We start from the raw sequence: 144,179 nt of genomic DNA on the forward strand, positions 1-144,179 counted from the left end.
TCAATCCAATTGATAAAGCAAACTGTGCGTGAGTGAGGACCGATAGGGCGCCTGTGGTGAGGCGCTCCCCAGAATGTGATGAGAGAAAACAATGCGGCGCCGACGCGGCCCTGCGGCCAGGTAAACCCACCCCGACCCAAATCACTTTCCACAAAGGGCTCCACGGAGCCAAGCTTTTGTAGGTTTTTATTAAAATCTTCCTTCCGCCATCGGCGCGGGGGGCTTTGTGTCTGCTGGAGAGGACAAAAAAAAAACAGACAAACGAGCAAAAGTCAATATTACAAAAACGCTTCGAGTTTCGAACCCCCGGCTCTCGCGCTGCACGGACAAGTCCCCCGCTCCGGAATTAATTATATGTGCTAACGTGCGTTAACGAAGCATAATGTTGCCGTAGTGGTCGGCGAAAGTGCGGCAGTTACCGATACCCGCTCTGCTGTGCAAGCCATCGCCTCACCATCTTAATGGCTTCCATATTGATCATATGAGGGGCTGCCATATTTCACGGCAAAGTCAATAGCGCCCCGATGCCAGTTGTTATTGTTTCCTTGTACCAAGCAGTTTCATTAATTCATGAAGTAAAAGGCAGACTCATCACTTATGGATATGTATGGAAATCTCGCCGTTCGTCACAGGCCTTTATCAAACCTGGCCAGACGAGACGAGACCTCCCGAGGGCATGGAGCTCGGGCTCCGAACGGGGTTCGAGCCATTTCCTCCACTCAGCTCACATATTGATGGCATTATGACCAAGACATGCACAGTCATGCCCTTGTGGTGGCAATGATCCAGACGAGGCAACTGCTCATCAATCAAAAAGCCAAGAGTAGCTTTGAAACCTAGACGAAGGCATTTCTCTCTCTGTCTGCCGCGGTGCAGATGTTGGAGGCACTCAGGAATATTATTTTTCATTATTATTATTTGGAAAAAGGAAAGCGCTAAAATGGATAATAAAAAAGGAAACATTTTAAGGCCTCTAATTTTCATACAAACAGCGTACATTTATGGTTTGCTTCACAATCGCCCACACACACGCCCCACAAATTTGTTCAATCAAGACTGATAAAAGAGTCTTAAAAGCAAATTAAAATATAATTATATCAACATGTAGCCAACACTTTGAGAAATTAGCTCTCCTCCCTTTGAGCACAATTTCAGTCCTGCTCTGATACGAAGCATATGGTCGGATTTTCATGGATACAGTCAATTTAGTCTCTTATTTTCCTTTCATTCTTATCCTGTAATTAAAAAGCATGACGGCTGGATCAATTTTCAATAACAGTTTTAATGCAGGTAGCTGGGGATCTTCGCTCGGTCAGAAACGACCGCTGCCGTGTCGGTACGTGGAAATGCGGCCTGCCAGAGCTGATGACCATCCATCTGCTGTGTGACCTGAATCCAGGGCAACATCTGTGAAAAACAGGGCTGTTTATTGCTCCCATACAAACGCTCTCGCTATCACACACACACAACACACACACACACACACACACTGGACTGTGGATGTTGCTGCCATCCACTGACTGAAGCCAATGTTTCTGTACATTACCAGGGTGATATAAGTGTTAACTGTCTCGTACATTTTGTCTTTGACATTTGCAGAGAAGGCACTGTTGAACATGACATTTGGATTTTGCTTGTGCGTTAGGGATACAAAAAAACAAAAAAAAAAATTTCCCATCTCACCAAGAACAAATGTAATGTAGCAGACAGGAAATAAGAGTTGGAAACAGAAAACAGGAAGAAAGCATCATCTATGTTTTCTTCCTCTTGCATGAAAGGAACTTTAAAGCCCGCTCATCTTGGACACCAGAAGGCAGCATAGGCCGCTTATTTTGGTGATCTTTAAAAAAATGGTGCGTGCATTAATTAATACATGTTCACTGGCAGCATCCTTCATTGTTTTGATTCATCAACTCATTTAGGGGTCTTAGTTCAATTTTATGTAAAGCTTCTTCTTCTTATGATGATAATGATAGTGTGCAGAGTAGTCATGAAGAGAGTCTGATTCATCGAACGTGCTTTATTCTTATTCTCCATCTTCATAGCCTGCAGAGCGTTGGTGGGTCAGAACCTTTTACAGGTAGTATGGAGTAGGCCAGGTTTTTCTTTTTCCATCACCACAGACTTTACCCACTACTCAACACTACTCACTAACTCACTCTTTCACTCTCTTTCATAATTACTTAGTCCTGTTACTCAGGGTCGCGGCTGCCACAGCCCATCCTGGGACACTGGGACACAGCCCATCCCACCACAGGGCTGACACACACGCACACACACACCATTCACTCAAACACTCACACTTTCAGACAATTTATAGTTGCTAATTCACCTAGTTTACATGGCTTTGGATGAGAAAAGAGAGAACCCGGAGGAATCCCGAATGCCATGTGAACTCCGCACACACACATCAATAATAACATTAATCAACAAAGTCCTTAAAAAGTTCTATACTTAGTTCAGTATTCTTTCACTTTTTAATTTTTTTTTTCAATCAATAAATTATCACACACGCAGGCTCTTTTCACATTTCTGCTTCCTAACAGAATCTCCTGCGTTGACCTCACTCAGGTCCTCTCTCACCACGGCCTGTCTAAATATTCATGCTGCAGCAGGGGAAACGGGTTCCGGCTGAAAGAGTACGTGCTTATTCTACATGTCACAGGGTTAATACACACTTCTCCTGGTGTATGAGTGGAAGTATACACAGTTTAATGACTCGGCCTGAATTATGTATAGATCTGAAAGTTTGTGTGAGTATCAGCAAAGCAAAAAAAGAAATAAATAATAGGCATTTGATTGTTGGAACATTTATTCTAGAAATGATTTAAACAATAGTTTGCGTTGTGCCATTCCCATGCGGCGGGTCAGATGACATACAGAAACAAGCAGCGTTACAAATGCATTTTGGGGGTCAGAATTACATAAACCACATGTTGAAAGGGTAGCAGCTGGGCTTGGCCGCTTTGGGAGTCGAAGGGAGTATGAATTTACATTTTTTTCCCATTTACATTTTCCAGTTGCCTTTTGGTCAGAGCATGGCCGACGGAGATTGCAAAAGTTCAGCGTATTCATAATTAGCACCTTATTTGCTATGATGAGGGATGAAGACAGCCGTGAGAGCCGCTGGTACATGCGTTAAATATTCATTTTCCACCTCGGTGGACAGGATAAGTAGCGACCTTCACGAAATGTTTTCACAGGTCATGTGTTCCTGGTTAAAACTAGTGCCACTGTAGCGGCCGATAAGATCTCCTCAAAACAAATATATAGGAGGCATAAAGACGGCAGGTACAGTCATGCTTATAGATGTGAATAACCGATGTGGCCAGATGGTATGATTTCAATTAGCTCAGAACTTTGACTGAAATTAGACACAGAAAGTGACTTTTTTTATCTCTACCTTTTTAAAATATCATTTCCTAAAGCCACTGGGTGTTTATAAAGCGCCTGAAAAAGGGCAGAGGGAGACACTGGGTCAACGGCCCAACACGTCTGGCCTGGTAACAACCCATCCAAACGGCCCAGATCTCAAACTAAAAAAAAGGCCCGTCTCGGGATCTAGTGATGGAGGAAGTTCTCTGTTTCTCCCTGATTACTTGTTGGGTGGACCTCTCCGCTTGTTAAAAGGAACCCTTTCAGCATATGGATAATTGGAGGCTTTTAATTGGTGTCAAAAGCCGGCAGTCTGCTTCAGCTTATGGGGCGGCGGAGCTGCCCGGGGTTGTGTGTGAGGTAACAGTGTTAGCCTGGGGAGAGGCACCTGTCCCATTACCACTGAGCAGAAACGAGTGGCCATATGCAGCCGCGGAGAGGCTCCACCGACCTTTAGCGCAGTAGGTAGGACCCAAGGCATTTACAAATGTTTCTCCGTCAGCCACAAACATTAAAACGAGGCAGATGAGCAACCCTGGTTACCTTATTTGGATGGACATGGAAGCAATAGTACTAGTTCAGGGGAAATATGGGACTACGCCAGCACAGCAGGAAGGGTTGATTTCATATGACGTGGTTTGTATCTCACTCCAGGTCTTGTGTTGTGTTCCGAGTATTAGAATATGGCAAAAGCGTTCCACAAAGAACATCCTATCTAGAAGATCACCTGTAGCACAGATTGCTGGAAAGATTAATCTTAATCATAATCATAATATAACCATCACAGAATGCTCTGTACAGGGTTTAGACTAGTCAGATGTAGAATAATCAAAGTGTCCATATTGACCCCTTTCAAACCCTCATCAAATCAAATCACTTTTTTTGTCACATCACATGGCCAATACACAGCTACAATGCCCTTGCATGGCAAGTTTCTCATGCAGCAGTGGTCTGACAAAGAAAAAAAGTATCTATAAATACATGAATGAATAATAAATTGTATGTATGTGAATATGTAGAAACAATTAACAGTAGTGTGGTCTGATGATCTGGTGGTACTAGTACCTACAATGGACACATGAGCATCAACATTGGACTATGGAACATCGGAGGAAGATGATTTCTTTGTGGGGTCCATGTCGCAATGGTTCTAATTCGTCCATTCTAATTCTGGTGGTTTTAATGTTCTGGCTGATGTGGTGGAACACACAAACCATTAGCTCACAAAAGCAGCCAGCAAATTTCTCCTCCAATTATTTTTTAAGGTTGTCAAATAAAAAATAATGAAGCCCATGCATGGCGCAACGTCTGGTTATTCATCGTTCAGGTTCCGTTACCTTGAACAGGAGTTTAACCAAACATGACCGCCCCCCCCTAAAAAAAAAAAAAGAGCAAAAACCGATTACTGGCTTTGAAGTTGAGTGTTGCCCTCTAGCATAAAGACAATCGCCGTGTCACTCAAGGTTGAAAGGTTAATGACAAAATGATTCCGGTGTCATTTCTGGTACCTTCCAAAAGCCTAATTGTCCTCCACGCTTATTGGTTTAAAATGTAGCCCCGTCTGCCTCAGTGGAACCGAGGGACCTCTGATGAGAGGACAATGCGTCAGTGTCCCCGCACTGCTGACGTTCCTTCGCGGCTCGCGAGGACGTTTTGGCGCACTGAGGTACGACGGTGTTGGTATTTGCTGTCCTCGCCATTTCGGCGCCATGCGAGGTGCAAGTCCTGCTCTGCTCTGTCAGCAGCATCACTAGACCATGAACACTGACAGAGGCCTATGGAATGCCGGCCGCGCCGGCCACCGGCTCGTTGGAAACCCAATACAATGACACAGTAGGGCTTTTTTTTTTTTTTTTTTTTTAGCCCCCCCGCCCCATTGCACGCCTAACTGCCTTATCTTCTCCCCTTTTCTCCTGTCCACATTCTTTTGGGTATTTAGCTCAGACCTTTGCCTTTGTCTCTGGCCCTTTCAAAGGGACCCCCAAACCCCCCACCCCCCCGCCTCGTTCCCTTTCTATCCATCTATCCGATTCACTTTTTTTTTTTTTTCTGTGGTTCTCTCACTCTCTCTGTTCTTCCTTTCATGACCCCCACACAACTCCCATTGTCATTCACCTTTCCCCTTTATCTCGCCCTGTTTAGGCTTGGCCTGTTTCAGGGTGCCACCTGTGGCAGTTGTTATGCTGGTAGAGTTGGTAAAACACGACTTGGGAGCTCAGGGCCTACGTGTCTCATGGGGTGACAACAGTGAACCCTCATGGTACTGCTTCCGACTGAAAAAGTCAGTAAAAAGTCTTTTTTTCATTCATTCATTAATATGAAACATGCTTCAAAATAAAATCATTCCATAATTTTAATATGAAGCATGTTTTTGCAGAGCTGCACTTTCGTACCATTTGAAATTTTCTTCCCCTTGGTGGCTTTGGCAAATTGCAGGGGTGTTGAACGGTGCTAAGATTAAAACGGAAGCTAATTTCTCAGCTACTATTTGGCCTCACGTACAAAAAGCTGTTTGCTTGTACCGCGTCCAAAACAGCAATTTCTTCAGCATGCTTATCAACAGGCTTTTGGCACAATAGGAAACGCTAAAGCATCCGGCACAAACGGTGCAATTCACCGACACACTTGATACAGTCGGTAATGACACAATTATCACACAGATCAACCACAATATTGTGGTGTGCTGGGATTGGTTGTGTGAAAAGGTTATATCTGGATGATGAGTGAAGCAAGAATAATTAAATCTGGGTTTTTCTTCAGCAAAATGAAGGCCTCCCTGTATTGATATTCATGGTAAGAGTGTAATTTTAGACTGGGTCATAGGGCCTATATTCCTATGAAATTGATTGATCTGGGTTTTAAAGAGCGGTGACATTTTTGAACGTCTAACAGAGAGCTGAAAGACGAGCAATGCCTTACAGGCATTTCAAAAACGCGGTAAATGAGTGTTGGGTCATTCCGATCTCCATAAACTGTGATCAGAAGTCATTATCTGGCTGATTTGTAAGAAAGTGGTTAGTCTCACAAAATGTCAGTACACTGACAGAAGCCTGAGCTGTGTATTTTTTTTACATAATTTGTGGGAATTAAAAAAATATATTATTATAATCCATTAAAAAGTGAGAAAATGTAATAGTGAAGACAATAGTGAAGACCATTATATCATTATATTTAAGTTAAAAAATACATTACATTCACGTCTAACCGTACACTTTGTTAATTGTATTTCAGTCGTTTTTCCTCCAGAAATTACTCCAAAAACTCTGCCTTATTCTAATTATATTCTGCCAGTTATTTTACATACAATTCACCTATTTTTTTTTACTATTTTACTTGACAAGTGCGCAACCAACAATCCATTTCATATTACCCTGCATGGTTTCGCATGCAGTCTGTTTTTCTGGCTCTGTGGATTTTGATTTTGGGGTTTCCACAACAGGATTTCACTGCCTGGTTGAGATGATTTTTCTCTCCATGAATAAAACTGTTCACCCCTAAAGACCCAGGGAAGGCCTGCAGTCGCAGACTGAGCTGTGGGTGCGACTGGGTGGCCATGGTTGGCTGACTTCCCTCTCGGCTCTGAGGAGAATAGACTTTCCCCCCCTGAAAAGTCTCAGGTGTCTTGGTTGGACGTTAAGTCACCTTGTAATATCACACGCATTTGAGCAGCTGTAGGTCAGCAGTCAGAAAAAGGAAAAGCAGACTGGGAAAAGCAGACTTTAATTATGCAAGAATGTCTTTCAATTGCTTCATTTCCACCACAAATGTAACTCTGCCTTCGTTTAAACACGTAAAATCCCAAGAAAATGGCATTGATTGAATTCTTCCATCTCTATTTCACTGTGCACAAAAAAAAAGATCATAAATAACCTGCACATGTTGGGAGGTAGACATGCTTAAAGGTCAGTAAGGCACAATTTGCTCATCGCCAAGCCTTCAGCTTGATTCAAATCTCCCCAGATTTCCTGCCCTCTCTTCATACATCTTTTATTACAAACATGTTTGAAACGTTCCATGCATTAATAATAATAAAAGTCCCCCCCAAACTGCACAGTGGCATGCATCAGTCATAAATAGTCATAAATGGCTCTGCTGCGTGAATGTAAACGGGTTTTGAAAGAGTTCACAGCGACGTCTTCCCTGTTTTGGTGACGATCCTTTCCGTCAACGTTTCTAAAAGCACTGATTGAATTATGTGGCGTGACTGTATCAGGGGGATGAAACAATGCACAGGGCCTGTTGTCCTCAATTTAAATCAGCCCATAGAGCCAGCTGGTTGCACTTATGCGTAATTTTGGATAAATTAGCTCAGCCCGGTCTTGTTAAATAAACACTTGGGCCATCCAAGCAGTTATGATCAATGATTTTATTACTAGTAGGCGATGAATATTAGCTATAATCTGAAAGCACAGCCATTATTCCTGCTGGCGTTGCTTACGCTAATTAAGAGAACTTGTCAGAAAGATGGAGTGTTTCACATTTCGCAGGTCAGTCTGGCTCAACCTGTTATGACAAGGTATGTTGGACAAATGTGCAAAAGCAAGGGGTCATCATGTATTTATAAACCCTTTCGTTTAAAAGTCGCACTTTTTTGACTGATCAAAGTTAGAAGGCCACTGATAGGGCCATCTAGAGCCCAAAATAAGGATGGACTCATCACGATCAGTTTAAAGTCAACTGACTACCTGCAACCCCGCGGAATGGAAAAAGCCTCATGTCATTCTAATGAAAGGCTTTCTTTAAATGCTCATATGTGCCACATCACCACGTCCCATATGTAAAACCATTTGCAGATTCTTGAACTTTGGAAATTGCACATAATGTCTGTGAGCTGCACAGTTAAAGCTGCAAAACACAAAACCGAAGAAGGACCTGAAGGTTAAAACCTGAAACAAGTAAAGGTGCTTAAAAATAGTCAAAGCCCAATGTTAGGGCTACCAGATGCAAACAGACCAAATGTCGGACAGGTTGCCAGTAAAACGTAGTTTATAGTTTTTTTTAACCCTCTATTTAATTCCACATAACACCAGTTAGACCATAAAGGATAATCGATGGCTCAATGTGATCATACCAATAGAGCCACTAATTCCAGGCCACTGGTCCATACTGTAAGAATTTGTGGCGATGATATCACCAGCCAGTTATTGTCTATCTTGACTGTGCCTATAATAGAGTAAAACTCTAGAATACATCACACATCTTTCACTCACATGTAAATGATCTTTTTATACCAAGAGAACGGTTCTCCACATATCAATTAACGAAAATGATCCAGGGTCTCAGTTATAACTGTTCCGTATGCATACGTTGCGATCTATAGAAAAAGAAATTGACGTCAAAATGTACGCAAATTTTCACACACACTGATCCAGGCGTGGGAAGTTTTTTTTGAAAAAAAAATACAACCGCGAATGGCATTAGCGAGTATATAATAATTCCTCTTAATACACCGTATTTTGGCAAAGTTCGGATCTTGCCTACTTATCATGACTGGAAGAACAGGGAGAAGTTTTACTTATAGTGGTAAATCAAGACAACAAATTACCCAAATGCTTGCTTTGGCAAATGTGTCTTGAGTTGCTTCTTACAGGCTCAGTTGTTGGGGCAGATCCCAGCAATGGGGGAAGAGCGCCTTGGGCCAACAGACTGAAACATACGCTCCCCACGTGTCTTTAGTTTAGTATGAGGAAACGAGAGGGGCTGGCGTTGTAGTGTTACAGTTGGTCCCTGATATATTGGGGGACTTGACTATGTAAAGCTCTGTAAGTGTGAACTAGAGTTTTAAATTGAATCCCGAATTCCACAAGGAGTTTGTGAGAGTGTGTTAATAGCCAGATCGCAGCATTTTGGATCATATGAAGTCAGGACGGATTGGCCTTACTAAGACAGGTAAAGAATAAGATCCAGTAGTCAACTTGTCATGAGTTAAAGACCGTAGATCACCAAACAAATGACCTCAGCTGCCAGAAGCATGAGCATCTGGGGGACTTTGTAAGAGCAGCAGGGCTCAGGGGTGTAGAGGTGTTTAAGACAAGCAGTGGCGGCCTAGCAGTTAAGGAAGCGGCCCCGTAATCAGAAAGTTGCCGGTTCAAATCCCGATCCACACACGCTGCTGCCCGGGCATCTGTCATGGCTGCCCAATGCTCACCAAGGGTGATGGTTGAAAGCAGAGGACACATTTCACTGTGTGCACCGCATGCTGTGCTGCTGTGTATCACATTCACTTCACAAACGAGAGTCAAATTACAAGGAAGGAACCAATCATTTACAAAAAGGGAGCAGGTATAGGGGGGAAAGGGCCTAGAACAGATCCTCAAGAATAAAAGTAATATTCTTCAAACACCCTAAGGGAATATCTTCAAACTTGCTACAAACGTTAACTTAAATTTGGTGGTGAGAGGTCAAGGTCACCGTGAACTTGCATTCTTGTGAACATGATACATCATGAACGCCTTGAGGACTTGAGGCCTAGCTTGCACTTGAGGTTAAGGTCACTGAGGGTGGCTTTTAGTGACACTGAAACCCTCCAGAACAAAAGGTGACTTACGTATCCCAAATTCTTCTGAATGAACCAGGAGGCAGCGGGTTTCTCAGCGGAGGCTTTTCTGTGGAATCTTGTCAGGATAGGATGGTGTATGAAATTCCTTTAAACATGTAAATTTACAACTGATATGAGTATAGACAATGCATCTAGACTGAAATGCAATTATTATTAACGTGAGTGTTTTCCATTTATACACTCATAAGCCAAATAATAACCGAGGTCCGTCTCTGCTCTGTGTGCACAGTTAATCAGCGCTGGGTTCAATACTTTCTGAAATTAAAACGCTCTCTGTCTCTGTGTCCATCTTTTTGATTAGCATTAATAAGCATATCAAAAAGAGGCTCATTTTCCCCCTGCAAACACAGAGCCCACAGCCCAGAAAAATTGTCATGCGAGCCATTTACATAAAATTACTTAAAATGACACCCTCATTAGAGATTATTGAGTTAACCTCTGTGACAGCCATTTTGTTTGATTGGGATGTACAAATGCTCTCTGGAGCGGAGACTGGGCCCTGCTTTTCAAATCTGAAAGTTCAGAGGTGCCGCGGTGGCTGAATACTTATTTTCTTTCAGGAAGCAATTAATACCAGTCCACTGTCAGGGTCATTCTGAAAGCTTTTTTTGGTGTGTGTCAGCCGAAACCGAAAGGGTGGAGATTTTGCATGGTGGAAACTGAAGCCAATGCCCAAGCTTGGTTTCTGGAGAACACTCATGTTGCACGGTCACAGCCCCGTGAGTCGGGGGGGTGCTCCTGCCATCCACGCTCCCCACCAGATGGATGTTCCTCTCTCAGTCGGCTTTTCTAAGGGATTTCTTGATGATGATACCCACACCCAATCCCATCGTTTAATTACGAGGATTAGCAAACTTCAGGCGCATTCAGAGCAGGAAGCAGCTGCCGCCATGGTAATTACAACAAAACCTGACTGTATGAACAGCTGCCTGACATGCTTCTAGAAGTGCGAGCCACAAATAACACTCACAAAAGCGCTGCTTTTTACCTTGCCGTTCATTAATACGCCATGTGTTGTGAAAAGGAATCCATGATCAAGATTTACACTGAAGCTTGTGTCAACAAATGCGCTCGGAGTGTGATGGCCGAACCAAATGAGGGGAACAGAGAAAACATTGTTCTTCTTCCCCCCCACACGCTGTGGTCGCGGCATTGAAACGTTCTGATTACGTATACACTGCCGTTCAAAAGGTCATTTAGAAATGTCTTCATTTTCCATGAAATTAGAACCGAGGTTATAAGAAAATCAACAAGGAGTTGTGACCGACAAAATTAGGAATAATGATATAATCAAACTCACATTTGCTGATGCACCAGACTTTCAACTTTGGCCAGTTTTATCGCTTCTGCATTCAGTGCGACTGTGTTCACATCAGACGAAGATCATTGCAAAATTATCAATTCCAATGGAACTCAAGACTAATTGCTGCTGAAAAATTTCCTCCCAACGTGTATGTAGATATTCCATCCATCAACGGACATTTCCAGCTTCCAGTCATTTACAACATAAACAACGTCTGCACAGGAATTATGATCAATCTAATGATATTTTAGTGGACAAATCCGTTGTTCTCAGAAACAAGGACATTTCTGACTGACTCTAAACTTTAAAAGGGCATTAAAGATTTTTTACACCAAATTATTGTTTGTAATAAGAATTGTATTTTGTCACAAGAAATTAGGTTTCATTAGAAAAACATGCAGAAAGACATTTTTTTTGTCTTTGTTACAACAACATTCTTATGTGACTACCAGGCTGTGCAAGTGTGTATTTATGTGTGTGAGAGTGCGTCGGCGTGTGGGGGGGTTGGGTAAAGGAATACAGTGAGTAATTATGTTTTTGAGGAAGTAATATAAGGATACTTTACAGACACTTTTAAGTTAAGGGAACCTTAAACATGTTGGCCTTCTACCTTACCATCTGAAAAAACAAAAACACAGGCCTGTCATCTCTCTCTCTCTGTCTCTTGAGTCCTCAGTTATCCAGTTTCCCCCCCAGGGCCCAAACCACCTACTGCGAGAATGTGAAACATCACCGCCGGCTGATGGACCGAGTCCCTAAATTAAACCAAAGCCACAACTTCTATAATTCCCCTTTAATTGTCTGGAAGCCCGGCACTCAGGTGTGGAACCATTTTTGCTCCGCCGCCACATTCCACCGGCGCTCCTCGACGGGGGTTCACGTTCTCGGCATCAGAACGGAGTCCGGCCAATGCGGCACCACAAATGGGAGCCATTGTGCATCGGTGGGTCCTCTCCGCTTGGTCTACCATTCGGGCCTGATCTCCAAGATTTATGTATCATTTAACATCTAATGCCCCGAAGTTGACAGAATGCGTCCTCGGCACACTCCATTGAATGACTGCGGCTGCAAGCGTGAAGAATTCGAACCAAAAGACAGGGCCCGTGCCCAAATGTACCTTCTGATCCCTTCTTACTGGCATTATGAGGCTCTTACTGTAGATGTCTATAAATTTGAACTGCACCGCGGGGCTTCGTGTTGACAGTGTGGGCGGAGCAGGAGTGGTGCCGATGTCACACACCGTCTGATTGTCCCCTAAACTCCCACACAGCTGCTCTCATTAGGCTTTTATTACAGCGGCGCAGCCGCAGCTGTGTTGGCATGCCGCTATGCAGGATGCTGCGTGCGAGAAACAAGAGGGACAAGCATCCAAATTGCATTACCGCAGTTGGCAAATTCCACAGCAGAATATTACATTTGCGCCAATCAAATAATATGGTAACCTGAGAGTACCTTGGAGCCGACTGCAAAAAAAAAAAAAAGACTGATTGGTGTGAAGCCGTGGCTGAGAGCTGTGAGGAGTTGGCAACGTCTCAGCCGGGTTTTTTGGGGAGACGGTTCCTCTGGAGTCCATTCATGTTTAATTTGGCCAACAGAACGATCGCAAAAAGCAGCTTAATTAGGCAAATCTTTGATCATTCTTTCTGTCCTCCCATTGGCTGATAACTAGCGAGACGTCTGGGCTCGGTCACAAAAAGGTGGGATTTCTCCCCTCTAATTGTATCATTTAGTTCTTTTATATTAATTGGCCTGTTGAAAGCATGCTGAGATGGTCAGAGGGCTGTGTTTTAATGAGGCTAGGACCGCAGTCAGGCCAACATTATCATCAATGAAATTCAGCAACACAAAAAATGTAAGTGGGGTTGATGAATGATGTCTGAGGAATTGAAATATTGTCATTTTCTATTCATACAACAATAGAATTACAATCCATAATTAATTAAAAGCTTTTAGATATTCTGGGCCAGATTTCTGTAGCATGTCTTCTGGTTTTATCATCTCAGCCCAGACCATCTACCCAAGACAAATGTGCCGACCAGCAGTTTAATGTGAACATTTTGATCACTAGTGATCACTCCCCACATGCTACACCTTATATAGCCCTGCATAAATATACCCTGCTGTGTCACATAAGGACCAGATGGAGGCAACTGACTGTGAACCTGCAAATTACTTGTCATTGAGCAAGGAAACTTAACTATACATGACCTTTGGATTGCATATCATCCCCTTGTGGCCTCCGAAAGCGACACAGAAGGCCAAACAAATGACTTTGAATGAAGGCCAAACAAATGACTGTCACTATGATTAACAGGCTGATTAGATCATTATATAATTCTTGACACAATCCAAGCATTCATATTTTATAACATGGCTAGTAGTTTGTTCTTCTTCTCCCAGCAAAAACATAACTGGTCAGAGTCCATTTCTTGGAGATGGTGACATATTTTCTATTTCATAACTTATATAATGGGGCAGTGGTGGCCTAGTGGTTAAGGAAGCAGTCCCATAATCAGAAGGTTGCCGGTTCAAATCCAGATACACCAAGGTTCCACTGAGGTGCCACTGAGAAAGTCCCCACACACTGCTCCCTGGGCACCTGTCATGGCTCACCAAGGGTGAGCAGCGGGCAGCTCCCTGGCGGTCTAGTGGTTAGGATTCGGCCCTATCACCGCAGTGGCCCGGGTTCAATTCCTGGTCAGGGAAGGTTTGTAAGACTTAAGGGTCCCTGGTGGTCTAGTGGTTAGGATTCTGCGTTTTCACCGCCGCGGCCCGGGTTCGATTCCCGGTCAGGGAAAGTTTGTACATTTGGGGCAGTGGTGGCCTAGCGGCTAAGGAAGCGGCCCTGTAATCGGTCGGTTCGAATCCCGATCCGCCTAGGTGCCACTGAGGTGCCACTGAGCAAAGCACCGTCCCCACACACTGCTCCCCGGGTGCCTGTCATGGCTGCCCACTGCTCACTCAGGGTGAAATGGTTAAATGCAGAGGACACATTTCGTTGTGTCACCGTGCTGTGCGGCAGTGTTTCACAATGACAATCACTTCACTTTCATACATAAGAGTTATGTAATACAGCATATAATCCTTATCACATGATTATCATAAAGTCATATAAAGGTCTGTCGGTGGTGTTATTATCACCTTCCTTCCCTCTCATTATTAAGTTTCTTAAAATACCAGATCAGATTAAAACACTTCTGGTTGACATTATCTAATTTTTCTAATTAGCTCTAGTCTAACATTTCTCCTCCTCCTCATTACCATAGTTTTAATGACCATAATTGCAAATTCATATTTCATCAAGGTATTTGTCTTTTCTCTGTAACAGAGAAAAGATTTGTCTCGTGCTTACCAGATTCTGGGAGATTCCGATTTTTTACTAATAATATTTTACTGAATTTAAAATACCGATTATTGCACATAATACAGCACCAACAGACCATAAAATACATCTGGCGCTCAGTTATCTCCTTTGAAGGCTCTTGCTTCTGTATATTTGAAGGCAAAACAATGGAATCAGATGAACTGTCAGTCACGTTGACAAACTGGGCCTGTGCCTTATCTCAGAGTGGGACGTTTGGACAGCTGAGCAGTCAAGGTTAATGAGTGCGCCGAGCGGCTTTCCCCCGAGAAGGCGGTGGGGCCGGAAGACAGGCTCGCAGGACGGGTGGCGTTTGATAAGTCAGGTGCACTTCCAGAACACTCGCTGACTCTCCTTTATGAGTCAGAGTGACAGATTTAGAACGTACACATGCTCAGTCGCGCTGAAGGCCTGGCATTCGGCCCGTTTTTTTTAGCCCTGCTAACTGATTATCAGTCTGGGACAGACTGTCACTTCCAAGATGGTAACGTGCCTTCTCGTGTCTAATCTGGTAATAGATGCGAGATGCCAGAAATCATTAAATATGTAATTTCCCATTAAAAATGTACACATATTATTTAGCACTTTTTTTGGCCATTGATTTGTTTCATTTTGAGCACATCTATGGTGATGAAAAAGCACGAAGGCCCATTCATTTCAGCTAGTTGACTAATAACGATCTCCCGTGGTCTACCGTCTACTGTCTGTATCTATTGTTTCGTTGTATATGTAGCATCCTGATTCAGAGGCATGACGTGGATACCACCAAATGCCCGACGCTGATGCCCCATTAACGGCCAAGGCTCTCAGTTCCGCGAAGCCGGGATCTGCTGACCTTCCCGCTCCTCTCCCCCGAAGCTGCCGCAGCGTGATCGAGTGAATAACGGGAGCCAGATGTTCAATCGAGCGCTATCTGTAGCTACGGAGGCGCAGCCAGCGATGTTGCGCGCTTATCCCATCTATCTTTTTCCCGAGGAACATTGAAACTCGAGGGTACGGCTTGTTCCGCCGGGGCAGGGGGGGCGCCGGGGTTGCGGAATGACGAAATGCTTGATGGGATGCCTATGGATCTTCCGCTCCGTAATTGATTCCATACTGCCCTCAGTTATTGTTTATTAAGCAGAAATGCTCCTCGGCATGGATCTGTGCCGCGCAACGATTGCGGACCGGATGAACGCTGGTTGATTCCGTTTGTTTGTTAGAGCAGTAATGGTTTGGTGCCTTGTCGTGGATTGTGGCCCTATCTTCTCGCCGGAGGACACGCGGCGGGGACGCGAGCCACAGCTGGCCAGGATCAATGAGCCACGCCTGGGGCTAATTAAACCAGGCTCCCTCCCAACAGACACGCCGCCTCCCATCTCGCCCAGAGTGTCCGTGAAGGAGGAAGCCGTCTCCAGACACTCCCGGGCTCTATTTATAGCCCAACACCTACAGCAACGAGGACCGGGCCAAAAAACTCCCCAGAACTCCCTCGATGTTCGTATTCAGGGCAAAGTAGCCCTGACGTATTCTGCCTAGCACGCAGTATTTATCAGACAAATCTTTTGAAAAATGGTCCCAAATGATTGATTATTTTTGCAAAGGACTGTAATTAATTTGAGCTTTGCTGGTCACTTATCGCTGGAAACCCAGTGGGTTTATTTTGGACGTTCTTGCAGCAAGGAAAACCATTCTGCAGGGCTGCGAAACGACATTGAAAACCTCAAGTGTCATGCCAACTTAAATATGCTAAATTGGCCGCGGTGCAATGGTATCATGATAAAATAGCATTTTCCGAAAGATTTGTTCATATATCTCTGGCTGGGAAAAGCAAGCAACCTTTCTGACAATGTCATCAATATTTTGTGTTTTGCTTTCATGAGAAAGAAAATCCCATTGAGCAACAGCGCCATTCAGGACCGGCATATTTATTTTTATTGGCATTTTTTCACCTACGTTTTTCCACTTGTTAGAGTAGAACACAATTAGGTCTGGTCAGGAACATTTTGATTGAATGAAAAGTAACAATTGGGACTTTTAAAGAAATGATTATATATTTTACACACACACACACACACACACACACACACAGTAAATGTAATGGCAAGAATACATTTCAGATTGGGCGATGCTGTGAGCTCAGCCTTCAGAGTTGTATCTGGAACTGCAGCTCATGATTGGCCATTGCTTCATTTTACATTGTTGACCTTGTCAGTTTCGCATTGTGAGCAGTAGTGTAAAGTGGAGCATTCACCTTCACATTGACATGCTGAGGCAGTTTTGCAAAATGCTACATGCGCACCAAGATATATACATATATATTCAGGGTCAATATTATTGCAGCATCATTAAATGGGTCAGGAATCCATATATGTCATTCTATTGCAATTACTCTGCCGGATCGATTGCTGCAGAGTAGGACCAGTCAGGCATTTTGTCTGTTATCATTCCCGCTATTACTCTCTGATTATTGCCTGACCACCAAACGGCAGTGGAGTGGAACGTACCCCGAATGCATTCTGCCCATAGTTGATCAGCTAATGTTTCCATGCATTACGGTAACCAACATCAGTCTTAGGTCCCAGCTTCAATGCACATCTCTGTGTGGTTACAATAGGGTTCCCTTTTAGGAACCACAAATTACATTACAGTCATTTTTACACACAATAGTTACACACACCTGTTGGCCTTTGAAAGCTTTTTAAAGGTTAGCCACATGTAAATCTAGATAGTGTAAAAATGAAAGCTGTACCCAATCATCAATCAATGATCTGTACCCAACACAAGAAGTGTGGCAATGCTAACAGATTAAAAAATATATATATGCCTAAGCCCAGAGTAAAGCCTGGACACAAAGGTACCCAAACATATAAAGACAGCATCAGGGCATATAAATGCAACTTAAATTGGCCAAACCTGCTGGTCTTAGAATCTTTTTTAGAGTGAATAAACGCTTGTGAGAAAGTCCAGCGGAGTGGAGATGAAAAGGTATTTAAACCAAAAAAGAAGATAAAATGAGGGTCACGTTGCTATGAACTAGGGATAATGCTTAACGTTGTTGCCTCACATTATCTTAAAAGGACTTGTGTCAATAATTCTCATTGCAATGATCAGTAAAGCCTAACAAACACACTGACGCAGCTCTTCAGCTGAGTCTACAAACTTTATCTCGGTTTGATAAGGGGGGGGGAAACACAGATAAGCTTTTTTTTTCTCCTCGCACAGGATAAGTGATCCTGACTGCAGATGATAATGATACGCACTTCCAAAAGTGTCCTGGTCTCAGGTTGAGCGCGGGAGAATTCTTGCTCTAAATCCAAGGCCATTCATTGCAAGGAATACGAATGACGCTGCTGAAAGATGTTCCTGTGTGTGTGTGTGTGTGTGTGTGTGTGTGTGTGTGTGTGCGCGTGCGCATCACACGTTTGTGAACTTGCGAATGTAGCACATTTCACCGATCCACCTTAGGGTTCAGCCGTACCTGTCACCTGCAGCATCCTTTTTTTTTTTTTTTTTTACCGTGTGGCCCTAATCATGCTCTTGTAGTCGACTCGGTGACAATGTACTTTAACAAGCCGGAGAGTGGGCTGCGATTCCGACAGTGGGCATAAATCTCACCAGTCCAAAATCCACAGGGGAGATGGGCTGCAGAAAGGCTGACATCCGAGCCTATTATAGCCCCGGTGATGTAAGACCCGGGGCAGTGCAAGTTTGCATTATGCTCACGGCATGTTCCACTTGGCTTGAAGGGGAGAGGATTTCATTTCTCCGGGTTCCGCCGAAGCCTCAGCGCGAGTCACAACCAATCTCTGCAGATAATAATGCTACAAGGAAAACGGCAAAAACGCACGCCATGAATGCGCAGTTAATGATCTGAGGGTTCGCAGCCTTTCCGTGCCGGGAAATCCACCTGTGCTGGAAGCGTAAGTTTACAAGACAGAAGACACATGCGGGAATGTTTACAGCAATCCGGGCGGGAGCCTTCAGGAGTGCACCTCGTCTCTTGAAGGCCGGAGCGGAAATGCGTGGTTCAGACGGGGGCATTAATCTATTGATTTTGCGGCTCGTCCCTCTCCCTCTCTCTAGCTCTCTTTTATCCTCCCCCAGAGACTAGCTCGATAATATTTTATTAACCTTTTATAATGGGTAATATTGCATGGGGCCACGATGAGACACATCCCACGAGAGGGCTGCGTGTCGGGCGGGGGGAGTTGTTTTTGGATCGGCAGCACTTATGAGAACTGGAGACCCCTGAAACACGCAGTTCAAAGGTATTCCTTCCTGTCAATCTGAGTGCGGCGTTCTCTCCCGCCCGGGCGGCGTTTTAATGGGTTTTAAGCGCCACGCACCCTCAGCTTTCTTTGAACAAGCTGCTGGGGGAGCAATGAAATAACACTTAAAAGATGGATTTCTTTCATTCATGCACATCAAAGACAATGTAGTGAAAGGCCTGTTTTATTTTATTTTATTTCCCCCTTTCTTTCGCAGTGATATGCATGTGAGGAGAGGTGAATTGACACAGATGAAGGTGACGCGAGCTTCAGAGATCTGATGAAAGTTCTCCCACGCGTTAATTCCCCTCATGAGGGAAGCAGCCTCTGGTGGTGACAACGTTCTGCTTTCCTAATGACCCTGTTCCACTGCGTGATACAGACTGAAATCCATTCCACTCACATAATCCATCCCATGTTTTTTTTTTGGGTGGAAAGCAGCAAGTACTTTTTGCTAACATCACCTCCACCATTCATTGGCCATAGGAAACCACTGTAACACACTGCTTTCAAGTTACCATCGATGAAGTGATCAGTTCCGGTTCACTAGGACCCCCAACTATGAATACAATCTTTTTATTCACTATGTTGTAGTTTCCATACATAAGCCAGATAATAAGAAGTTTACAGGTTAATATTCTCTAGAGAGGAAGGTCTTGAGCTGCCATTTGAAAGTGCTCAGTGACTGAGCTGTTCTGATCTCGAGGGGAAGTTCATTCCACCACCGAGGGGCCAAGACGGAGAAGAGTCTAGATGAATGTCTTCCTTTTACCTTCAGAGATGGAGGGACCAGGCGAGCAGTCCTGGAGGCTCGGAGTATACGAGGTGCAGTGCGAGGTATAATAAGGGCATGTAGACGGATAATCTTTTATTTTGCATAATTGCATGTTTTAAACAGAGAAAACTGTATGCTGTATTAGTTTAAGGGCATGCACACTAATACAACCAAAAAATTATACTTTTTTTGTTGTTGCATGATTTCATCTTTAGAGGTTAAATGTCATATTAAAAGTAGGATACATACATCGAGATTGAATGCTTGATAATAGAAGAATAAAAGAAGAATCATGATATAATATTATATTGATTTTTTTTATACCACCCCTAAGGCTAAGATCAACTATGTGAATATTACACATATAACATATGTAATATTAAATATCTACATGTTATCTCTCTTTCTCACCTACTCACTCACTCTTTTATAACTGCTTAATCGACATCCTGCAACATGACCATGACCTTGAAAATGTGACACCACATCGCTGCCTGGCACGCCCTATATGTGTGTTATATGTATATGTAATATATTCTCAGATTGCATTGTGGTCTCTGTTGTGGGCTGGTGCCCCGCCCATGGCGAGCCTTGGTTTTTAGCTGACATGTTGTTGACTCCATTGTGTGAGGGTTCTGGTTACAGATACATCTTCTCCCAACGTTGGAACTGCTTCTTAGTACACACATAGTGTCTCATGATGTTTTCCAGCGGCGCATTGTTAAAATCCAGAAGCTGTTTTCCATATAAACATCTCTGTTTACAAGAAAAAAAATTCATCATCTCTCGGCATCACCGTCATCACGGCCGCCGCAAAACCCATTTTCATCGTTTCCCTGCGATTTCCTGTATAGATTTGAACCTCTAAGCGGTGGCTCGGATGCTTTTGAAAAGTCTGCTGTGGAATATCAGATGATTACTGTTTTTTTTTTTTAACAGTTAGAAATCAGCAGAATGTTGACGGCTTCGCGACGTCAAATGCGTTTCCAGGCGATGAATTATGAGAATTGTCTCATGCGACTGTGCTTTATCAATACCGAAGACACAATTACCATGACTGCCGCAGAAAGTGGAGAACATCTCCCCTGGTTCATTTTCTTGTGCCGTTCTACACACTAATGGGTCTATAATGGAAAAACATTAAATCCGTTTTCAAGGAAAAACAAGGTTATCTTGTGTAGCGAGGGGGGGGTTGACGTAAGCACATCTGACTACATCGGGCATTTTAGTATGTCATCACAGGAATTAAAGTTGCAAACCGTTGCTGCGTTGCTCTGTATTTATTTTAGTCTGACTGACAGAACATTTGAGTTTCTTTCCAGACTCCTGCAGTTCAGCAGGGCCACATTAATCGTGATGTCTGCTGCATTTTCTTTTCCCCTCCTGCTGCCCTTTTTTGGTGGGGGCTCTTCAACAAGGCAAGCGAAAGAATTATGAGGCATGTACAGATGATAGAATAACACCGAAATAAGACGGAACGTCTCTGGTGGATGGGGATTTTCAACAGCTATGTTTAATTTCCAGAATCCACCGAGAAACCATTAGCCATGCATCTCAATCGGCATGATTTTGCAAAAAAAAAAAAAAAAACGCACACATCCGCCCTGTTCTGAAGCAGACCGAGACTTCACCAGAGCGGAGATCAAGAATACATCAATGCGGGGCTGCGAAAACATCCATTTACATACCGCGGCGCATGGGAAATGGATCCGAGGTGAACCGGGCTCTGATTGGGAGGCCCGTCTCCCATTTGCTGAATTTCAATCCCAGGAATATGACCCCTGTCACACGCGAGTTCCAAATATGTTTTTTTTTTTTTTTATGCTATACAATGAGGCTTATAAGTTATCTAACAATAACACAAAGGCTGAATTCAAGTACAATAGCCGACACGAATTATTACCAGAGCCAAAAAAAACGTACGTAGACAACTGCATAACCATAACACACATTAAGAAGATAAATGCTGGGGTTCTAAATCACAATAAAAGACTTTCATTTCCTTCCTTAGAATTGGGACAATCAGCTAATGTTTGTCTCCCATGGTTTTGAATGTATAGAGGACGATGTGCAGATAACGCCTTCCACACAGTGCAGAAAAAGTTGAAGTCAGCATGTTTTTCGTTGCACGTATCCGCGCTGAACGGAGCTCGGAGGTGCCGGTGTCGTTTTGAGGAAGGCCAACTGTCCGGGCGTTTGACCCGAGACACGCTTCGCCCACAAAACAACCTCTTCCTCTGAGACCCAACAAAGAGCCACTTTATCGAGCGCCGCATCCCGTGACCCGACTTGGCCTCACGGAGGGACGCTGCTCTGGTTAAAAAGAGCGGATCTTCAGCCGCGGTTCAAAATTCTTCCCCGAACCGTAATTAGCCTGAGAGGGACCATCTAAATCGGGCACGCCACTCCGCTCCACTCTGCTGTGCCCGAGAGGCGCGTTCTTCACAGTTTGTCTTTGGGAACTGTCAAGGCCTCCCCCCCCTATCCCGACACAAAGCCTTCGCTCCAGCTGGGACTGGTCTGGTCTCTTCAGCGGAGAGACGAAAGTTAAAAAATCTCCCTTCCTCTCGTGGGATCAGCCCGCTGACCAAGGACAATATCCCTCTTTCTTACACAGGCAGGCCTGGATGAGGTTTGTGGCGGTCTGGAGAATTCCATGGAAAAAGAAAGAGGAGGAGAGCTAAAACATTTTTAAAAATTACCCCGTGCCTCTTGGGAGTAATAGATAATGCAGGTGGTAGGGCTGTCCCCTCAGACTCGTTTGACCTCAGCGCCCACACACACACACACACACACACACATACTATCACCACTAACAGGGAAACTAGATGCAGCTCAGCACCTTGTGAATGTCAGTGATGAAATGAACCTGGCTACAACCTTAATTCCCAATGTGCGTATGTACAAATGGGGCTACGCCTGCGACATTTCCCATGTTCTGATAAGGCGCAACATGCCGGCAAAATCCATTGGCAAGTCTCTTTATGGCGTCTCCAAGGTGAGCAAAATCACAGCAATAATTACATGATGGCTGAACATTAGTGCTGCTTCTGGCTGTTGTAACAATACAAGGCAGTATTTAGGGTGAAGTAAAAAATATACACATTTTTATAGACATACAGTCTATAAAACCAAAAGTTTACATAGACTGTATAAAAAGACATACGTTTTTTTCATACAATCATACAAAACCCTTGCAGGTTTAGGCCCGTTCGAATTACCAAAATAATTTCTATTTCTTCTAAATGTCAAAACAATGTGTGAGATTTTTTTTATTACTTTCTTCAAAGACAAAGGTTTACATACATTTGCTTAGTATTTGGTAGAATTGCCTTTAAACTGAATGACCTGACGGAAACGCTTTGGGTATCCTTCCACAAGCTTCTCACAACAGTTTCATGGAATTTTGGCCCATTCCTCCTGACAGAACTGGTGTAATTGAGTCAGGTTTGTAGGCCGCCTTGCTCTCACACGTCTTTTCAGCTCTGACCACATTTTCTATGGGATTGAGATCATGGTTTTGTGATGGCCACTCCAAAATGTTGACTTTGTTGTCCTTAAGCCACTTTGTAACCAATTTTGCAGTATGCTTAGGGTCATTGTCCATTTGGAAGACCCATTTGCTCCCAAGCTTTAACTTCCTGGCTGATGTCTTGAGATGCTGCTTCAACATTTCAACATACTGTTCTTTCTTCATGATGCCATCTATTTTGTGAAGTGCACCAGTCCTGCAGCAAAAAAATGGTTGGGATGATGTTCTCAGGCTTGAAAGCTTCCCCTTTTCTTCCTCCAAATATGACAATAGTCATTATGGCTAAACAGTTACATTTTTGTTTCATCAGATCACAGGACATGACTCCAGAATTGGGATTGATACACACATTCCTCACCAGAACATGTTCATCTCTTGGACTCTTGGAGCCGTCTCCTTCCTGAGCGGTATGATGGCTGGACATTCCCATGTTGTTTAAACTTCAGGCATCTGGAAATTGCTCCCAAGGATGAACCAGACTTGTGGAGGTCCTGATCTGGGTTGATTTCATTAGACTTGACATCATCATCTTGGCTTTCCCAAATAGTTTAAAGGCATAGTAACCTTAGTGTATGAAAAATTTGGACTTTGAAGAAAGTAAAAAAAAAATCTCCCACAAATTACTTTGACCTTTAGGAAATAGAAATTATTTTGGGAATTCAAACAGACCTAAAACTGAAAGGGTTTTGTATGATTTAATATCAGATGGTAAGAAATTTTTTTTATTTTTATACAGTGTCTGTAAACTCTTGTATACTGTATACCTGCCAAAAAATTTAAATGAGCAAACAGGCAACAGACAGCCTTTGATTGGTTAATTACTACATAGATGAATCTGTTTTTATGTGGAAGCAGGGCATGGGGTGCAATTGCAGGGGCTGAAGCTTCTGGTGTTTGGAAAGCGGGTCACGTGTTGTTTGGGACATCAGAGGCGCGAGCAGGAGCAGCGTCGTGAGGGGAGTAAAGGTCAAAGGTCATCGTGGCAAACAAGAACAGGTAAGGAGCATCCAGGAATCAAGGTCAGTGTTGAGCGGTCATCTAAGGGAGTGTTCAGTTTAGAATAAGCTTACAGCAACGTGAAAAGATTTGATCATGTGTTCGTGATGTCCTCAAGTGTGAGTGTGCTGGGTTCGTGCTGGGTTCGATGCCCTTCCTTCAGAATTTATTGTCTTGCATGCATCAAGCAAATATAACAATTAAAGCAGATCAATGAAAACACTAAAATTGGGTTAAAAACTGTTCAATGCAGTTTTATTAAAACCTAGAAGGATAGTGGAAAACCATCGGCGCCGCAGAAAAGAAAGTGGCCGGAAAACAATTTTGAATCTCTTAAACATATGACACAGTCAAATCATAGAAAATGGACAGATGACCTCACAGCTCTGTTGAATGGATTTGGGACTAAACAGCTGTGTGGCTATAAGAAAGTCATTGTTTAAGCTTCAATTTGCGATGGAAAAATAGGTGTGGTCTGATTAATCCAGGTTTATCCCGTTCTGAACTGACGGCAACCCAAGATCATAACAGGTCATAACCTCCACAGGGTTGTCCACAGAGTCCCTACTACACAGCCCTGTGGAGGCAGTGTTATGATCAGGGGTTTCTTCAGATTCTTTCCTGGTGGCATGGGCATATTTCAGGGTTCATGAGGCTCTAATTATGAACGTGTGGTTGTGGGAGCATGAGACACCATTTTCACACATGGATTGGCCAACACAGACTCTCACCCTTAACCCCACCGAGAATCACTTTGGATGCGCTGGAGCAGTGGCTCCGACTTTCCCATCCTCAACACAAAGACCAGGTTAATAATTAATGTTAATTAATTAAACGTTGCAACATTGTATATCTATATTGAAACAACGAATGTCAATAAAGCCCACAGAACTTCATGCAAACTCACTATCAGTATAACGATACACTCCAATAGCGACCCTTGGTGCATTTGCATCTGTGGCTTCAGCTGTGCGGCGCCCTTCGATGGGAACAGATTAAAACTGTGCATGGCTTGTCACCATGAATTTGGGAGGAACTGAAGGCCTGGCCGACTTTGAGGATAATTAACTTCCAAGGAAGGTCCCGGCAGCTTAATCCTGTCTGCCTGCCTGCCTTCTGGGCTGCGGTCCACGCCGGGATCAACAGCCGAGCGAGCGACTTCCTCCGCTCCTGCCGGCACTGATAGTGGTCTGTTAAAGCATTGTTATGGTGAAATTGCACATAAGTAATGGCACTTTAATTAGGGTGTGCGGCGTCAGGCTTATGGATATAATAACGCTGCCTGCGCGCCATTTAGTCAGACAAGATGAAGGCGTTTAGGCCCCTGACTGGTAAACCCCTCATTCAGGAGGAGCGCTCAGGCCACACGCAGGCAGCCAGACACATTCCCAGCACATCGGGCCGCGTTCTAATTTGGGAACGAAAAGCTTCTGTGCGGCATTTCTCTAAGTCAGACAAACAAAAAGCCAGTGTTCCTGTTTCGCGTGTGTGTGCTGGAGGAGCTTCCGAAAAAAGAAAAGGAGCAAGTGGGTTGAGGTGTTGCTTGTTTTTTAGAGAAAAGGAGACGACTGCACGTCTGTTTCTGCAGGGATGGGGGGAGCTACGCCCAACAAGACGCAGCCCGTCTGCTATCAGTGCCGAACAAGGAGCCCAACCTGCTTCCTCTGCTTCGATCGGAAGGAACAGAAGTCAGCAGATAAAAAATACCGGAATGTCAGATGCTCCTGATGCGGAAGGGAATTGGCTCTTTCCTCACCTTGAAAAAACAACATTTTAAACATGGGGGAAGACATAATTCTGAAAATAGATCTTTTTTTGCATAGTGAACAGCTAAGAAAACATGCATGAAATGTGCATGAGTAAATCGACCATATATCATCATACTTCATGTGGTGATACATTATCAACACGCTAGTATTGGTCCATTGACGTTTGACTGGAATAATTAAATCAATGTTTCTTTTATAGAAACAAAGGCAGGACCTGCAAGCAATTTTTGCCTTTGTTTCAAATGGCAAGGCTTATGATCAAATTTACATTTTTAAAATTTCATTTTCAAAGATACCATGATCATGGTCAACTGTACTGCAGAATTAAAATACCGTAATATCATGGTCATCAATACAGTTGTTATGCCAAGGACGAGGCAGGAAGCACAATATGGCGAGGTTAATTATCAAAAACACAAAGTAAATTGAACAAGGGCCAAAAAAAATCATAAATAAATAATACAATATATTTCCATGCAAGGTCGAACGCTGACGAACACATAGGCACGAGCATACGTTCAGAAGTGACAGGAGGTAAAGGCTTAAATAAGGTTCCTGATTATGTGTAAAGGAAAGTACATGAGGGTAATTAGGACAGATGAGACAAGCATATGTTGATGATGCCACCTGGTGGTCCAGGGGCCAGGATTCTGTGTGACTGTCACCTCTGTCCTTGAGAATGCCATTTAGCTTTTACTATATCTGCTTTATGTGTCTCTACACGCGTGTCAAACAGTTGACGCAAATGCAGTGAGTTTCAACTGCTCTGCCATATCGGAGCAAACTCCAGAATAAATCATGCCTTGTCACATTTTTCACACATATGCAGACTATTTTAGCTATTGGTTTTGACATAGGTGTCCACATTTAGAGGTGAATTTTTATTACTGGCTATTTAAAATGAAATTTGGATTCATTGTTTTCCATTTACACAGCCATTACAGTTTTGGAAACCACAGGAGGGCGATATATAAAATCTGTAGGTTTCATGTTTCTCTTCATGTTCACACAGGGACAATCAGACATAACACTACACGCTTAAGGGTTTATCTGTTTATTAGTGACTATCAGGAAATGCTGACTTATTGATCATCTCTGGGAAAATGTTTTGCGTATTGATGCATAAAAAAGGAATTGATCGCATGACTTATGATTACCACAATTTGATTGATTTTTGTGATATTGATTTATTTGCTGGAAAATGTATTTGAGTTGAATGGCTTAGTTTTACTTTGTACGAAGCAAGCGGGGTGGTCAATAAAATCTGTGCGCGCCTATTGGTTGTGGTTGCAGCATCTTGTTACGGAGCAGCTTTTCTCCATCTGGAGCAGGAGCCCTGCTCAAAATAAAGGAGTTCATGAATGGCTCCAATCGTTCATGAATGGCTCCAACCACAACATTTTAGCGCAAAAACCCACTAACCTCAGCCAGAATGCTTGAGTTAAAGGACAATTTCACCTTTCAACACAACAATGTTCTAATGCACACAGCCAGCTTAACGGAGGAGTGGGTTCTAGAGGACGGCCATTGTCCTCTGCAGCCCCTAACTTCAGCCCTATAGAAAACCGGTGGAGTGACCTGGAGAGGACTCTGCACAGGAGGCCCATTCACAGTTCAAATGATCTTGAATGCAATTTCTAAAAAAAAATAAGAGGGTAAAATTACTCTGGTGATTTCTAAACCTGGACCAACAAGAAAGCTAGGTACATATGCAACTTTTTTTTTTTTTATGCAATATACAACTTTACTTTACTTTACTTTACTTTATTTAGCAGACGCTTTTATCCAAAGCGACTTACAAGAGGAAGACACCAGCAATTCTCGTTTGATTTCTATAGAATATTGAGTTTACAAACTAAGAGCCCTGATAAGGCTCAGACTTGTCAATGAAGAGCATGCTCAGAGATTGTTAGGTGCTAGATGAAGAAAAATTATAATGTATTTATACATTTTTGTATTGTTTGTGCATTGTACATTTTGTTCTTTAAAAGAACAAAATGTGGTGAGCCTTGTTTGTTGTCTTTCTCTGTGTTCAGAAGTGATAGAAAATCACCAGGTTAATGTTTATTTTATGTAATAAAACATTCATCGGATGCCTCGCGCATCATGACCGTTGGAGACAGCGTGAGAGAAATCATGAATTGTATAAATAACACGTTTTCTAATACATACCTAATGTGGTATGAAGAGCTCCGGTGTACGTGTTGGGTGTGAGTTGGATGAATGAGTCTTAGGATTCTTTTGGGAAATTAAAAAAATAATAATAATAATAAATTCCACGGGCAGACAAGCACGGGCCTGTAAATCTCGGGAAATAGTGTCTCCCAGTGGCCGGTTAGCGCAACTACAGGAACTTTCTCTGACCTGAACGCTGTTTTTTTTGCCATCAATTAATCAAATAACCCCAAAAATGACATATATAAAAACTAAAGAAATGAATAAGTTTTACAGTTTGACAGAGAACAGCGAAAACACGGCAAGGAGATGGTGATAAATGAAAGCGTGGACAGGCGCGCATAATGCGTCCCTGTCTCGGGGCTCCGCTGCTATCTGCCCGGCCAGCCGGCCCCAGCTGCGGGGAGGCGATGCGGCTATCGGGTTGCAGCGGCCATTTCCCGGCCCATTACAGGAGGCTCTTTATGCTCCTTTAAAAGCGGATCGGGTTGAAAGCGCCATAAAACACCGGCAGATGAGGCCTTGTCTGGTAAAATATTAATAAGAAGTTAATTGGTTGTTAATGGACTGTTTCTGTGTCCTTTCCATTACATCCAAAGCCACAGACCACAGCTGGTGCCCTCCAGCAAACTTTCAACTCTTAGATACACTGATCAAAGAAATAAAGGAAACACAAAAATAATACATCCTAGATCTGAATTAATTAAATATTGTTATTAAAAATTTTGTTCTTTACATAATTGAATGTAGTGACAACAAAATAAAAAAATATATAGATGGAAAAACACACTACAGGCTGATCCAACTTTGATCTGATGTCCTTAAAACAAGTTAAAATGAAGCTCAGTAGTGGGTGTGGCCTCCACGTACCTGTATGACGTCCCTATAACGCCTGGGCATGCTCTTGATGAGGTGGCGGATGGTCTCCTGAGGGATCTCCTCCCAGACCTGGACTAAAGCGTCAGCCAACACCAGGACAGTCTGTGGTGCAACGTGGCGTTGGTGGATGGAGCGAGACATGATGTCCCAGATGTGCTCAATTGGATTCAGGTCTGGGGAACGGGCGGGTCAGTCCATAGCATCAACACCTTCATCTTGCAGGAACTCCAGCCACATGAGGTCTAGCATTGTCTTGCATTAGGAGGAACCCAGGGCCAACCACACCATCATATGGTCTTACAAGGGGTCTAAGGATCTCATCTCGGTACCCAATGACAGTCATGCCACCTCTGGTGAGCAAATAGAGGGCTGTGCGGTCCCCCAAAGAAATGCCATCCCACACATTACTGAGAGTGGTGAATTTGCCAATCTTGGTGTTCTCTGGCAAATGACAAATGTGCTGCACGGTGTTGGGCCGTAAGCACAACCCCCACCTGTGGACGTCGGGCCCTCATACCACCCTCATGGAGTCTACTCGATTTGCACAACAGCATGTGAAATTGATTGTGAATCAGTGTTGCTTCCTAAGTGGACAGTTTGACAGAAGTGTGATTGACTTGGAGTTACATTGTGCTTACATTTACATTTACGGCATTTATCAGACGTATGTGCATGTATGGTATGTATGTGCCATGTATGTGCCATGTATGGTATATGATGGTGTATGTGCATGTATGGTATATGATATAATTGTCTTATGTTTGTCTTTTTCTTAACATTAAAGTTTTGATATAGCCGTTCTTGATGAACATGCAAGAAACACAAAGAAGACATGAACTTTCCAGAATGCTTTTTTAAATTGACAATTGCTGCAAAAAGAACATTTGTATGTTTTTTTCCAATGTCCACTCAGACCACCACTCATACAGCATACCAAGGTGACATGTAATATTGATGTTAAGTGGCTTTACAAATATAGATCAAATTGAAACAAAATAAAAAAACATTAATATCTACTTTTATCAATTCACCCCCCTTTTTTCCCTTTTAAAGTGACCCTCAGTAGGAAAAACATTTCCAGGCATTTCACTCAAGCTTTTGCCCTCAGCATCAGCCCTGTTTAATTTATGAAGACAACATTGTCGTTTCGAGTCGCTGTACTTCAAAATGTCACTCTGTGAACTTTTAGCACTTAGTGCCTTATGAATGCCCAGCGGTCCAAACCCAGGGGGTTGGAGGGATTTCAAACAAACGTCTCTCATCAAAAGAGAGTAAACTAAATTTAATCGGTCAAAAAAAAAAAAAAATCATAATAATAATTTCTGGTGCAAAACTCTCCTCTTTGTAAACATGGAAATACGATCAGAAGGAGCATAAATCATTTTGCCACTACTGGATGCGCTAACATTGCAACGTCTAACCCGTATTTGTTTTACAGCGGTGATTAACATTCAACAATTTACTGGACGGTGGCACTTTTTCCTCTTCTTTTCGTTCTCCAGCAGGTCTCCTGCACAGACTGCAAATGATTGCCTTGGAAAGAAGTGCCGTGGGGGCAAAAAAACAAAAAAAAAAAAACAAAAAAAAATAAGAATGCTGTCCAACTCTGCACGAAAAGCCTCGATTTACAAAAAGCCTCTGGCGCGTGCCAAAACTTTCACTGTAGACCAAACCCGTAACATGACCCCCCCGGCTGGTTAGGCATTAAACAGCCTGTTTAATACCCAGTTCCTGCCCAATAAGCTAACGGCGACCTTGTATATATTAACTGCAGCATGTGTATAATATGTTACAGTGTCTTCTACCATATTTACTTTAGGTTAATTGACACTCAAATATGCACACAAGTGATATAAAGCAGGAGAAGTAATTCAGTGAGCAGTGGCCATCATTTAAAGCGATCCGGCACATAATTAAGCTCGACTATTCCCAGGCTAATATTTGGATAGCTTTGTAGGGGAATGTGCCACCATGTGCATGTGAGCACTAAAATTGGAGACCCAAGCACTGCGATTGTGCGGGTCTGGGGGAAAACCTCAGGCCCAACGCCATCAAAACATGGCTCTAATTCTGACTTACAAAATATATTTTCAGTACTGCCAAGTGTTGGAAAATGTTACAATGACCACAGGTAAGGGAAACCGTTCTGCCTGGCAAAGACCGTTCAGCTCTTCTACAATATAATATGTACGTACATAAACCAGTGGACTGACATGAAGGGTTTACAAAGGGGGGGGGGTGTATGAACATAAGCGATGCATATTTTTGTTTTGTATGTGACAAACAAGTCATCCCATGATTTGTCAGCTATTTCAGTCTATTTGTTGTCAATTAGAAACATGCAGCGCTGCTGTGGTTTACCTAAAAAGTCTGATACAAATCAAATGAAAACAAGTACAAAATTAGCCTTAAATGGTATTGCAAATTATATTTCATATTAAAAAATATGTCCTTATTATATTGTGATTGAATTTGTTGGCATGCTTGAGGAAAGGGAGGTTTCAATATTTAAAAACACAAACAGGCTGGTATGCTGCTTACACCACTTGCTTGAAAGAACATGGGGGAACACAGAACAGTGATGTAGAGAACGAAGTGCCATTAAAACACATAATTTCCCTGAAAATAAGAGCAGTAGTTCCTCTTGAACATGGTGAGATTTGGAGAAGATCAGAGGTTTACTTGTTGAACATGATGGGCCTCACCGTGCCAGTAAGAATCTTAGGAACATGAACGGATATGATCTCCGAAATCATCTCAGGGTAGTTCACCTTCGTCTGAAAAGACTGGGCCTGGATGTAAAGATCGTACGCAAACTGGTGGAGTTTCTGCACAATCTGCGGAGAGAACAAGATTTAAGCATGAATTACGTTCTATTGTGTCATCTGAAACATGCTGACTGTTTCATAATATTAATTATGTGCAATACTGAAAAATAGTACAATATTACACTATAAACAAACAACTATAAACCTGTTGCAGGACCCAGCCACTAGAGGTCACTCACGTGCTTGGTTCTTTTTTTTTCCCCTCATTCTGTAGCATTTTCCCCATGTCCTCGGTTTCAGTTTTTATTGTCAGGTATGACCTTCAAAAATCCATTAAACCTTAATGTACCTATATAGTGTGTACCGTATAAAAATGTTCTCAAGACAACGTAAATATAAAGGTACGTAATACGTCTGTTTCTGGTCCTGGTGACAATGTCTGGAAACTAGCTCAAGTTCTAGAACCTGTGCCATTTTCTCAACCAAGCCCATGTATCTGAATTATGCATCTACAGATGGGGCCGTTTTCCAGGTCCCACCACAATTTATTCTTGGCCAGAACCAAAATGGAACCAGTTCACAGGGGATTCCGATTTATGTTCTGTTCCACTCACTGGAACCATAACTGGAACTGTACACACAGGCAATTTTAGAGCGAATAGGTCTGCAGTTATAGAAGTAAGCCATCTGGGAAGATTCCCCCGAGAACATATTTACCTCTGGGGTCAATTTTTTTTTGGTTGCATTCGCACCACCATCATGTAAGCTGGCCAAACTAACTTCTGAACACCACTGCACAGATCTCATCCATAGGACAACAATTAGGATAAAGCTGCAGCACAAGGTTGACAAGGTTGATTGAGGTGAATGCTCACCGGCTGTATGTAGTCCAGGAGCTGCGTGAGCTGGTAGAACCGCTCCGAGTGGTTGCCACGGTCACAGCCCGTCACCAGACGATCCAGCTCATTGATGTAAGTGGAGCGCAGCTCGTCAAAACAGCCCTGATTCTTCAGCCCTTCCACCGGAACTGAGGGGGCAAGAACCAGGGGATCAATTACAAACGTTGCACAGACACACACGGCCAACACGCACACAAACGTTCGCACTCACTGATGCTAAAGAGCAGCAGGGCTTTCATGCACAGATACTCCTCTTGTGTGACCTGCAACAGGCCGAGCTTCTGCGACAGGTGCTTCATCCGAACGCAGTGTTCATACATGCTGCTCACCCGCATCCTCTGACTGCAAGAGCAAAGACAGCGCAGACCGGGTGACTTTACCACATCCATAACTTTAATATGTATAAGATCATTTATTTTATCATCTATTTTTGCCAACAATGTCAATAATAAGAGCCACATCCCATTAATAGGCGAAATTCATCAGATAATTGAGGTTTTACTTCAAATATTTGTAATTATTTCCTATTATACATCATAAGAAATGCAGCAATTGTAAAAGAAACCAGCCCAATCCCATACCGAAATCATGAGTGAATTTAAATAAATAAAATATTTTTTTTACAAAAGAATAGCTTTTAATATTTAATATTAATTATGACATACATATTTTCACTTAAATTAAAAACGAATATAGTTGATATAATACTCTGTTATAGGCGCTAATAAATAACCTACAACAGCTTGATTTTATAAAATCTAATAATTCTATCCAGGGAAATGTCTATTGTTGTGAAATATAATATGATATTTATTACAACAGCACAGTTCTCAGTCCTGAAAATGTTTTTGGCAGAATCCATTAACCACACCGAGTGTGGGTCCCCCGGCAGGGCCGGCAGTTAATGCCATATGAAATTTCACCCAGCCAGGGAGATAACAGAGCATTTGTACCCTGCCAGCCTCGGCTCCCTTTTCTCTCAGCGGCCAAATCCTCCAGAACGCGGACACAAATTTACCGCCGCGCATATTTACGGCTCACTGCAGCGTGGCCGCCACCTGGGGCCTTCGGCAGGGGCAGCAGAGGCTTCAGCGTACGCTCTAGCAGCACGAAGGTTTGGAAGATGGCTCAGCTCCACTTTGGGACAGTAAGTTATAGAGTAGAAGACTGGTGCTTACTCGTTAAAGATAAGGTCGGGGGCGAAGTAAAGCATCGTGCCGTTGGCCTGCTTATGGGACCTCCAGCCCAAAGCAAACACCATAATCACCAGCCAGGAGTTCTGGATGACGGCCATCTGGTCGTCCACGGGCAGATTTTTAAACCCTGCGGAAACACAGAGGGAGAAAGTGCTTTTCAAGTGCTTTCCGTAAAAATAGACTTTCAGATACTGAGAACTTAAAAAAGACGGAATGAATGTCTTTCCCCAAACTATTTAAATTGAGCTTATGTAAAATGGGTAAAGAATCATCTGTGATTTTTTAAAGTTTTATTTCATGTAATTCTGTAAATTACGTATATAACTTGAGATTTACACAAATGGCAAAAAGTTTTACACAGAAAATGTATTTATTTGAAGATCAGTGTTTTTCAACATTAAATTAAATTGATGACTCTTTTAGATTAATTTGTCACATAAATCAATATTGTATTGGTTGTACAATTTTGCCTTCACCCTGAAAACAGCATGACAAGTCATTATCAGATGTATTATAAGGGCAATATGGTATATTGAATCATCACATTCTGTACAAAGAACAGGGATTGGATACCACTGACCAGAATAATCTAACATGTCGCTTAATTTAAAGAAAAACAAAATGGTTATGGCGTCACTAAAGTCACCTTACAGGGCAACAGGCTCCATTGATTATCCTTCCCCTGAAGACAGCACTATTAATTTTGACCTTGTCCAGCCTGTCAGTTCCTGCTATGTTTCTAAAGCTTTCCCTGAAGATCTGCACTATCAGTCAAAAGTTGGGACACACCTGTGGCAGTTATGTAGACGAAGATGGAGGCCATTTTGAAGAATCCAATGCAATTTAACCCATCACAAGGCTTTTCACTGTGTGCACCATGTGCTGTGCTATGGTGATATGTGTGTATAATGGGTACAGAAAGTATTCAGACCCCCTTAGTTTTTTCACTCTTTGTTATGTTGCAGTCATTTGCTAAAATCATTTAAGAAAAACACAGAATTATTGACATTTTTGCAGGCTGGGCCATTTAAGAACAGTAGGCGTGAAGCCACTCCTTCATTATTTTAGCTGTGTGCTTAGGGTCATTGTCTTGTTGGAAGGTAAACCTTTAGCCCAGTCTGAGGGAAGTAAGCGCAAAGGCGGGACATACTGGGAACAGAGATTTATTAATAATACAAAACAAACACAGCACGATGGCCGAAAACAGGGAAATAATCCAATCCTGACAAGTCCGGGATATTTCTATACTTGGCCATATTGGACAGGTGTTGAGCAGTGCCTGGTTCTCTCCACACATATCGCTTAGAATTAAGAACAAAAAGTTTTATCTTGGTCTCATCAGAGCAGAGAATCTTGTTTCTCACCATCTTGAAGTCCTTCAGGTGTTTTTTTTTTAGCAAACTGCAAGGAGAGGCTTACGTCAGGCCACTACATTAAGCCTCAACTGGTGGAGGGCTGCAGTGATGTTTGACTTTCTACAACTTTCTCCCATCTCCCTGCATCTCTCGAGCTCAGCCACAGTAGTCTTTGGGTTCTTCTTTACCTCTCTCACCCAGGCTCTTCTGCCCGATAGCTCAGTTTGGCCAGATGGCCGGATCTAGGAAGGATTCTGGTCATCCCAAACATCTTCCATTTAAGGATTATGGAGGCCACTGGGCTCTTAGGAACCTTAAGTGTTTTGTAACCTTGGCCAGATCTCTGCCTTGCCACAATTCTGTCTCTGAGCTCTTCAGGCAGTTCCTTTGACCTCATGATTCATATTTGCTCTGATATGTATTGCGAGCCGTAAGGTCTTAGAAGATATAGAAGATATGTAGCTTTCCTGATCAAGTATTTTTCTGTCAATATGAGTTGTTGTCTGAACATTAATCAGGGAAAATGAACTTAAATGATTTTAACAAATGGCTGCAATATAGCAAAGAGTGCGAAAAAATGAATACTTTCTGTACCCAGTGCATATGCAATGGCTTCACTTTCATTAACATGAGTGAATGATAAGAAAGTGTTCAGCATAAATCTTCATTGGAAACTGCTGGAAACCGCCCCCGTTGTCTAACTTAAGGTGGTGGAGAGAAGCCAAGAGTGTGAAATGCTGCCATCACAGCAAAAGCTCCCAGCTTTGGAGGGACTCAAATCTGCTGGCCTTGTCTGCATTTTTTTGTTTATTACATAACCTCACGTGTGTTAGAACATAGTCCTGTGTCTGCAGTCTTGTTCCATTAGTAACCCCCCCCCAAAAAAAAAAAAAATTAGTATGTGCATCCAAATATTTGATAGGTAGTGGTAGTGTACGTGTTTTCAAAAAAGAAACTATTATATTGATCATGAAAAATCTTGATTATTGATTGGCACATTATTTTACTGATATATTAAAATTAGCTGACCTTTTTAATTGCCCTACGATAGATAAAAACTACAGGGAGTGCAGAATTATTAGGCAAATGAGTATTTTGTCCACATCATCCTCTTCATGCATGTTGTCTTACTCCAAGCTGTATAGGCTCGAAAGCCTACTACCAATTAAGCATATTAGGTGATGTGCATCTCTGTAATGAGAAGGGGTGTGGTCTAATGACATCAACACCCTATATCAGGTGTGCATAATTATTAGGCAACTTCCTTTCCTTTGGCAAAATGGGTCAAAAGAAGGACTTGACAGGCTCAGAAAAGTCAAAAATAGTGAGATATCTTGCAGAGGGATGCAGCACTCTTAAAATTGCAAAGCTTCTGAAGCGTGATCATCGAACAATCAAGCGTTTGATTCAAAATAGTCAACAGGGTCGCAAGAAGCGTGTGGAAAAACCAAGGCGCAAAATAACTGCCCATGAACTGAGAAAAGTCAAGCGTGCAGCTGCCAAGATGCCACTTGCCACCAGTTTGGCCATATTTCAGAGCTGCAACATCACTGGAGTGCCCAAAAGCACAAGGTGTGCAATACTCAGAGACATGGCCAAGGTAAGAAAGGCTGAAAGACGACCACCACTGAACAAGACACACAAGCTGAAACGTCAAGACTGGGCCAAGAAATATCTCAAGACTGATTTTTCTAAGGTTTTATGGACTGATGAAATGAGAGTGAGTCTTGATGGGCCAGATGGATGGGCCCGTGGCTGGATTGGTAAAGGGCAGAGAGCTCCAGTCCGACTCAGACGCCAGCAAGGTGGAGGTGGAGTACTGGTTTGGGCTGGTATCATCAAAGATGAGCTTGTGGGGCCTTTTCGGGTTGAGGATGGAGTCAAGCTCAACTCCCAGTCCTACTGCCAGTTTCTGGAAGACACCTTCTTCAAGCAGTGGTACAGGAAGTGTGATGGACAATGCTCCATCACACGTGTCCAAGTACTCCACAGCGTGGCTGGCAAGAAAAGGTATAAAAGAAGAAAAACTAATGACCTGGCCTCCTTGTTCACCTGATCTGAACCCCATTGAGAACCTGTGGTCCATCATCAAATGTGAGATTTACAAGGAGGGAAAACAGTACACCTCTCTGAACAGTGTCTGGGAGGCTGTGGTTGCTGCTGCACGCAATGTTGATGGTGAACAGATCAAAACACTGACAGAATCCATGGATGGCAGGCTTTTGAGTGTCCTTGCAAAGAAAGGTGGCTATATTGGTCGCTGATTTGTTTTTGTTTTGTTTTTGTGTCAGAAATGTATATTTGTGAATGTGGAGATGTTATATTGGTTTCACTGGTAAAAATAAATAATTGAAATGGGTATATATTTGTTTTTTGTTAAGTTGCCTAATAATTTTGCACAGTAATAGTCACCTGCACACACAGATATCCCCCTAAAATAGCTAAAAATAAAAACAAACTAAAAACTACTTCCAAAAACATTCAGCTTTGATATTAATTAGTTTTTTGGGTTCATTGAGAACATGGTTGTTGTTCAATAATAAAATTATTCCTCAAAAATACAACTTGCCTAATAATTCTGCACTCCATGTAATCTTTCACAGTGCAGCCGCATAATCCAGAAGTTTAATTTTGAAGAAAAAATGAATTCATGTGAAATTGTCATACAAATTGTGAATTTAAGCAGCTAACAGTCCCCGCAGCTCCTGTTAACCGTGGATTCTGGCCTCTTTGTAAATTACCTGGGATCCCTTTGGCCCACTGAACCACAGTGACCAGCTGTCGCTCGCCCAGTTTATTGAGGCTGGTGAGCAGAGTAGCTGGAGAGTCGGGCTGATCCTGGTCGTGTCCGGCGTTGACCACGGCCGGCTCGATGCTCTCCAGAATGGTAAGGAAGGCCCGGGGGGACTGCGTGCTCATGGTGGCTTTGGGAACGACAGACTCTCCGGTGGCCTTCTGTACTTCCGTTCCGCTTTTCAAAGCCGCAGTCGGCTCCAGCTTCTTCGCATTCCGGGCTGCAGCGGTGCCGTTTGGGGCAGAACAATAAAAAGCACATGAAAGGCGCCTTTGAGATGGAATGTCTTCCTCATACATATAAATAAAAAAAAGTGATATTGATATGTGTCAGCTTCAGGGATCTTACGTTTGAGCTTCATCCCGAATCCAAAGCATCTTCTCAGACGACATGAAGGACAGTTCTTCCTCCTGAGTTTGTCTATAGTGCAGTCATTTCTGCCGGCACATAAGTACTGCTGTTTTCCTGAGATAAGGAAGAAAATAACCAGTTTGCAAGAGTCCGTTTTATTACACATCAAATAAAAAATAACTGGATTATCTTTAAAGTTCGGACATCGCTTTGATTGGAAATGAGCACCGAGCTTCCTCACCCTCAGCTGCCCTCTTGAAAAACACTTTGCAGCTGCCACAAGTGAGCGCCCCGTAGTGGCATCCAGATGCCATGTCTCCACAGACCTGACAAATCCTCTGGGCAGACAGAAAAAACTTCATGGGCAGGACATCTTCAGCTCTGTGTGAGCACATAAAAACAACAACAAAAAATCTGGTTAATATTGAAAAAAATGAATGGGCGGGGGTGTTGGGGCTTGAGCCGATCTCTGTCTGAATGGTGTCAGTGATGAATAGGGGAAAATGTATTCATTTCTAAGCAATTATTCATGAAATGTTATGCATTTCCATTAAATCCATTATAAGCGCATACTACTTTCCCCATAATTGCAGTCCACTCAACATTTAGTGATATGAAAAGTAAAGATGAACTAATCTAGATCACATACAAGCACAGAACTACAGATGTCAACAGCAATGATATGATTTAGGAGGGTTGTAATAAACCATTTCGGAGCACTGGCAACTTTCAAATGCCTTACATTGTTCACATCTTTGCCCAGCAGAGGGGGCCCTTTACTTTCCTAAAAGCCCACAACCTCCGCCCCACCCATAACTTCTGTCTGTGGAGCAGTGTGGATAGAGGAAGCTTAAACAAGGATCACAGGGAACAGACACTGATCTGGCAGTACGTGCCAGAGGGGCCGACAGTGCCAGTGTCATAATTTAAAACCTTTCACGTGTGCTTATGAACGCATTCCTAAAGCATGACACACACACACTAATCAAGCCATCAGGCAAAGGTATGAACGTGTTTTTAAGCAAACAGTGAAACAGGCGGTATGCATCATCATTTGCACATCATGACTGTCCAGCTGATTTAACGCATCTAGGAATTATTTATGGGTTGGTGAGGCTGCCAGTTGCAACGCTTTTGCATTTAAGCATCACAAAATGTGCTCCACTTTCGGTTATATAATTCGGGCTCAGTTCAGTTCTATAATTTCAGTCATGCTCAGTTCAGTTCTATCATTTTAGTCGGGCTTGTAGTTAAAAAGGCAACACATCAAATTTGTATCTGCACTTAAAACCTAAAACTTCCCATTTATATCCAGCAGTTCCTATATAGTACTATATGTAGCACATCTTTTTTTAAAATGTTTAATTAAAATTCTTATTGATTTATTTATTGTTTAATTGTATTAAGTGATGTTAAGATTTATTAATTTTATCAGAGATTTTATGTGTCATGTATCAAATCACAATCGCAATACTGATCTCATTAATCACAAATGACCCCCCCCAAATCATGCACCCTAGTGCACTTTTCTACAGCCCCGCATTTAATTGTCATTTCTCCCTCCCAAATGTGCTTTGAGGCAAGTTTTCCTGTGTTGGGTGAAGTCAGGACTAGGATGAAAAACTACCATCTCAGTAAAAAGAAAAAGCCAGCTTTAGTATCACAAAATGTGCTCCACTTTAATAGGTTTAATAGAGTGTGCTGGCCTGCTGCAATAAATAGTTTGGTTGAAGAACACAAATCGATCGATACTGTGAAAAAAATGATCACAATAAACAATAACGCAAATATTCTGCCAAACTTTTATAGGATGGCAGCTATACTACAACAACAACAACGTTTGTTGCTTATATAGCCCAAAATCACATACAGTACGTCTCAATGGGCTAAATACATACTACACACCTGTTCTTTTAGGTAATAGCTGTCACAGATCAGTAAGAGTTCGGTATAGGGTTGCAGGGATTATTGGGTTTGACGATTAACCGTGGAGTGAAACCTTGCAAATTAATCCACGGTAAAGACTTCCCCAACATCCACCGAAAAATCCACCGGAACCAAAGACATAGTATAGCGCAACCTGCATGGACAAAATTAAGCACACACAAAGAACCTCAATCGGAGAGACAACCAACAATGGGACACGGTGTGGGAATATTTTGAATATCCAAAAAAATTCCAGGACCACAGGTCACCCATTTACAGTTCTTGTAGAAAAAACGAGTGCCCAGAGATCTACAACATGACATTGCGCTGTGACGAGTGCCCAGAGATCTGCAACATGACATTGTGCTGTGACGAGTGCCCAGAGATCTACAACATGACATTGCGCTGTGACGAGTGCCCAGAGATCTAAAACATGACATTGTGCAGTGACGAGTGCCCAGAGATCTACAACATGACATTGTGCTGTGACGAGTGCCCAGAGATCTACAACATGACATTGTGCTGTGACGAGTGCCCAGAGATCTACAACATGACATTGTGCTGTGACGAGTGCCCAGAGATCTAAAACACTAGCACTAACACTAGCATGATCCAATAAAGAATTTGGAGCAAACCACTTCTGCAAAGAGGAACAAACCATGCAGAGAGTTTTCAGCAGTAGTGGCAATATTCTCTCAACTGTCAAAGGTTTAACATCATTTTCTTGTTTTTATTTTTTGTTTGTCTGTTTGTCACTGCTTTTAAGTTAAGGATTTTGGCAGCAACAAACAAGCTGTGCTGCCTACAGATGTGTACAGCAATTAACTTTATTTTATATACACATTCATATTTTCTAACTGTCTGATAATCTGCAATAAATAGCTTCTTATGTTTAAAACATTTATATAATGCGTTTGTATGATTGTTAATATGTTAATACGGTTGTGAAATCAATTCATGTAAAATCATCAAGATAATATCAGAATTATTTGTCGGACTATAATCATGCTACCAAAATTCCTAATCGTACCCTAGTTTGGTAAGATGACCATGAATTAAAGTATTTATTCCACTCTTTCAGTCCTGATAACAAATCTGTCCAAGAAAGGGCCACAGCGGTGTAAATAGTACTGGTGCCTACAAGTTTCATAGCAGTTCGGGAATGTTTCGTACAAAAACATCGCACAAACTAGCTGCACGATAAACCTAATAGTAATTGCGATGTCAGATTGTGCGTTTACATGAACGCAAAAAGATGCGCTTTATTTTAGGAGTACCTGGACTGAAGCAACACAATACATTATTTATCATTCTTTCGAACTTTACCAATTGACTAAACTGAGACTGGCTGCTCACTTCACATTCCCGCCATGTTCCAGACTGGAGTCGGGGAACACAGGGTAGAGCTGAAAATCTTGGCCAGAATATCTTGGGTTCAGGCTTAAATTCTATCATTTTAGTCAGGCTCAGTTCATTTCTATCATTTTAGTCAGGCTCAGTTCAGTACTATCATTTTAGTCGGATTCAGTTCAGTTCTACCATTTTAGTCGGGCTCAGTTCAGTTTTATAATTTTAGTTGGGTTCAGTTCAGTTCTATCATTTTAGTCGGGCTCAGTTCAGTTCTACCATTTTAGTCGGGCTCAGTTCAGTTTTATAATTTTAGTTGGGTTCAGTTCAGTTCTATCATTTTAGTCGGGCTCAGTTCAGTTCTACCATTTTAGTCGGGCTCAGTTCAGTTTTATAATTTTAGTTGGGTTCAGTTCAGTTCTACCATTTTAGTCGGGTTCAGTTCAGTTCTATCATTTTAGTCGGTCTCAGTTCAGTACTATCATTTTAGTCGGGTTCAGTTCAGTTCTACCATTTTAGTCAGGCTCAGTTCAGTTCTATCATTTTAGTCGGTCTCAGTTCAGTACTATCATTTTAGTCGGGTTCAGTTCAGTTCTACCATTTTAGTCGGGCTCAGTTCAGTTTTATAATTTTAGTTGGGTTCAGTTCAGTTCTACCATTTTAGTCGGGTTCAGTTCAGTTCTATCATATTAGTCGGGTTCAGTTCAGTTCTACCATTTTAGTCGGGCTCAGTTTAGTTTTATAATTTTAGTTGGGTTCAGTTCAGTTCTACCATTTTAGTCGGGTTCAGTTCAGTTCTACCATTTTAGTCGGGCTCAGTTTAGTTTTATAATTTTAGTTGGGTTCAGTTCAGTTCTACCATTTTAGTCGGGTTCAGTTCAGTTCTACCATTTTAGTCAGACTCAGTTCTGTATGATTCGCTGCTTGCAAATTTGGTTTAAAGTGGGGCAACGGCGAACTTGTCGTTAAAAAGGCAACACATCAAATTTGTATCTGCACTTAAAACCTAAAACACCCCATTTATATCCAGCAGTTCCTATATAGTACTATATGTAGCACACCTTTTTAAAAATGTTTAATTAAAATTCTTATTGATTTATTTATTATTTAATTGTATTAAGCTGCAGTATTGGGAAACATTAATTGCTAATTTTATCTGAGATTTATCTGAGAAACGTATTTAACAGAAACTTATTTTATGTGTCATTTATCAAATCACAATCGCAATAATGATCTCAGTAATCGCAAATGATCCCCCCCCAAATCATGCGCCCTAGTACAAACACTTTTCTACAGCCCTGCATTTAATTGTCATTTCACCCTTTAAATGGTTTGTGCAAATGTGCTTTGAGGCAAGTTTTTCCTGTGTTGGGTGGAGTCAGGACTAGGATGAAAAGCTACCTTCTGAGTTAAAAGAAACAGCTAGTTCTACATATTTCAAAGAAAGAAAAAATCTGTGAATGCACAAGGAGAATTAAATTATTTGTCCACCCCTCACCCTACGTGCTACCCAAATAGTACTAAGATATAAAGACCCAGTAGTGTGTAAAACGTATCATATTAAAATCCTTTTGCTATTGTACTGTTGTGCAATTTGACATTCAACTATTGTCCCCCAATTTTTCTAAGTATATAACAGTACCCCACAACCAGTGGGGTACCTTCAGAAAGGGTGATAATAGTCTATTGGGTAACACATTCGCCTGTAAACCAGAAGACCACAAAGACCCAGGTTCAAACACCATTTGCTATCATTGTGTCCCTGAACAAGACCCTTAACCCTGAGTGTCTCCTGGGGGACTGTCCTTGTCCTTAATTGTAAGGCACTCTGGATAAGGGCAGCTGGTAAATGCTGTGAATGTAAAATGTAGGAAGGCCGCAGGGTCGGACTGCATGGAGACACAGTGTGGGGAATTTTGAGGCTGTGCTAGAAACAAATGTTTGTCGTGATGATGATGATGTAACAGTATTATACAGTGGCATCCAATGCTGAACACCAAGCCACTGACCCAGCAGTCTCATCCCTGTCTGTTCACCCAACGGCGATGTGGAGAGCCGTTCTCACAAGCCTCGGGGTCCAATATTTTTTAACAAATATTGAGGCGCCCAGTCGGAATCCCAGCAGCCAGGTGCATGATGGAACACGGTTCTACTTAGTCTCTTAATGAGCGTGTTAGGGACAACACGCAGTAAACCAATCTTAGCGTAGTCTCCCATTACCTTTTATAGGCCATGGGGAGAGTAGGCTACTACAGATCCTTATTTGGCAGGAAGTATATCAGAACTCTTTGTCTGCAGAGGAGAGATGTGCTCTATGTTATAAATATTACTTGACAACACATGCTAACAATTAAAGTGAAACGGGATTTTCGTTGAGGATTTAGGTCTGTCAATCGCGTCTTGCAGCCTCCAGCCACGACTCCGCCTCCATTTCAAGACAGATGTTGTGATAAACAACATCAGGCTCCAACAAGTAAGGACACTTGCGTGACACATTGTGCTGTTTTGCCCTAGGTTGTTTTTCCCGCCAAGATATTCCCACCTCCTCTGTAAAAGATCCACGCTTCCACACACACATTGACACTCGCTTCCCTTTTCAGGCCGCAAAATGGCACGTAATGACATGGACACCGTGACGACCTTGACCCCCCATCTGAGATGTGATTATGGCCGAATGCATACGTTGGCCCAGTCGGTTTCAGATCAGGTGCTGCCACAAACCGAGTCTCAGCCACGTTGTGTTTCAAAGCCACCCAGCCACCAACGTAAATGAAAGATTTTTACATTAAAAAGGCATATCTGACTATTCAAATGTGCAACCATTATATTGTCCAGCCTGTATCTTCCACACAAAAAAACGCTGTGAATTATTTGCCTCTGTACAGGCTTACAAATTCTTCTTTAATCTTGTGCATTTGAATAATAACAGAGGCTCGAGGCTTAACAGGGGCCAGGTTTTGTATTATAGCGCATAATATGGCAGGAACCGAATTCAGTAGGTATGCGAACACAAGCAATGAAATAAACCCATTCGTCTAAATTTCTCCCGTCTCTAAACACGGCGGCGCGTGACTTTGTTTTTTTCCCCCCTTTGTTTATGGGACAATAAATCCTTTGTGAAAGTCTTTCTCGGGGCACTTGTGTCACAATTTCACATTTCTCAACCCTGTCCGTGTCTCCGCTCTGCCGCGAGGATTAGGTAATAGGCGTCCCATGACCTCAACTCGCCAGCTTCAGGACAGACTGAATGGAATATGCTACTCAAGAATTTCTTTGGTAAAAAAATGCATATACTACTACTTTAATGACTACATATACATGGCTGCAGTCTGGATTTTGCATAAACTTGGCATGTTCCCAGCTAATTGGTACAATAGTGGCCACATCGGAGTGTATTAATGAGACGTCCTTATGCAGAGTGACTTTCATTCAGTAGTTACAAGGACTACGTGTTAAGCGTCTACTCAATGGTAGTATTTGGACTTTTGAGGTCTTCTGGTTCATTTTACCTACAAGGCTAGTACCATGCACTTGGTTCAAACCACCATCGCATTGTTAAAACGGCAAATTATAAGATGCCTGGACCGCTTGCGCGACCTGCATTTTGTATTTGATCTCCAACCATCTTGGAAGAGAATCCCTCATCCACTCCTTATACTGACATATTTTCGCTTGGCCCAGAAACATCCAGCCCACACCCATATAAGGCAACCCAAATATGTACTGGATCCCATATCAGCGGGACTCCGGTGAGCTGGAAGAGTGCGGCACGATACGCTGGGCCAATAAATAAATGAACAAAAAGCCACATCTGTGGGAGGGGCGTGCCCCCTCTCTTCTTACATAATCATCACTTTCCCCGGGTCCGTGTCTCACGGCTGGAGTCTCACTGGCATGGCTTCACTTTCCGAGACAAACATGATAGTGATGAGCGCCGGATAAGCCTCGATTACACACCAGTTGCACCCACGCAGGTGAAGTGGAACTGTGCAGCTCAATAAGCTGCTAATACCACTTAAGACAGATTTAGCATTTGGAACCTGCGCACCGCAGCCAAGGCCGCAAGCAAGCACAATAAAACCAACGTGGGTGACTGAGGTTGCGATTTGCGTGGCACCACAAGTACCATGTCATTCATAAAAAAAACAAAAAAAAACAGGTTTCTCTGTTCTTTTTCCTTTACATACCTGAAAAACGTTCTGCTGCTGATTGCTATATGGCTGTATTTATATTTAACTTGTTGCACCATGAATGTCTTATATGTTGCATGTGCAGTAAACATCATAAATAACCTTATAACATATAATAACATTTTAATGCTGTAGCTCATTGGGGGTAGAAGGTCCTGGGGATGAACCTGGGGAAGGTCGATCTCGCCCTGAATTTTTTAACTTGCTCCGGGGTGAGGTTACCTGAGGTTCAGCCTGCCAGGGCACGGAACGGCGCTCGGGATCCTCCGGCAGACCGCGCCGGGGTAGTAGATGTCGGGCGGGCGTGCGTTCAGCGCGATCGGCCCGCGGCGGGTCTCGGTGTGCTCGCCGTAACTGTAGACGACGGGGCCGTACGGGCCGAAGTCGGACGGGAACCTGCGGGCGCACGCCGCGAACGGCTCCTCCTGCGCGACGTCGTGAAAGTTGTCCCGGGCGCGGCTGTCGCCTGGGTCGTCCTCCGGGTCCCGTCCGTACGCGCGCGGCCACGGATGCTGCGAGGCGAGGCAAAAGTAGTCGGATGCGCCGTCATTCATGGTGCGTCGGTCCCTGCGCTGTCCCGGAGACGTAGTGCCGCCTCGTCGCGTGGCATGTTGCAGGATCAGAGAGGGACTCTGCGTTGCCAGATTATGTTTGAGGAAAAAAAAAAAAAAGAAACAAGCACGCCCGTGGACCCGAGTCCAAAACGATTTTATTAATATGTTTCAGTCACCTCCTACCCGGCAACATTTTCTAAACCCTGCATTATGATTAATAGGAGCTTAGCGCTCAATCCCCAGCAAGCGTCAATATACTTAATTTTGCCAACCTGGCAACCATGCAAATATTGTTCTTCCACTAAACCATGATAAATTGTTTTGAGCTTATTTAATGCAGAGCAACCCGATCAGATCACACATGAAGATGGAATCCAACAACATGCCATTGAAAAAAAATCGAAAAAACTTAATATTCAGTTTGTTGCTCCTGGGTATTAAACAATTGGAAATAATAATGGGAATAATTGAATTAGTACACAAAAAATATGCTGTCTCTATCTATAAAAAAAATAATGAAAGCGTGATCCTTAATTCGCTTCTAATTGAATGTCATTTTCTTGATCTATGCATGAAGTGAGATGTGGTTTGTGGTCTTCAAAATGCACGTTGTGACTCCCAGCAATTCTGCACACCAGCAGATCTCCCCCCTCGCTGCCAACTTGTATGCATCAGGCTGCTCTTCAAAATGTCCATTGGGATTTCTTTAAGAGGACAAGGAAAGTGCTGGTTGGCTTGTCCACTTAAATTTTTGAGTGCTGACTGAAAATCCAAATAATAGGTCATAGTGTCACCTAGGTCCTGTATGTGTCCCTATAAGAAAGCCAAAACTTTTGACAGTGAAGTGATTGTCATTGTGAAACACTGCAGCACAGCACACGGTGACACAACAAAATGTGTCCTCTGCGTTTAACCATGGCGGGATTCAAACTGGCAACCTTCTGATTACTGGTCCATTTCCATAACCGCTAGCCCACCACTGCCCTTTTTGTAGATTGAAACAACGTTCAGTGAAAAATGCAGCACTTTTGATCATTTTGATTATATCACTGTGCCATCATCATTAAATCTAGTAGTGGGGCAGTGGTGGCCTAGCGGTTAAGGAAGCGGCCCCATAATCAGAAGGTTGCTGGTTCGAATCCTGATCCGCCAAGGTGCCACTGAGCAAAGCACCGTCCCCACACATTGCTCACTCTGGGTGATGGGTTAAATGCAGAGGACAAATTTCACTGTGTGCATCGTGTGCTGTGTATCACATGTGACAATCACTTCATTTCAATACTCTCTGTGCCTTCTTTTGTTACTTACCACTACTTATTACCACTTTCTCTAGTTGCGCAGTGATTGGTGGATTAATAACATTAATTTAAATTCATGACATTTAGCAGATGCCCTTATCAAGCAATTTACAATCAGTAGTCAAAGGGACAGTCTTTAGTGTCTTGCTCAGGGACACAGTAGTAGTAAGTGGGGTTTGAACCTGTGACATTGCGGTCTCCTGGTTCATAGGTCGAGCGTGTTACACCCTAGGCTACTACTAAGAAGCAGGAAAGCTTACAGTTGCTATAGCCACAGCCTGTCTTCCATCACTGTGCTGCACTAAAAATACTTCAGTTCAAGAACCTGACTGTGCTGTAGGCAGTGCAGCCACCCGTGTATTTCGAGCAAGGCCAGTTGTTCACAGTCATAATGAAAATAGTAGGTCAGGTTTTTTTTGGTTTTTTTTGTGCATTAGCAATATCCGGTTAGGCTCCGAACACCCACTCGTGTTGAGGTTCTCAGCAGTCAAGCTGAATTGGGGTCAACCTCTAACAAACTGAGACGCCATCTTCATTCTGCGGATTTAGCATGACGCCTGTCGAGGGGTGGCCAGAGAACGATGGCCTTCTCCTTCGTTTGCCGCCGCGGCCTCTGAGGCCTGGAGGGTTTTCGACCGGCAATAAAACCTTCCTGTCAAGGGAGAGACAACCAAGGCATGCCTAGGCCAACTGGAGCGCCTCCGCTTTCACGTTTCTAGCTTTCGTCGAGCCAGTGTCAAGTGTGTACTGCAGTTTTGAGAGCAAATACTGACGGAATGACACGATATATGTTTATTGAGGTACATTTCACGCATCACATGGCCATTGTTGCTTGTGCATGCTGGAAAAGTTTTGGCTAAGCATATTGTCAAAATCCAGTCCACTAAACTTTTTTTTCCACAGCACTTGTAAATTTCACATCAAATCAATTACACACACATTGATCTTGTGAAATCTAAAACTACAGCACAGTGGCGCATTGGATATAATCAGTTTAGTTCAAAGAAAAATCCTTCAACCAGAACAGTCCAGAGGGACTCGTTTCTGATATGCCATATACATACAATAGTAATACAATACTAATACCATACAGAAACAATTCAATCAGCGGTTAGGATTATATTCCAGTTATTATACATTCAAACAACGCATCAGGTTAACAATTATATGAGTTAATTAATGCAGTCAATTAGGAGATGATCTACACAAGTCATATTGATGCGTTTTGGTTTCAACTGAACTCGTCTCTCTGGACTATTGGCTACAGTGACTACATGGACTCAAATTCATCAATCCGCTGTTTGGTGTTGCCTTGCCGGATTTGGCGCAGGGTCTTGTACTTGTCTCTGCCCGCCTTCACGTTCTCGGCGTGGATTAAATCATTCTGGGTTTTCTTGGTTTCATCGCGAGCACTGGCCAGCTCGGAGCCCAGAGCCTGGGGCGAAACATTACAAAACACACAAGGATTAGCAAGAATCGAGAACGCGCTGTGACCGAGGACCAACTCGAGCAGCTGTTTTCCACCAGTCCGCGATGACAGGTGGCACCGGCTGATCTGCTTAACATTAAATGCATCAGCAGTTACAGTAATATCAGCACTGTGCTTTCAGTTTTAACTATATTTTTTGTCTAAATGGCCGTGATTAAAGCAAAAAACAAATTGTATCCAGTATAATGTACACAATACCAGTCTGTAGTTTGGATGGACCTACGCTGTGGCAGTTATGGAGGCTGAGATGAAGCCATTTCGAAGATACCGAAGCAAGAAATATATTTAGTATTTTTGTAGCAGTAGAACATGAAATATATTAGATGGATCTGTCACATCATTTTACCTGCTTTGTTCGCTATTGTCACCATCAAAGCCATGAAATGCTTTGTGAGTGAATGATGAGAAAGTGTTCATCATAAACTGCTGGTGTTGGAAATGATGAAATGCTGCCATCACAGCAAAAGCTCCCTGCCTTGGACATTTTTTTTGGCAATTTTTTGGTTTATTAAATAGCATCATATGTTATTTCATGTGTCTGCAGTTTTTTTTTCCCCAATTAGTAAAAAAATGCAAAACCCATAAACGAGTAGGTGCGTCCAAACCTTTGGTGGTGTTTATAGAGATGTGGTTACGATAGTTTGGGAAAACAGGCGTATGCAGAAATTGTGGGAATAAATAAGTTTTGGTTGTGGAGACCCACCAGTAGACGTTTCTGCAGTCGCTCGTTCTTCTCCGTCTCGGTGGTGCGCTCCTCCTCGCTGCGGTCCCGGCATGTTGCTGCGGAGGTGAGTTCGGCGCTGGCCTCCGCGCTGCTCTCGTCGTTCTCGTCGTGGTCGTTCTCGGTCTGGTGTGGCTCTGGGATCTGGACCCCTAATATCTTGCCTTTTGGCACCTCTTTCATCCTTTCCAGGTCAACCTCCACCATGACAGCCTGCCAGATGTGTTAAAAAGACATGCAGAGTCTTTTCAACTCTACTACACACATTTGTATTCATTCATCCCTCTGTGTGTATTTTGGTGCCTGATTGCACCCTTTGAGCCATTTGGATATGAAAGAGCACAATAATTATGATGGAACCATCTAAAATATTACGTAACCGAGCCACTGGGGACGGACATTGATAGTCTCAAGCCTGGGCAAATGGGGAGAGTTGTGTTATGAAGGACAGCTGGCATAACACTTTTGCCATGCCAATTGTGTGGACAACCCGACCGGTTGAACCGCTGTGGCGATCCCTAAAAGGAGCAGCCAGAGGAAGAAATACGATTTATCCTCATCCTTCCAGTAGTATATACCCTCACCCTTTTCAGCCATTTCCTCGCTTCATCCTCTTTTTTGTTTTTTAGCACTTTCTAAAAGTGAGACCTTTGAAGAATGCCAAGATTACCGAGGGCCCCAATTATCTTGTCAATTTTTTCATCAAAGAAAAACACCTATATAGTCAGACACACACAGTCCCAGTCTCACAGCCCCACTTACTAGATCTAAAGTGTGGGAATGTGAAGATAAGCGCATGCATTCTTGCTCAGTTATATAAGCCTGTAGCTCCTGCATATTCCTCTCCAAAGGGCAAAATAGGTTGAATGGTAGTGAGTGCGACTTCTCGTGTGTTTCCCATCTGTTGTGGCCTAACAGCTAACGTGATTATGATACCAAGTTCTCCTGGTTCTTCATCTGGCTCTCCGAATGGTGCAGAAGAGCGGCCTCCGCCATCCTGCGGTCCTTCTCCAGCCTCTCGGCTGCCTCCTGGGCAATCTTCCGCTCTCGTTCCAGCTCCAGGGCTCGCTTTGTCTGCTCCTCCAGCTCTGGTTTGCAGGGAGAACACAGCGGCTCATTCAGGAGCGACAAAAGCGCCACCGTGGACAATTATGCCACACAGGGATATTACATAACAGCACTAAACACAAACTGTTGTCTAACCCTCCTGGGCTTTTTTCGTCTGCTCCTCAATTTGTCTCAGCCTCTCCATGAGCTCCATAGTTTCACGGGCGATCTTTTCCGTCTCCCTCTCCGCGTTCTGCCGCTTTTTCTTTTCATTTTCCAGCAGTGCCCTTAAAATGAAATACTCCACTATTAAATGCAGCTGCAGTATTTTGTTGCGTACGTAGACCTTTAGCTGTAGCATCCAGTCACCTCTCTTTTTGCCTCTTGTTCTTCTCCTCCTTGGCCTGAGCTTTCATTTGCTGAACCTCAATGGTGTCCGGCTTGCGTCGGCGCATGTAAAGGTCATGGTTGCCCATGCACAGGGCTAGTATGCGCTTGTTGATACGCAGTCGAGGCGCATAGAACACAAAGTCCTGCCATAGCAGATATAATCATTGTTATCCAATCTGACACCCACTTGACATTTTTAAACACCAGGCATTTGCACTTATCACCACAATCTGTACACCCTGCTTGCCGTCTCACAGCTAATGTACTTCAGCCCATCAATTGGTATAAATCTGACTTTTACATACCGGAGATTTCTTGTCAATTGGCTTTATGGTGAACTTCTTGTCATTGAAAGAGATGTTCCTTATTTCACTCCATGGGAATCCAATTTTGGGCGTTAGTCTTAAAAGACATCACACCATGACAAACAGTTCTATATTAGAATCGATGTACTTAATATGTCATTAAAGTTTTTTTCATAAATAATGCATGCTTACCTGTCTGCACGTCCATATATATTGAGTCCCAAAGCATCAATGCCCAGCCATAATTCAGACCCTTTCTTGTTCTTGATGCTGAAATAATTAACACCATACATTTCCAGGTCCTGGGAAATCTTTAGGTATTCGATCATGGCGTTTTCCCTGTGGAACAAAACAAAACTAAATGCTCAGATACGAGATGTTTCAATATGTGAGTTAGCTATTTCAGAAAAACGTTTCTGGTTGAGCCACTTCTCAGTGGCCATACGGATTGTAGTGTCCAGGTAGGTTATGGAATATTGTGGAAGCTAGGACAGCACTTACACAAAGATTTTATTTCTATTTTTTGTGTGGGGTGTTCCGTGCACTCTGTGTCTCGGCCATTGTTTGAATTATTAAGGAGCAAGGTGCAAAGTATACATAATTCAAGACGTGCAAGGCTGTGCGTCCCCTGATGACCCTGAAGCGCTTAGGTTTGTTAGCAGCGGACAGCACAATTAAACACCTGCTCACGGAAAAGTGAAACATTGCAGCACAGCACACGGTGACACTGTGAAATGTGTCCTCTGTATTTAACCGTCACCCTTGGTGAGCAGTGGGCAGCCATGACAGGCACCCGGGGAGCAGTGTGTGGGGACGGTGCTTTGCTCAGTGGCACCTCAGTGGCACCTTCACAGCTCGGTATTCATAATGGCAACCTTCCGATTATGGGTCCGTTTCCGTACCCACTAGGCCACGACTGCCTTTAGATGGCCACTTTTTATGTAAATCCTGATTGGATTGTTGATTCTCAAGAGAACCTGTGGTGGTGTCATACCTCAACATGCCTCTATGCTGCTCATGCAGCACTCGAATACGCTCCTCCCACTGATCCTTGGATAACTTGTGTTGTTCCTGGACTCTGATAACAGAGACATGAAAGACAATGAGCAACTGTAGGTCCAGGCCATGGAGGCTACCACACTTTAACTCTGACTGTGAGCACTACGTACCGCTGGGGGAGCAACTTGTCCCTGTTCAGGTAACCTGGCACATGGTACTCTTTGTTGAAGTCTCCATATTTGGTTTGCACTGTGTAGGAGGCCAGCAGTACAGCTGTCTCAGATGGACAGTAGATGTCATCGTTGAGGATCCCTTCCTTCACCTGCAAGAAGAACAGCCTCTGCGTCGCCTCTTGGATCAGCTCTTCTGCTACGTCTTCTGGATAGAACTTTGCCCGGAATTTGATCAGAAGGGGGTTGTTCTTTTTCACGTCTTGTGCAGTCACCTTAACCAGAACAAACATGTACACAACCAGTTATATGTTTGGACGTATCTACTCATTGCATTTTTTTACATTGCATAACAAAACGAATAACATGGGACTATGAAATAATAAGTGTAAGGTCATGTAATAAATAAACCCAAATAAATTAAACAAGGCAAAAAGTTGAAAGCCTCTCTCTATAGACAATGGGGACGGATTTCACACTCCTGTAGGTTTATACTGAACACTTTCTTATCACTCACTCATGACTCATAACTATCTCATGAAGCAGCTTTTTATGATGACAACAGTGAACAAAGCAGCCATTACGGTAGAAAGATGTGACTCTGAAAAACAGATTCATCCAACATACTTCACTTTCTACAGCTACAAAAATACTAAATATGTTTCTTTGGACCGTTGGATTCTTCAAAATGGCTTCATCTTAGTCTCCATAAGCACCACAGAGTTGACTGGAAGTGTAAAAGTCACAAGCTGATGTCTGCAACTCTTACAACAACCTTTCTGGACCATCTTGAACAAAAGGTGAATTGGGTTTATGCTTTATCTTAAGATCTATGTTTAAAATGGCCTCAGATAAGCATGAGAGACTTTTCTCTTTCTCCCTACTATTTACACCCTCTGCCTATGCCCTCAGTGGTGAACACAAACATCAAAGACAGGTTCCGCAAGCCAAGAAAACTTGATGCCCTCTTCACTGGGCCTGTTAAATCACTTACACGACGTATAACATGTCACCCTGGATTACTCAAATCACACACAAAGACTGAGGAGTCAGTGAACCTCAAGACAACAACAAATGGGAGACCAAGAACAAAACTAAAGCCTTGTTCCAAGGAGCAGAGAAGCTCACAGCTGTAGTTTTCCAAATGCCACAAGCAGATCTAAAAAAAATGGCTGAGCTGGATAACCTAGCATCATTTGAATACTCTTCTTCTGTTACTTTTGAGTAGGGCTGTCAGGCCATTTTACTTCATATGGATCTGTAAAGAGTTCACCATTTAACCGTGTCAGTTTGACAGCCCTTCCTACACCTGCTGGTTAATCTCTTCAGACAGTCACTAAAAAACATGATACCAAAGTTGGACCACCAGGAACGGAACCTACTGCAGCTTGATTGGAAATCTTCTTCTATGATTTCTGGAGAAACAACATCATGCAAATATTCAGAAATAATATGGAGGGTTCACAGCAATGCCAGCAGCTATATTTATTCTTAATTTTACTCCCAAATTATGCAGGCTTGTGTCTAGCAAATGGGACTATAAACTGTGGAAGCAAAGGTTGGTCAGAATCCAATCAACTCAAAATGGCATCATTGGAAATGGACACTGAAAGTAATCTCTCTCGCTCTCTTCACAGTGGCAGTGATGGCGCAACATCCACAAACAGATGGCACCACGTTACTTATGGCAGCTGATGCCATACCAGTGTCAAGGTCTGCAACAGATGATGGGCCAGTTATGAAGTCTGTTAGAGACAGAAATGTCCTGGATCATGACAACATTGTGAAGCTGAGGCCTGACACTTTCCCTGAGGGATGATGTCCAGCCATTGATGAGAAAGTGTGACAGCTTGGGGTGATGGACAGGTCCTGTCGTCCCTGTTACGGCCCCCTCTCCCTCAATCACCCAAGTCGACAGCAGCCTTTACTTCTGTAAAGAATGCTAACATTGTACTGCATTACCACATCAGATCTCTCTGTAATCTCCCGAACAGGACCAATAGGTAATAGCAGGTCCATGTGAAAAGCTAGAATTCTAGCAATTGTCATATTGGCCCTAATAAAAGAAATACTATTCTGTAAACACATATACGTGTTAATGTTTCTACATATGTATATATGCATTTCCTTTAATTATGGTCATATTGCTGCTAATATACTGTATTGAAAGTGAAGTGATGGTCACACGTGATACACAGCACACAGTGCACACAGTGAAATTTGTCCTCTGCATTTAACTCATCACCCTGAGTGAGCAGTGGGCAGCCATGACAGGGGAGCAGTGTGTGGGGACGGTGCTTTGCTCAGTGGCACCTCAGTGGTACCTTGGCAGATTGGGATTCGAACCAGCAACCTTCTGATTACGGGGCCTCTTCCTTATCCACTAGGCCACCACTGCCCCAATCACAAATGCTGTGACAATAAAAGTGATTTGATTTGACTTTTGTCTGCACCTATGTTACTAATCGTGAAAGGTTTAAGAGCAACTGGACTAGACCACAAAAATACTAGCCACGTTTTTGTATACATGTAAGTATAATATGTAAGTGTAATACAGTGCACGATAGTGACAGTGTCACCTGAGCCCCTGGGCCGTAGGGACCAACCCACACAACACTCATTTGAGAGCCGCTTCCCCTCTATAAATCTGTTGATGCCACCCACATGATGTGTGGTATGCGAAGAATGTGCGAAAACATGTTTTTTCTTTGCATGACTTTAAAACTGATAATGTAGCACACATACAGATTGTTTCTGATAATTTCTTTCTGGATGGGAATGTTTAGAGCATCTGACCTCAAACTCACAAGATGGATCAGCGTGTGATGCCGTGGTGGCCCTGGCCCACCAGGTGGGAGCAGCTCACTCTTTGTGCTTTCCTGATTAGCCGCAAGTGTCCTTAAACGTGTAATTAGGAAGAGGATAAGTGTTGGGGGTTTTCATCATTTGTTGACCCTGCTGTATGCCACATTATCTCTATTTTGCTGTATGTGTTTTTGGCCCACGGGTTTCTTTTGATCACCACTTTCACTATGTCGTGCCTCCTTTTTCACCCAACATGGCATAACACCACGTCTTGGAAATCATTATCTAATTCATCAGACAATTATAACATATTATAACGAATACATTTTAACTTAAAGTATTGAATAAATAGCTTTATGAATAATTTTATATAAATAGTCAGAATTAATCTGATTGCTATTTATATTCACCTTTCCAACAAACAAACACTGAAACAGAAAAAAAAGACAAACGCTGAGTACTCCACTCCTTGGATGCCAACATGCTGACATAGTGGAGGTTGCTCTTTACCATAGTTTCCAACCCATAAGCCGCTCCTTTGGGAGCCATTTGGGGATGTTCGGCAGAGATAAAATAGACAGAGTACAAGCGCTTATTGCACTTTCATTATAGTACTTCTACTAATTGACACCAGCCTTCGTTTTCACACACATAGGACACACACCCTACTGTCAAATTTGCAATGCCTCACATCAATAAAAAGCCCCTCTGTGGCTATTTGCATTCATTATTTGTGTCCTTGTCCTCTATACCACAGGTGGATATGCCAAAGAATGGTGTTTATGACTCAATTAAAAAGGGAACCTAAAATATATTGCATTATGGCCTCACGAGGTGTAAGAAATAGGGGTCAGGCCGGGGTCAGGGTTTGAGGTTGCCTTGCTATACATATACATTACTTATGCATTTAATAAAATATTAAATGATAAAATCAGTGTGCGTGTTTTAACAGTAACTTAGTAATTATAAACCAAGCTTTCAAACACTAACCCGCTTGGTGAGTTTGAGCCATGTGGAGAATCCTTTGCTGTCCTGATACTGCAGCCCAAAGTACCATATTTCTCTCAGTCCAATGGTCTTCACAATCTTCAAGGAAAGTGACAAGTGCACACGTGAGGCCCACGTGTTCAACTCGGTTTATTTAGGTGCACATGCAGGCACATACGTACTTGGTCGAAAAGTTGTTTGCCAGTAGTGCTGGGCAGGATGGCGAAGTCCAGCTCGGCATCCATCGTGGTGACCCGCACGTTTATCTGCAAAGGAAATGAACCTGATCGTGTGGGGCATGCGAGGAATGCGAGGCTTCGCCTGGCTCTTCCTGTCCGATTTTTAATGTTGATAATGTGGCACAGTTACGTAAGGTTGCATCTGTTCTGCGAAATCTTGTCAGGATGGGGGGGCGTAAGCCAAAAACAAAATTTAGATGTAACAAATGAATCATGGCAAGGTCAAAAGATCTCTAACACCGACTCCCTAAAACCCCCCTAATCTCCGAAACATGTTTGCTTAAATACACAAAGCAAACGGGTACAAGGCTTCGCTTAGATGCTGATATACATTTTTATGTTTGTGTCGCTATATAATTTTGAGTGTGTACCTTTTGGAAATTAACCAGACATCGTATTTACATCGTTGATAACAGCGAATGCACAGTTATTACGCACAGAAACAACAGTTTGGGATTTTTTTTCGTCCCCCCGGTGCGGTGTTCAGAAACTCGTTAATACGAATGAATTCTTATACACAACACACAGAATTAAACATCAGTGTTCTTGAAAATGCTTTTCTTTTACTCACAGACATTTTTGGTGGTATTCTGTCGTCCGTCCGTTGTAAAACATATATGTATATATATGTATATATAAATCCAATGGATTCTGAAAGCAGACCTCTTTCCCCCGAGTCATATGAAAGTGCTTGCGAAATTCAGAAGGATTAGCCTTAATTAAACCGGGCCTTTGCTAACTGGACTTTTGGTTCGCCAAATCCAGCTCAGGAATCTGAGATTAGTACCGCTGCATGAGCACTCTGCCATGTTACAGGTATGGATCATTCTCAAGTTCGTCATTCTGTGTTTACACCATGTAACGAATGAATTAGCACTCGTGGGGTGTTTGTGTATGACGTCATTTTGCCATGTTCCATGTTAGCAACGTCGTATATTCCTCGCAGGGAAGTCGGGGAATGTCGTGTGTGAATGATGATAATTAGCCTGCGCCGTGACGTCACGGATCTGGATGCGTTTACAGAGGAGCGCAGTAAACGAACACACGCGGCCGGCTGTAAACGAGCCGGCGGCCGCTGCGCATGCGCAGTGGCGCACGGCCAGTCGCGGCGCATCTCGCTCATCGTGTTATTATCGTCTCGTACCGACTCGTGGAAATTAACGGGACCCCGACGCTGGCGAAATCCTACGGCGCGCCATGGCGGACGAGCAAGAAATCATGTGCAAATTAGAGAACATCCTGGAAATAAGGTAAATACGTATTTATATTAATAGGAATAAACTGTCGCCGCCGATGTCCCCGAGGAGCCTGCATTCCTACATGCAGGTAGCGCAATTAAAAATGCCGCATTCGTCCGTCGTCCTGGCTGTGAAAGACGCGGTGTCGGCGTCCCCGGCTGCGGCCGCAGGCATTTTGCGCGAACAATGGGGAAGCGACACCGAGCCGCGGTGTCAAAAATAGGTGGGAGCCGTTAGATGCGTGACCGAGGCGAGGTGGCCCGAGACCGTATCGCACCCGGCCGCCTGTTCTTTTACGGAGAAATGGTTGGCAGAATCATCTCGACCCCTTTTTCACCCCTTCCCGCTGCGTGAATTATGCACAGTGCATTATGCACCGAGCAAATGCATGACATTTCAGTTCATCCTATAAAAAATCTGTTCATAGTTATTTAAAACCACACACCTGCCAGCTATTGGGCTGCAGCTGCATGTTCCTGTTAGGTGTCATCATGCTTCACGTCTCCGGCACATAACAAAAGGATCAGAGCCTGAGAACAAGAGCTTGTTCCATGCCCTCGGCGAGGGAGTCTTGCGTGGTTCACCGTCTGAATGAAACGTGCACCTTTGCCTTCCGCTTCAGGAATAAAACTCTCCAGATGCAGAAGATCAAGTCTCGCCTGAAGAGCGAGTTTGAAGCACTGGAGTCGGAGGAGAAGCACCTCAGGGAGTACAAGCAGGAGATGGACCTGCTCCTTCAGGAGAAGATGGCCCACGTGGAGGAACTGCGACTGATTCATGCAGACATTAATGTGGTGGGTAGCTTTTCTAGACAGGGATGTGTGGTCTTTAGATCTTCTGAGATGATTCATATACATGGTAGGCATTCAGAATATAATAGTCTATTAAATATCTGTGTGTAGATGGAAACAACCATCAAGCAGTCTGAAAATGATTTGAACAAACTTCTGGAGAACACCCGTCGCCTCCACGACGAGTACAAGCCACTGAAGGAGCACGTAGATGCCTTGAGAATGACGCTGGGCCTCCACCGGCTGCCCAACCTCAGCGACGAGGAGGAGAAGCTCTCACTGGAGTAAGCCTTCTGCTTCTAACCTACTCCGAATGTCCGGGTCTTGCTCAAGAAGCACCAGTCACTTGTAATTCAAAAACCTGAGTCACCTGTGATACCGAAATCACCTCATATTACAATCGCAAGAGGCAATTTCCCCAAAAATATCAACTTTCAATGGTTTACATTGCATGCTGCAAAAAATAAGGTTGTGTTAATAAAATAAATAAAATCAAATAAAATTAGAATTTAAAAATTAATGAAACAATAGATAGCTGGATGGATGGAAGGATGTACATACTTATTATTAATTCCAGCCAGGGAACAAGTATTGTCACAGCTGCAACCATGTAAAAACAAGCAGACATAAAGATAATTTGAAAAGTTAATTTTATATATAGATAGAGAAATAAAAAATACACAGATAATAGGAATACATACTTGGTGTCTGTTGATTTAATCATGCTGAAATCGTAGCCTTTTAGTAAAGACAATAAATCCCCTGAGACCAGGAGTGGCTGTGATGTCATCAGAGTTAAGTGGGTTTTAGGCAAGGCCCTTTACCCTGATAAAACCAGGCTGAGGTAAACTATGGCTTTTTGTAATTGTAAGTGCAGACAAATCCTCCATTATGATTATGTATTTCTTTTTTAGACTAATCATTAATTAAACAGAATGGAGACAGTAATATGATTTTCTTGGAATCCTACTGAACCAAATGTATTCTTCATACCATAATTTTGTGTAAAATGTTACTCAGATTAAAAAAAAATGTATACACATATTTATAAATAATCTTTTTTTTTCTCTTTTTGCTGTATTATAGCTCCTGACACATCTGTGGCAGGTGAACAATGAAACTGGTTCAGGCACCTTTTTAACTGTGCTCTTCCCCCTCATGCAGTTACTTTGAGAAGCAGAAAGCCGAATGGCAAAAGGAACCACACGAGCCCATCATCCCAGAATCTCTGGCGGCGGCCGCCGCCGCTGCCCAGCAACTGCAGGTGTCCCGGAAACAAGATGCCCGGCAACCGGCAACCTTCAGACAGCAGCCCCCACCGATGAAGGTTAGGAGCCCTTCGCCACGGCCCCGATGATGTATCCGTTTACTGTCAGCATCACACATGACCGCTTCCGGAGAGTCAGTCCGCAGCATCAAAGCTATTTAAAGAGAGTAGCAGAACGTTAATATAGCACTAATATAACGTCTAATAACATTACAGTTTCTCAAACCCATTCACTTCTTTTCTGTCCCGCTGCAGGCCTGCCTGTCTTGTCACCAGCAGATCCACCGCAACGCACCCATCTGTCCCCTGTGCAAAGCTAAGAGTCGCTCCCGAAACCCCAAGAAGCCCAAAAGAAAGCCGGACGAGTAAATGCGGAGGCGCTGTCCGCCAGGCCGTGCTGTGAACGACAGCTTTTTTTTTTCCTCTTGTGTAGATGTCGGTAGAAAGCACAGTGGTAGGGGGTTATTTTTGGTCTAGTGCCGAATGTTTTTTGTTTTAGTACTTGAGGTTCAGGTTTCACTCATCATGTGTCAAATATTTTCAGCGCAATAACAGACTCTAGAATATCACCAGGTGGTCCATGCTGTAATGGTGAAGTTACAACTTTTTTCAGATGAGTACATGTACCAGTGTACCCTTAAACGGTCATTATTACTGTACCATTTGTTGCCATGTTCTCAGAATTGACATTTTCTACCGATGTAATGAGCAGCCTGCCTCATCACTCTGCTTAATTTAAGCTTTAAAACTAGGTTTTGTATTTTGTACTTTTAATATATGCCTGTGTCTGTTAATATTGTGATGTGTGGTTTTGTAACATTCCTTGTGTAGTATTGGAAAGGTGTAGTATGAGTTGATCTTATGTATTTCCTGTGAGCAAATGAATTTGGTAACACTTGAAAACAGTGCAGGTCTGTTGTGGCCAGTGTTCAATATTAAAATTTTATTGTTTACCGTTTCACATTTACATTAATCAGACGCCCTTATCCAAAGTGACTTACAATCAGTAGTTGCAGGGACAGTTCCCCCCCGGAGACACTCAGGGTTAAGTGTCTTGCTCAGGGACACAATGTTGGTAACCTGGGTCTTCTGCTTCATTGATGGGTGTGTTATACACTAGGCTACTACCACCCTTTAACATATCTTTGATATAAACACCGGCTTGGATAAAGGACCGTGATTGGATGGTGCCAGGCAGCGTTGTCTCAGAAGTCAGCTGCTGTCAGCAAGTTGTTTTAGTTGTCCCGCCTTCACTGCTGCCCGGAAGGTCCTGGGGTTATCCGAGGGCCTGGGCAGGTCTTTCAGTATTTCCCCGACCAGACAGATTGTGTTCTGTGGTGAAAACGGTGTAAATCAGATCATCACTGCTAACATCCACCTCCCTTCTCAAAATCTCGTCAGTGTAAGGAACCAGTGTGCAGTTTTATATGTAGGACGTGACATACTCGGCTTAGCAGAAGAGACTGGAACTTCCGCTCCAGAATTTGAGACTGGAGCTGCGTTGTCTTCATCCTGATGAACGTATCCATAGCCAGTTCAGCCTGTTTGCTCCTACATTCTTCACAGTGCAGGGGATCATGGATATCCATCTCTACTGTCTGGTGTAAAATAAAAATAAAAAATCAGTATGGCCAAATAAAATATAAAAACGAACACAGAAATAAACAAAGTGGCGATTAAATTGCAAGCTGAAGTCTCACACCCTTTTTAATTCTTCTGTAAACCTCTTCATTTTCAGGGCATTAATAAACTGGAGTGGCACAGGACTGTCAGCAACCGGCGCTTCTGCTTTCGGGATGCTCTGGGCTTCCGGACTCCTTTGACCTTTAACCTTTTTGACCATCCTCTCACAGTACACGCTCGTAGCTTCATATGCCTCCTCCACTGCCTACAAATCATTTCAACAATATTACACGACATGCAACTCTCTGAAAGTTGAAGCTGGTTTTAAATGTACGCTGATTATTGTGGCTTTAAGATGAGAAAAAGTCGGTAAAATGTCTTCACCCCCCCGACTTCTTCAGAACACGACTGCATCGTCCAAGACTGTTCCAGAAATGCCCCACCAGTAATTCACCCCAAAGCACGGAATGCCTCGCCTCAATATACCACGACGCGTACGCGTATTATGCTATAAACCCCGCAAGAAGAATCCCCGTCTCTACAGACTCCGACGTCCGACGACGTCCGTGTTTACATCGTATCTTGTTACCACGCAGAGCCTCGCAGCGCGGAAACGCCCCCCGCATCTCGCACTGGCGCCACCTGCTGTACGGGAGTCGGCGGTGAAAAACCTCGAAGGGAAGTTATACTTAAAAAAATCTCTGCACAGTTTAGACTATACTTTTTGGTAATCGTAGGTATCAGTTTTGCATCTAAACGGAATTGAAGAATGAAAAAGCAAAGTAGGGTATGGTGACAACATATAAATTGTACAATATGTGAAGGACAAGAGGTGGTATGGACAATATAATGTTAAAATATACAGGATATTTACTTATACTTATATTGTTATGTTAGCAAGAAATGTGTTTTATATCTGAAACAAATTACATTCAAGCACACAAACAGAACTCACATAATTCACTTATACTGTATGATAATAAAAGACAGCTCAATTGGTCCTTGGAGGCCCCAGTGGGTGCATCCCTCTTGAAGAGCACATTTCTACCCCACCTTTGGCTGTGACGTGCCTTTTATTTGGAAGTATAAGGCCCCTGAAATACAACACAGCTTTAGTTTGAAGCCTTGGCCGGGAGTCCCACCCACACTGCAGTCCCAGCAGCTGATTGTTATCTAAGGCTTCTCAACGTGGAACAGCTGCAAGCCATAAGAAGACCGCAGCTTTGGTGTCACAAACAGTAACAGCGAAAGGACATGACAAAAGTTGTCACCACCGGAAAAGGTCGCACAATATGCCTTACACCCTGTTCATTGTTGATGTAGCATCAATAAAATGATCAAGGAGCTCAATGGTCATATTACTCCATGTAGAATCAACATAAAACCACATTGAATTGTAGTTCTGCATTTTTCCAATCTAAATAAAAGCACTTCCATGACGTGGATGATGGTCATACTCCTCACCACTATGGCCATAATTAGCTGCAAGTATGCACATTGAATGATTGTCACTGATGAATATCAGATATTACTCTTCTGTTGGCAAGCATCCGTTGCCCCCCTCCCCCTGTCCCTGGGTCTGTGGGCAGACTATCACCTTTCTAATTATAACATGCTTGCCCCGGCTCTCCAAGAATGGAAGTTTAGGCAGGTCCATTTGTAGCCTAAAATTAGCCCCTTCCCAGTGACCAGGCCATTCTGACTAGGCTGTGTCAGACTGGTCCTTATATTTGTTTGTTCCGCTTGGTGAAGGTGCATACCTTCACAAAATACCAAGTTTTTTGGATCGCTCACAATGGATTTGGACAACTATGGAAAAATCTTTGCATCACTGGCCACATTTTACAGCTGATATTTAAGCAGGAGAGGGTTATGAATCTCATTTGGTAGGTTTAATTTTAATTGTCTGTGGTCTGTTGGCTGATTTGAGTATATTTAGTTGTAAAATTAACAATATAACATGCATATGGAATGCTGACATTTCCTTTCTTTTTTTATTGTAACATAATCCAGAAATATCATCTAGATTCTTAAGGACATTTATTTCTTTTTTTTTTTAACTGGCTTTGAATAATGGTTCTTGGGAAAGCTGCCAACATGAGTCTGATGGACATTTCCAAGATTTTTTCCCTGCTTCAGCCAAAAGAGGATGAGGAGAATGAGAGCCAGCAGCTCAACCAGGCCGTGTCCAACAATGATGACAAGCTCTTGTCCGAGCTCCTTGTCCAGGACCAGTACCGGAGGTGCATCAACAGCAGGAGCGGCTGGGGGATCCCCGGCACCCCGTTGCGCATGGCTGCTGCTCTGGGTCACCTCAGGTGCCTCGAGGTCCTGCTGGCTCATGGCGCAGAGGTGGACAGCCTGGACGTGAAAGCCCAGACCCCGCTGTTCACTGCCGTCAGCGCCAAGCACCTGGACTGCGTGGTGGTGTTGCTGAAAGCCGGGGCCGACCCCAACGGCAGCCAGTACAACAACTGTTCCCCCGTCCTGACCGCAGCGCGCGAGGGAGACGTGGACATCCTGCAGGAGCTGCTGGACCACGGAGCCGAGGTGGACGTCCGGCCCAAGGTCCCCGAATGGGCTTCCAACGCCACGGCCTGTAGAGGCCCGCTCTACATAACGGCCGTCTACGGCCACTTGAAATGCTTCAAGCTGTTCCTCCTGCACGGGGCCAACCCCAACTTCAACTGCACGGACGAGAAGATGCTGGGACGCATCAAGCAGCCAAAGACTGTGCTGGACATATGTCTGCACTACGGCTGTGGGGTGGAATATATTCAGCTGCTCATAGACTTCGGGGCTGACGTCTATCTTCCAACTCTCGTCACGGACAAAACCACCCAGCACAATGAAGCCGTGCAGCTGCTCCTTAAGAAAAGAGGTAGGACATGTGACTTCATGCTAAATGACTAATTTTTCAAATATCTGCAAAACAGATTTTTGAGGGCAATTGCAAATTTTTGGAATGTGACATTTGGGGTCGACTCACTTACTCAATTAGTTATTTTTATAGCCTCATTATAACACTGCTGTGTGTGACATTTGCACCATTTCTCTGCTTTGGGTCTCTGTTTATCACTGCGTGTACTGAGACGCTTCTTTCTCTTTTTTGCAGTTTGCCCCAAAACCCTGATGTCCCAGACTCGCCTTGCAATCCGAAAATACCTCCCTGTGGCCAACAAAATGTCCTGCATTGATCAGCTGGACATTCCCCACGTACTGAAGAACTACCTGAAACACATCACTTGACCTCATTATTTCGATCCGGTACCACTGTGAGACTGTGAAAAGGTTTTTTGTTGTTGTTGTAAGTGTGTGGTTAATGTAATGTAACGTTAACTCTACTGCTTCATTGTGGGTGGCTGTTTACATTTTTCATTATTTATTTACCAATGTTTTAGCTATTTAGATTTTGATAGAAATACATGCAATACAATTCAGCAGCTAAAAAATGGCTGAAATCAAGAGAACTCATTATATATGCATTCTGTTGGTATTGAGTTTGGTACAGTCTGGTCCCAACAAGCTGAATAAAGCTGGAAGCAAGTCGCGTCGGTTATTAATGGAACTGAGAGCTCCTTTCATTCCAGCATTAGTTAGGTCTTTTGCTTTGGTGAAATAGGAGCTTTCACCCAAATCTCAGAGCCTGATGTTTTCTATCTATCTAGAGGAGGTCTATTCATTGCACATAACATGATTTGAACTCTTTCAGTCTTTTTTACCACTATTTCAGACCTTCCGTTTTAGATACATGCTTAGATTTCCCCCAAATTATTCTGTGTAATATATTTGATAACAATAAAACAATCCACCCATTTCTGTTTCTGTGTGGGTGTTTTATAATCTTTAATCTGTAATCCTCGTACACAATTAACATGATTAAATAGGAATTACCAGATTTGTGTGCTGCTTCAAATTTGTCGAACGGCAAGACCTAATCCTCACACCGTCACCCTCTTTTGGACAAGCTTGCAGCAACAACAACAATAACAACACTCTCAACAGAAATCCCCGCTTTGACCACTTGGTGACACTGTCTGCCAAAGGGACCCACCCGGGAAAACGTTCACACAGCGTACAGCTGGTGGTACAGAGCAGCAGTCTGCCATCATGCTGTGTCTGTTAAGCCGCTAATGATTATTTATGTCACCAGCACGCAAACATCCACGCATTCATTTTCAGGGGACCTGGCAAAGTGGTCGTCTGCCTCTCCAAGCGTTTAGATCGTTGCATTTCAAATGAAGGGTCCTTTTCCGAATTAAAGAGACAGAGAGTCGTTTTGCATGAAGAGGCCTTAGCATCCACCATCAGGGGGCTATCTATCTATCTATCTATCTATCTATCTATCTATCTATCTATCTATCTATCTATCTATCTATCTATCTATCTATCTATCTATCTATCTATCTATCTATCTATCTATCTATCTATCTATCTATCTATCTATCTATCATGATCATTGCACAAAGATGGGTTCAGTTTTAAATGATCCAGAATGATGAAGTTGCATGTGTGAGACCTAAGAACTTCTTCGAGATACCCATACCCAACCAACCAAGCCCCTCGGTGCATAGCGCTGCGCGTAGCGCCTGTTCGAAAATAGTGCTGAGATCTGGGCAAACCTCGCCAGTGCGCGACATTTATTCGCACCACGCGACTCGTAGCACCTGCGATCAACACGCAGGGCCTTGTTACGCAACGGAAGTCGCCCGCCGGACGCGGGTTGCTTCATTATCCCGGCGCGCAGGCGAACGCAGCACGGCACCGAGGGGCCCGCGAGAGAGGAACAATTTGACGGCACACCAGAACATCTCGGATAATTGACGGTTATGTAAAAGCCCTTTGATTTGTCGGGGGCTCTCAGCCTGCACGTTGCGTCGTGATTTATTTAAGCCCCCTTTTCGAGCAGCGCCTACTGCAGCGGCGCCTCCGTTTTCGTGGGGGGACTCCGACTTTCAGGGCCCCTCGGATCTTCCTAATTATCTAATTCGATTTCGAGACCGTGGCTGGTTTTTGAACGGCAAAAAAATGGCGTGGTAACCGGATTTGTTGTTCACATGTTAACCTTCTAATGGAGCCCGAGCCCTCACAGATACTTTGATGTCATGAGAAGAGGAGAGAAGAGGAAGGGAGGGGAGGGGAAGGGAGGGGAGGCTTCTCCACATCTCACTGCTCTCATCCAACTGGGTCAGTCAAGATTTTGGCAGTGGGGGTTCTCACTCAGCCTCCGAGGGTGGTGCACTTGAGGGAGCGAAGGGAGGCGCCGCCACGCTTTTGATAATGGGCTCGGCCGTCAGTTCTCCCAGCATCCCTCTGGGTGAGCGTGCCAACCCACCTACTGCTGATTCCTGAGCGTTTGTGCTGGCAACGCTGGGAAGACACGCCACATATAAAAGCGCTCTGTGATTTGTTCACAGTGAGCACATCTTTAAATGAGAGAACTGCGCTCTCAGGGCAGATGTACGCGTGCCGTTGTGGGAGGGGCCTGTGGATTAAAATGGTAACCAGTTGGCCGCCACCCATTACAGCAAGCACAACAGTTCACTGGTTGGAATGCTGATCACTGGCCTTCTTCAAGCGGAAAAGCAGCATGAGCTACTTGGGGCAGTTGGTGGCCTAGAGGTTAAGGAAGTGGCCCAGTAATCAGAAGGTTGCCGATTCGAATCCTGATATGCCAAGATGCCACTGAGGTGCCACTGCTCACTCAGGGTGATGGATTAAATGCAGAGGACACTGTGTGCACAGTGTGCTGTGCTGCTGTGTATCACATGTGACAATCACTTCACTTCATGTTAACTTCCCCTAAATGGAAATCAATTTTGTGCAAATTTGCGCAAAAATGCAATCACAATCAATCAATCATAGAGAGAAAAAAGCCAAATGAAAATGGCCACAGCAAATAGTGATATGATCAGTGATACAGCTTCCCTCAAATAAGCTGCAGAATGGAAGGAAACCACAAGGATCTAAAAAAAGATTTAAAAAATCTGAACGTGATATTTTGATGAATGTGGTGGGAAGAATAAGACATATTCACTTGTCTTGTGTCTTGTTTCCTTGGAAACACGTGCACAGTATCAAAGAACAATTGTGCTGCATGGATTGATTTAAAAACAAGCTGTTTATCTATCCATTGTGTGACCAGCAGGGGGCATCACTCTTTGATCTTGAAGGACCCCAACATCACAGCACTGCGAAGGGGACACTCATTTGGGCAAGACGTTAATCCAAGGTTCTACACAGACCCATAGTTGTCTTTTGAGACGAGTAATGGCTTCCCTGATGCCTAGACTCATCCCAGCACTGACCTTTCAACTCTGACCTACTAATAAATCCCCTTCATCAAGCACAAAGCTGCTTCGACTGGTGAGTGAATTTCAGCAAAGTGACTGAAGTAAATCCGGGGTGACGCTTGATCATGGTGATGAGGTTCCCCTCAGTGTCTGTCAGAAGTGGGTTTGGAACTGTGAACGTTCCGATGTGACGGTACCTTTGTTTGAAATTGTTATTGCCAATGAGCAAAATCATAAGGACACTTGTACTCTCTTGTACTCTCTATCTCCAAGAAGCTCTTCAGAGAACACCGCCTCTCCTTCTAAACACACCTTCTGGCGGCTCTTATCTGAAACTCTACACATTTATAAAGTTAGTCTCCATCTGTTGCTCCTTCGGAATAAGAGCAGATGAATGTAGAATACTGTGACTCTCTTGGTCCCCTTCGGACGCGAGGTGGCTGTCCGGCTGGCCGAAATTCCTTCTGAAAGTCCTGGTTTCCTACACCCTGAAAACGGAAGTATAACTGCTCGTTTCCCGTTGATGGTGTTTACTGTAGCCTGTCTTCCTGTTTTCAGATTTGCCCTGATACTGCTGAAGTTCCCCTAGCCTGGAGATGGGAGATATCCCGTCATCATTCCCACTGACACACTTCCACACGCACAAAAAAAAAAAGAAGAAGATCCTCAGACACCAAAGAGCTGGGCCGCTGGGCACGTTTTAAACACAGAAGGCACAAGATGGCGGCTGTGACAGCGCCGGGAAGAGGCCAGTTGGGCTATGGGAAGAATGCGCCTCGCCTTGGGGGAATGTGAAGAATGCCGGTGTAATTTTACCCGAAGCTTTGCTCTGCCGCCAGACGTTACCTGCGGTCTCTGTGTCCGCGGTGGGCCAGGGGGGCCGATTTCCCACCGCAGACCGTCCTGTATCATCATTTCGATGTGTTGTGTGGTAGCGAACGTGGCCCTGGCACTAAATCGGCCAGCATTTCACAGAGAATTCTCCAAATGGAGAAAGCAACATTTCCAACAATTACTGGTGAAACAATTACAGCGGGAGCTGAAGCGCGCGGGAGTTGTTTTGTTCCAGCACTCCCTATCAAAACTGCACAGTCGGGACCGTGTCGCAGGAAGCCGCAGAAGAAGCCAATTGTTCTGAGAAATGAAAAGCCGATGACATCACCGCAAGCGTGCCGGCTGGCCAACTCTTACGGGCGCAGGGTAAGAATGCGGCCCACTTCAGAGGCTGCGTTAATGAGCGAGAAGACTCGCCTTGTCCAGTGGCGCGCTGCCCTAAATTCTGACGTTGCTTTTTATTTGCTTCCCGCGTCCTCTCTGTTCTCGCCCTTTCTCATCCGTTCTGCCCTTCTTTTTCGTTTTAAGATTGAGTCGAGTTGGGCTGGTGTTCTACAGGATGTGCATTGTGACAGGAGGGGACAGCAGGAAAGCAGCAGCTCCCCTCAGAGGAAGTGCCCCGAGTTGGGACGGGGCGGGCGGGGGGCTGCCTGGGAAGCGGGCCTTAACTCTCGGCCCCTATTGTCAAGATGAGAGCCCAAGGGGAATCTAAAAATTGTGATGCACGGAAAAAAAAGAAAAGGGGGGGGCATCGGAATCGTAGCTCGGTCAAAAGACAACGATAAATCACGGCCTAAACTGGCCCTGCAGGCCCTGGTACGCCTGGCGCTCTGTGTCACCGATCGCTGGCTACAATGGCGCTTTTAGGCCGTAATTCCGTCAGATGAGGGAGTGAGTCACCCAGACGGGGGAGAAGAGGCCGGCCGCGGACGAGGGGAAAGCGCGTACACCCGGAGATATTTACATACAGTCAGCCAGGCTTCCTGTCTTTGTCAGGCCGAGAGCATTTTTTTTTTTTTAAAAGCCCCATTGATGTAAGATCCACTCCTTCCTGTGCAGCGGAGAGAGCAGAAATGCCATATGATTACAATAGCGCCAAAACAGGACAGAAAGGAAACGTTTAAATTTAGGCTGGCCTGCGTGCTGTCTTTCAGCGAGTTGGACTTCACTCACGTCTTCTGAATTGTGTTTCTTCGTCCCAAGCGGCCGCTGAATGCTTATTACAGATTACAGATCATAAATGGACTTCGAAGCTATATATAATAAACAATACCATATAACATACACACATATGAAATGATAATTATTGCTGCTCAAGATAAATACACGTATATGGTTTAGGCCCATCCACAGGTCTTGTATCTTTAATCAAGTCAGTGTCACATTAAACGCTGGTTGCAAATCAGTAGCGGAAAAAAAAAAACTAAGAAGCAGCCAGAGGAACTGGGCGTTGTGCGTGTGCGTGTGTGTCCGTGTGGACGCGCCCGTGCTTTCGTGGGTGCGTGTGCTCAGTGCGCATGCGCGCGCCTTTTCTTGGCGTCCGCCCGGGCTTCTCCGGGCCGAGAGTTCAGTCGACTCCCACCCGGACAGCGCCGGGTCGCCGCGGACGGAGTCGCGGAGGGGGCGTCTGGACATGATAGGGAGGTGGGAAGAATGCGCTGGAAGGACTCGCCTCGGAATACCTCCGGCACGGTTTTATGGGGCTGAGAGAGAAAGAGAGAGAGAGAGAGAAAAGTTTTGTTGGTGCTGTCTTTCTCACCCCCGTCCGCACTCTCTAAACTCAATAGCTTTGCGCTTCTGGGCGTCTAGAACATGCAGTCCGGCCGGAAAATAACTTAGGTAAGTTTTTCTTTTCTTTTCTTTTCTTTTCTTTTCTTTTCTTTTCTTTTCTTTTCTTTTCTTTTCTTTTCTTTTCTTTTCTTTTCTTGAGTTTGTTTTTAATTCAGCAACATTGCTTGCACGAGTAATAGCACGTTTATGAACTTTTTGCCGCCCTGTCCATTTCCTAAAGTAAACAAGTAAGTCAACAAACCAATAATTAATAAAAAAAAAAAGTGAACAAAAAATGTTCCTCTGTGGTTAATACGTCTTATTTAACACAATACTCTGCACATAATAAACGATTAACATCTTCTTGGTGCTCATATATGGTAACTTTTCTTTGTGTTCCCAGCGTACTCACGCCGGCCTCCAATAATCGCCGGTTATAGCGCGCCAGTGGTTTCCATGGCGACCCGCGCATCTGCAGCGGAGCGGAGGTGAGTGTGGATGTGCTGAAGCGGTGTGGAGGAGAGACGCAGGTCCGAAGATGTGGGTTTGGGAGCGATGCTGCCTCCGGCTTTGATCTTGTGCAGCAGCACATGCTGACCTCTACAAAAACACTGAGTTTAGCTAGAAAAGAAAAGAAAAAAAAGATCAGGGTATCAGCACTTCGTCATGACCCATATCACCGAGCGGAATATTCTTCACGTTTATGCTGAGTGTGCTGTGAATTTTTTTTTAAGTAAAATTTTTTAACAGTACGTCATATAGTGAAAGTGAAGTGATTGTCATTGGTAAACACAGCGCAGCACACTCTGTCCTCCGCTTTTAACCAATCGTCATCCTTAGTGAGCAGGGGGCAGCCCTGTGGGACGGTGTGGCGACGGTGCTTTGTTTAGTGGCACCGCAGTGGCACCTTCTGATTACAGGTCCACTTCCTTACCCACTCGGCCGAACACTGCCGAACACGGCCATAGTGTAAAATACTTTACTCTATGTAAGTCACTTCAGGCCTGACCAGCATTATTATGACACCTTGTTACTCCCAGGATTCCTCTCAGCCAATCAAAATACCTGGATCTGACTCGACGAATCCAGATCATTTTTTAAATTTTAACCAGACAGCTGGGCAACGGGTGCGAAATTAATTCACTGCTCAACCAAATGCTGGTCTGGATGTGTCAGTCACAAGACATTGTGCATTTACTGGGGTGGTAATAGCCTGGTGGGCAACACACTTGCACATGAACCACACAGGTCACAGGTTCAAGCATCACTTAACAACTACTGTGTCCCCAATCATGTGTTTATGAAAATCCTTCAAAATCCCATCTATGTAGAAAAAAAAAAAGCATCAACAATATTATTTGGGCTCCTTGCTGATCCCGGTTATGTGTTGATCTACCGATTTATTTCTACACTGTGGTGAAACGAGCAGCGTAAGCAAGACATTATACCATTTTTGTTTTCTACGAAAGTTTCCTACAGAGGTTGTGGTGAGAGATGAAGCCTCGGGGCCTTGCTAGCTGACAGTGTCCTTGCCATGTGAGAGGATGGACAACCAAAGCAGCCCCATCTGTGAGAGCAATCCCAATGGCTTTGCGAACCAGGTATTCAATGTGTCCTTGGATTTGGAGAGTGAGACGGGCATCATGCGCATCCAGGAGCCAAACCCAGCTGAGCCGGGGGCGTCCTGCCCGCAGACTCCGGCAAGAGAGAGGCTCGAGGCGATCAGGAGGCCCAAAACCGGCGGAATTTGGAAGATCCTGACTCGGCGAAAAAATGCGTCCGAGCTCGAGAGACGGCCTCATTCCATGATTCTCCCCGGGGAGGCGTCCGTACCGAAGCTCTCATTCGTGGACAAGGTGAGATCTCTGAAGAAGCTCAAGTCTCCCTCCGTGTTTAAAGGTAAAGTCGGCAAGCTCTCTGGCCCGAAGTACAACAGCTCTCTGCGAGACGAGCTGGAGGACGACGGTGCCTGCCGGGACTTTCCCTCTGCACTGTACTCCCAACGGAGCGCGCTCCGAAATCGCGACCAGAGGCACTCCTACGCCGGCCACACCGAGTTCGACATCTCGTTCGAGGAGATCGACCTCGCTGCGCCTCCCGACCCCGACCAGCAGCCGCTGAAGCAACCGCTCGCCAACCACAACGGCTACAAATCCCCGAACGCCAAAAGGTCCTACCCCAACTGCTCAAACTGCAACAACTCCATTCATGGAGTTCATGAGGAGCGCCCGGTGAAGGACAGCCCCAAGGTACCTGCAGGTCGGAGGAGGTCGAAAGGGCCTGATGTGTGGAGCTACCTGAGGAGGATCTCCTTCATGGGCAGAGGAGGCTTGGCACTGTCCGAGAAGAGCTTCGACTCGATGCACACGTTAGACAAGACGATCGACTCGGACTACGGTTCCGTCGACTTTGAATGTATCAAAGACTTCAACCCAACACCTAAATCCGCGAGGGCTGATGGGAAAAGTGGCCATTTCGGGGGTCTGTTCCGCTTCTTCAACAGCATGGCTGAGACGGCCCGCAAATGGAGGAATTCCTCCAAATCTTTCTCGCCTCCTGAAGGGGACTGCTCGCCACGGTCCCGGCGGCTCAGCAACTTCGTGCCGGAGAAGCCCGACTCGCCCCTGCCTGCCTCTCACCTCTCCCCGGGCTCCAGTCTGTGTGAAGTCTCCGCCGCGGAAGTGGTGGCGGGAAGGTCCCCGAGGGTGATCCTGAAGTCGTGGCGAGCCTGTCCAGACTCTCCAGGTGCAAACGGTCTCCGGAGCAACAACTCGGACGGGACGGGGTCGCAGTATACCTCGGCCCGCACGTCCTTGGCCACCATCGAAAACCACCAAAGGTGCGACGGCACAGAGAGGAGCTCCCTCTTCGAGGCGGAGGCCCGGTCTGAGAGCGTCTCCATACAGGAGGGCGGCCTCGCTGGAAGTGAGAGGGGCTCTGTGGATGTGCCGGTTCCCCCGGATCAAAACCAGGACGCCAGCAACCAATCGAGAGCTGCGAAATTGCCTGGTGCCTCTCAGCAGGTATTGCATAATTTGGCATTTTCCTTCATTTGAGATAAATACTGTCATGTGTTCTTCTGTCATAGAGAACTCCATTACTTCACTGTGATCATTATTTAAAGTGCATTGTTAATTTAAATTTTAATTACATAAGACCCATCTCATTGCCTCGTCATTGCTAACCATTCCATTTAACCATTCCATTCTAAATTCTTTTTCACTGTACCATCTCTGGTCTACGGAAATAGAGATGATCAGAACTGCATTTATTAACTGAGCCTGAGGAAATAATAGTTTTTTTTTTTTATTAAGTCAGGAACTTCTGCAGTTAACACACACAGAGGCCATTGATTTAAAGTTGATTATAAGATAAGCTGATCTCGAATAGAGTTGGACGATGGGTCCATAATTAGATAATTAACTATTCGGACAAAACAATAGTCCTGATTGGGGTTTTTACTCTCTGGACGTGAAATGTCCAACTATGCAAGTCTCTTGTTTTCATGGTTCCTAAAATCATGTGACATTAGGACCAGCGGAGCCCGGTGCACCCTAGCTGGATCTCTATAAAGCCCCCATCCACAGTCAGGCGGAGACCTCGCCCCGCCTCGCTCTATGCCGCCCCTCTTAGCTTGCCGCCCCCCATCCTAGAGGAAGGAATTTCTTCTGTAGCAAAAAGTGGTGAGGACCGTGACAGGCCGGGGCAGACAGACGTTCCCAGCGTGCGTCACCAACATCCGGTGAAAAGGCGCTGTCCCCAGAAGAGGCCCCACTCTGTCATAGAAGGAAATAAAGCCATCAAGGTGGAAGATACACAGATGTGCACAGTAAGCCATTGTCGACTAGAACCCTTTTGCTTAATTAAAGAACCCGTGTTCACTTTTCGCCTTGCTTGCAAATTCTTTCATTTTGCACTACGCTTCGTTGCAAAAAAATATGTATTATGGTTGTGGTATGAAATATAGAACGTTTGCGGACGTACTACACAATGTGAGGGGTCAAAGTATATTAAACTACAACCTCAAGCACAGTTTTACCTGGATGACCCTAAAGCAGATTATTCTGCTCATAGGCCTGCTTGTAGACACAATGGGCATGAGCGGAATGCAGCGTTTTATTTATAAGTCAGATGCAATCTGAAGGAATTTAAGTTAAAGCTGGAGAATTCTCAGTGGTCTTGCTCTCTTTTCCTGTAATTATGTCCATGTAGCAAAAAATGTGTTTCTATTAATTGACCGTGTTCTGAAGCGAAGTGGTAACTGAAAGAATTTGGAATTTACAGTGGCTAGAATAATAGTAAAAAACTTTTTATATACAGTACAGGCCAAAAGTTTGGACACACCTTCTCATTCAATGTGTTTTCTTTATTTTCATGACCATTTACGTTGGTACATTCTCACTTAAGGCATCAAAACTATGAATGAACACATGTGGAGTTATGTACTTAACAAAAAGTGGAGACCTGACCTCCACAGTCACCGGACCTGAACCCAATCAAGATGGTTTGGGGTGAGCTGGACCGCAGAGTGAAGGCAAAGGGGCCAACAAGTCCTAAACACCTCTGGGAACTTCTTCAAGACTGTTGGAAAACCATTTCAGGTGACGACCTCTTGAAGCTCATCGAGAGAATGCCAAGAGTGTTCAAAGCAGTAATCAGAGCAAAGAAACTAGAATATAAAACATGTTTTCAGTTATTTCACCTTTTTTTGTTAAGTACATAACTCCACATGTGTTCATTCATAGTTTTGATGCCTTCAGTGAGAATCTACCAAAGTAAAACCTTTTGGCCCTTACTGTATATATGTTTTGTATCTGTAACCCAACTACAAGATAACACTGGGCCGTTTATGGGCTATTGTCGCCCTTTCGATGTTGTCCTCGAGCTGTGGCGAAACATAAATGTCCCATTGAACAAAACACAATGAAGATGACCTACTACCTCCACCCACCCGCTGACAATGATGGCCACATTTCTGCGCCAGTGCATTCAACACATGCTCATGTGCTTACAAAAGTAGCATTAATATTCCAGAACAAAGTGGCTTGCGTGGCCCCATTTCAGGCAGGTGGTATTTTTAGATACGGCTGCCCCCCTTTCTCCCCTCTTTTCTCGCTTTGTGACCATCACTTTGAGTCATCCACATTTCACCTGAAAGTAACCCCTCACCTTGTCCTGCATTGTTTCATTTTATTTTTTAAGGCTTTTGTTTCATTTTCCCTGGCCGGGACCTAACTTTGTCCAGTGGTTTCCAGACTCTTTCTCGCCCGCCGGGCGTGTCCCCTCAAGATCCCCCTTTCAAAGTGGTTCTTCAGCGGTGCCGATCCCTCCCTCTCCCTCGGGGGCGGGTATGCTGCCTGGAGCCAGCGGGCCTGGCGCACACCCTGCCTCAGACAGGTAGAGTATCACTCTTACTTTTGTTCCATTCACTCGCCGGGACAGCAGAGGGCTTGGCCCAATCGCTGAGTACGGAACTGTAGCCGCTCAATTGATTATTCATCAACCGTGATGCATGTAGGTGTCAAGTTCCGCGCTGATCTCTGCACTGTGATTGTGTCGTGCCTCGTTTAGCCTCTAATCGTTTACAGCTAATGCGCTGCCGTTTGGCTGAACACTGTAAAACCAGAGCAGCAGCATGATTTTACCGTGTTCATTTAGACCAGTGGCGAACAGCTGGCGAGGGAAAACTAAAGCGCGCCCTCAAGGAGGGAGCGTGTTTGGGATCAGACATCCTCAGACCCCCCCCCCCGCGCAGCTTGTGAGCTGGCGCCGTGCATCAGCTCCATCCCCTGGCACTGGTAGACGACGCCACAGATGGTGCGTGTGACGGTTTCGAGCACCTAGGTGTGCCACCCGCCATACAATCCTCTTCAAAAGGCTCTTTAACAGGATTAGGTTAGATTAGATTCAACTTTTTTGTCATTACACATGTACAAGTACAGGGCAACGAAATGCAGTTTAGGTCTAACCAGAAGTGCAATAAGCAGCAAGTGCAGGATACAGTTCAAGGAGCTAAGCATGTGCTGTAGGGTCCTGTTTCTGTGACCAAGGGGGGTCTCACATGTCCTCAGCGGAGTCTATCGACACTGAAGTGTTGACACGTTGTATAATGACGTGCAAATACACAGTGTTCAACCGCAGAAAACTGAATTTAAGATGTTTCACAGCGGTAAATTTACAGTGTTCGAAGTACTGGGCCCCAGACTAGAGTTTTTATTACCACAAAAAAAAATGGCCCAATATGTCAACATCCTTGTGGATAAGTGAACAAGCATTGATCCTGTAGAATCGTTCCTGTTTCTCCTTTTCCACAGAGGAACCCCCTGTGCACCAGAGCTGTGTGTCCAGCTCTGCGCAGTGCTGATCTCTCAGTTTATTAGCATCCATATATTACATATGGGCACCGTAACGAAAACTGTATCGCTGAACTCCAGCTGAACTCCATTTCCCCCCTCGCGTGGCACAGATCAGCGCAGCAGATGTTCCTCGTACGCCGAACACTGGCCAAATCGGTTTGCGGCGTCGACAAAGGGCCATTTTTTACCGCTGACTAACACGGCGCAGTAAATCCCGGGTGCAGCGCGGTACGGCTTTCTGCAGCGCGACAGTACTGATTTATGCTTCATGCACTCTGAAGCTCGGCCTCGTCACCGTCACCTGTCAGCGCTGACGGGCCTCATAAAAAATGGCCGGTGACCCGTCCTCTGATATGCGCTGCGATGAGTGTCGGGCCGTGCCGCCGGCAGGTGACTGGACGTTTCTTACTGTTACAGCCGAGCCCCTGAGCCAGACGGGCTCTGTCCGACTGCGCTGCGGGAACCAGAGGAAGCTCCTGAGGCCGGGGTCCGAGCCGCTGCAGGTCAACAGCGTGAGTGGCCACCTCTTCCTTTCATTTGTCGTCTTTGCTGTCTAGACCTTTTTCCATCTTTTGGTGAAATAGTTACAATTGAACCATTTGGACAAACGGTCCAAAAAAGTCAAAGGTGATGTAGTGACTTCAATCTTTGGTGAGATTGTCATGCCAGCCATATACATATAGTACACAGTGGGACGAAATGTTGTCCTCCTGAAACATAGCTGCAACATACAACACAACAGAACAGCAACACTCAGGCCCCATTCAGACGAGAACATTTTTCTCAAAAATATCTCTATTTGATCTGGCTGGTTTTTAGAAACCGAAAACCTGTTTTCGTGGAATGGTGCATGTTACATTTAGCCTTAACCAGCTTATAAATATTTCTAACTTTGAAATACTTCACTTAAAGAATACAATACTAGAAAAAGTAAAAAGAAGAGTCAGTGCAAATGTACTGATGTACAGTAAGTAGAAAGTATTAGAAGCATTATTTATTATTCACGTATTTATTATTTTCGTCCACTGTCAAATTCTGCAGTTGTACACACAACAATTGAGGGAATGAACTTCTAGAACCTCTCAGCAGGTCCAGGCACCTATTTTATGTTTTTATTATTTGTTATTATCTTATTAATAACAGGTTATTACTGTTGCTAATATGTAAAGATTCAGGGCAGCAAAACAGTTGATGACAATGATGATTTCATAATCAACAATTCACCAACATACGTAGTGTATTTTCAGGTTTTCAGGCAATTATCATGTTTTATTACTAAAGTAAGTATCAATCAGTGAGAACCATATGGACATAAGTGACATTTTGGGCTAAATGGATATTAGATTTTTATTTTTATTTTAGGTTCATTAAACAAAACAAAACAAAGAAAAAACACATAATAACATATAAATATAGTTCAATATGTAAACTTTTATGTCTGTATATGGTCCTAAACCTAAAAAGCAGGCAAAATGTCACATACATTTTTATCTATATGGTTTTTAGCCCTCAACATTATAAATAGCATCACATCACTTTTCATTTTTCTTCTTACCTCCTCTCTGTCTCACACCATTTTTTATCCTCCTATCCTCACCAGCACCTACATGGTTTTCTGTGTGGAGAGGCCCTCCTTTGCTCCTATAATTCCTGTCCTTGTGAAATGAAAAAGGAGCATAATTCCTCTGTCTGTCCTAAGCCTCCCACCATCTCTCTGTGGCATGTAGGAAGTGTGTCTTCTTACTTGGTTTGGGCAGATAATCAATATTATTGATTATGGAGATTTTTTTAATACCTGGAAATGCACCAAGGGGTTGGAGGGAAAATCAAAATAATTGCACATTGAAAATGTGTTTTTGGCAATTGCCAGTTGGATAATAAAGCCATCATGAATTTTTGCAGTGCCGGCATGGAAACTCATTTCTGGAAACTGTTGGCTGTACATCGTTGCTGCATCATGATGGTGTTTGTGCTCTCTTCTAATTAGGTATTATCAATAATCAGGATATTTTACGGGGAAAGTAATAGATACTGAGAAATCCAATATCGGAACATCCCTAGTGTCAACAGCGATGCAATCAATCGGCTTCTCCTAATTATCCTCTGTTCATCGCCTGACTGATGTGCTAAATTTCATCAGGATGCCCCCGCGGGCGTGACGCACGCTGCCGCTTGTTCTCTTATTGGGCTCTATCTTTGGAGCTCCTCTTTGTGTGGATGAGAGGGGGTTAAACAGAGATGAGTGTGGGGGCTCACTGCAGATGCCGGCTCAGATTGTCTGTGTTTGGTCTGACTCTTCTAATAAGGCACTGAGGGGAAGAAATGCTGCAGCGGCACGGGCTTCGCCGTCCTTTCAGCTTATGATTTAAGGCGTTGGATTTTAAATGCCTATATATTTCCATTGCCAGTGTCTGGTGACGACCTGCTGCCTTTCATTTTTAAACACTCTAAAAACCTTTACTAGACCTTTACTAGAATGTTTCTCTGTAAATCCGACCGTAATTAATCTCTGTTGAACTCTGTCTTAACCCTAAACATTACTACTGCTGATGTAATTTATTACATGGGCATAATCGGTGACTTTATGGTGACCTGAGGTTCTCATAGTGAACACATGATGCAGTTCTAGAACCAAATGAAGAATCATGAGGATGGAATTTAACTCCAGGAGAATTGGGACGCAGCACCAGGAATGAATATTCCTCCATGCTGAGTGATCACAGGACAAAAGCTTTAAAGTTGTCTTTGCTCTAATCACATTATGCAACTACAGCTATGAACAGATGAGTCAGCAGAGCAAAGGATTGTGGGTCCGTCGGGTGGGAAGCGGGCTATGGGAGCCCCTTTTCCACGTAGGTGTACACAGTTCATTCACATTTTAGGCCAAGCTCTCCCCATCGTCGGAACGTCGGCGCGATTCATTCCAGGGCTCTGGAGTTGTTAAGCGCCAGGCAGGTCTGATGAGCGCAACGCATCGCCCTGACAACAGGGCTTGTTTGCAGGTTGCCCACAGAGCCTGAAGCGAGAAGATGTGGGCAAGCCACTGCTAATCTCGTTTTTAATATGCTACAAATCAACAGACATTGTTCGGTTAAACTCCGCAGAACTCATTATATGAACATCAAATATTTTAACACATTATGTATTTATAACTTTGAGAACAGTGGTGAGAAAGGTGTCTAGTGTTGACAGGCATTTTGATTGGCTGGGGTGAAATGCCATTCTACCCAGTTGCCTTGTTTATTGTTCCAGTGTCACATGACCAGCTGCTGCTGATTTATAGATTGAAGGTTTTTTTTTGGCATGGCAGATACATGTAACGTTCTAGTGCTTGTGTTACTGTACTCTTGCTTGGGTTCTTGCCGGACACAGGTGTGTGTTTGTATAATTTTATTCACATTCTAAATACTAAAATTAATTTTCTTAGTAATCAGGATGAATATACACATATAGATAAAATACATATGTATATATGATACATTAAACTTATTACACCTTTTATAGCATCTGATTCATTACTTTCATGCTGTATTAATGAATAGGTCATTTGGAACAATTTTTCTTCCTCTGCATGAAAAATAGAGCTAGCCCTCCCTTGTGTTGCTGTATTGTGTGGTTAGTCATGGTGGGGGAAACTTTCCAGCATGTTTCCACTCCTGACAAGAGGCGAGAATGCTCAGACAGCGGTAGGGAAATCACAGTGGCACTACCACCGCTGTTGCTGGAAAGCCCAGGGTTACATAACATCTGAAAAGGTTCCCCCGAGGAACAAAGAGGAGAACGGTCGAGCTTCCGCTTTCTCAGATTGCACACCTGTAGCGATATTTTAGCCGAGGTCTGGCATTCTTACTCATGCATCCTGTTAAACTGAGCATTGTGGTGAAGAAAGCACCTGGTGAGCCTCACACACACATCCAATCCCCTCAGATGCACAAACAATGTTCCTCTGCCACTGGAAGTGCTTTATATTCTCCGCAAGTCCAGCCCCTCTGACAGCTGGCTCTTGAAGATTCCCCCTGGTTTCCGGATCTTTTAACTGCACAGTTTAAGTCCCCATAGAAGCTGTTGTTTACCCAGACTTTAATACATTTTTGTGTGTGTGTGTGTGTGTGTGTGTGTTTGACAGTTTCCAGTAGCACTGTGCTCTGTGTCATTATATTACAGAAATGCTTTGACTGTTGTGTATCCTATGTCCATGGACCACAAAAACTCAACATGGAGATTCCTTGTGGAATCCCTGTTAAATATGCATTTCAACTTAGAACACCACTAACCATCTGATCAATAAGTGAAATGTTACATGTTACTTTACTTTACTTTACTTAGCAGATGCTTTTATCCAAAGTGAGGAAGAGGAACATGTTACAATGTTACATATGCTTTTGTAACATTGTATCACCACCAAAAATAATATTACATGTTATATGTGCATTATTTCATAATTATGTTCACCAATTAAAAAACACAGAGTAGGGTAATTTAACTAGTTTACACAGGAGGCCATTTTTATTCCTAATATTATTTTTTATATGAATATGTATTTTTTTTCAATACACTGACATCCAGTCAACACTGAAACATACAGGTGGTGATGTTAACTGCACTAAAATGAGGATATTCAGAATAATAAAAATTGTGAACTGGGTACTGAAATGCAAAATTTGATTTGGCTGAATTAGCATAAATGCTAATAGCTTAAATGCTTTTAGAATAATCCACAGCAAAGATGCTTGCATATAATGAAGGGGTATATATGGAAACAAATCAAATTGACTAATGGACAGATACAAAAAAAATTACATATATAAACATTGTATTGTCATGTGTTTCAAAAACTCAACCCTTTATTACACAGACCTGGGTAGAATAGAAATGCTGATCCCAAGCCTGATTAACATGCTATAAGTGAGGTGCATTATCCATAATGGTTCATTGTGGCAATCTGTGGTGTAATGGGCTCCGTTCGGAGACGAGCTCTTTAACGCGAGGCGTCGATGTCGCACCGTTTCGGGGGGCCGTGATGACGGCCTCAGGTTGAACAATGAAACGCTTGCGTGTCGGGCTTGGCTCTAGCCGGCGCCTGCTGACAGCTTTGGCCGTGCTGAAGCCCAGGTGGCCTCGTAGGCTTGGATGAGTCCTGACACCGGCGAGGCGCCCGCCCGGAGCACTGGCGATGCCACCGGGTCCCTCACGTTCGGTCGTGACAGAATAGCAAGGGTAACGATAAGCGCCTGTGTACCTTCTGAGGCAATGAGGGGCTGGTTTGTTTTTTTTCCTGAAAACCGGCTCTTGTTGTGCGCCGGTGTAGATAGCTGAGCTCCTTAAACCGTTTTTTTTTGCATGAATGAAGCTGGCGCTTTGTTTTGTGGCTGTTGTGAGAGAACCACATGCTATCTTTGGGGAGCTTACTCCGGACTCCTTTTTTTTTGTAGTTTGTTTTATTTCACAGCGCCACCTCAAGGGCTCTCTCCAATTTTAATGTCACCTGTCTCCCCGAGCGTTACAAGCGACCCATTGTCTTTCATCTTAGCTCGTTTGCCTGAGCCGAGACTTCCTACGACTTTATTTGTGGCACATAGTACCGATTGACAAAAAGTGTAAAAAATACTAGTAGATGAAAATGCATTACAGTTATTTACACCTACATCCATGGCATTTATCAGACGCCCTTATCCAGAGTGACTTACAATCAGTAGTTACAGGGACAGTCCCCCCAGAGACACTCAGGGACACAAAGGTAGTAAGTGGGGTTTAAACCTGTGACTTTGTGGTCTCCTGGTTCACAGCCGAGTGTGTTATGCACTAGGCTACTACCATCCCTAATTAAGTCTCAGGAGGTATCATCTCAACCTGCACTCTTCCTCAACCCTCAACTCTTCCTGATTTTGGGTGAAAAAAAAAAAGTAAGTTAATAAACATGTGAGCAGCTAACAATGGCGGCGTGGCTGTGTGCAGGAAGAGGCCTACGCTGTAATTTTAGGCCTTGAGACGAGCGGCCACTGCTCTACGGGAAGCAGGAAGCCAGCTTGGTGGATGAGAGAACGAGACTGGAACAAAAGAAGCCGTCTCTTCAGACGGGAAATGGGTGGGGTGGCCGTTCCCTCCTGTTAGCAAACCATGCGCTACTAATAGAGCCATTTGGTAATGGGAAACAAAAATATGTGCAATCGTCTCTTAGAGCAAAAAAGCAGTGAGATAATTGCGGTGTGGCTGTGGTCCAAAGGCAAACATTTACTACGAGTGTAAGCGCTAGTGCTTACACACTTTGTCCATAGGACAAAATGCTGAAAGTCAAATATCGGTCCCCCAAAATCTCTGAAGTGGACCGGAAAATGGCTCCTCAGTCCACACCTAAAACATCTGGAACTCCAGCTTCTGTGCAGTTTCCAATAATTCGAGATGGATTTATAGATTTGAATTTTTAATAGGCCCCAGCAATCTTAACAGCATGCTAATTTTAACATTAGATCTTTGACATATTCATTTTACCTTTGTCATTAAGCTTATTTATTGGTTACACAACTAAAATAATTGGTCTTTGCATCTGTAAACATCTGTGATAAAAAAAAAAAAAAAAAAAAAAAATTATCGTTTGCCGCCTTTTCAATCCCGCTTCTCCGGGAGTATTTCAGCCATTTCCATAATCCGCTTTACCTAGAGCATAAGACTTTCATTGTCATTCGCGTTACACAACGAGCAAACAAGGCCGAGCAACAGTGAGAAGAATTGGGAGGATGGGAGGAGATTACTGGACGTGGGGGATCGGTCTCAACTGACCTTTCCTCCACGCTGCCGTCGAGAGAGCCGAGACACTTTGACAAACTCATCTCGGGATGTATATTCATGAATGTATTAGCATTTGTTGGTCTTTGTAAATTTAGAATTTTAGATGTGACCTTTGTTGTCTAAATGTCAGCTGAGGAGGCGAGGCCTGTCCTACAGGGTGCACCGTCCGCCGCTTATGTAACCCCCTTCACGCCAGCCAGGGGTGGAGGTGGGGGCTGTGTGGATGTCAGCGCTCTGATTTCATGCGGAAGAGACTGTCACATCGTACTGAGAGCTGTAAACAGTGACGATCAAATGAAAGGACGGTGTGGCGCTCTCACACTCACTGCCTTTAATAGATCATATATGGTTTTTTTTATGCAATTTACATTTACGGAATTTATCAGACGCCCTTATCCAGAGTGACTTACAATCAGTAGTTACAGGGACAGTCCCCCCTGGAGCAACTTGGTAGTAAGTGGGGTTTGAACCTGGGTCTTCTGGTTCATAGGCGAGTGTGTTACCTGCTAGGCTTCTACCACCCAATTCACAGGCTATGAAATCTGAGTTTTAGTTCCTGTCTTGGTCAGTTGCAGTTTAGACCAGTGATGAATGTTGGAAGCCTAATCTCTCCCCCGTGTGCCATTGGCTCCTCACTGAGGTGGAATTGGAGCTTGAGATCGAACATCAGTTCAATTACATACTGACTGGACTGAATAAATATCTTTAACTGGGAGCTCATTGTCATGCATTCATTGCTGTATTCAAATAACGGGCGCTAAGGGGAGCTGTGTTATAGGTAATATCTTATTCTATTGTTTCACATTATTACTATTAAGATGTCTGTGTTCTGTGTTTATTCGCTCCTCACATTCCCTTTTCAGAACGTCTATCTCCACAAATTAACGCAGTTCTGTGTCTTTCAGTCGTGGTTGCATACGTTGACATAATCTCACTCACTCTCTCTCACTATCCTCACTCCGGTCACTCAGGATCACGGCTGGGTCAAGGCCATCCCAGGACTCACCACAGGGTGGACACACACACATACACACACCATTGACTCGCCACCTATGTCAATTTGGAGATGGCAATTCACATACTGTACATCTGAACCTGGAGGAAACCTGTGCCGACATGGGAAGAGCATGTCCGCATACACAAAGTCCGAGCTGGGACTCGAACTCACAACCTTGGAGGTGGGAGGCCCACCTTGAGTGGTGGTTGGTCAAGTTCCTTTGTTTTATCCAACCCAGTGTCCAACTTTATATATAAAATATATATTAAAGGACTATTAATTGGACCTCAAGGAGCCCAGCTCACCTTTTTCATGGCTGAAAGGTGCATAATGTGCTGCCCCGGGTTTAGTATTGGGGAACCATTGCTGTATCGATACTAAAACATACTTTAGATGGTTTGGTAATGTAGACACAACTATTGGTACCTGTACCAATCGATTTCTGACAAATTAAACTAACATGTGACTTAAATATTGTGTCCTAGATATGTGTGTTTGCCAACTGCCCCATGACAAGTAAAACTATTTGACACACTCTGGCCTACTAGCTGTCAAAATAACCTATTGGACAAAAGAGATCTTATAATATGAAAAAAAAAAAGAGAGCCTCTTCTCTAGTCACCAGCACAACACGGGTCCAAGTAAATCACGTCGTATTAAAGTATTTCAGTTTTCCCTCCCTCATGCCATCACCCTCATAAATATCTGACCACTTCCGCTTGTCATGCCGAAGCCACACTTGCCCTCTTAGGTGCTCCTCTACACATGCAGAACTGTGCAAAAAAAAAACAAAAAAACATACGTTTCCATGTACGTCTCATTTGCTGTATTTCATCGGATGAAATTAGATCTTAATTGCATGTTGAATAATTGATTGTATTGCATTGCATTGCATTGCACTGCATATATGTACATACGACCTATAAAATATACATCTATGATATATAGCATATATCTGTAGCGTTGTGTGGTTCGAGCCCGATTTCTCCTCCAGGACTCGGCGGGTCCGGGGGTGTGAGCCCCGGCTGCTGACGGCGGGGTCTCCGCAGGGCTCTGGCTGCCGCGCCGTGATTAGTATTCGGGGAGGAGCGCCTCTCGCCACCGGGGTACATATTGCGAGAGCGCAGCCATCCAGCCGCTTCTTCCGAGCCCGGACCGATGGGTTTCTGGCGCGCTCTGTGACTCGAGGTCGGTCGGGACCACCGATGGTGAGAATGATGGTGAGGACGCCGCTCCCGCGACCTTGGCCGCCCGAGGAACCGCGTTTTACCCCGATTTGTACCCTGCTGCGCGGTGCTGCGCGGTGCGGTGCGTGTGCGGCTGTCTTTGCGTCGGATTCGTAATGATCGTAATCGTTTGCAGGACGTATCTCATCTGCCCGTTCTCTGTTGCATGTAATAACGTTGAATCGTCTTCTCGGTGAGGACAGCGCCGAACAAATTGTCCCGTGTCTCTGTGTGACATACGTGCCACGGCGTAGCCCTGCGTAACCACGTGACTGTCTATCCACAGCAGCGCGGCACGGTCGTCTTTATCCAACAAAAGAATTGCGTTCTACCTCCGTGAGCCGGCTCTCTTGGGCGCCGACGGGGACACTGTCTAACGTCGCAGAGCCGGTTTACGGGGGCGAGTGGGGGGGTGTCATTTAACCTCCGGACGGGGTCGCACCGGGAGCACATCTGCAGGAGACCCGGTCCCGTCCAGCTGCTCGTTCTGGCGCAGAGGTGCCTATAAATACGCAGGAATGTCTAATTCGTAACTGTGCAGAAGGAAACTGCGTGTGTGTGTGTGTGTGTGTGTGTGTATGTGTGTTTTGGTGCCGGTTTACCGGAGAGCAACTTTGATTGGCCCTTTAGTCCTGGAACGTAAGTGCGTTACATAATAGAGTTCGCCAGACGCCGTCTGAAGCAGCGTGGAGATCCAGCATGTCTCAGATAGCAGCACACGAGTAGACCAGCAGACGTTCATTGATTTATTTAATATTGTTATTATTTATTTTATCGTTTTTTTTTTTTTTTTTTAATTTTTCCATCAAAGCCTGTCATCCTGCTGTTTCTGGGCAGATTTATTTATTTATTTATTTATTTATTTTTTGCGTTTGAAAAAAAATTCAAAATAAAAAACACCAACAATGAAAATCTGACCGGTTTGTACGATGCATTTACATGTAACAGCAGCGGACATGGTAAGAGGCTATATGCAATTTGCGAGGCTGTACATCAGTGTGCTTTATTCCTGCACGTCTGCATTTGCATGTCATTGCATGTCTCTGTATGTATATATATATATATCTTGCCCAAGAACATGTGCTGTCACTCGAATCCGTATTAATTGATTCCGATGGGTTCCTTTGCCGTTGCTCGTGCACCGTCTGAGGACACATTTTCGTCACGCGTCTCCCTCACGTCCGGGAGCGGTACTGTACAGGAGACCGTCACGGCCACCAACCTCAAGGACTGGTTACGTAAGGAGTGATTCATTCCGCTGTGTTTGTAGTAATGCTGCCGGTCGGTAATGAGCGACATCAGAAAGGCATGGATTCATAATCGTCGTGGCACAGCAGAGCTGAACACGTTCCTGCTGCGGGTAGCCAGCTCCTTCACTGTCACACAGGCACTGGGAAGTGGCTCCTCGGGGATGCCACGGAACGCAGGTCCGTATGCTTTTTTTCCCTGGGAATGCCAGGACAGACCGCAGCTTTCTCGCATCACTTTGCCGGATAAGCAGGCTCAGGCGAAGGATACGGGGGAAGGATTTGTTAGCATTTGTCAGGTTTACTGGAGAGGTAGGACTGTCAGTTTTCCGTTGAACCCATTTCATCATCGTCATCATCATCATCATCATCATCATCACCCGCCTGCAGCAGAAGGGCAGAGGTCCCAAGTGCCTGACGGCAGCAGGCCTGACATCATTACCGCTTCCCCTGTAAGGTGAAAGGTTGACCCTGAGCCGAGAATTCAGCCTGTCTGCCGGTAGCGGACAGACGGTTCACAAGACGCCTGCAACTAGCAGTCAGGAGCTGGCATTTTTATTCCATATAATGCCATACAATGTCATTTTTTTATTTTTAAAAGATGAATTTACGGTGCGGTAATCATTTATACATCCAGAGCAGAGAGCATTGTTACGAATACATAATGAATTGGTTTTCGTGATTAGACAAAGGACATAAATGCTGTTCAGTTTAAGGCTTATTCTTGAATACATGTTTAACATTTCACCGCTCATTTAAATTAGGAAGATTACACTCAAATTAATATACACTAATAGGTTAATATTCATGTGTTATGTTTTTTAATATTGATATTTTTGGCCATTGATTGCTTTCAAAGTAAGAAATCAGAGCTTTAATTTGAAAGATATATGGCCTATTACTGATCAACACACTGACAAGTAAAGCGACCGTTTTAGCGAGTCTGTGGCACTGTAAGCTCTTTCTTCATTTATTTCCTAAAAAACAGAGAGAGCGAAGAAGAAGAAAAAAAGAAACACATTAAACGTCCCCACACTTTCATGTCTGCTCTTGACTGCCTTTTGTTCACCTTTAAACAAAAGGGCTTTGTGTCACGAATATCCAATTTGCCAAGGGTACCTGTGGCAGCTTGAAGGTGAATTAGATATTCTTGGGTTTGGGTTCTGTAGTGGCGGGGTGGATAAAGTGTGACCAGAGAGGACCACCAGTGTCCTCCTAATGAGAATGGCCTTTAATCCAGAGGCCTCTGTTGCGGAATACAAATAGCGGCGGTGGCGTACAGTTATTCCCGCTGCCTTCTGCAGCAGTAGTTTGAGGGAGATCCTGCAAGAACCAACCAAAAACAGACCCAGAAGCAAGCTATGAGAACTGTGGGAGCCCTGTCTTGCTGCCCCATGCCTGTGGAATTCCCTCCCTGACGTCCTGAGGGATCCACAACCCACTGACTGTTTTAAATGTCTGACTTTTTACATGTAGCCCTTTGAGATCCTGTGATGAAAAGAGTAATCTAAATAAAATGTATTATTATTATTATTACTTGCGCTCCACTTTTTCCCGTTTTGCTTTACAGTTTTTTTTTCAGTTGTTCATGTTCTTTAGTTTAGTTCACCTAAATGTTATGTCTATAATACATATGTATATGTATTAGGGGGCAGGCTGATAAATCAATATGACAATACACCAATGTCCAACGATCAAGGTTTTTGTTGAGTACTTACACAACACCATTTTTGCATTTTATATTTAGATATCTGTGCATGAAATCGTTCTTAAATTGGGGTTTTCTTCTTCACAGCATCCATATTGAACATCAATATACAGATTGCCATTAGATCTGCTTTACCAATGATTGCATTATTGGTATCTGTGTCAATCCCAGTCTTAACCTGATTTGAACATGTCATTTCATTTCTTAAATTAATGCAAATTAAATTATTAATTCACACATTCTATATTTGTTACACTTAAGTAAAATATATTTATTTCTCAAATTATTAGGATCTGTGGTCCCAGTGGAGTTGCTCCCTGTGGTTGCAGAATCGCCACTGTTGAGTCAGATCGAAGCGAATTGATTCACTTTTTACGAGTAAACATACTGAATGGGTACAGCATAGTAGCTGTTAGTAAAGAAACTTTTACTTTAGCATTTAGGCATTCTTTATGGGTTTTAAGGGTCTTTGCACAATAACTTGGCTGTAATGTCTTCTGTGTGAGTCAGATTTTGGAAAAATCACACACACACACACACACACACACACACACACACACACACACACACACATATATATATATATATAAAAAAAACTGTGACTGAGACGGAAAAGCTGAATATATTTTATAACCAGCTCTTATTTTTCAAAGAGCTGGAGGAGGCTGACAGTCAGGCCGGGCTAAGTTGATTAAAGCTTCTTTTAAGGCAGCGCTGCATGACTCACCGAGCTTCGTTTTCTCTCCCCCCTCCCCAGTTGATCAGTGGAGGTTCGGTCGTCAACGCAGAGGCAGTATGGGACCACGTCACCATGGCCGATCGGGAGTTGGCCTTTAAGGCGGGCGACGTCATCAAAGTGCTCGACGCCTCCAACAAAGATTGGTGGTGGGGTCAGATCGACAATGAGGAGGGCTGGTTCCCGGCGAGCTTCGTCAGGGTAAGAGAATCTCACCACTAACGCTGGAGAAAAGTTCCTTCACCTCCCTGAACAGTTAACTTTGTCTTCTGTGTGTTTGTATTTAAAACATGGTGACGGCTTTTACAAGGCACACCCTAAACCCACCACAACTTCTCCACCTCCGTTATCTCAAGACGCTGGAACTTGTGACCCCAAGGTGTATTTCTGTCATTCTTTCCAAAGGTCGAACCCTACCCACCTCAGCCCCAAACAAAACAGGTTTTCTATATCAACCCCATAGCAACTCCAAGGTTTCAAAACACAACTGCAAAGGTGCGTCCCCCCCTCCCCCCGGTTCATTTCACCATCCCGTGATGCTGAGTTTGTCCGCGCAGCCACATCACCTATCAGTTTTCATGTGGAAACATCTGGCGCCCATCGTTTGTCAAGCGTTTTTTTCATCTCAGGAATCTCAAATGCAGCATTACATTTTTTTTTTGAAAAGCACAATACCAGTGTTTGCCAAGTTTGTTTTTTGGTAACGTCACTGGGCAGCCTGATTGCTGATATTATTTTTTCTATTCTACAAATGGGTATCCGCATACTGCATTGTATGAGCATCATCCTTCCTTTTTTTGTTTTTTGCTTGTTTGTGCTACTATATGTCATCATTCGCTTTTTCTACGTAGATTCTTGATGTATTTACAGTGGGTCACCCTTACATTTTTCACTCTTTGTTATATTGCAGCTATTTGCTAAAATCATTTAAGTAATTTTTTCCCTCATTATTGTACACACAGAACCCTATATTGACAGAAAAACACAGAATTGCTGACAATTTAGAAAATGTATTTTCAAACAATAACTTAAATATCACATAGTCTTAAGTATTCAGACCCTCCGCTCAGTATTTAGTAGAAGCACTAATACAGATCTAATACAGCCATGAGTCTCTTTGGGGAAGATGCTTTTTCACACCTGAATTAGGGGATCCTCTGCCATTCCTACTTGCAGATCCTCTCCGGTTCTGGCAGGTTGGATGGTAAACATTGGTGGACATGTCTCTCCAGAGATGCTCAATTGGGTTTCAGTCAGGGCTCTGGCTGGGCCATTCAAGAACAGTCATAGAGTTGTTGAGAAGCTACTCTGTCATCATTTTAGCTGTGTGCTTAGAGTCATTGTCTTGTTAGAAGGTAAACCTTCAGCCCAGTCTGAGGTCCTGAACTTGGCTGCATTTATCTATTCCTCAATTGCAACCAGTCGTCCTGTCCCTGCAGCGGCAAAACACCCCCACAGCATGATGCTGCCACCACCATGCTTGACTGTTGGGACTGTGTTGGACAGGTCATAAACTGTGCCTGATTCCTCCACAGATACCTCTTAGAATTAAGGCCAAAATGTTTTATCTTATTTCTCACCACCTTGGAGTCCTTCAGGTGTTTTTAGCAAACTCCATGCGAGGAGAGGCTTCTGTGAGGCCACTCTACCATAAAGCCCTGACTGGTGGAGGGCTGCGGTGATGGTTGACATTCTACAACTTTCTCCATTCTCCCAACCGCATCACTGGAACTCAGTTCCAGGAAGGTTTCTGGTCCCAAAACGTCTTCCATTTCAGGATTATGGAGGTGACTGTGCTGTTAGGGACCTTGGGCGCAGCAGAATTTCTTTGTAACCTTGGCCAGATCTCTGCCTTGCCACAATTCTGTCTCTGACATGCATTGTGAGCCGTAAGGTCTTATATAGAAGATGTGTGGCTTTCCTGATCAAGTCCAATCAGTATAATCAACCACATCTCGACACAAATTAAGGTGTAGAACCATCTCAAGGATGATGAGAAGAAATGGACAGTGCCTGAGTTAAATGTGTCACAGCAAAGTGTCTGAATACTTAGGACCATGTGATATTTCAGATTTTCTTTGTTAATAAATCTGCAAAAATGTCAACAGTTCTGTGTTTTTCTGTCAATAAGGAGTGCAATATAACAAAGAGTGAAACACTTTTTGCACCCACAGTATATTGATACTGGTTTTGTGTTTGTTTAATTGTGATGACTAAATATTGTATAACATTATTAAACACTAACCAATATTAAAGTTTGTCAGGAAAGCAGCTGCATCATGGTAAAATTGATCCAGATGCAGAATGTACAGAAAGTCAGTTACTCAATTAACTGTTGAGACTGTGAATAAAAAAAATTGCAATTACAGATGTTAATGTGGCATCAGACTACTCATGGATTCATTAAGGAGCAGTTTTTGAGTTGAACACCCCCCCCCTCCCCCCCATTATCCATAATTTCCATATACTCTGTCCATTGGCACAACTTTCTCAGACTTTGCCCCACCTTATAGTGTTCCTGTAGTCCCAACAGATTGGAAAATTTAGCTTGGGTCTGCTCCCCACAGCTATGGGTAAACCAGGAGGATGCAGGGGCGGAGCCTTCTGAGGGCACCAACGAGGTCCAAAACGGCCACTTGGACCTGGAATGTCTGACGCTGGGCCAGCCTCTACAGAACCGGGACCAGATGAGAGCCAACGTCATCAACGAGATCATGAGCACCGAGAGGCACTACATAAAGCATCTGAAGGACATATGCGAGGTGAGGCATGGACCACTTATACAAATCAATATTTATACATATTACATTCATATTATTTCCATATTACTTAGCTAAATAAACATATGTGCTGATATCATATTAAGTCCAGACTCTTCATTTGGGTAATAAGTACACACAATAATAACAGTTTATGAGAGAACAACGTGCATGTGGATCTGAATAGAGCAGCAAACTCGGTGCTGCTGTAGTGTCCCTTAATGAATTCTATAAATGGATTTCTTCTTTTTTCTTATTGAGTAGAGAGAGAGAGATGATGACATTTAAATGTTTTTTTTTTCATGTTGAAGTTGGCTTAGCTCCTTAAAAGCTAGCAAAAAATAGAGATGCAAATAACCTGCCCCTTTTCCTGGTTAATTTCTCTGACCCAAAAATCAATATTATTCATAAGGTGCTATTGAAACTCTTGTCATTTGCCTGTGATTATTTTCATTGATTTATATTTTTAGATTTGTTTATTCATGAAATCTTCAAACACAACCTTCACACTGGTTTGGTCACTTAAAAAAATTACAAAATTCTTGAAAGGATTACCAGGTCTCATTACTGTAATCATCTGAGATTAGAATGAATTATTCATGTTTACGGTTATGTACCCAGGTGAGCTTCCTTACAACCCAGGATCAATCAACAAAAAAAGAAACATCCAAGCAGAACTATAATCTTGTAGACATAGCAAAGATTTAATAAGCAATATTACATTTATATCGCTATGTTATACTAAGCTATTGTGTGATATACAGTTTTGTGTACAAGGGTTAAAACAGTAGTGATGACTGAATAATTAATAAATTGAAGCTGTGCTATATCATTATTTTTTTTGCAGTGGTGAATCTTCACATATCAGCATCAACATGAATAAAATGTCAGCATTAATATTGTTTAAAATTCACTGTCAACCACATGCACATTCTTTTTAAAAGGTAAATTTATTCGACTTTCTGCCTCATAAAATGTAACTGTATAAAATGGACAGAATACTTCTGACTAAAATATGTAGTTTGCCCTCCTGAACTAAATATTTATAGAATTTTAGAGTGGCAGATGGTTTAATTGTATGTGACAAATACATTTTAACTAATTTTTTTACATGGATAAGAATCTGTCCATGTGCTGTGATAAATTTTGTCCAATAAAATCACAATTCAGACTGAAATGCCCGGAGTAAAGCTGGTTTGCTTGTCAACATGTGTTTCATTCCACGATGTGAGAGATCTCATACAGTACTGACTCACTCTTCTCATTCTGGCTGCATCACATTGGAGAGGATTTTTTCCGCTTCTTAATGCCACATGGAAATAGCTGTGTAGGGGTGCACTGCAGTTATTTAAAAAATGTTTCATAAATAACGATGCATAAAGAAAAATTCACGGCCACGACGCATGCACTAATGTGCTTTTCTCTCACGTCTGCAGGGCTACTTGAGGCAGTGCAGAAAGCGGATTGACATGTTCAATGACGACCAGCTGAAAGTCATCTTTGGAAACATCGAGGACATCTATAGGTTTCAGATGGGCTTTGTACGGGACCTGGAGAAGCAGTACAACACAGAGGAGCCACACCTCAGCGAAATCGGACCTTGTTTCCTTGAACACGTGAGCCACTAATGTGTCTGACGCAAAAAAACGCCATTTATCAGAAGCAGATTGCCCGATTAGGGTCTCGACATTCTGTCTTTTTCCCCTCAGACAACATTTATTCACACATATTTTTATTTCCATTGACAAATTTAATTATAATCTATTCTCTGTGTATTGTTTGGCGTTAGGCAATCTTATGAAAGTTTTGGAGACTCTTTTCTGGAAAACTGTTACAGGGACATTGGACTGGCAAATCGACTTGCTTGGGGATGGAAATTGGCAGGACATTGGCATTTGAATGTTTATTGGGAGGATATGCGTCACACCCCAACTTAAAAGTTTTTTTTTGGGACCTTAAGTTCAGAAAACTTTTTGTTTTACTCCAGTTATGAAAACATGTGAACCTTCAGCAAATGCTGTGTAATCTGCAATAGGGGCAGTGGTGGCCTAGCGGTTAAGGAAATGGCCCCGTAATCAGAAGGTTGCCGGTTCGAATCCCGATCCGCCAAGGTGCCACTGAGGTGCCACCGAGCAAAGCACCGTCCCCACACACTGCTCCCCGGGCGCCTGTCATGGCTGCCCACTGCTCACTCAGGGTGATGGGTTAAATGCAGAGGACAAATTTCACTGTGTGCACCGTGTGCTGTGCTGCTGTGTATCACATGTGACAATCACTTCACTTCAATCAATTCAATAGCTTGACATGCACATTCCTGCTTTGTAGCAAGACGGCTTCTGGATCTACTCTGAGTACTGCAACAACCATCTGGACGCCTGCATGGAGCTCTCCAAGCTGATGAAGGACGGCCGCTACCAGCACTTTTTCGAGGCCTGCCGCCTGCTGCAGCAGATGATCGACATCGCCATCGATGGCTTCCTGCTCACGCCCGTGCAGAAGATCTGCAAGTACCCGCTGCAGCTTGCGGAGCTGCTGAAGTACACGGCGCAGGAACACAGGTGACTTGCATTCCTCCCCTTTTTTCGACACACTTGTTTATAGAATCTACAGAACAAAATGTTACATCTTTACAAAAGTGTCATCTTACATTTGAGGTCTAGACAAAAAAAAAAGAAGGCAATAACAGTAGATGGCACCAAATCGGAGATTTTGTAATAAGGGGTTACATCTGATTTCTTTGAGTCGCGTTATCTTCATGAGTGCTTGTCTTCATCATAAGAAGCTTCACAAGATGCTCATTAATACGGTAGTCCTAGGACTACTAGGAAGTCTTTCAGGACTTTGGAAAACCATCCCCACTGTCTTAATTAAGGTGGTTGAGAGCAACCAAGACTGTGAAATCTGAATTTTTTTTTTGCTTACCACATAACCTCGCATGCGTTATTTCATGCCATCGAGTCTTCAGTTGTATTCTGCCGTGTAAAAATAGACACATGAATGAGTAGGTGGGTCGAAGACCTCTCGCTGGTGCCGTATGTAGCGCGTTTGATGTCTGAAGGCGCTGGGAAGGCTGAATTCTTCGCAGATGTTGCTGCGTCGCGTGCTGCGATCACTATTGGACGTTGAGCCGGGTTTCTGAAAAGCAGACAGAGGCCGTACGTCCACATTGAGTTGGAGCGACACGATGGATAACGCCGACCGCGAGTGATTAAGACAAATTAGCGGCGTTCAGACGGCGCAGTCAGCAAGCTGCTGTGCCAGCGTCAGTGGAACCCTTACATGACCCCACGTAGCGCAGAACATCCCCTCCCGTCTGCCATTGTCCCGGCAGCCGCTGGCCACTTTGGCCCTGTGGTCGTGACAGAAGTGTGATGGAGCGCTCACTCGTTACCGCGCTGCAGATTTAATTACTGATCTGTCAGGCTCTTCTCCAGAGCTCAAAGGCCCCAAAAAGGCCAACCTCGACCGGCTCCGCAGAAATACCGCTTTTCCAATTAATCCTTATCACGGCTTCATTTCCCGGCGTCACCGCTAATCAAATATTAATAGCTCTGTGGTATGATAAAGGGGTAAACATCAAGGAACAATTTATGTCTAAACGTCTCTGGGAGGGTGTCTTTTTTTATTTTTTTTAACCTTCCTTAATTTGTCACGTTTTTATGGCTTCTCAAAAATCCAAACTAAACCCTCAGCTCAGCGGCGGCCAGTGGCTCGCCCTCAGCTTTCCTGCCCCGCACGGCGGACCCGAGGACTTGATGAGTTCTGCGTGTGACAGTCATGACGTTCGCCTCCCTGCCTGTGGTCGTGTTTTTGCATCATCAGCCCTAACAATGCAACAATGGGCCCTTCTGACGTTTTTTTTTTTTTTTTTTTTGCATTTAAGGTCCCAGAAGTTGATCCAGGTCCAGGTTATTTATAAATAGGAGCATGAAGGCCAAGATATAAAAGCCAAACTTCTCTCTCTGCATGCTCCAGTCTGGCGTCTGACTTTGGAGCGTAGCCCGTAGCTCAGCTGGAAAGGTGCCACCAGCGTGCCTAATGTCACCGGAGACAAGAAAATGGAGGCGGCTCTTCTGTTCCACCGTGGCCCCCTTTTTCTGGTCCCTGCCTGCCTCTGACACCCCCTGCGTTTCTCCATCCTGCTTTGCCTCCTTACGGATTTGCTCGTCGCTATATGTTGTTCCCAAGCAGGCTTTAATGCTGCACATGCTCCCCTGCCAAAGTGACACCGTTTCTCTCCCGCAGCGACTACCGATACGTAGCGGCGGCGCTGGCTGTCATGAGGAACGTTACTCAGCAGATCAATGAGAGGAAGAGGCGGCTGGAAAACATTGACAAGATCGCGCAGTGGCAGGCATCTGTGCTGGACTGGGAGGTGGGTCGCCTGGGGTCTGAGCTGTTTATGAAGGGCCATGTGCAATTTTGTGTAGAAACTGTTTATATATATGTGTATGTATGTGTGTGTGTGTGTGTGTATATATAGTGCAAATTTCCAACACATACTACTAATAGAATTTGTACTAGAATTAGTTTTTTTTGCACTGCGACAATAATCCCAAAGATTTATTGCAGTAATTGCAACCTTTAAAGTAAATTGTAAAAAGTCTAATGTCATTTTGATCTATGTCATCTCAGTCACATTCAAACATACAGAGAAACACAGCATATACATGAGATTAACGAGTTGCAAGTCTAAATTTTACTATTTTTTTAATAACATGTATTTAATATGTAATATAAATGGTCAGTGAAGCCTTTCGTATGAATTTGAAGACTAGGTATACTGTTGGACTGTTTAAAATGCACAAAACTATTATGACCAATAATTTCTGCATAAAATATCTCCTGTTACTGTGATCCTATTGAAAGGAATGAGCCTTCAGTGTGGTCAGGTGACAGTCTTGAGACATTAACAGTCAATGCAGTAATGTTGTGTAACACGGTGACAACAGAATTAACGTTGTGCCGTATGGCTTAAACATCTTAAACCGCAATGAGCATAAGGGATTGTTAGCAGAGAAACTCAGCTTACGTTTATGGCGTGACTTACAATGTTCTTCACATCCCAAAATGAGGGAATAAATATGCTGCACTTTACGAGACTGAGTGTCGTCGTCTTGCATTTGCATCCCCAAGCAATAAAAAAGGCACAGAGGCCTTTCTGCACTGTCGTCTCAGCCCCTCATCTAATGTTGGTAACAGTCAGATTTCTATTTTAATTTTTTTTAAACCTTCCGTTTAGGAACAGATGCTGCACACCCACACACTTCTTACACCAGTGCTCTCGGCGGGCCGCTCCATCTCCATCTTTCTTTTCGGGCTTTTATGTTCCGGCTGCTTGTGGAAATGCATCAGCGCTATTCTCACTGTAAATGAAATTGGGGGAGATGCTCTGTGCACTTGAGCTTCGTTGTTTCTGGCCACCGAAAAGACCCACCACACCTTCGAAGGGTAATCTTATTAGCCCAGGCCGACCACCCTGCCTGTCATCAGTAGCCCTGCACGAGTTGCCTCGGCAGCACGTGAAGCACGCGAGGGTGCAGAGTGAAATGCGAAAAAAAAAACGCTGCCATCTCTACTTTTTTTTTTGTTCATTTTCCAGGGCGATGACATTTTGGACAGAAGTTCCGAGTTGATTTACACCGGAGAACTGTCGTGGATCTACCAGCCGTATGGTCGGAGTCAGCAAAGACTATTCTTCCTGTTCGATCACCAGCTGATTTTGTGTAAAAAGGTAGGACTAACCCTACAAAGATGCTGTTTGCATATCGAGGGCAAAAACTACTGCCTCTTGAGGCTTTCTGTGGTATTACAAGACCGGAAGCTGCTAGCGGGTTAGCATGTTAGCTTCGCTTAATAATAAAACCCAGTCAGATTGAATTGTTTTGCTGAATGACCCGTGTCAATGTCCCTAGCAAAGGTGACTTTGTAAATGCCTTCAAGGGTACCCACAACATAATTATATTTTTGCCGTTCCGGGCTACACATATTTTAAGCAAAACAGCTTAAAGCGATGTGTAGAGGTTTTTACCCTTCAACACTAGTTTTCATGACTATGACTGTGGCAGATTTGCTTACAAAACACAACTGCTTCCTTTAACATTTCATATTAAACACAAAATGCAGAATGTCCTTGGGCGTTTATGGGTGCTGTGGGGTTTCTTTGCTTTTATCTTTTTAAAGGACACTGCACAGCATAGTATGTTGTAATGGCGGCCTCTCGGCCATGAACACTGTTGTCCTCTTGTGTGTGTGTGTTTTTGCTTAAATCAGCACCATTCTCATCTGGACCTCTAGTTAACGTTTTTTTTTTTTTACTGTCCTCATTACAGGATCTCCCATTGTTCTCTTTAGACGATGAACATTGTTAATGTTTTGTCACAGCTTGTCTGATTGGTACTGAATGTTCATGCAATGATTTTTATAATAAATCAGATGGAAATCTTTCAATATTTTTCCAGTGAATGTGTTGATGTAAATACGCTAACCACAACTTGAACCCTCACTGCACGTTCCCATTTAAAAGAAGAGAGTGTCACGTCTAAACGCTGTGTTCCGCTGTTATGTAACGGGGGTGGCAGGAGTCTCAGTGAGCCTGTCCGAATTCCATGTAATTCCAGCCCTTGTCTTGTCTCAGGACTTGATACGCCGGGACATCCTCTACTACAAGGGCAGGATCGACATGGACAGGTATGAGGTTTTGGATGCCATCGACGGCCGCGACGACGACTTCAACGTCAGCGTCAAGAACGCTTTCAAGCTGCACAACAAGGACACAGAGGAGATCCACATCTTCCTCGCTAAGAAGCTGGAGGAGAAGATCCGGTGGCTCAGGGCTTTCCACGAAGAGAGGAAGATGGTGCAAGAAGATGAAAAAATTGGTAAACATATTTACTATCCCAATGCTAAAAAATATCATATTATCCTTTTATTCTTTACGAACTGCATTTTGAAATTATTTAATTCCAAATTTATTTGGATTTTAAAAGGACTATAATGAACATATTAAGTAGTGAAAATGTGCAAAAGTACATTGTTTAAGTGTACAATAGCTGGTCTTGCTTGTTTAATGTTAAAAAGAATGACAAAGATGCTAATAGATAAATAATAAATATAATAAAAAAATTTGCTTAAATGTGCATATATGCATGTTCCGCATACATTGCCTGGATATCATTATTACCAGAAGTGGTTATAGAGCCCAGATGTCAATGAATTGTTGATTCCATTGATGTTCTTTTCAAGGCACTTATTCAATTCCCTATTTTAGGTTTCGAAATATCCGAGTATCAGAAGCGCCAGGCTGCCATGACTGTGCGAAAAGTGACTAAACAGAAAGGTGAGGCAACAAAGCGCTACCAGGTGATTTCTAGTTTTTATTAATACACACTAATGACCACTGTCTTATCATTGCTGTTTTTCCAATTAGTTACTTCCGAAGCGTAATATAGCCAGTCCAATACAATCCAAGATAAAAAAAAGGACTCTTGCTTTATTATATCCATCCAAACAGTTAATGAACACTCTGTATTACATACATCACAAATAATCTGTTGTACTTTAGTTTACTCGACGACAGCAAAAGGGGGCATACAATGCTTAATTGGAAATTCTTTTTTTAAGCAACAGAGAGAGCAGACATTTTAGAACAACAGATCTCAAAAGCAACGAATTCACAGTCAGCAATCCAGCTGAAAAACAAATTCTAAAGAGCTCGACTGCAGGATAAGGGAGGCCTGCAGTTCTCGACTAAGCACCAATGACAAGACAGAAACAGATGTTCATGCATGTTGACTACTTTGAAGAGTTGACTCAAGACAATGTTGAACCCTTAAGGATACCGCATGAGCATATGTTTAGAATGGTTCTCTTGAAATGTTTTTTACGGCTTGTTTGTGAACACTTGTTTGTGAAATCATTTGTACTTCACTGACACAAAGTGAAGTATTTTCTTGAATTTTCAGATTCATTTATAGATATCATCTTGAAAAAGAGGGCCATTTTATATGGACATGGTATGAAAATGATAAAGGTATATTTATTAGAGTTCTACACAGAGTTAATTTTCCAAAGATGCCATGGCAACCGCTATGGAAATAGCAGCACTGTGGAACTGGAAGTAGGTCCTCTATTTGACACTGTGGCAGCAGTGAAGATCTTGTACGGTTAGATAAAAACAGTGGATCTCTAATATACATTTAGAATGAGGTTATGCTAGTTTCAGACTACACAATGTTCAGATGATTAAGACTAGTCCTATACTTAAAAAAATGAATAGAGAACTTAATCGAACAATGATGAATTTTGTCATCTGTCAAAATTGTGTCCAAACCAGGCCAAATCGTTGTGTTCTGATCCTGGCATAAATGTTGCGATTTCAAATTACCCAAGTACCCTTTGATCCCTGAGTTTTCCAAGGTGCCATGGCAGCTTGAACGATTCTTCATTGACAATATCAGTTGCTTCAGTAGATATTGGTTATGCATAGCTGTGCTATAAATGAACATGAACATGCTTAGTGGCTCCAGCTCATTTTAGTTTATCTTTAGTTCCGGCTTGTCTTCCTTTGTGTCATTAGCCCAGCTCACCATCCTGTGTGTTGTTGTGACGATGGCGCATGTCTAGATGTAGTGCTGACATGATGTCTACTGTCAGGTATTCACAATCTTCTCCTTTTATCTACTCTCTCTCTCTCTCGCTCTCTCTCTTTCCTCTCTTTCTTTGCCCTCCCCCACTCCGGGTTTCTAGCTGTAAGCCAAAACAGGTATGTACCCTGCCCAAATTCACCCACCCAGGACCCCTCGAGTCAAGGGCAGTACATGCTGTCAGATGACTTGGCACAATCAGAGGTGTTTGAGTTCCATCAATCCAAAAGGAGCCAGCCTCCCTTCTGGCAAAATTTAAGTAGGTTAACCCCGTTTAAAAAATAGGACTTTTTACTGAAAAAAAAAAAAAAAAAGGAACATATTTTTCATTTTCTGAGAACTTCTGAGAACTTACGTACTACTGCTGTTCAGTTGCATCACTGCTTCTACAACAATCACTACTGCGACAAGCAGCATCCACTGGAGCACCACCCTCAGTCACCCGAATGTGTGTGCGTGCATATTTTTTTGCATTTTTTGTGACAGAACCATCTAAAAAATATACGATGTTGTCTTTTTTTTACTTTTTATTCTCCCTCTACTGCCATTTGCAGTGTTGTTATGGAAGGACAGACAGGAAGTTAGTATTCTGCCAGGTGAAGTATGCTCATTCAAAAGCTTACGCTATATGCACACCAAGGATCAGGGAATAGGGAATAATTCATATCACAATGCATTGCGATATTGTTTTTGTTTATTAAAATTTAAATTCTTATTTCCTGTGTACTTTATCTAAAATACTGGTGTCAAGCGTTTTTGTATTATCATGCGATGGATGTAGTGTGTTTATGACCCTTGAAAATAGCTAAATGTTTTCAAATGTCTTGGAAGAGATTAGATAAAAACATTTTTGTAATGATTAAAATAACACCATCATGGGCACAGGACACTGTTTTTGTATAACTGTATACAGAATCATCTTTATTTAACACTAAATTGCAGAAATAAATATGTAATATGTGCAGATTTATGGAACAATGATCATATAATGTTTTGTTTGCTGTAAGTCAGGTTTTGAATGGAATATGTATTAATAATAAAGTAAAAAAAAGTAAATTAACATATCATTAAGGGCAGGGCAATCACATGGATGGATAATATATTGAGTAGCATAAGTCACACCGTTTGACTTTATGGATTTATGTGTTTAGGATTATGGTTTTGGATTTTACGTACACTACCAGTCAATAGTTTGGATGCACCTACTCTGTGGTGCTTATGGAGACTGAGATGGAGCCATTTTGAATATTAGAAAGGCAAGAATCATATTTAGTATTTGTTGCTTCAGAGAAAATGAAATATGTTTGATGAATCTTGTTTTTTTTTTTAAATCGTCTATTTTTTACCCGAAGCTCCCTGCTTTGGAGAGACTCAAATGTTCAACTTCTTACTTTGTTTAACTTTTTGTTTATACCAAAACTTTAAATGTGTTATATCATAGTCCTGTGTCTTTAGATTTCTAAAAATGCAAGACCCATAAAAGAGTTGGTGCATCCACACTTTGTCTGGTAGTGTAGGATTTACAAAGTCAGAGGGAGCACATTACTACATTGTAGTAATGTGCATTTGTTTTCATTTTAATAATTGGAATATCAGTACCTGGGTTTAAATACCTTGCCGTCCTAAAAAATGTTCAGTTTTTTTGTTCTCTGCACAGAATGTCCATACTTTATCTGTGTGGAAGGTAATCATCTTACTGACATTCCAAGAGTGTATTACGGCTGCTTGTGTAGAAGTGCGTTTGAATAAGCTCAGGTCAGCAGCAGAATGTGTTTGCTTCTTCATAGATCCACTTAGATCCTGTCTAACAGTGCCTTTCAGCATCTCACTAGTGACTACTGAAGGAAATTCTGACGCTTCTACATGAGCTGCTTCCCCGGTGCTGCAGGGCACCCAGACACTGTACATTCAAAGCTTGCTTCAGAACAAAAAGCAACTATTTTACTATGTAATTCAAGATAAATTTTATATGCATATTCAGAAATTTGCAGCAAATTATTTGGCTTTAAATTTTTAAGGGGCAAAACCGTAGATCTTGAAAAATTGCACTGAAACAGAATGGAAAACGTGTATAGTGGTGCTGCGTCTGGCTCACTCAACAGTTTGTAAATCCAAAAGCTTCATGCATTTGCTTCTTACGAGAGATAGTTTTTTTTTAATGCCATTATATTTTGGTATTGATGAAAGAATCCACTCTTCCCAGCTGTTACCATTAACCGGCATCCTAGCAGCCACGCAGTGTACATGATGTAAATATATACAGTACATATATATATCTATATACAAAACAGATCATATATTTAAATATTGGTATTTTAAGTATAAACCAAATCTTCTTTATAGGTAGGCTTGTACAGTAAGTAGGTTGTAGTGTTAAATGAATGCATGTCTGTGACATGAGTAGCCTGCATGCGTCAATTTCATTAAAGCAGCTTTGAGACAGAACTGTGGCCTCATGGCTTGATCTCCTTTTTTTTAATAAAATGTTTTTTTTTTTTGCACGCAGACAGATTTTAGTCATTTCTGAATTTAAATTCATTAGTGTTAATGGAAGCTGCACCATATTGCGGATGCGTTGCTTCCCACTGCTGCTTAATTACCGAACTGACGGCCGGCAGGAAAGGAAATATTTATACTGAATAAACATTTTAAAGAATTGTTAAGTGACAGCACAAATCCTTTAGACATTCGCTTGACTTATCTATCGATATAATTGGCAGAGTTTTGGTTGGGTTACTGTAATAGCACTATATGCTTTTTTCAGTTGAAATCTGAAGCCCCTTTTTTTCTAGGGCTTGAGGGGAAAGGACACGGAAATAATTTTTTTCTTCTCTTACAAAAGTAATTTGATGTACCAAAGTACTGCTCAGGCTCCTGGATTTGCAATGTTTCAGAAACCCTAGATTATATAATGTGCCTCCATTTCCCTTTGATTTTTTTATTTTTTGGATCACAGAACAAACTGATATGGTGCAACTCTGTGTGCTAAACCTTGTGAATGCACTGACTTCATCCGATGTGTCGCCTTTCAGTATTTTACAGTCATGCGTCTGCTTTTTGCTTTAATTAAAAACTGATTTGTATACTTGAAGTTAATAACAACCTGGGGGCGTCCTCTTGAGATGAACTTTTCCAAGAATGTTTTTTAAGTAGCGTAACATGTTTGTCTTCTACTGCAGTAGTTATTTGCTAATTGAATGGTAAAGTATAATTTTTTTCCATGTTTTTCAACTTATTTAATGTTTCATTTTCCATGACATTATTATAATTTTATTCCTATCATTTTAACTGTGAATGGGACCATCTATCATATTATGTAAATGTTTTGATGTAATAAGAAATACTGGATTATATGTGTGTAAAAGAAAACTTTTTTTGTTTCTGTTTCATTGCTGTAATTAAAACTACTGTATACTGAACTGTGTGTCCATGTGTCAGGGTTCAACAGGGCTACTGGAATTAATGTTGGTCCCATCTCCTAAAGCAAGGCTGTCATTCTGTCAGAATCTTTTTTATGTTCAATGATCTACTGTGCAGATGCTTAGTTTCTCATTTGACAGCAGTACCTTTGCTTAACAAAAGACCGTTGTGAGGTGCGTGTGCATGAAAGGGTTAAACAATTCTGCTTCAGCTCTCAAATCTACTTTTTTGAAGGTGGGGTAAGGGTGGCTTCTAGTGGTGACAGACGGAATTGCAGAGACAGCAGCTGCCTCTTTATTTGAAAGGAAACATATATAATATAATATTTAGCATAGATCTGTGTAGATCTTGGCAATTATTCAAAAATATTAAAACTAAAGTGCAGGATTTTAGTGGTTGGATTAGGTCCAGTAAACACAGATGAGCTGAAAGCAAAAGCAGGCACTGATGTCAGGGAAGAGCTGTGGTGGCCCGAAAATACCCCTCTAACAAGCCTGACACAACGCCATCAGCAGCAGACATGTCGTGACGTTATTTGGACTGTCAGGCGGGGCTGGCATGCAGGGCATTGGCACAGAAAGACAGACATGGCAGACCATAAGATCTCCTCGTGGGACTTGTTTTAGTTAATTAAGCGTATCCAGTTTTTCATGATGAATGTGTCAGCCTGTAGCATTTCTCCCCATGTCTACAGTCAGGATAAAGGTCGCCATCCTAAAGGTTCCATACGCCCCAGGCCTAAATGTATTAATGTGCATTGTTAATTCTGGATGTGAGAGGATTTCAGTTTAGCAGAACCTACAAGGTAAGAACTATGCCACCATACTTCTGGTAAACTCGCTCCATACCATTCAAGTGTGTGGTAAATTGATCTTCCCACCTCAGGCCTTTTTTACCTCAGGCCTTTTTCACCCTGGTAGTCTAGTGGCTAGAATTGCCCGGCGGTCAGGGAGGGTTTGTAAGATTTTGGGGCAGTGGTTGGCCAAACAGATTAGAAAATGGCCCCGTAAATAGAAGGTTGCCGGTTTGAATCCCGAACCGCCGAGGGGGCACTGAGTGAAACACCGTCCCCACACACTGCTCCACTGCTCACCATGGGTGACGGTTAAAAGCAGAGGACACATTTCGTTGTGTCACCGTGTGCTGTGCTGCATTGTTTCACAATGACAATCACTTCACTTTCACTTTCCTTATAAAAAATAACTGTTGATGTGCTGTCAAGACACAGCAGTTGACCTACACACTTTTTCTTCAGAGAAACACATACAGACACATACACATTGTAATTTATATGACGCTGCAAATCTTTACTAAACAAAAAACATATGAAATTAATTAATTGAGAATTAAACAAATGAACTAATTACAAATTAACCATTAATTCTTTTGTGTGTAAAACATTCTTTGCATTTAACACATTTTTATTATTTGACTTAGAGCAAGAGAGTAAACTTTATAATGAGGGGAACATTTAATGTATTAATGTTGCTAAGCGCTTTACTTCACTCTTTTTAAGTTTACAGCTTTTTCTTCTTTTTCTCTTTCAACTCTGGTTTTAAGAAACTAAAAATAGACCTGCTGTTCTCATGTGACATTTTCTAACAACATCCAGCAATATGAAGTCCCTCAGCACCTACACGGTAGGAAGCAGCCAAGGAGGGAGCATGTGCAATGTTCAAAAAATCAATTTAGGCAGTAAAACTTGGGCATGCTGTGCTAACCCCAGACATTCTTAACACCCAGAATGAAAGAAAAGTCACAGGAAGTGATCACACCAGCATACTAACCAAAAAAATATGAGCAAGATCTTGCTGATAATCATAATCCAGTACAGGAGTACAGGAACAATAATGGGTGATAATACCAAAACCAAAACCATATATACGACCAGACTAAACATGATAATTAAAATAACTACAAGTTCGGCCAGGTCAAACGATTGAATGTGTGTAGAACTTAACTCAGTCTAGCGGGTAAGGAAACATACCCATAATCGGAAGGTTGCCGGTTCAAATCCCAAACAGCCAACGTGCCACTCAGGTGCCACTGAGCAAAGCACCGTCCCCACACACATTTTGTTGTGTCAATGTGTGCTGGGCTGCAGTGTATCACAATGACAATCACTTCACTTTTTCACTTTCACTATGACAGAACGCTGGTGTCAGATGTTGAATGAAGAAGCATGAAACCCACAGCTGGAAGAGTAATAGATTGTTGTCTTATTGGCAAATTAGTTCCAGTGCGTCAGGGAAAAATGCAGATGCTGCCGCGCTGAGCTGAAATGAAAGAGTTCATCATTGCATCTGACCTGCCGCACCAGACCGAGCCTCCTGCTGCTTATAAAAAAGCGAAGGGTGCAACCCCCCCAGAAGGCCTCACATTTGGGGTTAGTAAGGAGGGGATTTTATCACCTGCTTTCAAACGTCCACCTCAAGCCTCCATTTGGATCCCATGCAGCTTCGGAAATTGAATTTTTGCCATCATTAGCATTTCAGAGAAACCATGAAATATGAAAGTGCCCTCGTATTTACTCATTCACCTCCTCTGTCAACCTGGAATACTGAGACAACTTTCTAAACGTGTGTTCACTATACAAATCAGAATGTGTTAAAAAAAAAAAAACACTTATGCATTTAAGCTTGAAAAATCTATTAAACGTAAATATACTTGTCTGACAAACAATTATGAAGAAAAGTGTGAGTATATTTGACCTCAAAATTCACAAGATGTTTCTTGAACAATAAACTCAAGAAAAATATAAGCTATAAGCTCCTCTTCAAGCTCTTTTGCCTTACACATTAGGTTCAATTATATTTATATATCTAAACTTGTGTACTCAAAGTTTACTTGCATACTTTTATTAAATTAGTGTGGAGCAAACTTGTGCTGACATTTACAAGTAGTACATTTAATATTAGCCTACCAATTACATAAAGTATACTTTTATAGTATACAATTTACTCATGTATTCTTAATAAAGTCAACTATTTAGTCATTTATTAACAACATCAATTTCATATTAGTTTATATTAACGATAATAATACTAATTACACTTCTGGCACCCCATTTCGGGCCATATATTCATCTGTAATATATAACTAATGATGAAATATCTTACCATATTGTACAAACATGCCCAGATGCTTCTGTAGCATTCATGCATTTTCATCCAGCTGTGATCTAAAAAGCCTGTATCCAGATCAGAATTCAGATTCTTTATTAGAATTATGGAAGCAATTTTAATACGATACAAAATTGATAGTGCATACCATTCCCAGTTTCCAGTTTACATTATTTTGCAATGGCCATTCATTTTGTTTAATGCCCTGCCATATGAGACCCTGACAGCATTTTCTTTCAGAGTGGAACCTTGTGGGTCTCAAAGTGGGATCCAGCGGTCCATGATACATTCCTCAAGGACGCTCTCTGCCTGCCTACATTTCATTAATAATTGCAAAAGTGCCCTTGGAGCTTATTTCACGCAGTGCAGAGGCGTCTGGGGCAGTGAGCACTTGCATCCACACGGGGGCACTGTAGCTCTTTCCAGGGGGTGCCTGTCTTGAAAAGCAGGCCACAAAAATGAAGAGCCGTAACGTGTGAAATGAATATGGCCGCATATGTTGGTTTGCTGTTGGTTTAATCCAGCAGGGTACCAGGGCAGGAAGACCAAAAGCGCTCCTTCACGTGGAAACAGAGCACCCTGGCCCGGTAAAGTTCACCTGGCGCAGCCGGTGAAGAGAATTAAGGGCAGTAATCAGACAGGACCCTCCTCTGCCCGACAGCAGGACCTCCTCTCTGCCGCGTCAGGAGGCGCCATTTAGAACGAGCTTATTCCTTAGGCCCTGTCAAGCTAAAGTGCCAATTCACATCAATAGGGCTCAGTCATGCAGCGCCAAAGTAATGGGAGGGCAGAAAAGTAATTTGGTAAAAAAGAAATTAGAGCTGGCAGAGGGGCCTATCGTTAAAAGTTAGATGTGATTAAAGGTTCAGGTAATATTGATTAAACCTCTATTTCAGCGCCTCCAGTTACGTGAAAAGAAAAGGCAGAAAAAAAATAAAATAAAACTGAGCGTCTGTGTCTTTGGTCTGATTCAATTCGTGATATTTGAACTTAAGCCTTTCATTTCTTTAAATCATCACTTCCATTTGCCTTCAAGACTAATAGACACACTTTTTATTTAGACGTATTCAAGATGAAATGGAACGGGAATAAGCCTTTCCTTTTCTTGTGAGATATCGAATTGAAACACGTTGATAATGGTTCAAATTAAAAGTAACAAGTCAAGTGGAACTTCCATCAATTATTCACAATAGCAAAGTCTACGCTTAAAATGCACAGGAAAAAAAAAAGAGAAGATAATAGGCTGCGGGGTGTTAAAGTACGATACGTCATTTCACACTGTCTCCCCGGTGCAGGGTAATTTCGGTGGGATGGGTTATGAGGGAGGAGAAAATATTGACATTGCCTCGCAAATATCGTCCAGAGGAGGTTCCCACCGATGGCGAAATTAGCCCAGGAGTAAAGAAATAGAAGCCGTGCCTGCTGCCGGTGCAATAATAAAAGCTGTGGGGTCTGTTTCCTGGCAAACTGGTGACCGAGGACTCGCTGAGGACAACAGGGCCGAGATGCTTTTAGTGCTTCTCAGAACTTTTCCCAAGCAAAATATTCAATTAGGGGCACGATTTGGCTGTGCAAGTCTGTTTAATGCAAATAATCCTGATAATTGCCTTTAAAAGCGAGTGCGGCGCCCCATCCTGAGATGCGTCACAGCTTTTCCACGCTTGGGAGTCAGCATCAACATGTAGAAAGGACGCCCCATATCGAAACCCCTTCTCCCCATGTGACTAATCCATTCTGTTTCACGTTGTTATTCCCTTTTGATAATTTTATCCTGTGGGGAAATGGCATTTGAATGATTTCAGATATTCCAGACGTGCAGCACACAGTGGATGTCGGGGCCAAAAAAAAAAAAAAAAGAGCCTGATAAAGGCTTATTTAGCGCATTAATAATGTAATAAATAAACACCTGTGATTAGCTCCCCGCATGTCTTGCTGATTCCATCTGCCCAGTAATCCTGGGTGCTAATGGAATAGTTTTTAATTATGATAATTCTGTTCTTTCACTGAGGTTTTTTTTTTTATTACCTTTGGTAAATATTACGGGGGCACAGGGGGCCTTCTAATGGTTATTTATTGGCTTGCATTGATTAGGATTATACCCTTGTTCTGTGAATTTTATGTACCACTGCGGTTTGCTTCCTTGCAAGCCACAGGCCAAGCAGAAAAGAACATAAAAAAATGGACGCATTGATATTCCCTCTGCCATTTTCTCTCGGCAATGCCATGTGTTCACAAATCAAAAGAGAAGAGAAGTTAAGTGTTCATTGTCAGTGCAATCTACCCTAAAGCTCTAAGATGTTTCAATAGCCCAGGTTCTAGTCCCTGAACCCCCAAAAAACCCTGCTGTTGTAAGCATGAAATCAATCCACTTTTACTTCTCACGGGGCCTCACTGCGCTGGAAATGTCTGGGCACATTCACAGGGAAATTAGGTGAAAACCACATTTTCAAAAGGAGAATCAGTGGGGTTTTGTCCTTGAAAATGTCAGTGGTAGCAGTGCTCGGCTCTCGCAGCAGAGAGCAGAAAGCAAACAGGCCCGTGATGGGCGGCTCCTCTTCTCTTGGTAAACAGAATCTTTTATCAGCCGGTTTTGAACCTGCTCTCGCTTGCTTCGAACAAGATTCGCTCTCGTGAATATTCCCCCAGCAAAACACACCATGGCCTTTCATTATTGTTTTGTGAGGTCGACGTTGCCGAGGAGTTCAGAATCATTTAGCCCCCCAATCCATGCAAATTGCCTTTGGCAAAGTCCCAGAAAAGCAAGCAGACCTGACATCGGCACCTCAAGGCCAACCGGCGAGTTCGGGGGGCTCGTCTGCCTCCGTGGAGGCGGGCACTCGCCGTGGACGGGGCTGGAATTGCCCTGAGGCGACCGAGGCCTGCAGAGCCCTGCACCTGGTTCTCCGAGGACACGGCTTGACCCTGGGCGCCATCCGAGCTGGTGTACACCTGAGCCGCCCTCACCCTCTAGCAATTAAAAAAAAAAAAAAAAAAACCCGCCCGTTCATTCACACCCCTGGGTGAACGCGTGGATGTCTGGCCGAGGGTCCGTAACGCAATGGCTGCGCCATCGAGAAGCAGCCACCATCCAGCTCTCTGCCCTATGGCATTATTTTTGTGTTCCAGAAGGGATCAGAGAGAGCTTCTGTGAAGTGTAAAAATTCTTTTAGCTGATTATAAAGTCATATCAGGTGTTAGAAATGAAGGCATGGTTCAGAGCTGAAGTGTGCTTTAGTGTGTGGTGTGCCAAGCGAGGGAGGATTTTTATGTCTGCTCTGCGAGGTGACATGAAAAGTAAATCTCTTTCAACCTCCGGGAGGTGAATATGGGAACTACAAAGGGCGAATGGTTTTCAGACTTATTTCCAGAGAAGGGAAATGTGCATGAAGAATGCACAGCCATACATTATTTAAAAACATGACTCCTTCCAGCATATTTAACATGCAAAATCATTGGATGGATGGTAAGAAAATGAGCAACGCACCTCCAGAAAGGATTTGGAACAAAATGCCGACCAAAATAGCGTCCTAATTGATACATATTATATTTATATTTACAGCATTTATCTGAAGTCCTTATTCTGAGCCATTACGAATAAGTAGTTACAGGGACAGTGACCCTGGAGACACTCAGGGTTAAGCGTCTTGCTCAGGGGCACAGTGGTAGTAAATGGGGTTTGATCCTTTGTGGTCGTCTGGTTCGTATGTAATTGTATTTCCCACTAATGCTACTAGCACATATTCTATATTTCCCTCAGTGTTCCCAGCAACAGAAAGTTCAATTTGTTTACTGGTGTTTTCAAGATGACAGGATTAAAGAAACAATAGGCTGTATTTCATGTCCACCCACCTTAATTGGTTCCTGAGCCACTTTTTAACACAAAGCATGTTCAGCCAATGCAATGGTGGGTCTTGGCCACTAGAGGTCGCTTTTAGACACAGACCAATTGGACTGACAATGAGCAGATTGTGTTTTATTGCATTCACCCATGTCCTTCACTCTATATTCAGTTTCTCAGTTCCTTTAGTCTTTGCTTGGTCTTGTCCATTTCAACATGGGTTTTGTGTTTAACCAAGAAGATTATTTGCCAAATACTTCATTTCCTTTTGTTTTTCCTTTTATTAAATGTCCTCTTTTTCTTGTGCAATATGACAGTTATACATAAAAAAAAAAACAACATATAAATATGTAATAACCAATTTTTTATGGGTAAGGAAGTGGACTCGTGTTGTGGGTTCAAAACCTGAACTCGAACTCAACAATTCCAGAGAGTAAGAAAATTCCACACACTGCTCCTCAGGTGCCTTTCATGGCTGTCCACCGCTCACTAAGGGTGATGGGTTAAATACCCACATTTTGTTGTGTGCACCATCTGCTGTGCTGTGTGTTCTCTTTCACTAGTTGCACTGAGTAAAAAAATGCTGGAGAATATAGTCCTCTTGCCTTTGGAAAGTCTTCAAAGATTGATCACAATCCAACACAATCTGGACATATTGCCATGAGGTCTTTATTTATTTATCTGTCTGTGTTGTTATAGACATTGCTGATTGGCAGACTATTTTGAACTGGCTGTTGTTCATATATTTTATGTTTCTTTGGACCATAGCTTTTTCTTTTTACATTATTCAGCTGCAATGTTCATAATTTAGTTACAAAATCAAAAATTCACGCAGTAAGAGAAACCTTACAGAATCCATCCTTTTGTACTTTTTGGATGAGCTCGGACATAGCCTGTAAAAGAGATTTTCTCTAAGAGCACCATCCATTAATAAAGAGAAAGGCTGAATAGGTACTGTTCCGACTAAGGCCCTGACCTCCCGTTAATGGTGGCTCGAGGTGAGGTTAAATTTGCTTGCTCTCCGTTTCTTCCAGTCCACGTGGCTGCCACACACATGGAGAGGTGGCAGTGACCCCTGCCTCGGCGTCTGCGGCATTCACTGCGTTGCCGGATTCATTTTTTCATTGTTCACGTCGCGAGTCTCAGTAAACAAGCTCAGAGTGGATCCAATGAAATGTTTTAATGATGTTTGTCACTTTTGAATCTGCGAACAAATCATTGCTGGTTTGTCGAGTGCAGAGATGTGGCACAAACTCAAAATAGTCTAAATGCACTGACATGTTCTGACAGTCTCACTGAAATGTCAGGAGCTCATTGGATGAATGTCCTCTAAAGTTAGTTACTATCTTCATTTAATAAACAGCTTTTATACATCTGTTTAATGCATCAAAAGAATTTCATTATCAAGAAAATTATTGAAATATGCAATAATGGAAATAGCTGTTATTCACATTAACATAACATTTCAAATGATGTGGTGGTAAACCGTGAGGGTTACAGTAGCTCCAGATTTGAGCTGCACATAAATCAAACAGATATCTGGAGTTCATTGGCACGCATCACAAGTCCCAGCCTCCTTCCAGGCACAGGGGCGTGGGGAGAGCTGATAGCATTGCAAGCTTTCACCTGCTCTCCTTGGCAAGATGCTACATCTGCTGAGTCTATTGACGTATTGATTTGCTTTCTTAAGTATTGGCTGCAGAGATGAGGCCTCTCTGTGCAGACAGTCAGCACACTGTTGTGAAAGAGCTTAACATTTTCTGCTTTTCTCGTTTTACACAAAGAGTTAGAAAGAAATATGGAAAAAGCGGGATTTTTTCTTTTCATAACCATCCTCTGTGGATGTTGACATTTTTGACTGTTGGGTTGGATTGCTTGGCCAGGTGAAAGGTCAAAGTCAAAGAAGTGGCAAAGAACTTAGAACTGATGTAGTTACATGTTGTAAGATGTACACATTGTAAGTTGCTCTGGATAAGGGTGTCTGCCAAATGCCTTAAATGTACATGAATAAAAACTGATTTTGGTTTGCTGCAATATAAACTGACCATACTCTGTTCATGAAAGTGAAGTGGTTGACATTGTGAAACACTGCAGCACAACACACAGTGCACACCACGAAATGTGTCCTCTGCTTTTAACCATCACCCTTGGTGAGCAGTGGGCAGCCATGACAGGCGCCAGGGGAGCAGTGTGTGGGGACGGTGCTTTGCTCAATGGCACCTTGGCCGATAAGGATTCGAACCGGCAACCTTCTGGTTACAGGTTTGTTTATTTACCCGCTAGGCCACCACTGCCCCAAAAACGAGATTATCTGTTAGAAGTGGCATGACAGAAATTGACAGATATTATTTGTGGCCATTGTGCCAAGCATTTGACTTTATCAGGGTTTGCATCTAATCAAAGTTACAAAACTAGTCTGCCTCTGTTTGAAGCAGACTATGTTATCATTAGAGATGGCAAATAGAACATTGCAAACATTCAAACTGAGCAATTAATTAAAGGCATTAACACAACTGTGGTTTACAGTTGAGGCCAAAATGATTAGCCCCCAGGTGTTATGGACGTTCAATTTCCTGAACTTCCTCCCAATACTTGCAGCATCTGTGAAACTTGAAACATCATCACAGAAGAATCCTTGTACTCAAAGAGTACAGAGCTGATTGACTTCTGCCCTTGAACTTTTAAAAGGTAAAGATGAGATTTGGAAGTCTGTGCTTTGGTCTGATGAGACTCAACTAGTTGCTTATGTTTGTCAAACAAAGTGAAAGACCTTCAACTCTAGGAACACAGTTCCCACAGTTAATTGTGGTGGTGGGAGCATCATGCTCTGGGGCTGTTTTGCAGTGTATGTTGACATTATGAGAGAGAATATGCAAAAATCTGCTCATACTCTAGGCTTAGTTCATCACTGGATCTTCCAACAACAACTAAAGGACACATCAAAATTAGTCCAACAGTTCCTCAAGGATACAAAACCCAAGATCCTGGAGTGGCCTGCACAGAGCCTAGACCTCAAAACTATTGAAAACCTGTGGTGGGCGCTTAAAGTGAATGTTCATGCTTGGAAACAATGCGATGTGAACCAACTAGAACAATTTGCAATAGAAAAATGGGCCAATATCCCTCAGGAGACCTGTGCCAACATAATAAAGAATTACTTTAAGAGATTGGTGTCAGTTGTGGCTCAGAAAGGGCAAACTTAATAGGTTGGGGGCTAATAATTTTGGATGTCTCATTTTTGCCCTTTCTCGATCAACTCGGTTTATCAATAAAAAAAATCCAAATTAAACTTAGTGAACATTGTTATTTATAGAGTATTTGATTCCAAATAACACACACTTGTTGTTAATGGTCATTTTCATGGAGAAATAAAGAGTGTTATCAAATTTCCTAGGGGTGTTAATAATCATGGCCTCAACTGTACTTCTTGTGTGAACTCTGACCTGTGACACGCGTGCAAAACTCATCCTGGCCAGAAACAATTCCTACACAAAGACAATGTGTAGGAATTGTGCATTTATGTTATTTTCAAACTGGGCAACATAGCTTCTGAGCTCAAACACGTCTGGATGCATCTGGAGTGTTATTTACTGTCAAGGCCTGCAGCATGTTTCATAACTCCCCATCTGAATCTCTATCCCAATTTTCTCTGTCATAGTTTCAAATATGCATTAAAGCAAGCTTTAGTCTTAAGAATTAATCACAGTTCACTAATTATCACAATCATTCTGTTCCAAAATGTCCCAAATTGACAGTCCTAGTTATTATTACTGTTTCACGTACAAATAAAAATCAATAAATAACTAGTCAGTTCTTGAAATAGACAGGAAATAAAGACTAATGCAAAACTCAGACGGCTTACACTTGCACTCCCTTGTCCAGCGATGAAGGATAATTACCAGACTGATGTGATCTAGAAGAGACTCAAGGATATCCTTTGTTTGTCTTTCTAAAGGCAGTCAGCTCTTTGGGGACAGAGTGAGAAAGTACATGGATTAAAATGAGCAAGTGGCTTGCATATCAAATTCAGCCAAGGTCTCATCGTCTACCCCAACACCTGAGCCAGTCTGAGCGCGCCTAGGGCCCCGCTAAGCTCGCCCATTTTTAATCACTGCTCGATATTAACGGGCAGACACCCTCCAGACTCCATTCACTGTAGACGTCTGAGCATTCAGCAATGTGAACTTATGTTAATTGCATTGACCTGTTTACTAAGCAGATCCTGTGTACTTTTCGGGGGCAGGTGGCATAATGCATCAGCAGCATCCAAGCTTTTTTTTTTTAATGAAATAAGCTGATTTGTTGTAAAGTTGCATAATACTACATTTAAAAAAACTAAACAAAAATCCGTTTTAAACTAAATTAACTGCTCAAAGGGATTGGTGAAAAAATACGGTATAATGTTTCAATAGTACATCAAGCTTAGTACGGACTACATGATTTTAAGACAATTTGGAAAGGTCACTGTTGTCACTGACCAAAATCACAGATTCGCTGCAAATTCGTGTTTGAGCATTGATCAATGATTGCCATGTGTGAACATGACTGTGACCGGATATGTAGCATGACAAATATCTAGTGGGTGGTGAGCTTCAGCCAATGAGAGCACATGACATGATGATGAAGTAAAGGTGCAGCAACCCACGACACCCCAAATTCAATTCTTGACCCTTATTGCTCATGTTCTATTTGTGTGTTTTATGGCACCTGATCAGATAACGGTTGTTTTTTGTCGGTTTTTGTTGCTTTTGAGGCTCACACCATTTCTCATACCAATTCATTGCACATCTTCATTGTTTGAGATACCTAACACACTGGTTGGGGGTGAAAAATTATGTGGTTTATGACCAAACAGTCATGTAACATGAACCCTTTTGGCCCGATCACAATTCAGAAAGTTGTGTGTGGTGGAGTGTATACCAATCTGACGACTTGTGTCAACTCAACTTAGCCTCACTGTTTGGAAAATGCAAAAGTGCTGACTGCTCCCAACTGTTCACAGAATTAAAGTTTTACCCAAGCGTCCAAACAACCTCAAACAAAATCATCCGGATAAAGTTAAAGGTCCCCTAACATGAATTTTCTGGAGGGTTTATATCAGTCTTAGTGCTTCCCTAATACTGTATCTGAAGAGATTTCCTCAGGACGTGTAATTTTGATATCATTTGACGTGTCATTTGATGAGGAGGAAAGAGGTGGGACGAGGAGGAAAGAGGCCTATAGAAGTTTTGCAGAAACCAAAATGTTTGCCGTTTTTCCAAACAGGTAAAAAAAAAATTCCCCTTGAGACGACATAATGGGACAAATTGCAGAATGACCAAAGTGCTCTTTACACCTATCGCCATTTCTAGCAACTGCAGGACCAGACTAGGGGAACTTGTACTAACGTTAAATAATCTCACAAAGGGGAGTTTTCATGTCAGGGGATCATGCATCCAGTGCAAGAGCCTTTTCCACCATATTAGACCCCTCATCAACTCATCATAAGCCTACAGATCCCACTCCTGTTGCCAGCCAAACATTAAACTACCTGGTTTATATAATTTCAGCCTCTGACTCACTGCAGTGTTGCTTTAAACGGACCTCCATCTTACCATCTCCAGCAAAGTGCTGTTCAACCATTGTATTTACTTGCATATGGCTGGGCTGACAATGAAAACCTCTTGTGTTTTGGAGCAGATACCAGTTGACAGTTTTTTTTTTTTAGATTATGAGTCTCTGAAAAGATTCTTATTTTGTGCAAAACAAGCAGTGACATGCGGCTGTTAATGGCTTAGAGAGTACCGTATATTCTGTTTTATTTATGGAGCATTTGGATCCTCCTCAAACCTCAACACCCCCCCCCATATAAAACCGACATTCCTAATTAGGACTTCCATGCTGCCGGCAAAGTGAATTTACCCCCAGCTGGGCCGACATGGCTTAGCATGGGTTTTACAACCGGTCTTATTGATTTACAGATTATTCCACATTGGAGACAGTTTATCCATGGGGACAAGCGAGGTGCAGAAGTAACTGTGGGAAAGAAGGTGGATGCGTCTCCCTCTGCATCTTGATGTGTTTTATATAATATACCATCAATGTGGCTGCTATTTGGGTAGATGGTTTGATTTATTATTTATTTTTTTAGTACTATAACAGGAGAATTTTGTATTATGAAAAAATATGAATTTATTTAACTCATGTTCTGTCCTTTCTGCTCATCTGTAATATTTTTTGGTTTCAAAATAAAAATAGAGGCTGTCCTTGTCCCACACTGCAACGCTGTAGGTGTGGCATTCCTCTGAGTTGCAATTTTGCAGACCAGTGGACAATAAAGCAAATTGAAACCCCGAATAAATGATTTTGCCTTCAGACTTCTACCATCCAAGGAAAAAAAAAAGAAAACAACTCGCACTTTTTCTCCTCCTTTTCACTCAGCGTGCCTCTATTGACTATTCGAAAGTTTGGTGCGCTGTGAGACGGAGTAGAAATCCATACGTCCACGGCAGATCATTGATATTCACACGACTCACCTTGGATTCCTTGGTCCTTTGTGTCCAATCCATCCTCCATGTCCTTAACCGATCAGGTCATGAAATCCAATAAACCTGAGATTCAGATTTCTCGCTCTTAGCCTCTTGCCCCCACGCCCCGTGTTACTCCACCTCCTCTGCTGCTCCGCCCAACTGGAGGTGCTCAGCAGTGTTGGGAGGATAAGCTGCACCCTGTTGCTTCAGTCTGAAGGGAAGCTTTTATTTTAGCCTGGAATCACACACAGTGTTTTCCGGTTGGCCTTGTGCCAGTGATCTCTGCAACATCCTCCCACGTCTGACCTCTGGGCACGACAGCACTTTTCACCCATGTATTGAGCTTGCTGAACCTGAGCTTGCACTGCTTTTTTATTGAAACCGTGCTGCTGTTTAATGTGTCGAAAGCAGCAGTACCACACGTCCTACACATCAGAGAAACTACAGAAAAATGTCACGAGAGAAAAAAGAAGTCAATGTAACATACAATGTAACAAACTGTAACACACATGCATTTGTGTTTGATGTACCAATTAACAATCAATGTTATTTTAATTTCATGCTATTTTATTTAATGTTTTTTTAATTAATCAGTTTTCATTTTTCATTCCATTCACTGGGCCCTCAATTTAAAGAGGGTCTCAATAGTCCTTGTACATTTCTTGCCTTATAGTACCATCTTGTGGTTCTTCCTTACAAACCAACCTGTACAGATAAGACCTTGCAAACATATATATTTGGGTAAAAATGGTGATTTGGGAGATTTTTCATTTGCTGCTCAATTATATGCTAAACAGCTCACTGAATATGTTGAAATAGTTTGATTTTATTGATTTATATGAACAGTTTGTCAGTTCACATAATTTGCCTAGTATTACTGAAACACATAAAAGTTACTGCAACGTAAAAGATCTGCATTTCCTGTGGCCTATTAAAAATATTATCAATAAGCCTCCCTGGACACCATTACTTTAAATCATTGAAGGAAAAAACAAAACAGAGGGTGTAGAAAGCTAACATACAGGTGCCATCACCGAACTATTAGGAATAAAAATAATAAGCTGGGCTTGTAGCTGGTGCTTTAAATGCATGCTGTTTACACCAGCAGATAAAATGGGCACGTGCATCAGAAGAGTGAGGCTTTAATCAACAGACTTCATGTCTTAAATGCCATTTGTCATTAAACAAGACAACAAATGGCACGGCTGATTGTCCCCTTTTTGTCTGCACTTGACATTTTGAACTGCGGCACCAGCCGTAGCGAGAAATTAAGATGCACGTCTGCGTTTCTCTGCATTTTAATGCTTCCTGCCCCTGCCTGAGTCTCAGATGATGCCTATTGGCTCACTTGCCAGGCAGAGTTAAAGCTCAGGCACGCGCTCAACAGGACATGTGCTAAAATGACACGTCTGATGGAAAACTGTGGGGGAAGAGAGAGCACCGGGGACACATTTAACAGCTTTCGGCCAGGCGACCACATGTGCCGGCGTGCCACACTCTGCCCTGTCCGAGATACAGCTGCTATTAAATACAGGGCTGAACCATAGTTGCAGCCCCAACAAAACGATTGCAGATTAACTGTAATTATCATTGACCGGCAACAACAGAGACTTGAAACAGGAACTTTATTTTGACACTGTCTACAAACACACCTTAATACCAATACAGATGCAGATTATGCTACAATTGGAAGTAGGCACAGTAATTCTAATTCATACGGGAAATAATGCCCATATATTTTGGCCAAGGGTTCTCCAGAGACTGATGAACACTGATACACCTATGAATGTGTTATTTCCAAATCGGAAGAAGAGAGTCACCGGCAGCCCTTATCCTCTTTTGGAAACTGCTATTGTGTCTCGGCACGGAGCAGGCGCGTGCGGTAAATATTTGCTTCGTATAGATCTGCCTGTTTCATGAAATGTGTGCATGCAGCGAACTGGCTCTGAATATAACAGCAACAAAAGATCAATGCAAAGGTCACACTGAGGCAGGCAAGCATCCCCTCCATGAGAGAAAGGCATTAGGCATGTTGTGCTGAGGGAGACACAGCTAATTTGGCAGCCATTACAGCTGACATGTTGACGAATGGAAAAACCTGCGTGTGCATACACAGCCTGCATAATGGTCAATTTACTTGGTCGGGATTCAGAGAGGTGCAACATCACAGCGTCCCTGGAAATGGCCGGGCGACCGATCCCTTACCTGGGGTGTTCTGCCACATTAGCTGCACCGGTGCTGTGCTCTCCAGACATTCTTCCCGGAAAGTGTAACCAAAGCAAGCGGCCGCCGAAAATAATTGTTGAGGAAAGAGGGGTGTCCTTTTTCATGCGAGGTTGCAGGCAGGCAAGACAAACACTGACTGACAAAGTCAATTATATGTAAAAAAAAAGTTGATTAGTTGTATCTGGAGGAAAATATAAATTTTCCTCCAATCGTGTGTGTAATTTACTAAACTGTCTTTGATCCTAAGCCAGACCTTGGAATTTGCAAATATAATTAGCATCATAATACTTTTTGCGTATTTTTCAAGAAAGAAACTGTTGTTATTTCAAACAGACAGTATAAACCACACATAAATAAACTATATATATCATTTGACTATAGATAGTACATATTATCTGGATGTTTTGAGATTAAATACATTTTCCCAGAGCAAAATGGATCATAGTTGAATAATCATACATGGATAGTTAATAAGCAAAACCTATTTATGAATTTGTTTTCAGAATCCCATTAGGAAGCACCACTAGATGGAGCACCACTGCCTCTAAACATCTCATCATTTCACGTCAGTAAAATCTGTATAATTCTCTTTTGGGCGGTGTTTGGCCTAGTGGGTAAGGAAGCCGACCAGTAAACAGAGGGCATATTTGAGGTGCCACTGAGCAAGGCACCGTCCCTCACTTCACTTTTCATTCAACAGAAGGTAAACTGAAAAAAAAAAAAAGTTCACTTATCATGCATCAGTGAATTTTAATTATTGCTTACAAATTCATCAATCAAGCAATGTGACATCAACATATAATTTTTCAGACATTTCATACATAAAAACAATGGAACCCATGCAAGTACAAATTTCTGTTATCTTTTTGTTTTTTAGGAAAGTCACACACACAGGAAACACACTCACACAGCAATGTAGGATTCCACTGAAAGTCACACAGACACACACACACACACACACACACATATATATATATAGAGAGAGAGGTTTGTGTATGTGCCTACTTATCAAAAACAAATATTTTCCACACTTAGCAAACTGAGGCACTGTACTGACAACAGACAGTAACAACTATTTTTTTTGTACCTCCTTTGTTCTCTCTCCTGAATATCTGTCATGTCTATAAAAATTGTCCCTCCTGGTGTGTTTGAAAGTGATGAAATAAGCACTTTTACCTCTCTGAATAAAATGACTGTCACTTTGCACAGCCAACATTTCTCTCCTCCTCTGCGAAACCTTTATGGTACGGATATTGAAGAAGAGAAGACGGATAAGACAAAAAAGAGCATCCCTTGATTAGTGGTTTATTGAATTGGAAATCTTCCACAAATATCTGATAACAGCAGGGTACGTCGGACACCAAATCTAGAGAATGTGTCTTTTTATTTATTTGTTTGCTTATTTATTACTCTTTATTACATATTATCTGCCAAAACACAAAATACAACAGAATATATTAGCAAACCCTCTCCTCCAAATTTAATTCATTTTATTTCCTCCAGTGGTGTCATCACATTTTGCACTAAAGCAAATGCTTTTTGACAGTGACCTGTGAATAAATATTACAGCAGATGTCTAAAAAAAAAAATTTGAAATAAATTATAAAAAAAGCAAACGTTATCTACAGTGTAGCTGGAGAGAAATGATTCATGACAGTGGAAGGCAACAGATGGGCAAAAAAAAAAAAAAAAAAGCTCCCCGCGTTGGCAAAGTCCGATTCCTCGCCTTGTAATTAGCAGTAGGTAGAAATACCTCCCCTCTGCATTAAACACACACGCAGAACACACGCGCGGCGGGGAGAAAAGGAGCATGTGGCTTCGCAAATGGTAAAAGCTGGAGATTTCACTAGGCTGGGTGCTAATGGGCTTTTTGTGTAAATCTTACATAAATCTCTTATGAACGTGTGTGTGTGTGTGTGTTTTGAAAGGCGGAGTCCATCTCTAGCCAGTGCTGCAGCTCCTGCACTTGTGATAAACTGCGTGCTCCCTACAGGATAGAAGCTCTGATGTGCTGTGCATAGTAAGGAGGCCGGATCTCGGGGTACCCACTGTTCTGTGTGCGTCCCCACTACAGCAGAGAGAGAGCGAGAGGTGGGCAGATGCAGAGTCATGCCAGGGTGGCAGATTGTTTTATGCCATGAAATAACAGATTTTACAAAATGCCCAAATTAATGACATGCATTAAGTGACAATAAATAATGTTTCTTTTAATAAAATGTTTATAGCCTAATCCAAAAAATGTAAGACCGCTTGCTGCAAGTAATAGGTTCATACGGCCGGAGGTACACAGGGAAGTTAGAATTTTTTTGTGGAGAACATTGTGGAGTCCCATGAGTTGGATTTTTCTTGAGGAGTAGCTCAGGGACCGTGCACGGAATTCTGAATCCAATGGGATGAATTGTTTATTGCTGTCGCTCCCACCATGTCGTAGACACGGGAGTCTGAGCTGTTGTATGCAAGGGCCATTTTAAGAATCATCATGGGGAGCCCTTCAGACTTTCCAGTCATTCAATAGTGTCTGACCAGTAATACGGTTAAAAATATAATTAGTTGATCACTCAAGTGACGATTATCTAGATTATTAGTTACTAATTTTTATTTCAGAATTAGCCATGTAAAATAATTTGCAGAACAATGAAAAATTACTATTCACACACTGATTACATATATATACATATACATGAATGGATCATTAAAAAAAAAATTAGCATATATGTAAGCAGAAAGAAGGAGTTACTAATCAGCAATGCTCAGTTTGATATTTGCATGCATGATAATACTCATAATTATGTTAAGGGCTGTATTTTAATGCCACTGAGTTCCGTCACACTTGCCAACGCTGTACCAGGAAAACCTTGTGTATTTTTTTCACGAATGACAATGTTTCTAACTAGTTAATCATAGCTGGGAGGCACAGTAACAGGCCAGCGGTAAATCTCTACATGCTTGTTTGTGCTGATGAAATATGATGGCTATAACATGGCCGAATATGCTGCCTGCATCAAGATTGCACATAGCATAATTAAAATAAATCACTGTGATTAACCAAGAAATAACTGGTGTAATTAATGTATGTTGAAGATAATGTAATATCAAAATATCAGTAAGAAGGGGACACAATGGCTGGTGGATAATGGATAAGAAACTGTGCATCTGAATGCTAACAAATTGCCGCTTGATTGGCGGATGGACTGGAGGGGCCGTTTAAAGGTCAACAACTCCATACGCCGCTGTGGTCACACTGTAAAGCACTACGGCATGCGAATCCTGCTCTACCACCACGCCGGGAAGACCGATCGCTCCAGCGGGTCGGGTTTTGCCAGGGCCTGTAACGGCTGAGGGGTTGGGTGGAAGGGGGGAGATCTTTCTCGCCGCGCTTGGGCCCTGATGGGCAGAAGGACGGAACGGGACGTGTGTGGAAGAGAGCGAGCTGACGAATGAAGTGCCAGCGCACGTTCGGCCCGAGAGCGCAACAGATGGAGGGGCTGGAAGTGACATCGCAGTGGACTAGACAGACAGGCCATAGCAGAGAAGAACAAAGACAGAAGAAGGGGGGGGTGCAGAGGCCCAGAAAGTAGGAAAAACAAAAAAAATTGCATTTGATCATATCTCGAATGCTCAGAGGAAACATCATCGTTTTAGAGGTGCGCGTCACATGGTGAGATTACACGCAATGTGATTACAGATGAGAGATCTCATCTCGTTCGTTTGAAATGCAGCTTAATTTCGGAGCAAAGAGACATCTCTGTTCTGCTGGAAATTATTTTTTTTTGTCAGAAGATGGCTAATACTGAGCAATAGCTTGGAGTGCTTTTAATACTAACTCTATTTGGCTTTCAGCAGAGGGAACCTCTGTGTCATATCATATGGATTTAAAATTAATTTAATAATAAAGAAAAAACAACACAAGTGTATTTACTAGAACCTGACATCGGTGGCACAGCAAATTAAAAGAGAATTGTATCCCCTTTATTGAACAAATCCAATGTAGTGGATGTTAAACGACACACAGGCCTAAAGTAATTCCACAAATTCCGTTTTAATCATGTTAAATTTGAAGCATGAGATTAACGTAGAAATCCATTTGCGGCGCTTGTGTCACTGTCACAATTGGCATGTGTTGCAGCAGAAAGACTTGGCAGGAGATGATGAACAGACCGGGGAATTGTTCTCAATCAGGACATATAGGCTCCACAGAAAAATAATAATTTATGCACAACACTTATCTAATGAGTGTAGACATCATTTTAATACGTAATATGGGTTGTACAGAAAGAGTGAATAAGTGTACTTTAGAATAAAAAAACAGAGTGCAAAGGGGTTAACATGTGAGCAAATTAAGAATATGCTCATTTGATTCACTAGTATTTAAAAAAAATACTAGTATTGGTCAAACATCAAGGTCACTAGGATTTCATGAATGTACTGTTTTACTATTTACTGACCAATTTAGAACGTGGAGGTCAAAGGCCAGGGTGGACTTCACAATCTTGTGATGGGCGGAATCTTTTAATAAAGGCCACGTGTTCACCCTGACTTATGATTTGATTCTGTGGTCTTATTATGTCACATAATATCTCATCAAGCTCTCTTTTAAAAGCCACACATCATTCCATACATCTTTTACATTTAGAGCATTTAGACCATTTACATTTAGAGCATTTTACTGTATTATCTTTTAAATTTTGTTTGGCTGACTTGGTGTTTCTTGACTGTTTCTTGACTTTTTTTTTGTATTTGTTTTCATCTTGTTCTTTTGCTACATCTTATTTTACTTTAGGAATAAATAGGTTTGTGTTTTAATAATTTTTCAATGATATTTTGTTCCCAGTTTCCTCCCAGAAAAAAAAAAAAAAACCTACATGCACTCACTCACTGTCCATAAACGCTTAATCCATATCAGGGTCGCAGGTGCCGGAGCACATTCCAGGACACTGGGCAAAAGGTGGAGACTCGCCCAGGGAGGGTGCCAGCAGAGCTTGTGCTTTAAACAGCATGGATTATTCTTATGATCCAAATTGCCCGTTCATCCATAAGGCCTCGGGCCATTACTGGACCTGTCTGTTTTCAGAACAGCATGAGGCACTCTTAAGCGGACCTTCCGCGCACAGCTTATTACTTAATTACATGGGGGTTGCCTAATTGTCAACAATTAGCAGCGGCACAGATGAGCGAAGCGTTGTTGAGCATGACCTAACATTTATTCCTGTGGGTGGATTGTTGCATAAAGGCGTTTTTTCCAGAGCTAATAACCTGTGGGACGGTAAAGACCCCTGCAGTCAGATATACCTTACGGTGTGCAGACACGGTTTTAAAAGGTACACCGGAAAATGAGAGGATAGGAGATGACAGCTCTCAGCTCCAGCTGGTTTATATTCAGCGGCGAGATTAAATTGTGGAACGCGCTCAAACTCCCCGGACTTTTTAAAGTGCAAGTGCCTTTCATTCATATGTGAATATAACATTATCCTTCAAGGTTGAACAGTTCTAATTGCCCTTCATATTGGCCCATTGAATGATGGGTCTCTATACCACAGCAGCAATAATAATTGGTCAATTAAGTGCTTGTAGAAATGAGAAAAAGGGATGAAAAAAAAGGAGGGGGGTGCTTCATTTATCCATTTCTTATTTCCATTTTCAATGAAAGGAAATTTGTTCTTTAATTAACTCCTTTGGACACAAATTTAGTAACAAAACTGCATGTATGTTTCCAACACAGCAAAAAAAAAGTACTGAACTAAACTGAACAGGAATAAATATTATACAAGGACTTGTTTGTAAAAAAAAAAAAAAAAAAATAGTGAACAGCTTCCTTCCTTTGGCATGTACCAACTCCTGCTGAAATGTTATTGCAATAATGCCCCTATCCTGTATATCATGCAGATGCAAGTGTTGATATGTGCACTAGAGTGGCCATGTTAACATGCTGTGGCAAAGGGGTCTCACATGTTATTTATGACAGACTCTTACCGTCCTAAATCAGCGCTGAAGTCTCCGTCCTTTCCTCGCTGCAGTATTGACATTTCTGACAGCGCTACAATGATGACTGCCCATAAAGTCAAGTCCCTTTTATGGAAGAAGAATATAAAGCCGGACAATATCCCCAGACTGTATAGTCCCCCAGTGCTCTACTTCTGGTCGAAAGTTTTTTTCAGACACTAGAAGAATTTCGCTCGTGAATTCCACCTCGCCAAGTGGTGCTGGTTTTTAAAATACCAGAAATACACTTTCCTGTGAATGAAGGACATTCTGAAATATAGAAAATTAGTCAGATATTATTGCATTAAATTGTGCTGCTGGGCACTCAAGTCCTTGAGCACGAATCTGCCAGCCTGTCCACATGGTGCATAAAAAAAAAAAAAAAAAAAAGCGTGAACAGGACTCCGTTTACATTTGTGACGAAGCACAAACATCTGATACGTGATCTATACACTGTAACAGTGGTAGAACAAGGGGCTGCCGGCCTGGTCTGTTTTGCTGATCACAGCGGTCTTCAAGGCGACAGCCTAAGCTTTAGATGCATAGTGTGGCGCCAGGAAACACAAGGACTGTTCCTATGACATCATCATTAACCAAAAAAAAAAAAACCCGAACAAAGATAGATAAAGACAGACATTTCGGACAATACAAACGTATAGCATGGAGCACGTTGTATTATAAAGTGTCACAGAAAGTAAGCGTTCAGAACACAACAGATCAATACAAAACGAGGTTGCGGTGTGACCCTGCAGATTCCAGCATCAGTTCAACTACATTGTTAGTGTAGAGCCTTGAGCTGGTTAGCAGAGGTCAGATACGTGCAAGTACAGGATGAACCTACGCAAAATGACCTACACTGCTGGACCACTGCATGCACTTTTATCACATTTCTTGTCCTGGTCTTTGTTTGCTCTGTAGGTGGCTGAAGTGAATGTCATAATTGCTGATTATTGTCAGCGAACGCGCTGCGGTTCAGAATGTCCTGGTTTTTCCCTTTTCCCTTTCATGCCAGCATTATTTGCCCAACAACTGTGGTACATTGATGTACAGTCTGTGTCCTAGCATGAAGCACGTGCCAGCGCATGCAATATTAACTGATCTTGGCCCTGAACTAAGTGAAAGTGATTTATTTTGTCATTGTGATACACAGCATAGCACAGTAGTGGGTAGCCATGAAAAGCGCCCAGGGAACAGTGTGTGGGGACGGTACCTTGCTCTAGGGGACCTCGGCGGTTTGGGATTTGGACCTTTGGTTCCTTACCCGCTAGGCCACCACTGCCCTTTAAATTATTGTTTTAGATGTCTATGTAAATTCTGGTGGTGGCCCAATATGAGCTTTATAGACTGTACCAGAGCTTGATATGCGACCTTGTGCTCGCCAGTTAACCTGGCACATACCCTTTTATTGGGTCCAAAAAAGCTTTTAGGAGTTTAGTGCAATGGAAGGATTATATTTTAGATTTAATCTCTGTGGGTGAAGCACATAAGAGTACTTAAAGCAGACGTGGCAAAAAATCTGGACCGGTAGCCAAATGCGGCCTGCTGACAGATTTGCAGTGGTGCCTTGGCCTTTCCACTAAAATGCATCAGAAGTGGTCAGCAGTCCTTTTCACTTAATGCACACATTACCTATGATCTCATCTAGCTGTCTTTTAAAACCCATACATCATTCCGTACATCTTTTCATTTTTGGTTTGGTCGATTTTGTGCTGCTTGACTATTTCTTGACTTTTTTTTAAATGTGTGTTTCATTATTTTATTTTGGTACAGCTTGTTTTACTTCATAAATATATAGATTTGTGTCTTAATAACTTTTCAATTATATTTTAGTCCCAGTTTCCTCTAATCTCGTCTGATGAGATTCTTTGGTTAAAAAGAAAAAAAAAAAGAATAACCTTCATGCACTCACTCACTGTCCATAACCGCTTAATCCATATCAGGTGCCGGAGCACATTCCAGGACACTGGGCAAAGGGTTGAGACTCACCCAGGCCGAGTGCCAACCCACACAGATGAAGAACAGAGTAACAATTATTTCACAGTTGGCTCAAGATGACCTGGCACGAGACCTGAAATGAATCCTTGAAGTTACAGTGTCTCATTGTGTTGTGTACGTCCTTTGCTTTGCTTTGCTTCTTTATTTTCTGCTGCTGTCTTTACTGTGGACGCAGACATGAAAATATTACAGAGTAACCTCAGATTGTAATTAATGAATCAAAACTTACGTGTTGTTAGCCAAAATCACCTTTCCCACTACCGCACCATAACACTGCCAATATCTTAGATCCTTGGTTCTCAAACTGCTGGCACCTTTGCTCCTCCTTGTGGAGCACTACAAGGAGAGGTTGAGTTTATTATTCTTAGTGATAATATTCTCACTTGTGAAATTATGGTTTTGTGATATAGCACTCCCTGTCCTATACAATTTCTAAAATTGGTCTGTTTTAATGCATCATAGTCCACCAACCTTTGAAAAATGTTTGGACACCCCTGACCTGAAACGTTCTCTGGTTGTCAAATGGACACAGGATGCCTGACGCAGGATGGTGGAAAGGTGTGGATGCGTTGAGTTCTTTCAGAGAGTGAAAAAAAAATGTATATATCAAAAGACAGGTTCTCTCTGACCGCATCTGATGAATGAGTAAGTCTGGTAAGGACAGTCTTAACCTGGGAGGGCAATTATTGCGATGTTTGCCGTCGCCCTCGTTAAACAGTGAAGAGTCAGGCCAACTCTCAAGTGCACTTTAATTGGAACAGTTCACTTTTTTTCTTTCTTGTAGCCCCGAAGTAGAAATAATTAGGTGAGTGCAGTGTTTCAGTGCATTGGTCATTCTGAAAATGCTGTGAGAATAATCATGTTTGGGGGTCAAGCGAAGCATAACCGCAGGACATCCAAAGCAAAGCAAAAAAAAAAAAGTCTGGTTTAATGAGACTTGGTGGCTAAGGTGCGGTACTGTTGGTTTGTTGTCTGCGCTGGTCAAACTGCTTACTCTGTGTTGGTTTATGAAATCCGTGTAAACAAGTGAAGGAATGTCTAATTTAATGTAAACTTTTGGAAGAAGCAATGTTAAAATGCCTTGTTATACCTGATGATGAACTTTAAAATGTTGCTTTCTCTCCAATGTGAGCATTTTTACCAGAGGAGTGGTGTACTAAAAAGGGGAAGGGGACTTTAAATTTTGAGAGTTAACTTTCCCAGCTGGAACATTGTCATTCTTTACATGAAGTTAAGCATGGTAAGCTACAAAGGAAGGGTTCATTCGTAGTTATGCCTACATGGATGACGATATTAAAAGGTCCCCTATTATGAATTCTTTTGGCTTTTATAAAGGTCTTAGTGGTCCTCTTATCTTTCTGAAATTCATCCTTGACGGAGAATTGCTTTTAGCCAGTCCCACAATGAGATTTCCCCAGGCGTCTGTCAAAGTGAACGGGCATTCGCGGAAATTACGTCATCAACACCATTCACCAACAACAAGGTCTGGCACAGACAGAAATCCGTGTTTTGCTTTTTTCCAGAAAATAATAAAATGAACCCACTGGTTCTTCAGAGTCTCAAATGACGTAACTAATTTTTTTTTTTTTTTATCCAATCACCGAGCAATTGCAATGCTTGGCATGTTTTCAAAGCCATGATGGTCGGTGGAGTTAATTTTTTAGGGGAAGGGTGGGAAACTCGCTGGGTGGGCAAAGTATGAGAAAGGTGAGGTAACCTTTCACCTTTTGATGACATTAGGGGAGACATTCCAAATTCGGCAGTCTGAGCTGCAGCTCTCTGAATGATGAAGCAGAATGACCAAAGCTCTCCTATCGCCATTTCTAGCCACTGTAGGAACATAGACAGGCTAGACGAACTCATATTAATGTTAAAAAATCTAAAAAAAGTGAACTTTTCATAATAGGAGACCTTTAAAATATGCCACTATCATCTTGTTAATGTGGCTCAGATTCATTTCCCCAAAAACTGCCGTATTCTGTATGCTAGTCCCTTAAACCAACACAAGTTGCATGCAAGTTTTTTAATAGCCATTACAAAACAAACATGGTCAAAGCTCATTAGTTGCTTTCATTGCTGTTACCTGGTGACTTCGTAAGAAAGAACGCTACTGCAGTCTTTAATCCAGTCAGTTTTAAGGCTGTTTGACAGGGGGGCACCAAATCTAACACAACTGAAACACAACTCATCTCCAGTTTATCACTAACAATGTATGTATGCAATACATGTATATTCTTCTTATATCTATTTTTTTTACAAATTTACAGCATTTATCAGATGTATGTGTATATATATATATAGTTATATATTCTTATACATTTTATCTCATCTTGCTCATATTTTAACAAGCAAGGGTAGTAGTAGAATAGTGTGCGACATACTCACCTATGAACTAGAAGACCACAAAGTCACAACACGACTCACTACCATTGTGTCCCTGAGCAAGACACGTAACCCTGAGTGTCTCCAGGTGGTCTGTGCCTGTAACTACTGATTGTAAGTCGTTCTGGATAAGGGTGTCTGCTAAATGTTGTAAATGTAAATGTTCATAATGCCTTAAAATGTCTTGAAGGGCATTAAGAAAAAATTATTCATAAAAATAAAAGTTGGTTGTTGATTAGATTCTGTTAATTCACCATCCAACAAACAATGAAAACTTGCTTTTATTTTGAGTAATTTCTTTGATTACCAAACCCCTTGTCCTTTGCGAAACAATTTTGCATAATGTAAAAAAAGACTGCACAAAGGAATTATGATCCCTGTCACGGGTGGGCTGGACATGGCGGTGAAGGAGGACGCATTCGCACAATCACAGGACAGGGGTTTAATACAGACTACACGAGACAAGGGAACATAAACACGCACAATGACCCGATGGCGAACAGACATGAACAGGATAGTTTTATACAATTATATAAATAGACACCAGGTGAACATGATCAGGGAACATTACACGAGACAAACATGAATCTCCGGATCATGACAGTACTCCCCCCTTAAAAGCACTACCACCTGGGAGTGCCCACAAAACGGTCCATGAAAGGGGGGAGAAGTCCATAAGGACGAGTGGCGGCAGTCCTGCACCGGTGGCGTCAGGCCCGGGCCAAAGCACGGCTCGTCCATGGGGGACCGGCATCCTGTCCGCCGTCCGCAGGCACCGTCACTCCGGTCAGTCTCTGGTACGCCCCGCTGGAAAGTTCGCTGCCTCCCTCGTCTCGGTTAACGCTGGGAGCACCTGAACTGCGCGACCGGTCTCCTCGACCCCACGGTAGCTTTCGTAGGCCGCCGAGAGTCTGTCACGCTTGGTGAACTGATTAAAAACAGGACATGGATCATGGCGGGGTACGTCGCTGGAATCCAGACGAGATGGCGGCATCGGGGGACGTCCATACATGGAACCTTGAACATGGATCTGTGGGGCAGACATCCTCCCGACCATCCACGGCTCCCTGGATCTCAGCGGGGCGTAGATCGGCTGCGTCCACGTGGTCGGGTCATTCTGTCACGGGTGGGCTGGACATGGCATGAAGGAGGACGCATTCACGCGATCACAGGACAGGGGTTTAATACAAACTACACGAGACAAGGGAACATTAACATGCACAATGACCCGACGGCGAACAGACATGAACAGGATAGTTTTATACAATTATATAAATAGACAGCAGGTGAACATGATCAGGGAACATTACACGAGACAAACATGAATCTCCGGTCCGGACCCAGGATCCGGAGTCAACCCCTGCCGGTCCGGGTCATGACAATCCCAAATGCAAAACTTTACAGCACTTGATCTACTTGACTGGTACAAAGACTCCTGTCACAGGGGGAATTCGATGACGTACTTGCAGACATACTTTGGGCGTGGGGATAAGCCGTCGTACCGGTAGAGGACACTGGGCGAGCGGGGCAGGAGGACCGGGGGCGCCTGGCCGGCGAGGAATGAGGAAGCAATGGACGCGCTGCAACGCAGCGGGGAGTCAGTTCGGGATCTTTGGGAAGGACCGGGGCGGAGGAGAACCGGAAGACGGCGGGTTTCAGGATGGTCCGGGATCTTGGACTGGACGGGAGTAGGTCTTGGGCGGCAGGACGGTAGGGGAGCATGGAATCCCGTCTTAACCGAGGGGTCAGGTCGGTTCAAGGTCAGGGGCAGGTAGAGGTTGTAGCCAGGAAGTTCCGGTCGGGGTTCCTTTCGTGGTTTCCAGGGGGTCAGGCAATTCTCGAAGTCGTGGGCAGGCGAAGGTCGTATTTCAGGAAATCACTATTATAGTAGGTCGGGGGTGAGAGAGCTAGCGTCTCTGGCGAGTAAACTCATGCAACTCATTCAAAGAGCGGGCATGTCTCCTTGGGGTTACCTCACTTTTATACTTGCCACCGCCCGCTTCCATTTCCTCTTCCGGGTCGTCATCTCCCAGGCTGGTGAGGCGCCCTCTAGTGGGCTGGAGGCGCGTTGGCCATGACAACTCCTTAAATGATGGATGATGGTTAAAGGCATTTGTCTTTGCAGCCATGAATGAGTCAGTGACTGACTGACTGGCCACAAACTATATTAAAAGGGGAACTAGAAATACTGCTATGTCTTTGCATGGTCTGGTGTCCCATTAGTGGGTAAATGGCGTTGTGAATAAATCACCAGGCAGCATTTGCCTAACCGGGGTTTAGCGCAGCTTGAAGAATACACTTCTGATCGAATGCATGTTATCTATAAGCAACGTTATTAAAAAAACAACAAAAAAACAGATTGGTGAGCCGAGCACGAGGTTGGCCTCACTATTCCTGTGTGTCTACCCCTCCCGTGCAGCTTCACGGAGGAGGTCCCGTCATGCCGCGCGAAGCCAAGCTGACAGTCAGCATTGATGAAAAGCAGTGGGGAGAGAAACTGTGTTGCATTTGCTAATTAATGATGACAGCCCAAATACTCCCACTCTGCCTGCCTGCTCCCCGAACGCACCCGCGTTGTTCTCTCCCCGCCGCACCCAGTGCGCCGCTTTCGGGATCAATACGGAGCCGGGAGTGTGTTTTCCCCTCTGAAGACATGGGCAAAACAGACTGTGTGAGGAATAAGATGAAGAAAACAGGCCCCCGCTGCTCCCTGTGCACCAATCATCGTCAGTGAGGGCCTTGATGAAAGGATGTAGCCAAATGTGGCCCGGCTTCCAGTGTCAAAAGAAAGCTGTGGCTGGAGAAGATCTTCTGTCGGTGGGACCTTATGTCATATTCCAAGGTTACTCTGAAAATTAAATTAGAACACCCCATGAAGTTGGAGGAGCCTTACCAACACATATCTCAAAATCCAAGATTGCTGAGCATGGACAGAGAAGATTTATTACCACTTACATCTCATTCACTACCCTGCAAAATAAACAAACAAATAAATAAATCATTTCAATCTAATATTTGGTTGAACCATCTTTTTTTATTACAGCATGTAATTACCTTGGCATTGTTTCAATAAACTTGTGCAAAGTTACAACATTCATTTGAGTTTCCACATGGGTGAGAGAATGGTTCCACTGGAACCAGTCATCTCCAATACATCTGAAATGTTTGCTTGTGACACTGTAGGTTTTTTTTAGCCAAGTTATGTAATTTAGACTAAATTAGAATTTAATATTGTATTTAAAAAACTGGCAATCTGCATGAACTTTTTCATTCTGGCCCTGGTGGCACTCAGTGGCCACTGAGGTGCCACTGAGCAAAGCACCGTCCCCACACACTGCTCCCCGGGCGCCTGTCATGGCTGCCCACTGCTCACTCAGGGTGATGGGATAAATGCAGAGGACAAGTTTCACTGTGTGCACCGTGTGCTGTGCTGCTGTGTATCACATGTGACAATCACTTCACTTTACACTTACACATTGCCTGAAAGCTGATTGTGCTACACCATGATTCAAAACCATACATACGACATGCACATTAAAAATAAGGGGTTCTTGTTCCTTGACTATATGTGAAGACAACTGGAATGAACATTGATGGAAAGATAAAAATAGCCAGGCTGTTTTAATACTTTTAAAGCACTGATCTGGGTTGCCTGGCATTTTGTCAAAAAAAAAACCCAAACATTTAGTTTCTTATAATGCCGTTATGTTTGTTAGATCTTTTCTGCCCAGATGGTGATTGGAGTTTCCTATTTTGTCCCTGGCTCAATTTTTGTAAAATATGTTCTCTGTACTGTTCTCTGATGTTCTTTTGAAAGTGGTGATTCTGTGTTTAAATGGTCTTCGAGCACATGTTCAGTCATACCGACTTTTAATCAGATACAAACAGTGATGCTGGACCCAATCTTGACAACGTTTTAGGTCCGGTTTGAGCAGAATATGCACTAACAGTAACTGTAACAGGAACTGTAACTTTTTCAAAAAAAATATTTTTCATCTGAAAACACCTAAATTGGCACCTTGTGTACAACTGATTGATTTTTTTTTTTTTTTTTTATCTAAATCATTCAAAATCATTGCATGCTGAACATCTGAAAATAGACCAAGGTCATATCTGCCAGTCTACATTGAGTTGGCAGATTATTATTTTTTTATTCATTTTTATTATTTTATTAATATACTTATTTTAGTCAAGTGTCAAAGATGGATGCTTTGCTGGACAGAGCATTGGTTTATTGAATATCTTTTTATCATTGGATTATTCCCTCCAAGTCTAGGTCTCTAAGAAGCTAATGGACAACTGTGCTGTATAACATAATTTTCCTTTCTCCGCTTCATCCATCCCACACTCCTGCTTTTCTGTACCTAAATGCTTTCTGCTGTAGTGCTTTTCTTGTTCCTTTCCCCCTTTCTACCTTTTTAAGGGCTATGCAAGGGTCTTTCTATCTTCAGTCTGCTTGTCCTCATTAATTCCACTATCTGTCACAGCAAATGCACCTGAAACACAGCATGTCTTCTTCCCCAGTTAAATATCACCAGGGTCGTTGTAAGGTTGCGCTGCCCGTACCAGTCAAAATGCCCACCCTACACATGATACAAACAGCAAACAGCAAACTAGGGCTGTCAAATTAACACATTAATCGATGCGATTAATTAAAACTATTAAACCTATTAAATTAAATGAATGCAATTACGACGCCTGCATTTCATTTAATTCCTGTGTCTGGCCTATGACATGGATGTGAAATTTATCACCTAATTCAACAACATGTGACACAGTGTTTGTGGGTGGCATCCTCTCAATCAGTCCTTAGGTGGAAATAAAAACGTAGCACAAAAGTTTCATTTTTATTGTACTATTGTGTCTGTATTCAAAACTGCATGTATAAAAGGACCAGATCATCTCCCCACATACCCTATCTGAGCCTCTTTTTTTAGGCTTCCATGTCTTACTTTTACCTTGAGAAATCTTCTCAGTTAACCCTCACAGTACAGTAGATTTAGCATGAATCTCTCCATAATGAACACCCTGTGTCACATTTACAGCTTTCACAGGTCTGATCGCTTGAGCCGAGTGAGGGGAGATTTATTGATGCGCATTGTCAAACGAAACCACCGACGGCCTGCAGTTTTATGCCATCCGCATGTTTTATTCCCTGCGACAGCACAGATCATCTCAATATAATTAAGCCCTGCTATATGGCGGGTAAACAAAGATGCTTTATCGCTTTAACTTTCACTGTAGGGGTGGGCTCAACATGACAGGCTGAGGAGAGGGTACCATTCCAGGAACTTGGAGATGTTTGTTTTGCGTAAATTAACAGAGCATCATGGGCACCATGGGGCTTTGCGCCTTCCTGCATAATTGCAGCACGTGATTGTGGGAGCAGTGACTGAGCCTACACCTCCACAATTTCTATGAATAAAACAATTCATTATCATTCTAATTATGATCATGGAGCCAGATCGCAGGCTGACCTTTGAACCCTTTGTGCGCACAGATAAGATATCTATTTAACGTTGTCTAATTAATGCGGTGAAAACGACAGCGAGAACGGAAATATTTGTCACCTGGGACTGAGTGGTGTGTTGGGGGGTGATGTGGTGGGGGGTGTACTGTCTCATTAGAGAAGGTTCGGTGGCACGGAGCCCCTGTGAGGGAATGGTGGGGGATGCAGAGCAGCTGGTGGGCTAGTTTGATGGGACATAAGGGACGGGTTTGTGTTTTCTTCACTGGCAACTGTAAAAACCAAGGGGAATGTCTGGCAGGTGGTGCCGGCCCATAGTTTAACGTCTCATGGTGCCATTGAATAATCATTTGTTTATTTTGTGGTGGCGGAGAGGGGAGAATAAGTTACTCACGCTCTTATTTGGTGGAAACAGATGACTGGTTCTAAGAAAAAGAATAAATTGGATCCAAAGAGTTCGCTACACAGAGGCCTGGCTCATTCTTTTTACTTCACTGGTCTCAGCGAGAGTGTGCGGTGTGTGTTTATGTGCGTGTGTGTGTGGGCTGCTCACATGAGTGCCTGAGTGCTAGACACAACTTCTTTTTTAATTTGTTATCTGTGAAAGGAGGCAGAACACCTTGGCCGGCGTGAGGCAGCCGAGGCGACACGAGAGAGGAGAGCCTGGTGTCGCCATGACAGCGTGAAGATGCCTTTATGCCGGAGAGGCAGGCTGCATGCGCCGATCAGTTGCTTCGTCGTTCCCATGGAAACCAAACTCTCAAACAGTGCCAGCTTCTCATCAGATGAAGGCCGGGCTGGGATTTGTGCAGTCGCGCCAAAAAAGACTCCCACCTTGACTAGCGGCGAATCTAAGCAGTCACCGTGCATTTTGTTACGCTGAAAAACCTTACAGTCGGGGCAAATATAATGTCAGTGTTATGCAACTTGACTCACTGTCCTTACCTTATCTTCGTCTGCAGGTTCAGAAGAATACTCGGCAAAGAAAATAATGACAAGCAGACATTGTTCTGTACATAAAGTCACAGGTGAGCAGGAGCCACACTGACTGCTTTATTTCTTAAATGTCAAGACCAAGACCAACACCAGCCTTCTTCAACATGATGAGCTGCTGCATAGATGAGCAGCTGTTCAACCACTGATCAACATTGCTGATTATCAAACCTCAAATCTCAATTTAAGGATTTTGAACGTTGAGTCCTATATCATTTAATAGTGGTTATAAATGTGTTTACTTAGTTGTTACTGTACTTTTTATAAATCTGTTAATAAATGTTTTTGGTGACAACCGAAATGTATAGTTGTTTTTTGCAGCTTGTCTTAATTTCAGTTTTAGTTTAGTCTTTGCGTCAAGCTGTGATTTTAGTCTTTATTAGTCTTAGTCACGTCCATACTCAGTCCATACTCAATACTTAGTCTAACCCAGTATCAGTCGACTAAAAGTCTGAGCATTTTAATCAGATTTTAGTTAGAATTATCAATTAATATTTTAGTCTAGTTTTAGTCACTGAAAATTGTATTTAATCTCTTTTTTAGTAATGCAATTCTTTTTAACCCAGTCAATATAGTACAAGTACCTAGTAGAGCAGACAGAAACATTTATTTTTTAGTCAAACCCACATTATAATTAAAACAATGTTATCTTATTATTATATTATTGTTACCTTATAGATTCAAGAAAACACTACATCAATTCCAGACATGGAAGATGATCTGATTTGTTCCATTTTCTTTAACCACACATTCTGTTTTCTTTTCCACTTTGTTGTAAAGAAAGGTCAATTTCTCCCACCCATTTTGTTCACCCATCAGTAGTCTCCTAAAATATAATTAATCTTGCAATTGCGTATTGTGGAAGTGACATCATCTGTTCAACCGTGCGCCGTGTGTTGTTATTTTTTAAAACAGATGCTAGATAAGACACTTGCCTACGATCCAGTTGGTTTGACACTTGTTATAATTGTCCCTGCCTGTGACATTTAACTAAATATTAGTGGGCAAAAGTGCATATATACATACAGTACAGGCCAAAAGTTTGGACACACCTTCTGATTCAATGTGTTTTCTTTATTTTCATGACCATTTACATTAGTAGATTCTCACTGAAGGCATCAAAACTATGAATGAAAACATGTGGAGTTATGATGAAATAACTGAAAACATGTTTTATATTCTAGTTTCTTCAAAATAGACACCCTTTGCTCTGATTACTGCTTTGCACACTCTTGGCATTCTCTCGATGAGCTTCAGGAGGTCGTCACCTGAAATGGTTTTCCAACAGTCTTGAAGGAGTTCCCAGAGGTGTTTAGCACTTGTTGGCCCCTTTGCCTTCACTCTGCGGTCCAGCTCACCCCAAACCATCTCGATTGGGTTCAGGTCCGGTGACTGTGGAGGTCAGGTCTCCACTTTTTGTTAAGTACATAACTCCACATGTGTTCATTCATAGTTTTGATGCCTTCAGTGAGAATCTACCAACGTAAATGGTCATGAAAATAAAGAAAACACATTGAATGAGAAGGTGTCCAAACTTTTGGCCCGTACTGTATTAAGATTCAGAACCACAGACATTTACAGGGATTACATGTTGTATTAGTATTACTATTTCATTTAATAACAGTGATCAACACATTTCATTGCATTCCATTGCATTTTCTTTACAGCCTGACTGCATTCTCAAATCATCAGTCCAGCAAAGAACCTTCTCTGCTTAGAGTAGTATTATTAATATAAAGCAGGTAATTAATGTAAATCAATTACTGTCCATTTTTCTGCTTGTTTGACAGGGTGAACCGCCGCCCCAGTTGGGCTCGATGTCGTCTCAGCACAGCTCGGTGACAGCAGCTCTCTGTTCCATTCTTTTCCCTCTTTTGTTTTTGTGTCAGCTATAATAACAGCCAATTATAAACGGGGCTAATTGGAAGCCGGCCCTTTGTTTTTTTCTTCCGTTATTTCCAAAAGCTGACAGCAACAAATCATGGCGGGATCGATGGCGGATTACATGCACTCATGGGGCTGCATAGAGAGGAGAGCTTTTCTAGCAGCGGTCTCAAAAGAAGAAGAAGAAGAAGAGAGGGGGAAAAAAAAAACTCATTAAGCTTAAGGCAGATTTTAGCAAAGTGATGGGAGGGCGAGGGTGAAAAAGGCACGTCGAAGGAGAATAACAAGTTCAAACTTTACTGCCCCCTTTAGACTTCACTTCCACAGGGCCCTAATAAACGGACAAAAAAAAAAAATCCCGAACGCTGCTGCTGTTTACGGGTTCACATAAAGTGTTGGCTTTTATTTTGGTTTGGGGATCCATTGTGACAAGATAATTTGAATGGATCTCACTGATTCGCCACCAACATCGACACGGCACGGAATCCGCGAGTAGGCCAATGAAGAGCAAAGTTACGGCTTCGTGCTCCTTGGACTCATGATCACCCCCAGGGCATTACAAAATAAAAAAAAAAGAATAACAGATGTAAACATTCGCAGTTTTCCAGTCAATGATCCTCTTGGGGCATGTAATGGATGGCTTTGATTTCCTGCGATGAGCCGGGGCTTGACAGTGAAACCGCGCCGTCCGCCATTAATGTGATATCGCAGGGGCTCCTCAACCCGCCTCGCGAGACACGGCTGAATTCGATTAGGCCTCGTTCAGGGGCCACGCCCGGGCCGCGGCCAGTCACGCAAATTTACGCCGCCGCTGACCTTAAACTGGTTTTGTGGCAGTTCATTGGATCATAAAGCTGCACAATCACGACATGAATTATTCATCCATTCCTGCTAAAACCTACAAATGTGTGTGTGTGTGTGTTGAAGAATTGAATTGAAATTTTAAGCCGTTGATGTCATCAGAGACACACTGTGGCTCACTCTAAACAGCCCGACGACGCCTGCGTTGCTTAATTTAACTTAACGAGTTCCTCCACAAAACTACAGTGCTTAATGAGCCGTAACAAACGCTTTAATATTGTACAATTACAGAAGCAGATGAACAAACACCGCTTTAACGGTCTGAACTGAACTCGCAAGCGCCGTTCGGGGGGGTGAACAGCAGTTATTACAGTGGCAGAGTTACAATTCATGTTTAGTGGCCTGCCTCAGCAAAGGAAAAGCAGGCCGATAGCACATCCGTATTTCTAAACAGGATAATAATATGAGGATAGTTTGGATTTGGATTTATTTTGGAAAGGTTTGGGAAAATTGGTCATCAGGTTAAACTAAACACAATTGCACAAGGGGCCAAAACCTATGGGATCATGTTTGGAGCCACATTTGCGCCACATTTGGAGCTATTATGTAGGGTGGAAGTAGCCTAGTGGGTAACACACTCGCCTATGAACCAGAAGACCCAGGTTCAAATCCCTCTTACTACCATTGTGTCCCTGAGCAAGACACTTAACCCTGAGTGTCTCTAGGTGGGGCCTGTCCCTGTAACTACTGATTGTAATTCGCTCCGGGATAAGGGCGTATGATAAATGCTGTAAATGTTATTTTCAATAGTTTTGGACAAAAATGTCTTTAATGAAGCCAAGCGGTCATCAGGTTTGGAGAAAACTTTTTGCCCTTGAATTAATAAAGCTAGCTTTTTATTTTTAATGAATAGAAATGTTGATAACAAGCAGCCACCTGGCAACCACTTTTCACTCCATTAATTGAAAACTCTGATTTGCAAACATGTTGCAATTAGCAAGAAAAAAATGGCACTGTCTTTGTGCATAATGTATGAAATACGCGGCACTTGCGATGCGTATTTATTAGTTTGAAGGCGTGAAACTGATTTAGACTATTTTATTTAATTATGCTAATGCTAGTGATGATGGGTACTGACTGAGTGCTCGTGATCTTGCACTTTTTAATTTGCCCATTATCTCTAGGTGGTGAGTAACTTCTCAGAGAAACTCCATTTTCCTCTTGCAATGTCAGATGTATTGAGAATGTTCCATAGTTGCGCAGGTTAATTTATTTAGGGATGGTAGATGAAAACGAGTTGTTGCAGCAATCATGGGCAAACACCACAATAATAACTCCAGATAATCAGAAATATAACATGACAAGAATTAGAAACCGGCTCAATTAAATTGAGAAATGTTGTCTCATCACAAAGCATAAATGCACGGCCGTTTAGGGACTGTAACTGTATTTAAGAGTCTACTTTATTATCTATTCACCTCTAGCTAGTTAACAGATAATACACATTACTCCTAAAATGCTATAATTATTTGGATTAAATTATGCAGCCTACCAGGGTACACCTACAGCCTTTTTTAAAATTTCTTATTCTGTCTCTGCCATCGTTCAAGATGCTGCCACAATGTGCTCGCATATTGAATTGGCCTGTGACCATCTGACAGACAGTAAGTGTATTTATTTCCTGCATGCCTAGGTGTACGGTTTCAGCAGTACGTAAAACACACAATTGTTTTTCAGGCCGCAATGTGCCATAAGTTTTGGCATGTTGAACTTGCACGATACAGGCATGTTCTGCTCTCTGTGGGTTCACATGACATAAGGGATTATGAATTTTCCCTGACTGATCCAGGAAAAAAAGTTTGAGTGGCATCATTGCCATAATGGTGGACAAGAGTCCTTGCATGGTTGCTATCCATAAATATTTTATTGGTTGTGATTAAACTGGTAACCTAAAAAACAATATTTAGTTTTTAAATGCAACTTGCAAATAATATGCAATAAATCCAAATTTTCTTTTGATGTTTTCCCTCTAGTTGTTATGGCTGAAAGCGAAGCAAATGAAAAGACTGAAGAGATGTGTTACGTCTTCGTCACACCAGAACCAACACCATAAAACAAGCACAACTACAAACAACACAACAGAGGAAAATGAAGCAAAATCGCAAACACATGCACGCATAGGTGAAGGATCTACCACAAGAAGTAAGTGTCATGATCCGGTCCGGAAAGGGGTTTGTCCGGTCCAGGAACCCGACCGGAGTTTCACGTTAGTCCTGTGTAATGTATCCTAATCATCTTCTCCTGTGTTTATTGTATAAAGCTGCCCTGTTCATGTCTGTTCTCCGACGGGTCTTTGTTATGTTACATGTTCACATGTTAACCGATGTCTCACCTGTCCTGTTCATCACCGCTTAAACCCCGGTTTTGTGATGTCGTACGAACGCGTCCTTCTTCTTCATCAATTCTTCTCATGATCTCCGTTCACTTGCCTCGCCATGCCAAATGCTTTAAGCAAATAAAGCATTTATAACCACAAGGGCGAGATCTCTAGCAGAACTCCCTAGCATCAGCGTTGGCAGATCCTAAATGTCCAAGTATCGTACTTAGAAAAAAGCTTGGAAAATCCCAGCAACACTATTATAGGGTATAATGCAACTTTTTGTAAAAACCACCTCTGGGCAGAACAGCGCCTCTACCTACAGGCTTTAACCACCCAGTAAAACTGGGGTCTTTCTCCCATTTATTTCTGTAAGTCTGATGGCGTTTTCCATAACTGCAACCCCGTCATGCAAATCTGCACTCATCATTGTTTACCACACGTGAGGGGGGTCAAACTCAATTGCACGAGGGGCCAAAACCTTTGGCAAGGCAACTGAAGCACTGCATTATGGTATCTGCAGTTTGCGTGTTGTCGGTGCTTCATCTCACCGATGCCCACAGCAACTGAAATGCATGAAGATTTCTGTGCAAGAGACACTACTGTTCAGAGTCTGTTCACTGTTTAGTCTATGATTGTACTTATGATCAGTACACATAATATTTTGACATTATGTGAGTTTGAAAGCTGGTAGTTTGTGAGAATGCATGTGTGCACCACATGGAAATGAAAAAGTTCTTCCAAGTTTGTTTTTTAATTATTGCTCAAGCTCAGGTGCTTCTCCATCTCTCCATCTCCCACCCTCAACACTGCTGAGTTATTGTATTCCAACTTTGTGTAAGATGTATCTAGTGGAACAAGTAATTAACAATTATCCAAGTGCATCTAATTAAAGCCGGGTAATTAAGAGGGTGAGGAGCTCTGCAATGGCGGGAAGGGAAAAAAAAAAGACACAGAGACGTCGGGAGAATATTATCTGGTGAGTGCGGTGTAATTGCATGCACACATTATAGATACATTTTTTTTCTTCCCACCAATTTTAGCTGTAATTAAACTTAATTTAAAATAAATTGTCTTAAAATATTTTAATATTTGCACTCTTGGGCAAGAATGTTTGATCATTTAAAGTCAGTGGAGGATTTAGTAGTTGGTTAAAATAACGCTGGTTTGGATATTTAAAGACGCAGTCTATGGAAATTTCTCTTGACAATCATTGACATTTGCTTTGGCATGATTAATTAATAATTTAGTGTGCAGAGTCAAACATTGCCCTCCCCTGTACTGCCGTCACCAAATCCTGTATACTGTCTTCCGTTCAGCCTGTCACTCACAGCATTTTACTACCGAAATTGGAACACTTTTTCCCGTCATTTGATGCTGATTTTAGAGGTATTTAAAAAGCTGCCAAGGTTAATTATCATGCAGCCCAGAGCCTCTGTGTCTGTCCTGGAAAACTGACCTGGCTGTTTACTGTGACGTGCCTAAGATGGCTGCTCGGTGGGTCCCTTTAGCCTTTCCTGTGTACAGCCTCGTTCCATTTTTTCAGCATTACCAAATATAGATTACTGCCTAGGGTGTCTATGTGAAGGATGTCCTCGAGGCTACTTGGAGACAGTAATATCTCAATGCGACAATGCAACAGTAGCTTTTACAATGCTCATAATGTTCATTACGGAGGAGATAACACTTTCACATGGAAACATGGATCGCTGAGAAAGAAACATAAAAATAACTTTATGACTTCCGGTCAATTGTAAAGAAATATTTCTGCTGTGTCTTGGTAATGAGCGCATATTAAATGCTGATTTGCATAGCCTGTGTCTGTGCAGGATGCTTTTATGACGTTGGAAATTCAGCCAGTGAAGCACTACAAATAAATAAATAAATAAATAAATAAGTGTACAGTGTACTGCACACACACACACACACACACACACACACACACACACACACACACACACACACAGGGCAGTGGTGGACACGTAACCAAACGGATTGTGGGTTCAAATTTTAAAAGAAGTTCCATACCCACACACTGCTCCCCGGGCGCCTTTCATGGTTGCCCACTGCTTACTATTGTGTGCACAGTTTATGCCATTGTGATAT

The 144,179-nt window shown here is 42.8% G+C and overlaps 5 protein-coding genes and 1 non-coding gene across 17 annotated transcripts; 4 read left to right on the top strand and 2 right to left on the bottom strand.

The window, feature by feature from the left end:
• Positions 1-13,962: 13,962 nt before the first annotated feature.
• Positions 13,963-14,034, top strand: trnae-uuc (transfer RNA glutamic acid (anticodon UUC)). Its single transcript has one exon. It is a non-coding gene; the product is annotated as a tRNA-Glu (tRNA).
• Positions 14,035-29,809: 15,775 nt separating this feature from the next.
• On the bottom strand, positions 29,810-46,432 carry LOC114767894 (progesterone receptor-like). Its single transcript, XM_028959760.1, has 8 exons — positions 46,023-46,432; positions 38,579-38,718; positions 38,335-38,451; positions 37,934-38,206; positions 33,820-33,964; positions 32,853-32,983; positions 32,618-32,769; positions 29,810-31,811 (listed from the first exon to the last, which is right to left on the bottom strand). Exons 1-8 carry the CDS (start codon positions 46,352-46,354, stop codon positions 31,653-31,655), a joined length of 1,449 nt encoding a protein of 482 aa, XP_028815593.1. The 5' UTR covers positions 46,355-46,432; the 3' UTR covers positions 29,810-31,652.
• Positions 46,433-48,429: 1,997 nt separating this feature from the next.
• LOC114768009 (moesin-like) lies at positions 48,430-58,613 on the bottom strand. Of its 2 annotated transcripts, none has more exons than XM_028960033.1 (12): positions 58,488-58,613; positions 56,748-56,831; positions 56,569-56,664; positions 52,774-53,048; positions 52,599-52,682; positions 51,797-51,943; positions 51,605-51,701; positions 51,279-51,442; positions 51,066-51,196; positions 50,799-50,950; positions 49,845-50,075; positions 48,430-49,087 (listed from the first exon to the last, which is right to left on the bottom strand). In XM_028960033.1, the coding sequence occupies exons 1-12, from the start codon at positions 58,533-58,535 to the stop codon at positions 48,923-48,925; spliced, it is 1,674 nt and encodes a 557-aa protein (XP_028815866.1). In that variant the 5' UTR covers positions 58,536-58,613; the 3' UTR covers positions 48,430-48,922. The 2 variants fall into 2 exon arrangements, with proteins under 2 accessions (XP_028815866.1, XP_028815867.1); XM_028960034.1 differs by lacking the exon at positions 58,488-58,613 and adding an exon at positions 57,376-57,837.
• On the top strand, positions 57,840-61,058 carry LOC114768011 (zinc finger C4H2 domain-containing protein-like). The gene is made up of 5 exons (XM_028960038.1): positions 57,840-58,054; positions 58,665-58,836; positions 58,945-59,117; positions 59,998-60,160; positions 60,356-61,058. Exons 1-5 carry the CDS (start codon positions 58,002-58,004, stop codon positions 60,467-60,469), a joined length of 675 nt encoding a protein of 224 aa, XP_028815871.1. The 5' UTR covers positions 57,840-58,001; the 3' UTR covers positions 60,470-61,058.
• A 2,354-nt stretch (positions 61,059-63,412) lies between these two features.
• Positions 63,413-65,531, top strand: asb12b (ankyrin repeat and SOCS box-containing 12b). Of its 2 annotated transcripts, none has more exons than XM_028960036.1 (3): positions 63,413-63,609; positions 63,737-64,604; positions 64,839-65,531. In XM_028960036.1, exons 2-3 carry the CDS (start codon positions 63,797-63,799, stop codon positions 64,970-64,972), a joined length of 942 nt encoding a protein of 313 aa, XP_028815869.1. In that variant the 5' UTR covers positions 63,413-63,609; positions 63,737-63,796; the 3' UTR covers positions 64,973-65,531. The 2 variants fall into 2 exon arrangements, with proteins under 2 accessions (XP_028815869.1, XP_028815870.1); XM_028960037.1 differs by having other exon boundaries at positions 63,813-64,604.
• Positions 65,532-70,416: 4,885 nt separating this feature from the next.
• On the top strand, positions 70,417-101,395 carry arhgef9b (Cdc42 guanine nucleotide exchange factor (GEF) 9b). 10 transcript variants are annotated; one of them, XM_028960066.1, is made up of 17 exons: positions 70,417-70,689; positions 71,024-71,108; positions 72,090-73,643; positions 74,153-74,449; positions 75,876-76,017; positions 77,394-77,488; positions 89,698-89,877; positions 90,082-90,171; positions 92,244-92,438; positions 93,872-94,051; positions 94,761-94,993; positions 96,681-96,810; positions 98,038-98,169; positions 99,073-99,316; positions 99,706-99,774; positions 100,400-100,467; positions 101,184-101,320. In XM_028960066.1, exons 3-17 carry the CDS (start codon positions 72,165-72,167, stop codon positions 101,187-101,189), a joined length of 3,540 nt encoding a protein of 1,179 aa, XP_028815899.1. In that variant the 5' UTR covers positions 70,417-70,689; positions 71,024-71,108; positions 72,090-72,164; the 3' UTR covers positions 101,190-101,320. The 10 variants fall into 10 exon arrangements, 9 of the variants coding, with proteins under 9 accessions (XP_028815899.1, XP_028815897.1, XP_028815901.1 ...); XR_003743010.1 differs by having other exon boundaries at positions 70,418-70,689; positions 99,706-99,797; XM_028960064.1 differs by lacking the exon at positions 100,400-100,467 and having other exon boundaries at positions 70,418-70,689; positions 101,184-101,395.
• The last annotated feature ends 42,784 nt before the right edge of the window (positions 101,396-144,179 follow it).

The sequence above is a fragment of the Denticeps clupeoides genome, chromosome 18 (assembly GCF_900700375.1).
Source record: "Denticeps clupeoides chromosome 18, fDenClu1.1, whole genome shotgun sequence".
Taxonomy (NCBI): Eukaryota; Metazoa; Chordata; class Actinopteri; order Clupeiformes; family Denticipitidae; genus Denticeps; species Denticeps clupeoides.

What these genes read in the sequence shown, in the direction of transcription:
- asb12b (XM_028960036.1), top strand. Translation starts at nt 63,797, where the DNA reads ATGGTTCTTGGGAAAGCTGCCAACATGAGTCTGATGGACATTTCCAAG. An exon ending in GCTGCTCCTTAAGAAAAGAG is followed by an intron (nt 64,605 to 64,838) that starts GTAGGACATGTG and finishes TCTTTTTTGCAG; the next exon opens with TTTGCCCCAAAACCCTGATG.
- LOC114768009 (XM_028960033.1), bottom strand. Translation starts at nt 58,535, where the DNA reads ATGATGACACCTAACAGGAACATGCAGCTGCAGCCCAATAGCTGGCAG. An exon ending in GCAAACAACTTTTCGACCAA is followed by an intron (nt 56,665 to 56,747) that starts GTACGTATGTGC and finishes CTTTCCTTGAAG; the next exon opens with ATTGTGAAGACCATTGGACT. An exon ending in GACTGCAGAAACGTCTACTG is followed by an intron (nt 49,088 to 49,844) that starts GTGGGTCTCCAC and finishes GTTTCGCCCCAG; the next exon opens with GCTCTGGGCTCCGAGCTGGC.
- arhgef9b (XM_028960064.1), top strand. Translation starts at nt 72,165, where the DNA reads ATGGACAACCAAAGCAGCCCCATCTGTGAGAGCAATCCCAATGGCTTT. An exon ending in AAGATACACAGATGTGCACA is followed by an intron (nt 74,450 to 75,875) that starts GTAAGCCATTGT and finishes AGTGGTTTCCAG; the next exon opens with ACTCTTTCTCGCCCGCCGGG. An exon ending in CATCTGTGCTGGACTGGGAG is followed by an intron (nt 96,811 to 98,037) that starts GTGGGTCGCCTG and finishes TTCATTTTCCAG; the next exon opens with GGCGATGACATTTTGGACAG.
- LOC114767894 (XM_028959760.1), bottom strand. Translation starts at nt 46,354, where the DNA reads ATGAATGACGGCGCATCCGACTACTTTTGCCTCGCCTCGCAGCATCCG. An exon ending in TTTCAAGAGGGCAGCTGAGG is followed by an intron (nt 38,452 to 38,578) that starts GTGAGGAAGCTC and finishes TCCTTATCTCAG; the next exon opens with GAAAACAGCAGTACTTATGT. An exon ending in CCTGCTGCTCTTTAGCATCA is followed by an intron (nt 32,770 to 32,852) that starts GTGAGTGCGAAC and finishes TTGCCCCCTCAG; the next exon opens with TTCCGGTGGAAGGGCTGAAG.
- LOC114768011 (XM_028960038.1), top strand. Translation starts at nt 58,002, where the DNA reads ATGGCGGACGAGCAAGAAATCATGTGCAAATTAGAGAACATCCTGGAA. An exon ending in GAGAACATCCTGGAAATAAG is followed by an intron (nt 58,055 to 58,664) that starts GTAAATACGTAT and finishes CTTCCGCTTCAG; the next exon opens with GAATAAAACTCTCCAGATGC. An exon ending in GAGGAGAAGCTCTCACTGGA is followed by an intron (nt 59,118 to 59,997) that starts GTAAGCCTTCTG and finishes CCCCTCATGCAG; the next exon opens with TTACTTTGAGAAGCAGAAAG.